This window comes from Coregonus clupeaformis, chromosome 17, assembly GCF_020615455.1.
Source record: "Coregonus clupeaformis isolate EN_2021a chromosome 17, ASM2061545v1, whole genome shotgun sequence".
Classification (NCBI taxonomy): Eukaryota; Metazoa; Chordata; class Actinopteri; order Salmoniformes; family Salmonidae; genus Coregonus; species Coregonus clupeaformis.
The window spans coordinates 37,956,568-38,088,649 of NC_059208.1; the positions used below are offsets into that span (position 1 = coordinate 37,956,568).

The 132,082-nt window shown below is 42.3% G+C and overlaps 6 protein-coding genes and 3 non-coding genes across 11 annotated transcripts; 5 read left to right on the forward strand and 4 right to left on the reverse strand.

The window, feature by feature from the left end:
- Positions 1 to 7,161: 7,161 nt before the first annotated feature.
- LOC121586349 (40S ribosomal protein S5) lies at positions 7,162 to 10,058 on the forward strand. The gene is made up of 6 exons (XM_041902966.2): positions 7,162 to 7,270; positions 8,096 to 8,205; positions 8,498 to 8,707; positions 9,187 to 9,315; positions 9,672 to 9,770; positions 9,942 to 10,058. Coding segments are annotated over exons 1-6 (618 nt in total). The 5' UTR covers positions 7,162 to 7,269; the 3' UTR covers positions 10,011 to 10,058.
- Positions 8,276 to 8,407, forward strand: LOC121586984. The gene has a single exon (XR_006003997.1). It is a non-coding gene; the product is annotated as a small nucleolar RNA SNORA3/SNORA45 family (small nucleolar RNA).
- On the forward strand, positions 8,869 to 8,995 carry LOC121586980. Its single transcript, XR_006003993.2, has one exon. It is a non-coding gene; the product is annotated as a small nucleolar RNA SNORA65 (small nucleolar RNA).
- On the forward strand, positions 9,442 to 9,572 carry LOC121586983. The gene has a single exon (XR_006003996.1). It is a non-coding gene; the product is annotated as a small nucleolar RNA SNORA3/SNORA45 family (small nucleolar RNA).
- A 5,440-nt stretch (positions 10,059 to 15,498) lies between the features above and the next one.
- Positions 15,499 to 21,144, reverse strand: LOC121585554 (N(G),N(G)-dimethylarginine dimethylaminohydrolase 2-like). The gene is made up of 6 exons (XM_041901875.2): positions 20,912 to 21,144; positions 18,896 to 19,561; positions 18,472 to 18,660; positions 17,518 to 17,637; positions 16,839 to 16,982; positions 15,499 to 16,495 (listed from the first exon to the last, which is right to left on the reverse strand). The coding sequence occupies exons 2-6, from the start codon at positions 19,202 to 19,204 to the stop codon at positions 16,379 to 16,381; spliced, it is 879 nt and encodes a 292-aa protein (XP_041757809.1). The 5' UTR covers positions 19,205 to 19,561; positions 20,912 to 21,144; the 3' UTR covers positions 15,499 to 16,378.
- A 1,740-nt stretch (positions 21,145 to 22,884) lies between these two features.
- LOC121586350 (prostate stem cell antigen-like) lies at positions 22,885 to 26,819 on the forward strand. Its single transcript, XM_041902967.2, has 3 exons — positions 22,885 to 23,290; positions 23,627 to 23,746; positions 26,269 to 26,819. Exons 1-3 carry the CDS (start codon positions 23,239 to 23,241, stop codon positions 26,478 to 26,480), a joined length of 384 nt encoding a protein of 127 aa, XP_041758901.1. The 5' UTR covers positions 22,885 to 23,238; the 3' UTR covers positions 26,481 to 26,819.
- Positions 26,820 to 40,789: 13,970 nt separating this feature from the next.
- Positions 40,790 to 49,458, reverse strand: LOC121586351 (chloride intracellular channel protein 1). 3 transcript variants are annotated; one of them, XM_041902969.2, is made up of 7 exons: positions 49,181 to 49,458; positions 48,789 to 48,867; positions 47,679 to 47,788; positions 46,836 to 46,961; positions 46,423 to 46,529; positions 42,933 to 43,114; positions 40,790 to 42,296 (listed from the first exon to the last, which is right to left on the reverse strand). In XM_041902969.2, exons 2-7 carry the CDS (start codon positions 48,828 to 48,830, stop codon positions 42,135 to 42,137), a joined length of 729 nt encoding a protein of 242 aa, XP_041758903.1. In that variant the 5' UTR covers positions 48,831 to 48,867; positions 49,181 to 49,458; the 3' UTR covers positions 40,790 to 42,134. The 3 variants fall into 3 exon arrangements, with proteins under 3 accessions (XP_041758903.1, XP_041758902.1, XP_041758904.1); XM_041902968.2 differs by having other exon boundaries at positions 49,172 to 49,458; XM_041902970.2 differs by lacking the exon at positions 49,181 to 49,458 and adding an exon at positions 49,081 to 49,168.
- A 1,386-nt stretch (positions 49,459 to 50,844) lies between these two features.
- On the reverse strand, positions 50,845 to 52,931 carry LOC121586353 (protein Bouncer-like). The gene is made up of 3 exons (XM_045226651.1): positions 52,729 to 52,931; positions 51,896 to 52,006; positions 50,845 to 51,246 (listed from the first exon to the last, which is right to left on the reverse strand). The coding sequence occupies exons 1-3, from the start codon at positions 52,781 to 52,783 to the stop codon at positions 51,038 to 51,040; spliced, it is 375 nt and encodes a 124-aa protein (XP_045082586.1). The 5' UTR covers positions 52,784 to 52,931; the 3' UTR covers positions 50,845 to 51,037.
- A 38,944-nt stretch (positions 52,932 to 91,875) lies between these two features.
- Positions 91,876 to 96,738, reverse strand: LOC121585556 (sperm acrosome membrane-associated protein 4-like). The gene is made up of 3 exons (XM_041901877.2): positions 96,628 to 96,738; positions 93,407 to 93,517; positions 91,876 to 92,676 (listed from the first exon to the last, which is right to left on the reverse strand). The coding sequence occupies exons 1-3, from the start codon at positions 96,677 to 96,679 to the stop codon at positions 92,435 to 92,437; spliced, it is 405 nt and encodes a 134-aa protein (XP_041757811.2). The 5' UTR covers positions 96,680 to 96,738; the 3' UTR covers positions 91,876 to 92,434.
- Positions 96,739 to 132,082: the final 35,344 nt, after the last annotated feature.

Sequence of the window (132,082 nt, forward strand, 5' to 3'; positions counted from 1 at the left end):
CTTCCTTTTCTCACCCACTTCACTCTCTGGTACATATAAATTACATTCACAGCACTCAAAATCAGATAGGTCACAGAGGCAGCACATACATCAACCAGCCTCTCTAAAGACAACTCTCCAACAGACTTTAAGCAATGACCACCAAACTTTTCCCAGTCTGCTTTATGAAAGCACCATCTTCTGAATAGTACCCTTTCTGGAATGGTACACGAAATCGGGAAATGATCACTTCCAACAGTAGAATCATTCATTACATTCACACATACAGTGGGGAGAACAAGTATTTGATACACTGCCGATTTTGCAGGTTTTCCTACTTACAAAGCATGTAGAGATCTGTAATTTTTATCATAGGTACACTTCAACTGTGAGAGACAGAATCTAAAACAAAAATCCAGAAAATCACATTGTATGATTTTTAAGTAATTCATTTGCATTTTATTGCATGACATAAGTATTTGATACATAGAAAAGCAGAACTTAATATTTGGTACAGAAACCTTTGTTTGCAATTACAGAGATCATACGTTTCCTTTAGGTCTTGACCAGGTTTGCACACACTGCAGCAGGGATTTTGGCCCACTCCTCCATACAGACCTTCTTCAGATCCTTCAGGTTTCGGGGCTGTCGCTGGGCAATACGAACTTTCAGCTCCCTCCAAAGATTTTCTATTGGGTTCAGGTCTGGAGACTGGCTAGGCCACTCCAGGACCTTGAGATGCTTCTTACGGAGCCACTCCTTAGTTGCCCTGGCTGTGTGTTTCGGGTCGTTGTCATGCTGGAAGACCCAGCCACGACCCATCTTCAATGCTCTTACTGAGGGAAGGAGGTTGTTGGCCAAGATCTCGCGATACATGGCCCCATCCATCCTCCCCTCAATACGGTGCAGTCGTCCTGTCCCCTTTGCAGAAAAGCATCCCCAAAGAATGATGTTTCCACCTCCATGCTTCACGGTTGGGATAGTGTTCTTGGGGTTGTACTCATCCTTCTTCTTCCTCCAAACACGGCGAGTGGAGTTTAGACCACATTACCTTCTCCCATTCCTCCTCTGGATCATCCAGATGGTCATTGGCAAACTTCAGATGGGCCTGGACATGCGCTGGCTTGAGCAGGGGGACCTTGCGTGCGCTGCAGGATTTTAATCCATGATGACGTAGTGTGTTACTAATGGTTTTCTTTGAGACTGTGGTCCCAGCTCTCGTCAGGTCATTGACCAGGTCCTGCCGTGTAGTTCTGGGCTGATCCCTCACCTTCCTCATGATCATTGATGCCCCACGTCATCTTGAACTTCTTCCATTTTCTAATAATTGCGCCAACAGTTGTTGCCTTCTCACCAAGCTGCTTGCCTATTGTCCTGTAGCCCATCCCAGCCTTGTGCAGGTCTACAATTTTATCCCTGATGTCCTTACACAGCTCTCTGGTCTTGGCCATTGTGGAGAGGTTGGAGTCTGTTTGATTGAGTGTGTGGACAGGTGTCTTTTATACAGGTAACGAGTTCAAACAGGTGCAGTTAATACAGGTAATGAGTGGAGAACAGGATGGCTTCTTAAAGAAAAACTAACAGGTCTGTGAGAGCCGGAATTCTTACTGGTTGGTAGGTGATCAAAACATATGTTATGCAATAAAATGCAAATGAATTACTTAAAAATCATACAAATGTGACCTCTACGTGCTTTGTAAGTAGGAAAACCTGCAAAATCGGCAGTGTATCAAATACTTGTTAGAATAGAGTTAGAAGCCAGTGTGTGGTCCAGGCAGGATGTAACCCCTCTAACAACATCAACTCTTGTACTAATTCCATCGTGAAGACATACAAATGCTCGTTTCCATCATATCTTCCACAATAGTACCATTATCAAATCAAACCAAATTGTATTTGTCACATGTGCCGAATACAACCTTACAGTGAAATGCTTATTTACAATACAAATAGTCCGGGTAGCCATTTGATTAGCTGTTCAGGAGTCTTATGGCTTGGGGGTAGAAGCTGTTAAGAAGCCTTTTGGACCTAGACTTGGCGCTCTGGTACCGCTTGCCGTGTGGTAGCAGAGAGAACAGTCTATGACTAGGGTGGCTGGAGTCTTTGACCATTTTTAGGGCCTTCCTCTGACACCGCCTGGTATAGAGGTCCTGGATGGCAGGAAGCTTCGCCCCAGTGATGTACTGGGCGGTACGCACTACCATCTGTAGTGGATTGCGGTCGGAGGCCGAGCAGTTGCCATACCAGGCAGTAATGCAACTAGGATCTCGATGGTGCAGCTGTATAACTTTTTGAGGATCTGAGGACCCATGCCAAATCTTTTCAGTCTCCTGAAGGGGAATAGGCTTTGTCGTGCCCTCTTCACGACTGTCTTGGTGTGTTTGGACCATGATAGTTTGTTGGTGATGTGGACACCAAGGAACTTGAAGCTTTCAACCTGCTCCACTATAGCCCCGTCGATGAGAATGGGGGCGTGCTCGGTCCTCCTTTTCCTGTAGTCCACAATCATCTCCTTTGTCTTGATCACGTTGAGGGAGAGGTTGTTATCCTGGCACCACACGGCCAGGTCTCTGACCTGTTCCCTAAAGGCGGTCTCATTGTTGTCGGTGATCTGGCCTACCACTGTTGTGTCGTCGGCAAACTTAATGATGGTGTTGGAGTCGTGCCTGGCCATGCAGTCATGGGTGAACAGAGAGTACAGGAGGGGACTGAGCACGCACCCCAGATGTGTTGTTACCTACCCTTACCACCTGGGGGCGGCCCGTCAGGAAGTCCAGGATCCAGTTGCAGAGGGAGGTGTTTAGTCCCAGGGTCCTTAGATTAGTGATGAGCTTTGAGGGCACTATGGTGTTGAACACTGAGCTGTAGTGAATGAATAGCATTCTCACGTAGGTGTTCCTTTTGTCCAGGTGGGAAAGGGCAGTGTGGAGTGCAATAGCGATTGCATCATCTGTGGATCTGTTGGGGCAGTATGCAAATTGGAGTGGGTCAAGGGTTTCTGGGATAATGGTGTTGATGTGAGCCATGTCCAGCCTTTCAAAGCACTTCATGGCTACAGACGTGAGGGCTACTGGTCTGTAGACATTTAGACAGGTTACCTTAGTATTATTGGGCACAGGGATTATGGTGGTCTGCTTGAAACATGTTGGTATTACAGACTCAATCAGGGACAGGTTGAAAATGTCAGTGAAGACACTTGCAAGTTGGTCAGGGCATGCTCGGAGTACACATCCTGGTAATTCGTCTGGCCCTGCAGCCTTGTGAATGTTGACCTGTTTAAAAGGTCTTACTCACTTCAGCTATGGAGAGCGTGATCACACAGTCGTCCAGAACAGCTGATGCGCTCATGCATGCTTCAGTGTTGCTTGTCTCGAAGCGAACATCGAAGTAATTTAGCTCGTCTGGTAGGCTCGTGTCACTGGGCAGCTCGCAGCTGTGCTTCCCTTTGTAATCTGCAATAGTTTGCAAGCCCTGCCACATCTGACGAGCGTCAGAGCCGGTGTAGTACGATTAAATCTTAGTCCTGTATTGATGCTTTGTCTGTTTGATGGTTCGTCGGAGGGCATAACGGAATTTCTTATAAGCGTCCGGGTTAGAGTCCCACTCCTTGAAAGCGGCAGCTCTACCCTTTAGCTCAGTGCGGATGTTGCCTGTAATTAGTGGCTTCTGGTTGGGGTATGTATGTTCGGTCACTGTGGGGACGACGTCATCGATGCACTCATTGATGAAGCAAGTGACTGATGTGGTGTACTCTTCAATGCCATCTGAAGAATCCCGGAACATATTCCAGTCTGTGCAAGGCAAAACAGTCCTGTAGCTTAGCATCTGTGTCATCTGACCATTTCTTTATTGACCGAGTCACTGGTGCTTCCTGCTTTAGTTCTTGCTTGTAAGCAGAAATCAGGACGATAGAATTATGGTCAGATTTGCCAAATAGAGGGTGAGGGAGAGCTTTGTACTCGTCTCTGTGTGTGAAGTAAAGGAGGTCTAGAGTTTTTTTTCCCTCTGGTTGCACATTTAACATGCTGGTAGAAATGAGGTAAAATGGATTTAAGTTTCCCTGCATTAAAGTCCCCAGCCACTAGGAGCGTTTTCCTGTTTGCTTATGGCCTTATACAGCTCACTGAGTGCGGTCTTAGTGCCAGCATCGGTTTGTGGTGGTAAATAGACAGCTACAAAAAATACAGATGAAAACTCTCTTGGTAAATAGTGTAGTCTACAGCTTATCATGAGATACTCTACCTCAGGCGAGCAAAACCTAGATACTTCCTAAATATTAGATTTCGTGCACCAGCTGTTGTTTACAAATATACACAAACCTCCACTCCCTTGTCTTACCGGAGGCGGCTGTTCTATCTTGCCGATGCAGCGTAAACCCCGCCAGCTGTATGTTATCCATGTCATTGTTCAGCCACGACTCGGTGAAACATAAGTTATTACAGTTTTTAATGTCCCGTTGGTAGGATATTCTGTATGTGTGCTTCCCTATAAACTATTATGTGCATTAAAGTCGCCGCACCATATCTCTCTAGAGCCCAATTCTCCTGATATTTCATCAAACATCGCTACAGATAGTTGACAAGGGTTGTAAAATTGTGTCACTTAATATTACTACCTGCACTGTAGATTTCCACCATCACACATTCATATTCCGATGGGACAGGTATATTACGATATACAAGACCTTCCCTTATGAACGTAGCACACCCATCACCCTGTCCAACTGATCTAACAGGTCTGATTGAGCAATAACCAGGAATAATAAAATCAAGATTTGGTCTAAGCCATGTTTCTTGAACACATATCACATCAGGTTTGATCTCTAAATCTATTACATATTTCTTAAACTCCTGACCGTCAGAAATAAGGCTTCTGGCATTCCACTGAAGGATAACAAAAACCATAACTCTAATTATCATCATACTGAGACATTCCATCATTAGTATTATTAGGAGTCAACATATCGACAATCGTGGCGACAGTAACATCTGTTACTCCAAAAAACTCTGTTGCTGTATCCACAATGATCTTCAACTTCCACAAATGCAGTCAGGTTGATAACCTTTCCAATGAAGGCTATAAAGTCAATCTGATTAACTATTAAGGTGTCCTTGAAACAACATTTGTGAGAGCAAGATTTCTGAACAGGTCTCGTATCCATGTCTGGCCCAACATAAGCAACATTTCCTGCAGTAGGTCCACTTATTCCAGGAGTAACCCTATTATTTCCATAATTCTGCATAATGGTTCCACCAATCTGCCTTGCAGCCTCTGCATAAGAGACATTATGAGTGATTTTATATCTTTGGGCCTCTCTAGCCTCTTTCTGCACCTGGCATCCACCAAATGCTGCACTGTCCCCCCCCAATTACAACATTTAACCTTGACATTGTCCCCACATTCACCATGATCATGTTCCCCTCCACACTTGGCACATATTTTCTTGTCTTTGCACAGTGCCGCTACATGTCCCATTCTTTGGCATTTAAAACACTTTAATGGAGGTGAAACAAACTCTCTAAAAGTGAAAGCCAGGAAGCCCATCTGTACTTTCTTTGGTAAAACCATCTCAAACATTAATAATAGTGACAGGCTTTCACTTCTCTGCCCCTCTTTCTTACTGAACAGCCTTTTGGCTTCAACCACTATGCACCCGCTATATTTTATATCATCTATGGACATACAGTATATTCGGAAAGTATTCAGACCCCTTGACTTTTTCGAGAAAAAAAATTACGTTACAGCCTTATTCTAAAATTGATTAAATTGTTTTTGTTCCTCATCAATCTACACACAATACCCCATAATGACAAAGCAAAAACGTTTTTTTGGAAATGTTTGCAAATGTATTAAAAATAAAAACGGAAAAATGACATTTACATAAGTATTCAGACCCTTTACTCAGTACTTTGTTGAAGCACCTTTGGCAGCGATTACAGCTTCGAGTCATCTTGGGTATGACGCTACAAGCTTGGCACACCTGTATTTGGGGAGTTTCTCCCATTCTTCTCTGCAGATCCTCTCAAGCTCTGTCAGGTTGGATGGTGACCGTCGTTGCAGAACTATTTTCAGGTCTCTCCAGAGAGGTTTGATCGGGTTCAAGTCCGGGCTCTGGCTGGGCCACTCAAGGACATTGAGACTTGTCCTGAAGCCACTCCTGCATTGTCTTGGCTGTGTGCTTAGGGTCGTTGTCCTGTTGGAAGGTGAACCTTTGCTCCAGTCTGAGTTCCTGAGCGCTCTGGAGCAGGTTTTCATCAAGGATCTCTGTACTTTGCTCTGTTCATCTTTCCCTCGATCCTGACTAGTCTCCCAGTCCCTGCCGCTGAAAAACATCCCCACAGCATGATACTGCCACCACTATGTTTCACCGTAGGGATGGTGCCAGGTTTCCTCCAGAGGTGACACTTGGCATTCAGGCCAAAGAGTTCAATCTTGTTTCTCATGGTCTGAGAGTCCTATAGGTGCCTTTTGGCAAACTCCATGCGGGCTGTCATGTGCCTTTTACTGAGGAGTGGCTTCCGTCTGGCCACTCTACCATAAAGGCCTGATTGGTGGAGTGCTGCAGGGATGGCTGTTCTTCTGGAAGTTTCTCTCATCTCCACAGAGGAACTCTGGAGCTCTGTCAGAGTGAACATCAGTTTATTGGTTCTTTGGCCGGGCGGCCAGCTCTAAGAAGAGTCTTGGTGGTTCCAAACTTCATCCATTTAAGAATGATGGAGGCCATTTTTTGGTACCCTTCACCAGATCTGCGCCTCGACACAATCCTGTCTCAGAGCTCTACGGACAATTCCTTTGACTTCATGGATTGGTTTTTTCTCTGACATGCACTGTCAACTGTGGGACCTTATATAGACAGGTGTGTGCCTTTCCAAATCATGTCCAATCAATTTAATTGACTACAGGTGAACTCCAATCAAGTTCTAGAAACATCTCAAGGATGATCAATGGAAACAGGATGCACCTGAGCAAATTTTCGAATCTCATAGAAAAGGGTCTGAATGCTTATGTAAATAAGCTTTTTCTGTTTTTTATTTTTAATATATTTGAAAAAAATGAATAGTCATTATGGGGTATTGTGTGTAGATTGATGAGAATAATAAAAAATATTTAATGAATTTTAGAACAAGGCTGTAACGTAACAAAAATATGGGATTTCTGCCATTGAACTACAATTCCATAAAAGCCGTGCAAGCCAGATGCCTTATTTCCGCCTCTCTGGATATCTGTTTGAGGCGCCCTGAACAGGCCCTTTTCCGGCTCTGAGAAGTGTGATACAGAACGGCAGACGCAAGTGAGTGAATGTTTTTTTGTATTTTCAAGGCCAAAATTGCATGAAAATGCACAATGTCAAACCATCGTACGTGTAACATTGCTCGTTTGACTTGGAGTCAAAAGTAAATGAGTTTATAGTCCAAAGACGTTTTTAAAGCAGTGTTTTTATTCCGTGCGCAAATGATTTCAGCCGGGGCAAATTAACTCAATGCTAACACGTGCGACATGGCTAACTAGCTAGTACCTGTTTAGCGTCCTCCCAGGACCACTCAGCACATTATGTTGGTTTGCAAGATGTTCTGTTTGGTGTTAAACACATGTTAATCTTAAATCACTATTGTAGTTGGTTATGTTTCGCTCATAATGACATTAGCCATGTAGTTAACATTAGTTGGTAGACTCGGGCTGCCTTTAGACTTTTGGGCCTACTGGTGTGTTCGCTCATTCACTTTGTCTTTACGTTTTTATACCGACTACTTCATTAAATAACATTTGTAACTACAGACACCAATATTTATGCCGTCCGTGTGTAGCCTTGACTACGTTGCTAACATCATTAGTTAACGTTGACGGTATAATGGCTAACGTTGGCTAGCAAGTTAGCTAACTATTCGTGTGTTGCCAGCAGTGGAAGACATTCCTCCCTGATGTTGATGGTTGTATCACGAAGCCTTCTCTCATTCTACTAACTAGTTGAGCCGTGATGTGGTAATATCATTGGTTAGTGTGGGATACCATTATTACAAGGCCTTTTGCCATGGAACTGAGGTCAGACATTGTGGTACCTTGAATCTCGTAATTAAATCCATTTAATGTTACCTGACCAAATATTGTTTCTCTTCAGTGACTTCAGAGTCGTGGGAGACTGCCCCAGCAGTGGCAGAAACGCCAGAAATCAAACTCTTTGGGAAATGGAGCACCGACGATGTTCAGATCAATGACATCTCCCTGCAGGTAAGGTATTTCAATGTTCGACTTGTGACTAGTCACTATAAAACATAACTATTTGTTAATTGTTTGTGTACACGAGGCTAGAGTCACGCCTTTACGACCCTCATTGTCCAGGTGTGCTAGAGTACTCGTAGAGTGAACTCCTTTGCATATTCATTGGCTGTAGTCTCTTGTGGCCCAGTCAATCACCAGCTCAGAAACATGAACATCTATGTATTCCCTGTTAACCTGAACATTGAAACCTAAGTTATTGGAAAGTGAACTAGTTTTGATTATGCTTTTTCCTTCAACTCAGGATTACATTGCTGTGAAGGAGAAGTACGCCAAGTACCTGCCACACTCTGGAGGCCGTTATGCCGCCAAGCGTTTCCGCAAGGCCCAGTGCCCCATTGTGGAGCGTCTCACCAACTCCATGATGATGCACGGCCGCAACAACGGCAAGAAGCTGATGACCTGTCGCATTGTGAAGCACGCCTTCGAGATCATCCACTTGCTGACCGGGGAGGTACATACCATCTCTACCTTATCCAACACTGTTTTTTGTGTCCCAAATGGCACCCCATTCCTTTCATAGTGCACTACTATGGTCCTTGGTCAAAAGTAGTGCGCTGAATAGGGTGCTGTTTGAAATGTAGACTTTGCCTTGAACTCCATGCCTGTCAGCCTCCCGCCACTATGCTGGTCTGTCATAGTGACTGAGTATAATCCAGTGGAGGCTCAGATAGACCCAGCTCTAGGAAGCAGGGCTGCCTAAACAAATGGGCAACTCTGTGCCGAAAGGCCTGGAACAAACGCCACATGGAACTTGTCCTGCTTTAAGTCCATGCCTACTCTCCTCTTACTGTTATCACCCCAATTTTACTTCTGTCATCGCTATGTCCCATATGTAGGCTCGGAGTGTCTTTGCCTGTGAGATTTGTACCCCTGAATATGGATTACGGTTGTGGTGGTTGACCTTGTCTCTCCTCTGACTTGTCCTCTCAGAACCCCCTGCAGGTGCTGGTCAATGCCATCATCAACAGCGGTCCCCGTGAGGACTCCACCCGTATTGGTCGTGCTGGTACGGTGAGGAGGCAGGCTGTGGACGTGTCCCCTCTGCGTAGAGTCAACCAGGTAAAATAGAATGCTGGCACATTCTCCACCAACTCTGTGCCTGTTGCCACTTGGTTCACTTCCAAATCTAGGCTACATCACAAGTGAAGTTACAAGAATGAGACTTGTATGTCAATTGTTTGTGTACACGAGGCTAGAGTCACGCCTTTACAAACTCATTGTCCTGGTGTGCTAGAGTACTCGTAGAGTAAACTTCTTTGCATATTCATTGGCTGTAGTCTATTGTGGCCCAGTCAATCACCAGCTCAGATACAGAACCTCTATTTTGATTTGTTTTGTTGTAAAGATTCACAACATAGTTTATTTATATTCTGTGTTGTGTATGGCTGCTTACACTCTTGCATCCTGTCTCTCAGGCTATCTGGCTGCTGTGCACTGGAGCAAGAGAAGCTGCTTTCAGAAACATCAAGACTATCGCAGAGTGCCTTGCCGATGAGCTGATCAACGCAGCTAAGGTGAGTAGTCTCAAATGTGGTTTCAGTACTGTACAGATTTGGTTCTGAACCTCTCTCTGCAGTTTTAATCAAAATGTTCTAGTCTGCTGTGATGTTGGGTGTTTATTCACCAGTGTCATGTCAATTTTTTCGGTTTTGATCAATGTATTGAATGTGTTTTTTCTCGGTCAGGGTTCTTCTAACTCCTATGCCATCAAGAAGAAGGACGAGTTGGAGAGGGTCGCCAAGTCCAACCGTTAAATGTTTGTTGCTTTCTTGAAAAAGAGGAAATAAATTTGAGCACTTCAATTGTGTTGTTTTTAAGATAAATGTGGTATGGTGTTTAGTAACATACTTATAAAGGCCTGAATACATGACAGTTGAGGAATGAGTCAAAGGTTTTAAATTCATTTATTTGGTAATATACTAAATACAAAGCTACACTAAAATGCTGAATGTGTAGAAATTGAGTTCACATGTTTCAACTGATAGTCCACATATATAGTTACTTGAATATTATAAGTTAAAGCAGGATCTTAGGTGCATACTACTGATTGGATTTTAATGGGAAGAGAAAGGTCAATGTCAGTGCTTTATCACTAATGAGGACATCGCAACAAAACCTAAGTACTGTGACTCAAACAATTGCAGTTTATTCTGAGTTGCTACACTATATATACGAAAGTATGTGGACATCCCTTCAAATTAGTGGATTCGGCTAGTTCAGCCACACCCGTTGCTGACGGGTGTATAAAATCGAACACACAGCCATGCACTCTACATAGGCAGAATGGCCTTACTGAAGTGTGCGGTTACATTCAACGTGGCACCGTCATAGGATGCCACCTTTCCAACAAGTCAGTTCATCATACACAGCTCAAAAAAATAAAGGGAACACTGAAACAACACAATAACTCCAAGTCAATCACACTTCTGTGAAATCAAACTGTCCACTTAGGAAGCAACACTGACAACTTTCACATGCTGTTGTGCAAATGGAATAGACAACAGGTGGAAATCATAGGCAATTAGCAAGACACCCCCAATAAAGGAGTGGTTCTGCAGGTGGTGACCACAGACCACTTCTCAGTTCCTATGCTTCCTGGCTGTTTTGGTCACTTTTGAATGCTGGCGGTGCTTTCACTCTAGTGGTAGCATGAGACAGAGTCTACAACCCACACAAGTGGCTCAGGTAGTGCAGCTCATCCAGGATGGCACATCAATGCGAGCTGTGGCAAGAAGGTTTGCTGTGTCTGTCAGCGTAGTGTCCAGAGAATGGAGGCGCTACCAGGAGACGTGGAGGAGGGCAACAACCCAGCAGCAGGACTGCTACCTCTGCCTTTGTGCAAGGAGGAGCACTGCCAGAGCCCTGCAAAATGACCTCCAGCAGGCCACAAATGTGCATGTGTCTGCTCAAACGGTCAGAAACAGACTCCATGAGGGCCCGACGTCCACAGGTGGGGGTTGTGCTTACAGCCCAACACCGTGCAGGACGTCTTGGCATTTGCCAGAGAACACCAATATTGGCAAATTCGCCACTGGCGCCCTGTGCTCTTCACAGATGAAAGCAGGTTCACACTGAGCATGTGACAGACGTGACAGAGTCTGGAGACACCGTGGAGAACGTTCTGCTGCCTGCAACAACCTCCAGCATGACCGGTTTGTGTGATTTTGTTGTCAGCACATTCAACTATGTAAAGAAAAAAGTATTTAATAAGATTATTTCATTCATTCAGATCTAGGATGTGTTATTTTAGTGTTCCCTTTTATTTTTTTGAGCAGTGTATTTCTGCCCTGCTAGAGCTGCCCCGGTCAACTGTAAGTGCTGTTATTGTGAAGTGGAAATGTCTGGGAGCAACAACGGTTCAGCCGCGACGTGGTAGGCCACACAACCTCACAGAACGGAACCGGTGAGTGTGCGTAAAAATAGTCTGTCCTCTGTTGCAACACTCACCCTCATCGGACCATGAGGCTACCTGAGAGACCTGCCCAGTCATCCTCCACGATGGATAGTACAGCCGGCTCTGGTCCATTGGGCCCTTAGGTCCCACTCGAGGCGAAAGAACAGCCGGACCTCCTCAGCCATTGCACCAGCTGTTGTCATCGGCAGCTCTATTGTAAGAAACATCTTGGTTCCCGGGGCAAAAACCCTGTGCTACCCAGGAGCTCGGTACAGGACATTACAAGTCTGCTTCCGACCGTTCTACGACATGCCGGGAGCTGGCGCTGTCATAGTCCACGTGGGGTCAAACAACATCAGGAGGGCTAGCTCGGAACTTCTGAAAAATGGATTTTAAAGAACTGATTCTAGCACTGGCCGATTCCAAAAAGCAGCCAATAATTTCAGGCCCTGTACCATCCCGCGGGTGTGAAAGATTCAGCAGGCTACTTGCATTACACACCTGGCTAAAAGACTACTGTGGCTGTGTTGGAATCACTTTTATTGATAACTTTGACAGCTTCTGGAAACAGAAGATACTCTACAGGAATGACGGAATCCATCCAAATCATCTTGGCTCCTGTACTTTGCCACGCATTTCAAGGCTCAGTTAATCCCTACCATTGTGACGCTGAGTTGTCATAATGCTGCATCGAATGTACATTATCCCAGGGGCGTTGGCAGACACAACGTAAGTAGCTTAATTTAAAGTTGAAGTCTGAAGTTTACATACACCTTAGCCAAATACATTTAAACTCAGTTTTTCACAATTCATGATATTTAATACTAGTAAAAATTCCCTGTATTTAGTTAGGATCACCACTTTATTTTAAGAATGTGAAACGTCAATAATAGTAGAGAATTATTTATTTCAGCTTTTATTTATTTCATCACATTCCCAGTGGGACAGAAGTTTACATACACTCAATTGGTATTTGGTAGCATTGCCTTTAAATTGTTTAACTTGGGTCAAACGTTTCGGGGAGCCTTCCGCAAGCTTCCCACAATAAGTTGGGTGAATTTTGACCCATTCCTCCTGACAGAGCTAGTGTAACTGAGTCAGGTTTGCAGACCTCCTTGCTCGCACACGCTTTTTCAGTTCTGCCCACACATTTTCTATAGGATTGGGGTCAGGGTTTTGTGATGGCCACTCCAATACCTTGACTTTGTTGTCCTTTTTTGCCACCACTTTGGAAGTATGCTTGGGGTCATTGTCCATTTGGAAGACCAATTTGCGACCAAGCTTTAACTTCCTGACTGATGTCTTGAGATGTTGGATTTCACGGCGTAGTGTGTTACCAATTGTTTTCTTGGTGACTATGGTCCCAGCTGCCTTGAGATCATTGACAAGACCCTCCTGTGTAGTTCTGGGCTGATTCCTCACCGTTCTCATGATCATTGCAACTCTACGAGGTGAGATCTTGCATGGAGCTCCAGGCCGAGGGAGATTGACAGGTCTTTTGTGTTTCTTCTATTTGCGACTAATCGCACCAACTGTTGTCACCTTCTCACCAAGCTGCTTGGTGATGGTCTTGTAGCCCATTCCAGCCTTGTGTAGGTCTACAATCTTGTCCCTGACATCCCTGGAGAGCTCTTTGGTCTTGGCCATGGTGGAGAGTTTGGAATCTGATTGATTGATTGCTTCTGTGGACAGGTGTCTTTTATACAGGTAACAAGTTGAGATTAGGAGCACTCCCTTTAAGAGTGTGCTCCTAATCTCAGCTCGTTACCTGTATGCAATACACCTGGGAGCCAGAAATCTTTCTGATTGAGAGGGGGTCAAATACTTATTTCCCTCATTAAAATGCAAATACATTTATAACATTTTTGACATGCGTTTTTCTGGATTTTGTTGTTGTTATTCTGTCTCTCACTGTTCAAACAAACCTACCATTGAAATTATAGATTGATCATTTCTTTGTCATTGGTCAAATGTACAAAATCAGCAGGGGATCAAATACTTTTTTCCCTCACTGTATAACTTTTGTATGACTGACGCCTTTAGTGAGAGGTCTAATGCTTTAATATTTAATAATTTCTGCCCTCTGAATTCATATTCATTATATAAATATGCCCTTTTAATTTTTTCTGGCTTGCCATTCCAAATAAAATGGAATATATTTTGCTCATATAATTTCAAAAACAGGTTGCTAAGTGTTTGCAATAGGCTGGGATATGACTAAAGAGTTAATCAGGGTGATTTTTCCACAAATAGACAGGTATCTTCCTTTCCATGGTAGCAAGGTCTTATCTATATTTGCTAACTTTCTATTCAAATGTATTGGACTGAGATCATTTCTTTCTTTCGGGATATGCATACTGTCAGACCATGTTATTGGTAAACTAGATTTAGATTTTAGTCATTTAGCAGATGCTCTTATCCAGAGCGACTTACAGTTAGTGAGTGCATACATTATTATTATTATTATTTTTCATACTGTCCCCCCGTGGGAATCGAACCCACAACCCTGGCATTGCAAACGCCATGCTCTACCAACTGAGCTACACGGTAATGTAAAAGTTGTAGTTTTTTAGTGACCCAATCCATACTATAGTACACTTATCATAATTTGGTTGAGAGGTTAGAAAAAGTATCTACATTTTAGATCCTCTATGAGGCTGTGTAGGGATCCAAATTGTAGTATTACTTTCTTAGCTACAGTATACATATCTCCCTGGCATATTACATAATTTATGCAGCAGCATACAATACATTTCTGGACTCACCGTTTTGCTGTGCTCACTTGAACAGGAAGGTGGCACGACGGTCCTTCTGGGCAAATTTTGTCATGTAACTTCTTCATAAAAGTCTGGCATTCTCTGGATTTATGGTGCTTTCAAGACAACTGGAAACTCGGAAAAAAACAAGGTTGAATCATGACGTCAGTGATCTTCAGGTCAGAGCTCTAGAAAGAGGCCCGAGTTCCTGACTTGGAATTCTGAGTTGGATGACCGTTCAAAACGTATTTTCCCAGTCGGAGCTCGTTTTTTCCCCAGTTGTCTTGAACTCACTGAAGTCATGCTGGATTGACAGCATGGCCAATGTATTCAACCTTTTCTGGCCCATGGTGTTGCGTGTGAATGTTTCTCCTTTTAAGCTTGGAAAAGAGACCCTTAAACCCAGACCACACACCCTCTCAACCGAATAGCAGGCAGGGAAGCAAAATAGTGATTGCTTTGCAACGCTTGCAGTTAGCCACTGATTCCTTCCAAACCACTCATTGTTGAATTTGCGATTTCCAACTTGTTGTGTAATGTTCATGTCCAATGGCCGATGAGCACCGATACGTTTTGTCTATAATTTCTCTTCATATGACGAGGATTGAAAAGGATTTGCCAGTAGATTGTCGACATGATTCATGATGATGACTTGCTAGCTAAGATTTTGAAAGTATGATGTTGACATGATCAGTCCAATCAAAGCTACGGTAGGTATAACGTGATTTGACATCATTTGATCTGTGGCCAATGACCTTGAGCCTTTAATGGGCACTTCTAATGTAACTCTATGGCATCACCCAAGGGGGCTTGAACTTTCTAGCTCTCCCTGTAGATTTTGTGGTGAGTGTCCCCATGAGTGACAGAACACCGAACCAATCACGGCACAACTAGAGAAAATTACCAAACCCTACGCTCTGTATTTTCCGCTGGCTGCCCCTCCACCACAGAAAGCACTGAGCTAGGCTGAAACACCTCCATTTTGGAGCTGCCTTACTCAAGAAAGCAAAAAAGAGACCATGTTTGTATGCGGCTTTATTAACTCAATACATGTTTTTTTTTTTACATTGTTTGCAAACTGATATGTGACACGTATTAATGCCAAAATAACATGCAAAACAGGCTCTGCCCCACCTGCCCTGAATGACGGGTCGCAACTGGGCATTTACTTTCCAAACTATTCTTTCCTGCCAATTTATTTCAGAATTTGCGAAAGGCCTATACGACCACAGACAGAATCCAAAGAATCTATACAATGGACATGCCAATTTAATTCAGGACTGGCAGCCATTGCGAGTGTACCCATGAGTTTACCAGTCAAATTGCCAGGGTTAGCGGTGGCAAGTGCCTTCTATGGATTATATTTCTATGGCCGCAACGTAACAACAGCTTACTTACTCAGAGCGCAGAGAGAGTGTGGTTTGGAGGATGGATGAGACATTTCGGATAATCGCAGTCTATTTAAATATAACAAGTTGTTATATAATATAAGGACATAAAACTGAGGTGGCCATGCTTTTGTATCCTCAAAGCATCTCTGTAGAGCCGGGCCAGTATACAGTACGCCTACATTTGAAATCTAGAGCCTATTGAAGTTCCTCATGCCACACTGCACTCTTTCCACAGTAGGTGGTGCAGTTGTGCAGAATATGCACATTGAACCCTCTTTAGCCCCAGTTAGTGCAATCTGGGATCCTTGGAATGTCCCTACCTACACTAAAACCTAACCTTAACCCTTAACCATACCCCTTACCTAACTTTAACCATACCCCTAACCATAACCCTTACCGTAACTGTTTTAAATGTCAACTTCAATGGGGTGACGTCAGAGTTGGGATCTCCCAAGGATCCAGTTTAGACTTTTCCCTTTAGCCCCTGGCCCAACAGTTGGCCATGTTCTTTATGTTCACATTTGTATTTTCATATAGCCAAGGAAGGTCTATGTGTATACTATGGGAGAAGGGCAGGGTATTTAGAAGTATGGCTTCCTATTGATAAGTAGGCAGAATGAAGACAGATACCCTCCGAGCTTGGAGGCCTCGCTGCACGCTGTAGGGAGGAGGGTGTAGTCCGTCAGCTTCTGGAAGGCCTGTGTGTGGGGGGGGGGGAGGAATACCATTTGATTAAATTCACATTTATGGGGAGAAGCTTTAGCGAATGTCCACGACAGCTGGTTGACAAGCTTTTGTGTGTAGCCTACTGTTCATCTTGCATTCCTTGTTCTACCATGCACTTCTTCATGTGATTATTTCATGGTGTATTGCAGCAGGGTGGGAAATGAATGCCTATATCATGGCACACTTGGGATTGAGTAGAGAGGGACTTTGTATTGAAAATAACATTGTTTCTCTCTTATATGCCAAAGACACAATACGGTGGATATAAAAAAAGTATAGCTTAGTAAAGTAGCCTAAAGACTGCTGTTCACTCACAGGGACACTGTCGGGACACTCCTCAGTGGGCCGGTGAAGCAGGTAGTCCACTTTGGAGGGGCCCCTGACGTAGACACAGTTAGCTGCTGCGCTCTCAGGGACTGTGAGCACTTCGTAGTGGTGATCAGTCAGCTGCTCCATCATCTACACAAACACAGAGGCAGTGCTAACAAAATTAGCATAATATGCCATTTAGCAGATGCTTTTATCCAAAGCGATTTACAGTCATGCGTGCATAATAAATTTTTTTGTGTGTGTATGGGTGGTCCCGGGGATCGAACCCATTACCTTGGCGTTACAAGCGCCGTGCTCTACCAGCTGAGCTACAGCGGCCAGGGTCTGTTCACATTACAGTAGCCCACACAGGGAGAAACTGAACTGGGCAAGAGGCAATCATCTCCGGATGGGGACCAAATGGAGCACAGACACTTGGGTAATGTGAGCTAATAGGGCTCTAAACAACACCATGACAGTTTAAAACAGCCCAACAAAGCTTGCTTTATCATTTACGTTATTCATCTGAGCACAGTGACATAAATACTGGGCTGGAGACGGAGACTTTTGAGTCGATCACTTTGCATGTCTGAATGGCAGTTTGTTGTGGCAAGCAGAATGTACATGGATAGAGAGCTACAGTATATTAGTTCACAATCTTTCTCTCGGACACACACTCACTCACCCGGAGGGTCTTCTTGGCCCCATCACTGTTGCTGATGATGATAGTATCAGGACCTCCCATAGAGCAGATGTTCTTTAGACGAGCTCCCTCACACACTGGCACTGTGGACACAGCAAAGTCCTAAAACGAGGACAGAGGTGGTAAGAACATTAAGTGGCCTATAAAATATTGTAGATTCTAAAATATTATTCTTATTGTGTACACAGGGACCCAAAGAAAATGTATATCTTTGAATTACTTTTTTCTTTTTAATATGGTCATGTACATCAAGTAATTAATCCGATAGATTAAATAATAAATACTGTGTAAATATTGCATGTAAAGCAACACCAGGAAAGCAGACAGACGGCAGACACAAATAACGCCCCTACATAATAAACTACACATAATGGTGTAGTTTGCATGCCACACCCTGAGTGATATTGAATATCTAAATCCAACAGGTTATGGTATTAACTACCATTATAAGTCCATTAAAATAAACAGAACTGACTGCGAAAATCTAATGTTGTCTAGTTTACGGGAGGATGGTAGAGAAGTAAGAAGTATGCATTTACTTTGTACATTCATACTCTCCCCTCTGTCTCTTTCTACCCTCACACAAGTGAACTCACATGTGCACAGACATACACACATTACTGCCATAAATGCACTTAGCAAGAGGAAGCCATCAAATCCCAGGGGACTTCCCGGTATGATCACCACCATCCCTGACCAATGGGACATAGCTTGCTCTTCCATCATTTGTCTTTGAGCCATAAATCTCATAATACAACAGAACAATGGCCACCTGCTCATCCCTGCTGCAACACATGGGCTCTTTCCTTTATGTCCTCTTTGCTTGCCTCCTCAGGACACATTGGAGGAGAAGGTCGGGGGGGAGGGACTTTGGATCTTGTCCTCCCATGTGGTTTGAGAAAGGAGAAAGGAATTGAGGAATCAAGCTATTCTCACTCTGAAAGTGTCGGCCAGAACCTCAGCTCCTCTGTGGTTGGTGTGGGAGGAGATGCCCACAAAGAACTCCCTGCCAGTGAAGAGCACGTCGCTGCCCTCCAGCGTGGCCCCCACGGAGCCCCCCTCCTCTGCCCCCAACTCCACCACTGTCAGGTTTAGCTCCGACATCACCCTCCTCACCGCTTCAGCCTGAGGAAGAGAGGAGAAAGGGACAGGGAGGGAGAGAGAGTTGATTTACTGACTCTACTGCAACATTAATCTATAATTAAAACATAAATAACAACAATATAAATCAATAATTGAGACAGAATTACAACACATTTACTGGAATGATTCACAACACACACAAATCTTCTTCATTTAGATTTTAAAAAGTCAGTGATACAGAGAACTCTTTTTCTCAGTTGTTGTGGTCAGTGTTTACCTCTCTGCGTCTCTGCTGTTTGAAAGGCCTGGTGATGAGTGCCGTGTCTCCCTGTATCACAGCTACATCCTCTATCCTCCAGCTCTCTGGTAGCTCCGGGTCTGCAGGGATCTCTATGAGCTGCAGCCCCACCTTCTGTCTCAGCGCCCCCGTCAGCACCCCAAACTGACGTTGTGCCTTGGCCAGGTCTGTCATGGTTTCCCCATTTTCGACCTTGTCGGTTTTCTCATTATCGACCTTCCCAAAGGTCTCTGGGATGCACCGCACCACGGCGTGGGTGAAGCAGCCGTACGGCAACACACTCGCCATGATGTGTGTGTGTGTGAAGCCGTGGGAGTACCCTGGCTTTGGGCTAGTATTGGTGTTCTGCCACTACAAGGCAGAACAGTGAAAGTGTGTTTGCCACTAGATGAGTGGGTGACAGTTGTTGTCAGAGTGTGTTCCCAACTGTTTGAGAAGCTGTGAGGTGTGATGGCAAGACCGGCTGGAAACTAAAGGGACGTGATGGAGCGAATCAGCAACTCTATGGGGAGTCTGTCATCCAGGCAGGAAAACACACAAGAGAAAGTCTTCATCCCTGTTCTTCCACTTCAGTAATCAGCCACTCCAATACCCACTGCATAGTTCCACGGAGGTAAATATGGGGAGTTTCAGTCTGATTGCTGTCTGAAAGAAAGGAGGGAGACAAATTATTTGGGTCTTTTGATAAGAAGAATAAAGCATGTTGGTGACTCATTAGATGAAAGTTCCTGTGATCAATTGTGTCTGCTCTACTGCACACATCTCAGTCTCTTCAACTGTAGGACATACAGTAGGCTACCCATTCTGTCTGGACCATAAGATATGTTCCTCAGAGAGACAATGGTCTGTTTTGTGGTGCTGCTGGCGTTGGACAGTTGGCATGAAAAAACAGCGTAATCTCAAGAGTCCAGTGTCCACCATATGCTATTGAATACTTGATTACATGATTAAAACCAACTAAATAAAATAAAAAAAATCAATAATTATTCAATAATTTGTAATGTAACTTATCTCTAACTGATTTAATAGAGACACTATTCTTATTTCAAGTTGAACTGTGAACCAGAATTAATACAGATAACAGAGTGGACTGGAGAATACAGACAAGGACTGTCAAGGGCAGATTATTTGAGCACAACATCCTACAATGGTCTTGCAATGGCAAATCAATCAGCTCGTTGCCTACGGTTTAGATACAATCACTACTTTATTATCATCCTTTTGTGAATCCCAGCAGCAATATTATCTTTGCTTAATCGACTTGTCACTCTCTCTGCTAGGCACAGGAGTTTACTAAACCAGAATGTGGAGCAAATTCAGGTTGACTCCTCTAACATTTCGACGCAACAAGTGTTTCGTGATTGCCCCAATGTGCTCTACAGGTTCACATGCTGCCTACATGTAGTGTATTCTGGATAATTAAGAAAAAATAACCATTCACGCACAATTTGAGTAATTATCAGACAATAACAAACACAAAGTGATGTCTCTCAGTATTGATTTTAGGAATGTAGCCTACCTAAACCTCTATCAAATTAATACAACTAGAGTTAGGACTATTTCTCAAATGTATTTCATCCCATGCCAGCCATCTACAGAGTAGCCAAACAAGTTACACTAAAAGCATCAGAAATATTTGGCTGCAAGAGCTCATCACGCCCAGTTCAGTCAATATTCCAAAATCTAAGTGAAGATGTATGACTACTTTACTTTATTATTGCTTTTACAGAGGTTAATCAAATTCAGTTATTTTCCACTGGCCGTGTCTTTTATCGTATGCCGATTTTCTCTGGTTTTTCCTGCAATTTCCCAACCTCCTATCCCGTTTTTATCTTCTCTTCTATATTTCCCTCTACCAGTCTCACCCGGCGCCCTGTTCACCCTTTCATCCCTCACTTCCCCTCCCCCACCCGTCCATCCTGTACAGTCCGGTTTCCCTCCGCTCAAGGAGAAAAGTAGACAGTAGGATATTATCACGATAGATTTGCTTCTTACCTTATATGAAAGTGCAGATCGAAAAGAATTCATCAACCACAGTTCAACTCGCAAATGATTCTGACTTCTGTCACTTTAATAAAGTAGGCTTAACAGCTAATCTCCTTATAAAATGTTGCCCAAACCCGTTGAAATGTTGCTTCTAAAGTAAATTCAGAGTAACACAGATTGATTTCAAGTGGTCTTCGGAGAGATTATGGCCCGGATTCATATTTTCTCCCTGATTCATTGTTTCCAAGTGTGCCACACCCCTGCTCCCTCGCCAAAATTGTATCCGCCCATTCTACATATAAATGTTAACAGTTATATCAATTCGCAATGTTATGTTCTTCTCGTGCGCTCATCAGAGTAAATTGCATATGGCCACATTATTAATTCGCAAGCTTTCAGCGCGTTTTCTTTACAGACGCAATACGTTTGACTATTTAACTTTGTGTCTTTGTGTGTGTGTGTGTTGTTGGAGTCTAGTCTGTGTCTGCGAAAAATAATCCTGGCTTTTCTGCAATATGGGTCATATATTTAACTGTGCAGTGGGTCCAAGAGAATGAGATATGATGGAGTTACACAATGTAGTCTGTCAACATGTATATTTGTCTTGGAGAATTAAGAACAGGTTTCTAATTTATTATCAATGCTGGTGGCTTATCACACTTCGGCCTAAAATTGTTAAGCATGAGTCAGACTCAAATTTGAGATAATCATCTCTGGTTAAATGGTAAACACACTCAAACAGACCCACCAGTGAGAGATGGAGTGTGTGACCTTCAGACAGGACAGTGCAATGTTCCCCTCTAGCAACTGGCGTATGTTACTGAAATCAAAACAGTCAAAACAGTCGACTGCAGATTTGATTGGGAGTTAGAAAAAATTGCTTGTACTTTAATTTGATGATGGTAGAGAGAGAGAGACACACAAAGACAGAGAGACAAACAGACACACACACACACACACACACACACACACACACACACACACACACACACACACACACACACACACACACACACACACACACACACACACACACACACAGAGGATGTAGACAGGATTAAAGAAGAACACCATCTGTCAGCCCAACTCCAGCCCACACAAAACATCCCATTGAAATACAGTGGAGGTGGATCTGTATTCTACACACCAGCATAAGCCAACTAGCTAAACCCTGTAACCTCCTTTCCCCATAGCAAAACATTTTCCAACAGAAAACGAAAAAACAAGCAGTTCTTATTGGATAAGTTCATGTAGTTCCTCCGTGTTTCACACTGTTTTCTTCCATTTTGTGCTTAATGAACATGACCCTAACCTGTCTAATATTTATCCATAGTGGAGTGGGTTTCAGGAAAGCTGGCTGTACATGGTGTGTTTAATGACTGGTAAACAATTTATCCGGCCTGAGCTCGCCCCTATCACAAGACTCCTGTCACTTGACTATCCTCCCTACCCACCTCACGGCACTCATTAGGGAGTTATGGATAATGCAGTTACTTTCTCTCTCAGTCTGTCTGTCTGTCTCTTACTTACTATTTTTCTTTCTTAGTCATTCTCTGTCCGTCTGTCTGTTTGTCTGTCTCCCTCCCTCTCTCTCTTTATTATCTCATGCATAAGCTGGATGCTAAAGCTTCTCAGTGAGAAATACTCACATATAAAATGCATAATGTTATGCTGTAGGTTACACATACAGTGCATCCCCTCCACTCTTTTTACTGTGCCATCTATATCCACATCTGTGGGTGTAGCCTTCATTATGGACATGATGTATAACTTCCCTTGCTATTTTTGATTCAGTACAATATAAATCACCACCACCCTACATGTCACATTTAGTTGTTTTCTTAAATGTAAGGCCCTCTGTAAATCCCCCTTTTAGACAGATTTAGACACATGGTTACCATCCAAATTTAATTAGGAGAGTTTTGGGTGGAGACCTTGGCTCCCAATGTGTCTGGTTGGTCAAAAATAAAGAGGACCAGAGATCGGGAGGTAGATTGAGGGAATTTACAACTGACCATTTGAGGACAATACAAATTACATCTGGTCACTTACTGCATTATCAGAGAGGGAAATAATACAGAAGGAAAAGACAGAGTGTGTGGTTGACTGGGAGAGAAAGATTGAGAGTTGGATGGATTGGATGCTGACTTGGAAGGAAGGAAAGAGATACAAATCAATTCAATTTGGCATGGAATGGGATACGCTCCCTATTAACTGCTAGTGGAGTTGGGAGAAGAGAGAGGCTGAAGGTATTAGGCAGGGGCGTTGACCAAAACGACAGAAGAGTTTGTAATATTTTCCTAAGTGCCCAAGGATCAACTTCTAGGATTTCTAAGATGTCTCATCCACAACAGTTCCTTCTTTTCCTGTGCTATCTTCCTTTGGCAGGTATGTAAGAAAAGGATGGCGATGAGAAAGTTTGAGGAAAAGAGATCAACTTGATAATGCCTAGGAATACTCAATTCAATATGACAAAGTATTTTTGTTAACAAGGACAAATATTTTTTTGTTGTTGATTCGACCCATATCTCAATAGCAGGAGATAATAATGCTACATTAGCTAGTCAGCCAAAAGGTTTAGGAGAAAATAAATACCTCTAGTGCTGAGTTGTCTTCCTTTTCCCCCACCTTAAGTACACTTTTAGTGTTATACCCCCATTAGTATGAAGTACATCTTATATTTGATACATAATCTTAATGTATGTTGGTCCCCTTCTTTCTTAGCACCTCTGTGCTGTTACACATGTGTGTTTCCTGCCATCTCTCCCATTGACTGCCTCAAGTTCCCTCAGGAGTGTCCTGCCGGACAGCGCTGCCTAGCTAGCACTGCAGTGGGGACTCGAGGTGAGTGCAGTCTGTGGGTGTTTGTGTGTGTATATGCATGCTTGCGTGAATGCGTGTGTTTGTGTGTTTGTATGCGTGTGTGGGCATTGGGGACAGTATTGGGTTTCTGGTGGAGGTGGCATGACATATTGTGTTAATGAAAAATACAAAAAGAACGTATGTTCCATGATTGTGTATTGGATTGAGTAACAAACTTGAGTGGCACTGCAATTGTGTTGTGTCAACTGAAGTTGAAGAGTTGCCTGCCTAGACTTGCCTTCCTACTAGGTATTCAAAAGACTAGCTAAAAATGTCAAATGTCACCACTAATCTCTCATCAAGCCAGTTGTTAGCTCCCTAATTCCTGTGATGCCATCAAATTATCTAAAAGAAATAGCCCGTCGCTCAGTGGGGGGGACACAGGATTCTGTGTGCCTCTGAGGATTTTGAGGAAAGGGACCGCTCTGAAAACACAGACAATGTGTTTCTTGTTAAAGTGTTTTTCGCCACATAATTCAATGTAGGGCAGTAATTTGCAGTGATTTAATGTATTGTGTTAACTCCTTTCTAAATGCTGACTTTTGGTGGGCCAATTGTATTAGCCTCTTAGTATGACAGTAATATGTCACAATGTCTGTCAGTCTAGCACTGTCATCTCCTCTTGTCTCTATTTCAGTCAGTGCACTGACAAATAGGCCTAGACTTACTGAAGTGAAATACAGTACAGTCATGGTCAAAAGTTTTGAGAATGACACAAGTATTGGTCTTCACAAAGTTTGCTGCTTCAGTGTTTTTAGATATTTTTGTCAGATGTTACTATGGTATACTGAAGTATAATTACAAGCATTCCATAAGTGTCAAAGGCTTTTATTGACAATTACATTAAGTTTATGCAAAGAGTAAATATTTGCAGTGTTGACCCTTCTTTTTCAAGACCTCTGCAATCCGCCCTGGCATGCTGTCAATTAACTTCTGGGCCACATCCTGACTGATGGCAGCCCATTCTTGCATAATCAATGCTTGGAGTTTGTCAGAATTTGTGGGGTTTTGTTTGTCCACCCGCCTCTTGAGGATTGACCACAAGTTCTCAATGGGATTAAGGTCTGGGGAGTTTCCTGGCCATGGACCCAACATTTTGATGTTTTGTTCCCTGAGCCCCTTAGTTATAATAATAAATAATAATATGCCATTTAGCAGACGCTTTTATCCAAAGCGACTTACAGTCATGCGTGCATACATTTTTGTGTATGGGTGGTCCCGGGGATCGAACCCACTACCTTGGCGTTACAAGCGCCGTGCTCTACCAGCTGAGCTACAGAGGACCACGTTATCACTTTTGCCTTATGGCAAGGTGCTCCATCATGCTGGAAAAGGCATTGTTCGTCACCAAACTGTTCTTTGATGGTTGGGAGAAGTTGCTCTCAGAGGATGTGTTGGTACCATTCTTTATTCATGGCTGTGTTCTTAGGCAAAATTGTGAGTGAGCCCACTCCCTTGGCTGAGAACCAACCCCACACATGAATGGTCTCAGGATGCTTTACTGTTAGCATGACACAGGACTGATGGTAGCGCTCACCTTGTCTTCTCCGGACAAGCTTTTTTCCGGATGCCCCAAACAATCGGAAAGGGGATTCATCAGAGAAAATGACTCAGCATTCCAATCCCTGTACCTTTTGCAGAATATCAGTCTGTCCCTGATGTTTTTCCTGGAGAGAAGTGGCTTCCTCGCTGCCCTTCTTGACACCAGGCCATCCTCCAAAAGTCTTCACCTCACTGTGCGTGCAGATGCACTCACACCTGCCTGCTGCCATTCCTGAGCAAGCTCTGCACTGGTGGTGCCCCGATCCCGCAGCTGAATCAACTTTAGGAGACGGTCCTGGCGCTTGCTGTACTTTCTTGGGCGCCCTGAAGCCTTCTTCACAACAATTGAACCTCTCTCCTTGAAGTTCTTGATGATCCGTTAAATGGTTGATTTAGGTGCAATCTTACTAGCAGCAATATCCTTGCCCTTTTTGTGCAAAGCAATGATGACGGCACGTGTTTCCTTGCAGGTAACCATGGTTAACAGAGGAAGAACAATGATTTCAAGCACCACCCTCCTTTTAAAGCTTCCAGTCTGTTATTCTATCTCAATCAGCATGACAGAGTGATCTCCAGCCTTCTCCTCGTCAACACTCTCACCTGTGTTAACGAGAGAATCACTGACATGATGTCAGCTGGTCCTTTTCTGGCAGGCTGAAATGCAGTGGAAATGTTTTTTGGGGATTAAGTTCATTTTCATGGCAAAGAGGGACTTGGCAATTAATTGCAATTCATCTGATCACTCTTCATAACATTCTGGAGTATATGCAAATTGCCATCATAAACACTGAAGCAGCAGACTTTGTGAAAATTAATATTTGTGTCATTCTCAAAACGTTTGACCATGACTGTATACTGTACTGTATGGATCCAACTCCAAGTATGGGTTAACTGACTATTAGTAGTGCTAACTCTTTCTCTGTGTTGAATACTATTGATATTACCCTTCTCCCCATCTGTAGGCTCCCTGCGTCTGGTCCTGTATGAGAAGAGCTGTGCCATTCCCTCCCAATGTGGTCTGTCTGGGGAGAAACATGCTGCAGGCCTGAACTTCACCTACCACAACAACTGCTGTGACACTGACCTGTGCAACGGGGCTATGGCCCATGCTGCCCCCATCTGGAGGGGAGGTGCACTGTGCATCCTGCCTGTTCTCCCTCTCATACTGGGCTGATATACTGATTTATTGCATTTTATATGATAATGCATGATCATACAGTAACATGCACAACCTATATATGTCATGGCGTGTTACTGTATGATCATCACACACGCACACACACACACACACACACATACACATCACACTGTTTTAATGACAATGGAACTAGTGACAAAACATAATCCACATGTTGATAAACTGTTTACTTTATTAAGAACCTTTGTTTAAATAAGGGTTAACATGGCTTTCTAACATTTCTACTTTTCTATGGTGCTATATTTAACATTACCTTGTTGGAAAATGACTGGCAGCAATTAGTAAACAAACAAACAATAAACAATTGTGTTTTTATTTAGATCTCTTTATTTGAATTAAGTAATGACTATGTCTTTTCAGGATGATTGAAACATACAAAATAAATAAATAAACATTTCAGTCTCATACTAAGTTTGATTGACATCATCTATAGAGATCTAATGAAATGTAATTGATTCAATGTCCACAACATGATCTAGGTTAAATGCAACTGCCTTTGATTAAAATGGAAGGTGAAGATAAGGGCTGAAATATGTTGAAGAAAGAATATATTAAAAGTAGGAAGAAAATTATAAACATTTAAAATATGTTTGCAAAAGGAGGATGAGTTTGAGTAGGAGGAAACACAACATTAAAGAAGAATTAAAGAGGAATGTTAAAAGTCCCTGAAGCCATCACTAATCTTACAATAAAAGGTAAACTTGTTACAAGCTTCAGTAAAGGAAAATCCTAGAATCCAACAGGCAGCATTGAAATAAAGACTTGGTCCCTTTTGACAAATAGTCATGACCAATGTTCACTCAAATCTTTTCTGGCACTGAGCAAATTTGAACTTTGTGAAAATTCTGTGCAAATTCCAGCGCGCGTTTACTGTGAACACTGAGGCTGTACCCGCTTTAAGTTACAGTTTTAACAGTGGCCATGTAGGTTACAGTGGCTATTTGATAATAATGTAGGCCTACCAGAATGGCCTACCATCAAAAACAATGGAGAAAAGGCATCCCATAACATTTTAACATGGAAATAGCTGTTCAATCATTCAGCTTACAGTAGCAGCCAATGTGTGGTGTTCTATGTAGGCCTACATTCCATGAGACTTTTGAAAAAAACATGCAGGGCTTGACATTAACCTGTTTATCCACTTGTCCTTCAGACAAGTAGGTGACCGAAAATGCTGTTGTGTTGTTTGATGCAAGAAACCACTTTACAAAATAAAATGCATTATTATTCTCATACCATTATTACAAAGAATCAGACAAATTATGCTACCCTCTGCTTATTTGCTACTTAGCTTATTCAAGCCTGTCTCAAAAACTCGTTTTTCAAAGATGTCTAGAAATGTACACGTTTTGTGCTCTTGTAGGAAGCAATCACTCCCACATTACTGACTACAAATGATCTATAACTGGGCTAATAACTCACTAACTAGCAAAGGATATGAACATGTGGCAACATGCAGCTCTCGCTTTGATCTTAAAACAAGCAAATCTACTCATGACCACTCATTCTCTAAACACATTCCAGTTAAAAGTAAATGGCACAGATCCATATATGGCAATGGTCTATTTGCATATAGGCCTACTATAGTCCCCTGTAGCTCAGTTGGTAGAGCATAGTGCTTGCAACGCCAGGGTTGTGGGTTCGTTTCCCACGGGGGGCCAGTATGAAAATGTATGCACTCACTAACTGTAAGTCGCTCTGGATAAGAGCGTCTGCTAAATGACTAAAATCTAAAATCTGATTGGTTATGTCGCACATGTCTGTGTAGAGTACGGGCTGAGTAGTGCGTGTCAATGCAATAGAACCCTACTCTACAACAAAATCTCTTGCATACTATAGTTCATTTTGTTTCGGTATGTTGCATTGAAAGTGGTTAACATTGCGTTTATTCGATCACAATTGCCACAGTAAAGGGAAACGTTGATAGTGTTAACAGGGAAAACTCTAGAACAGTGGTCACTAGTCAAGATCACTTTCTGAGTCAAAATGCAAGCTGAAATCTACCACTCTGATTTTTTGTTGTTGTTGCATGACTTAAAAAACGTAAGCCTATGCAACATTAACCAATTAAAAACAGCACTATAGCAATGAGGTGTGTGCAGTAAACTATAGGCCCAATACATTATCACCGCATATTAGCTTTGCTTGAATTGCCCATTGTTGTTCGGGATTTTTTTGTACAATTATATTTCAAAATTTGAGGTAGGCTATATGATCACACCGGTAATAGATCCATTGTTGTGTTACTTGTGAGGCACAGCTGAGTGAGCATACATTTAAATAATTTGCTTTTTATTTTTATTTTACTGGGCTGATGGTGCCTGCATTTGATTGTCAGTCTCAGCAGAGGGAGCGAGCATGCATTACAGGTGGAGATGGGGGATATGCCATTGCAGATTAGGAGACAGCAGCTGGCAATGAATTATTGGGTCAACCTTCAAGGACATGGGGTGTCTCATCCTGCAAAAGGGATTTTACAGGCATGCTGGGAACATGAGCGAAGACAGAACACGAGCTTTGGGTGGGTGGGTAATACCCAGGTGAAGGAGATGGGACTGTATAGAAAGGAGTTTAGTCCAACGGTAGCTATTCCTGTAAATCTACCATGGCTACTCCCGCCTCCAGTAGTTGATCTAGAAGTGTTGGAGAGACTACAGAAAGATAGGGAGGATGTTGATCCATCTCATTTGTTTAAGAGATGTCTGGATACTGTGTATCAGGATTTTGTGGCCATTTACACAGATGGTTCAAAAGATCCAAGGACAGGACATACTGGGTCAGCATTTGTAGTGCAGGAATGTGGGGTGGAAGTCAGGAAATGTATTACAGATCATCTGGCTGTATTTACGGCAGAGCTGATGGCCATACTGTTGGCCTTGCAGTGGGTGGAGGAAGTCAAACATGACAGAGTAGTTATTTGCTCTGATTCATGTGCAGTGTTAATGAGTCTCCAGTCCTTTAGCTCACGTAGCAGACAAGACCTGCTTTATGAGGTGCTACAAACCCATGGTAGGATTAAACAGATGGGTATACAGATAAGATTTACGTGGGTCCCAGCCCATGTGGGGGTGGAGGGGAACGAGGCAGTAGATGAACTGGCTAAACAAGCACTTAGTAGTGGGGATGTTGATGTTGAAGTTTCAATGAGCAAGGCAAAGGCAAAAATACTGATATATACAGTGATGGTGCAGAGATGGCAGGAGCAGTGGAATAGAGATAATAAGGGAAGGCATTTATTTCAAGTACAGAGGAAAGTCGGGCAGGGGAGGACGGCAGGAAGGGACAGAAGAGAAGAGGCTACTTTTACAAGATTAAGGGTGGGACACCGCCAGTTAAATAAGACATTAAATGTGATAGGAAAGCATCCAACAGGAAAGTGTGGTTATTGTCAGGAAACAGAGACGTGGAGCATGTATTGCTACAGTGTGGGCAGTTTCAGAGGGAAAGAGAGAGGATGAGATCTACAATGAGGGAGAACGGGATACAGGAAATTAGTTTAAAGAGTATATTGAGTAGAACGTCATTAGATATAGTCTCAAATATTTTGTAATATTTTTTAAGAGCAACAGGGCTTTAGTTTCTCCCTGTCTCTGGCCCCCACTCTAGTACAGTAGGTGGCGGTAATGCACCATAACGTTGGATGCCAACCGCTGATAAACCCCACTGAAGAAGAAGGAGGGAGCGAGCAGCAGACTGAGGGTCCGCCTCTCAACATTCTTCCGCTCTCCCTTTCCTCCCTGACACTGACCAAAAAGGGACACAGTCTCCCTCCAGCTGATGGCGAAACTCGGGTCGCACCACATTATTTCTGCCTCATGCACAAATACATGTTGTTACTTCTATGAACAGAGAAAGTTAAATATTCCTCAATATTCAAAAAGACCCAAAAAGACAGTCTGTCTCTAGTCATGGTTTTAAACGGTTTGAAATCTCACAGTATCAACTTTGCTGTTGCTTTATTGTATGCCTGCTACGTTACTGCGGACAAGGTCATCTGAGCCATCCGATTGGCCAGCGGTAGACCTATAGTGCATTTGATTTGCTCTCTGGGCCCGCCGGGAAGGCAGAGTTTGTACCTTCAGACACATGAAATGGTTAAAAATGGCAACAGTTCGCCTACCCAGCACGCAGAGCAGCTGAATCGGGTGCACCTACCACCAACAGCCCGAGACAAATAAATTAAAATAGGAGCGCAAGGCTTTATCGTAGGGTTTTTTACAGAAATGTTTGGCGATCGACTAGGTATGCCTGGGAGATCGACCAGTCGATTGCGATCGACCGGTTGGTGACCACTGCTTTAGAAAGTTGAGTGAAGTTCAATCTCATGCTTCTCTCTGCGGGCTTTATACACGGCAGTCCCTGGGGACTGGGGACAAGTTGGTCCATAGAAACCAAATAACTCCAATAACATAAAGGATTCAATCATGTAAAAATAATAATGGGTTTTATTAATAATTTTAAACTACAGACTCCCCACTGGGCACACACTGGTTGAATCAACCTTGTTTCAATGTAATTCGTCAATGTATTGTGACTTGGAATCTAATATTTGTCACTGACTACTACCAATGTGCTATCTTAAGAAAGATTACTGAGAGATCTCCTAATAACTAAATAGATTCACTGCTATTGAAGTCATTCCAAAGGGTAGGTTTAACAAAGCAAATGAAATGTAACTAACTTTATAAGTCATATATCATCAATGATACCAGGCCTTTTTTTATTGTGAAAGGTAGGACTACATTTGCTGCAGCATAGCCTATGCTAGAGTAATATAAGGACTGAATGCGTATCTAATTTACACATCTCCATCTGGCTTTCAGGGGTCACCTTATTTTTTTTGCAGAGTTTTAAAACAGCCTATCACTCGATTATCTTTGCTTTAAATCAGTGTGCACATCTCTCTGTCTTTCTCTCTCCATCAATTCCATTCAAATAGCATCCATTCGGAAAGTATTCAGACCCCTTGACTTTTTCCACATTTTGTTAGGTTACAGCCTTATTCTAAAATGGAGGAGTTTACTGTTTTTTCATTTTTAATGCATTTGCATACATTTCAAAAACCTGTTTTTGCTTTGTCATTTCGGGGTATTGTGTGTAGATTGCTGAGTTTTTTATTTTATTTAATCAATTTTAGAATAAGGCTGTAACGTAACAAAATGTGGAAAAGGTCAAGGGGTCTGAATACCTTCCGAAGGCACTGTATATACATAGATGTCCTAGTCTTCGTCTTTCAGGTAATAAATACAATGCATTATTAGCATTATATTTAGCTAATGAATTCTGGGTTATGCATAAGCTATTTGCACATAATCTCTTGCACATCTAGCATTCCAGTGTTAATACTATTGTAATTATTCTGCACTATAGCCTATTTATTGCCTTACCTCCATAACTTGCTACATTTGCACACACTGTATATATATCTTCTGTTGTATTTTTGACTTTATGTTTTTTACCCCATATGTAACTCTGTGTTGTTTTTATTGCACTGCTTTGCTTTATCTTGGCCAGGTCGCAGTTGTAAATGAGAACCTGTTCTCAACTGGCTTACCTGGTTAAATAAAGGTGAAATAAAAATAAAATAAAAAATAATAAGCTTCTAAAAGCCAATTTAAAGCCAATTTATGCTTGATCCGAAAAATTGCAGAGCCTCCAGAGGCACACAGAGGCCAAATTGAGCTATGTACCGCATCACTGTGCACCACCCAAATGTTGTAACTATGCTGAGTGCTCTGTATAGCTCCGCATTGACATGATTGGTTGACATGATTGGTTGACGGTAGGTGAGGGTGGGAGGTCCTGTATAAACACAAACTCACTTCCTTGACAACTTCCTTCACAACAGCTCTGCGCTGCTCCACGAAGTGCAAATGGTATGTTTTTGTTCTGACCTGCGGAAGCCGCATCAGTAGTAAATGCTGTATGGCCAATGCAGACTTCGGATTGACCATGCAGCGCCTTTAACTTATAGCCTGTCTCTCTTGCGCAATATACACCTGCGCTCTGCTGGCATCTCTCCTTAAAAAAACGCCCCGTAGCTTTTGCTATTCCAAGAAAAGCTAGACTAGAATAGCTTGCAGATTCTTTAAAGCATTTCTTATACTAATAGACTATTTGAAGAGAGATGCAACTCTTGTTTGCTGAATGTTAAATACAGCAGCCAATTTAACTCACGGGGAGTTTGAAAGAAGAGAGAATGTGCAATGGCGGTTGGATATAGCAGTTATTTGTTCAAGACCCATAACCATTCAATCTTCGTGAAGAGAAGTGATAGCCGTCTGCATCTTATTCTAGTTCTATATTATTCAAGCATGTCATTACAATTATTAAGATAAGGACAATAAAACGTATTTCATGTAACTGTTGAACGCAATGAAGGAATGAAGCAACAATAGAGAGAAAGAGGAGGTAGGCTAATATGCCGCACAACAACATAACGACATGCAACAATTCAAGTCCTGTCAATGACGTTTGGCTTCTGATGTGATGTGATTGGTGTGAAGCCAAATCCAAACTGGCTTCCCTTGACACTTTTTTTTTTGGTGCACCAGGACCATTCACAGCTGAGCTTACTCAGTTTAGCTTAACACTGATTGGCTATTATTTTGTACTTTTTTTATCGAGGGAGGCCAAATGTGCGCTGGCTTACCTTGCATTCAATGCTATGGGCAACAACAATGTCATACTCTTTTTGGCCAGACAGCATCAGATAGATGGGCTACACATACTGAGACAGAGGGGCGCTGTTTCGCTCGATCGGATGCTTTCTCCGGTGAGATACATTCAGTCTCTTGCGAACTGAAGGAAATGTATTAAACACAGAGAGACGAAAGATAAATTATGTTTAATTTGTTGTTCTTTTTTTCTTGGTATTTTTTGGGGGGGAAGCCTGTCTTCCCTTGGCATCCACTGCAAATTCGCTAGCCTATAATTGTAACTTTGTAGGGTGCATGTCCTGCCCCAGCATCGCATGTTCTCTCCCAGCTTCATGGTTTGAACGAGGTCTGTAATTCCAGTCCATATAATACAGTATAATACAATACAGTACAGTAACAGTCCACAATATTTATATATACACTACCGGTCAAAGGTTTTAGAACACCTACTCATTCAAGGGTTTTTCTTTATTTTTACTATGTTCTACATTGTAGAATAATAGTGAAGACATCAAAACTATGAAATAACACATATTGAATCATGTAGTAACCACAAAAGTGTTAAATAAATCAAAATGTTATATTTGAGATTCTTCAAATAGCCACCCTTTGCCTTGATGACAGCTTTGTACACTCTTGGCAGTCTCTCAACCAGCTTCACCTGGAATGCTTTTCCAACAGTCTCATCCCAAACCATCTCAATTTGGTTGAGGATGGGGGATTGTGGAGGCCAGGTCATCTGATGCAGCACTCCATCACTCTCCTTCTTGGTAAAATAGCCCTTACACAGCCTGGAGGTGTGTTGGGTCATTGTCCTGTTGAAAAACAAAATGATAGTCCCACTAAGCCCAAACCAGATGGGATGGCGTATCGCTGCAGAATGCTGTGGTAGCCATGCTGGTTAAGTGTGCCTTGAATTCAAAATAACTCACAGACAGTGTCACCAGCAAAGCACCCCCACACCATAACACCTCCTCCTCCATGCTTTACGGTGGGAAATACACATGCGGAGATAATCCGTTCACCCACACCGAATCTCACTAAGACACAGCGGTTGGAACCAAAAATCTCCAATTTGGACTCATCAGACCAAAGGACCGATTTCCACCGGTCTAATGTCCATTGCTCGTGTTTCTTGGCCCAAGCAAGTCTCTTCTTCTTATTGGTGTCCTTTAGTAGTGGTTTCTTTGCAGCAATTCGACCATGAAGGCCTGATTCACGCAGTCTCCTCTGAACAGTTGATGTTGAGAGCATTTATTTGAGCTGCAATTTCTGAGGCTGGTAACTATAATGAACGTATCCTCTGCAGCAGAGGTAACTCTGGGTCTTCCTTTCCTGTGGCGGTCCTAATGAGAGACAGTTTTATCATTGCGCTTTATGGGTTTTGTGACTGCACTTGAAGAAACTTTGAAAGTTTTCCGGATTGACTGAACTTAATGTTTTAAAGTAATGATGGACAGTCGTTTCTCTTTGCTTATTTGAGCTGTTCTTGCCATAATATGGACTTGGTCTTTTACCAAATAGGGCTATCTTCTGTACACCAACCCTACCTTGTCACAACACAACTGATTGGCTCATCACACATTAAGAATGAAAGAAATTCCACAAAGTAACTTTTAACAAGGCACACCTATTAATTGAAATGCATTCCAGGTGACTACCTCATGAAGCTGGTTGAGAGAATGCCAAGAGTGTGCAAAGCTGTCATCAAGGCAAAGGGTGGCTACTTTGAAGAATCTCAAATATAAAATATATTTGGATTTCCTTAACACTTTTTTGGTTACTACATGATTCCATATGTGTTATTTCATAGTTTTGATGTCTTCACTATTATTCTAGAAAAAAAACCTTGAATGAGTAGGTGTGTCCAAACTTTTGAATGGTACTGATATATATATATATATATATATATATATATATATATATATATATATATATATATATATATATATATATATATAACAAAAAAATATATGGGGGATTGGAAATTATGCAGACAATTACATTGATGGAAGCTACAACCTATCTGCAATATTAAAGCTGATCTATCCCCTAAAATAAAAATATAAAATATATATATATAGTAGATTCACGTCTCCATCTCAACCAAAAACCTAAGTTAAAGAATAGGACTAAATCAAATCAAACTTTATTTAAAGTGCGTTTTTCGTATTCTTTAACTTGAGATGGAGGTGTGATTCCAACATGACTTTTTCCACATATTGTTGTTTTACAGCCTGAATTTAAAATTGATTGAATTTTGATTTGTCACTGGCCTACACACAATACACCATAATATGTTTTCGATTTTTAAAAACAAATTAAATCAAAAATTAAAAGCTGAAATGTCTTGAGTCAATAAGTTAAGCATTCAACCCCTTTGTTATTGGCATGCATAAATACAGTGAGGGAAAAAAGTATTCGATCCCCTGCTGATTTTGTACGTTTGCCCACTGACAAAGAAATTATCAGTCTATAATTTTAATGGTAGGTTTAGTTGAACAGTGAGACAGAATAACAAAACAAAAAAAACAAAAAATGCATGTCAAAAATGTTATAAATTGATTAGCATTTTAATGAGGGAAATAAGTATTTGACCCCTCTGCAAAACATGACTTAGTACTTGGTGGCAAAACCCTTGTTGGCAATCACAGAGGTCAGACGTTTCTTGTAGTTGGCCACCAGGTTTGCACACATCTCAGGAGGGATTTTGTTCCACTCCTCTTTGCAGATCTTCTCCAAGTCATTAAGGTTTCGAGGCTGACATTTGGCAACTCGAACCTTCAGCTCCCTCCACAGATTTTCTATGGGATTAAGGTCTGGAGACTGGCTAGGCCACTCCAGGACCTTAATGTGTCTCTCACTGTTCAAATAAACCTACCATTAAAATTATAGACTGATCATGTCTTTGTCAGTGGGCAAACGTACAAAATCAGCAGGGGATCAAATACTTTTTTCCCTCACTGTAAGTTCAGGAGTAAGAATTAGCTTAATAAGTAATCATACGTTGCATGTACTCACTCTGTGTGCAATAATAGTGTTTAACATGATTTTTGAATGACTACCTCATCTCTGTACCCCACACATACAATTATCAGTAAGGTCCCTCAGTTGAGGAGTGAATTTCAAACACAGATTCAACCACAAAGACCAGGGAGATTTTCCAATGCCACACAAAGAAGGGCACCTATTGGTAGATGGGTAAAAATAAAAAAAGCAGACATTGAATATCCCTTTGAGCATGGTGAAGTTATTAATTACACTTTGGATGCTGTATCAATACACTCAGTCACTACAAATATACAGGCGTCCTTCCTAACTCAGTTGCCAGAGAGGAAGGAAACCGCTCTGGGATTTCACCATGAGGCCAATGGTGACTTTAAAATAGTTACAGAGTTTAATGGCTGTGATAGGAGAAAACTGAGGATGGATCAACAACATTGTAGTTAATCTGCAATACTAACCTAATTGACAGAGTGAAAATAAGGAAACCTGTACAGAATAACAATATTCCACAACATGCATCCTGTTTGCAACAAGGCACTAAAGTAATATTGCTAAATATGTGCAAAAGCAATTAACTTTTTGTCCTTAATACAAAGTGTTATGTTTGGGGCAAATCCAATACAACACATTACTGAGTACTACTCTCTATATTTTCAAGCGTAGTGGTGGCGGCATCATGTTATGGTATGGGTATGCTTGTAATCGTTAAGGACTGGGGAGTTTTTCAGGATAAAAAAGAAACGGAATGGAGCTAAGCACAGGCAAAATCCTAGAGGAAAACCTGGTTCAGTCTGCTTTCCACCAGACACTTTCAGATGAATTCACCTTTCAGCGGGACAATAACCTAAAACACAAGGCCAAATCTCTACACTGGAGTTGCTTACCAAGAAGTCGGTGAATGTTCCTGAGTGGCTGAGTTACAGTTTTGACTTAAATCTGCTTGAAAATCTATGGCAAGACCTGTAAATGGTTATCTAGCAATGATCAACAATCGATTTGACAGAGCTTGAAGAATTTTGAAAAGAATAATGGGCAAATGTTGCACAATCCAGGTGTGGAAAGCTATTAGAGATGTACAAAGAAAGAGTCACAGCTGTAATCGCTGCCAAAGGTGGTTCTAACGTGTATTGACTCTGCGGGTTGAATACTTATCTAATCAAGATACATTTTATACAAATGTTAGAATTTTTCTTCCACTTTTACATTCGATTATTTTGTGTAGATCGTTGACAAAAAGTGACAATGAAATCTTTTTTTTTCACTTTGTAACACAAATACTTGTGAATACTTTCTGAAGGCACTGTATCAATTATTAATTTATAGACAAACTGGATATTGAATTGTGTTTGGTTGTCAACACAACCAAATATCAACATTTGAAGGAGACGCATCTTCTGCTTGGATAGTGCCATCTATGCCACTGACTTAGTCTGGCTTTAATTCCAGTTTCTCTACAAATTAATAAGTGATATGTTGTATTCACATCTCCATCTCAACCAAAAACCAAAGTAAAGAATATAACTAAATCAAATCAAACTTTAAATGCACTTTAAATAAAGTTTGATTCAGTCCCATTCTTTAAATCTTGATCTTTGGTTGTGTTGTCAAGCAAGCACAATTCTTTATTACTTTTGTAATACAGTAAATAGCCTAAATTTAAGGCTATATTGCAAACTAATGTAACAGTATTTCTTCAACCTCAAAATGAGTAACAAATCCATGGCCACATTTTGAAGTTACTGTAACTATAAATGTCTTCTTATGTAATCATGTAGATGAAGCACAGTGATAACACATTAAGTTGTTGAATACATACAATATCTGACATTGTATTCCCATTTTAACTTTGTTGTGCTTTTAAATGGTTAGAAGTACAGTGATACATTTAGATGACAACTAAACCAAAAATCAGACATTGTTTTTCGTTGGAATTTGGTTGTGCTTTTAGATCAGGGTTCTTCAATCCTGGTCCTGGAGGGCCGAAACACCTCTGTTTTTCATCCTCTCCTTCTAATCAGGGGCTAATTCAGACCTGGGAAAACCAGGTGAGTGCAATTAACTACCAGGTAGAAATAAAAAACAGAAGTGTTTCGGCCCTCCAGGACCAGGATTGAAGAACCCTGTTTTAGATGGTTGAAAACATAGTGATAACACATTGGGAATTCAACAAACTTCTGGCTGTCTTTTTGAGTGGGTGAATAAAGGTTGAAATCTAATTGATCGTTGTCTTAACCAAATACTACCCAAATGTCCACGTTGAAATTACGTGGTGTACCCAGTGGGTCATCCCACAGGTTGAAGGAACTGACATAACAACGCCAACTCCGATGCTAAATATGTTGCAAATGACATCCTCATGGTTGTACTATTCAATAACGTGAATGGCACTTAGGTGATACAGTCTTACAAAACCTTACCCTGGAAGACATACAAAATACACTGAATGTACAAAACATTAGGAACACCTTCTTAATATTGAGTTGCACCCCCTTTTGCCCTCAGAACAGCCTCAATTTGTCAGGGCATGGACTCTACAAGCTGTCAAAAGCATTCCACAGGGATGCTGCCCTATATTGACTCCAATGCCTCCCACAATTGTGTCAAGTTGGCTGGATGCCCTTTGGGTGGTGGACCATTCTTGATACACACGGGAAAGTGTTGAGCGTGAAAAACCCAGCAGCGTTGCAGTTCTTACATTTACATTTTAGTCATTTAGCAGACGCTCTTATCCAGAGCGACATACAGTTAGTGAGTACATACATTTTTCATACTGGCTCCCCATGGGAATCGAACCCACAACCCTGGCGTTGCAAGCGCCATGCTCTACCAACTGAGCTACAGGAGGCTACATGTATTTTTTTTTACACATTTTTGTCATTTAGCAGACTCTCTTATCCAGAGCGATTTACAGTTAGTGCATTCATCTTAAGATAGGTGGGACAACCACATATCTCATTCACAGTAAGTACTGTACATTTTCCCTCAATAAAGTACACTGTAAAACTTGATTGTTGTTTTGACAGTATTATACAATAAAGCTAACAGTAAAGTACAGTTATTTACAGTAAATTGCTGCAAATGGCAATGCAAGCTAGGTGATTTTATGCGTAAACAGTCAATTATACCGTAAATTCCAAAGAAACGTTGGTCTAAAGGTCTGAACAGTCATTCTGATTCCCATGTAAAGTAGCCTTTTGAGTGACTTAAACAGCACCCATAATATTTTTTCCTGATACAAATGCTAAAAATCTCAATTTTTCTCTCATGTCAAACTACCAGGAAGTCTGAAAAGATAGACTGCGTGGACGGGGAGCTAGTAGGCTAAGTGGGCGGGGAACTCACCTTGACACACTCAAACCGGTCCGCCAGGCACCTACTATCATACCCCGTTCAAAGGCTTGCCCATTCACCCTCTGAATGGCACACATACACAATCCATGAGTACGTTTACATGCACACTAATAATTCGATATTAAACTGATTATGGCAGAAGGCTGAGTATGGCATTAGTCATGTAAACATCTTACTCGGCATACGGTCAAAATTGAAGTAAACATACGCCGATTAAAACAACTGGTTTTCTGAGTAATCTTTCAAATTATTAGCAGTGTATTTGATCTGCGCATGTGCCAGCACTGGTAGCGCAAGCCTCCCTCTTATGCGCGAGTGAAGTGAGTTCGAAAAAACTGAAAGTATGCATCTTATAAATAGTTTTCAGATACAAACTTTGTGTGTCCGAACTCAGAATCAAATAGTCTTCTCAAAAATAACATGGTCACTGTGGTAGAACGTTTATTTTGATTGCCGATTTTCTGCATTTATCAAAAGTCCCATCAGGTAGCCTGATTTCAGATGTGTAATGTAAGCAGGATCATTAGGGAAATCGTTCTTCTTGCAAAGAATGTAAACGTTTTAAACAAACTATTATATTAATCTGACTATCCACAATAATAGTATTATTTTGTGCATGTAACCGGGCTTCATGTCTCAATTGTCTCAAGATTAAAAATCCTTCTTTAGCCTATCTCCTCCCCTTCATCTACACTGACTGAAGTGGATTTAACACCTGACATCAATAATAGATCATAGCTTTCACCTGGATTCACCTGGTCAGTCTATGTCATGGAAAGAGCAGGTGTTCCTAATGTTTTGTACACAACATTTTGTACACTCAAAGTGGATCAGCTTAAAACAAGGCTGTTTTAAACTGATCCACTTAAGTCAGTACCATGAGACTGCATCATCTATCAGTCAGTTTGAGGGCTCTATTCAATCTGCATTGCTGAAGATTGCACGATAGAAAGCTCATTTCCGATTGAGCTGACATATGCAGCGTTTACCGTGAATACAATCTCCTTTAAAGCGGGAACATTGCGTTTAAATTTCAATCACGCTGTAACGCTGAACTTGATACGCTGATACGGATTGAATAGAACCAAAACACAAATATTTCCCATTCTTTCCCAGGGGACTGAATTTCAAGTCACTGTAAAATGGAAGACTTCAAAGTGTGCACTACAAAGCACAGGACGGTAGTAGGTTCAAAGGTGTTGTCGATTTAAACAACCTAAACAACACCCAGCTCAATACACCTGAAGTAAAACCTTTCATTTGGCTCACTAAAGGTTCAAACTCTTTTATTTTTTCAAGTTTAATTGAGTCTTCCATTGTCAATAACCATATAAAAGAGTACAAATGCACAATCGTTTAGTTTCAGTTATATATGCAATGAATATCTCAATTTTTTATTAATGTGACGTTTAGGGTTTAGTCATGCGAGCAGGTGTGTGCACGTCTGCATTACATCCTGTAGTTTTCCCTCAGCTTTACAGTGAAACATGACTGAACCGGCTTGGTGCCTCAAGGCCAAACAAAGTCAAGTACTTCTTCAATAACCTAAAGTTCACACAAAGCAGCAACAATAGCCATATTACTTCGTCTGGAGTAACTCAACTGCCCTGCAATATGAGCCTCACACAGTTTTTTATATACTATCAAAAATATCATTCACTTAGAATGAGGGGATAGAAGTAAATTACTACTAGCAAAAGAGTCTTACAATGGGGGATATAAGCTTGATTAACCATTCACAGCGCTACGACCCGGAGAAAGGGGAAGCCAAGGTCTGTTGAAATCATTTTTGGTGTGGGTAACTGTGTGCTGAGAAACACCTCTGTATAATGTGCCCCAATGTATTACTACTGGCCCAAGACCTGCTTTCCCGTTCCCTGAGCCTAACTTCTGACCATTAAGCATGTATAAAACGACTGGTTCAAATTGACCATGTCATCCACCCTGTTAACGGCTGTTTGCCCTGAACAATATATCAACACTGTAATATGTCTGTAATAATATATAATTATAGACACGCCTATAACAGACCTCTCTCTTTCAGCTGCAGGTAGCAGTTAAACTGGTCTATGTATGCGTGTCTGTGTGTAATCACAACAGAAGAGCAGTTTTTTTACGGCTTGGCCGAAAGATAGAAACTAATAGGGGGTAATGTGGCAATGTATGCAGTGCAGAATTAATCATAGTGACTGAACAGACCACTATACCTTCAGTTGGATGCTACCATATGTAACCTACTGCCCGTGTTTAGAACTTTAACTGTGTGTAACTGCCCCTGAATATACGGTATTAAGAGTGGATGTGGCACGTGACAAAAAGGGAACCATAAACTATAAGTCTCAGAGAGTTTCACAAACTCTTAAATGGCCAATGAAATATTTCCAACTTGATCTTACAGTAATATTGATTTCCTGTTCTCAAGAAAGGTTGTTGGAATGGTGCGTGTGTGTCTGAGTGCATGTATGTGTGAGTGCATTAGTGTGTGTGTATGATGCCACATGTACACTGTGTGCGTAGGTGAGTGTGTGTAGGATGTCTGAACAGGTGTGTGTGTGTGTGTGTGTGTATGTGTGTATTCGCTGGTGTGTGTGACTGATGGAATCCGCTTGTCCTCCTACTTAAGTGCTTTAGCCACGGCTGAGTAGGCGATGTGTATCTCTGTATCGTTGGGGCAGGTAGAGGAAAACTCCTCGCGGAGGTACGCAGCGTCCATGTACCGCCACAGGTTGGAGAGAGACTTAGGGATGGAGAAAGTGCGATACTTCAGACACACCACCTGAGGGTTGGACAGAGAGACAGAGAAAAAGAGAGAAAGAAAGGAAGAGTTAGACGTCATTTCCCCCATTGCACATCATCCTGTAAAATAGTTTTTATTCATACATCTCTAAATGCATAGTTCTAATGTTGCTTATAGTGTTCATAGTGTAATCGGTAGTTTTTAGCTTCAGTGTTCAGTGTACATACTGTATGTCGATTGTGTAAATTCTGCGTCGAATATATTTTGTCTGTATATTCTGTTTATTGTGGCAGCACGATTTCACTGACTCAAATTCCTGTACATGCAAATGTATTTGGTGAATAAAGGTGATTCTGATTCTGAATACACATGGCCACTAAATAATCAAAATAAAAGTAACATACAAAAAAGTTAAGACAAACAAAGAAACAGTTATAGCCAATAAATATAATTGTATGTTGGTAGTCCAAACAATAATGATAAAAAGAGGCCATTGGATCTGCATGAACACTATTGTGAATATGTCCTTGTGTTCTAACATTGCAGTTTTCACTGAAGTTAATACTGTACATGTGGGAGCATTTAGCTCACAAGTGGTCCACCAACCCCAATTAATACTGATTTGATTATAGACCTCACGCTAGGCCACAAGCAGGGCTTAAAACAAAGGATTACCTTGACAATGTTCAGCTTGGGAAGCAAGTTGCAGTCGGCCAGAGTGAGGTCCTGCCCATCCAGGAAGGGGCGGAAGGAGGAAGTGACATCATCAGCGCTATTTTCGTCAATCTCGTCTGGAAGTGGGGAGCCGAGGTAGTCGTCTAGCTTCTTCAGGGCCTTGAGCAAGCCTTTCTCTAGGTCTGACCATGCAGAGAACACGCAAAGTAAAACACATTCATTAAGACTGAAACACGTACATAAACTGTAGTACGGGCAAAGGTAAAGCTCCTCAGTAGTATCATGCAAGTAAAGCCTTCATAGAGCTCCCTGCAATTAGGCTGAAGCAAACCTCTGAAAGAAGGAACTGAATGTGCTGCACCATGAAACAATGACAATACAAAGGAAATATGACACTATATTCTTTATATTCTATATATACAGTGCTTTCGGAAAGTATTCAGACCCCTTCACTTTTTCTACATTTTGTTACGTTACAGCCTTATTCTAAAATTGATTAAATACAGAGAAGGGCCTTGGTCAGGGAGGTGACCAAGAACCCGATGGTCACTTTGACAGAGCTCCAGAGTTCCTCTGTGGAGACGGGAGAACCTTCCAGAAGGACAACCATCTCTGCAGCACTCCACCAATCAGGCCTTTATGGTAGAGTGGCCAGACGGAAGCCACTCCTCAGTAAAAGGCACATGACAGCCCGCTTGGAGTTTGCCAAAAGGCACCTAAAGGACTCTCAGACCATGAGAAACAAGATTTTCTGCTCTGATGAAACCAAGATTGAACTCTTTGGCCTGAATGCCAAGCGTCACGTCTGGAGGAAACCTGGCACCATACCTGCGGTTTAGCATGGTGGTGGCAGCATCATGCTGTGGGATGTTTATCAGCGGCAGGGACTGGGAGACTAGTCAGGATCGAGGGAAAAATGAATGGAGCAAAGAGATCCTTGATGATCCTTGATGAAGAGATCCTTGATGAAAACCTGCTCCAGAGCGCTCAGGACCTCAGACTGGGGCGAAGGTTCACCTTACAACAATGACCCTAAGCACACAGCCAAGACAACGTAGGAGTGACTTCGGGACAAGTCTCTGAATGTCCTTGAGTGACCCAGCCAGAGCCCGAACTTGAACCTGATCGAACATCTCTGGAGAGACCTGAAAATAGCTGTGCAGCGACGCTCCCCATCCAACCTGACAGTTTTGAGAGGATCTGCAGAGAAGAATGGGAGAAACTCCCCAAATACAGGTGTGCCAAACTTGTAGCATCATACCCAAGAAGACTCAAGGCTGTAATTGCTGCCAAAGGTGCTTCAACAAAGTACTGAGTAAAGGGTCTGAATACTTATGTAAATAGAATATTTCAATTTTTCACATTTCTAAAAACCTGTTTTTGCTTTGTCATTATTGGGTATTGTGTGTAGATTGGTGAGGGGGGAATTTTTTTAAAATCCATTTTAGAATAAGGCTGTAACGTAACAAAATGTGGAAAACGTCAAGCGGTCTGAATATTTTCTGAATGCCCTGTATGCTAATATCATTACAACATTATTTGAATAAAAACATAGTTTAAAGGACTTGAGGCACAATTATAAATTGTTGAACTAGAGTCATTTAAAATGTCATTTTGACTCTTTGCACGTGACAATTGTTTATCTGAGTAGTGTGTACTTTTCACTGTACTTCTGAAAGAGCTGCTAAAAATACAAAACAACAGGCGACCGGTTTGTGAAGAGACGCAAAGCTCAGAGCATAATGCCATTAACAAAGACACTCCCTGCTGTTTTTGGAAAACAGAGACAGATTGTGGGAGCTTCTTGCAGGTGCTTGTTAGGGCTGTGACGATACCAGTATCGCAATATTTTTTCCATGAAAGAAATGAAAACACGAAGCAGGCCAAACTCTTTAGTCCTTTAAAAACCTGATGTACACTACCAGTCAAAAGTTTGGACACACCTACTTTTTCTTAATTTTTACTATTTTTTACATTGTAGAATAATAGCGAAGACATCAAAACTATGAAATATCACATATGGAATCATGTAGTAACCAAAAAAAAGTGTTAAACAAATTATATTTGAGATTCTTCAAATAGCCACCCTTTGCCTTGATGACAGCATTGCACAAGCTTGGCATTCTCTCAACCAGCTTAATGAGGTAGTCACCTGGAATGCATTTCAATTAACAGGTTAATTTGCGGAATTTATTTCCTTCTTAATGTGTTTGAGCCAATCAGTTGTGTTGTGACAAGGTTGTCGGGGTATACAGAAGATAGCCCTGTTTGGTAAAAGACCAAGTCCATATTATGGCAAGAACAGCTCAAATAAGCAAAGAGAAACGACAGTCATTCATTACTTTAAGACATGAAGTTCAGTCAATACGGAACATTTCAAGAACTTTGAAAGTTTCTTCAAGTGCAGTCGCAAAAACCATAAAGTGCAGTGATGAAACTGGCTCTCATTAGGACCACCACAGGAATGGAAGAACCAGAGTTACCTCTGCTGCAGAGGATAAGTTCATTAGAGTTACCAGCCTCAGAAATTGCAGCCCAAATAAATGCGTTCAACTAACAGACACATCTCAACATCAACTGTTCAGAGGGGACTGTGTGAATCAGGCCTTCAAGGTCGAATTGCTGCCAAGAAACCACTACTAAAGGACACCAATAAGAAGAAGAGACCTGCTTGGGCCAAGAAACACGAGCAATGGACATTAGACCGGTGGAAATGTGTCCTTTGGTCTGGAGTCCAAATGTGAGATTTTTGGTTCAAACCGCTGTGTCTTTGTGAGACGCAGTGTGGGTGAACGGATGATCTCTGCATGTGTATGAAAAATGTATGCACTCACTAACTGTAAGTCGCTCTGGATAAGAGTGTCTGATAAATGACTAAAATGTTAAAAATGTGTAGTTCCCACCGTAAAGCATGGAGGAGGAGGTGTTATGGTGTGGGGGTGTTTTGCTGATGACACTGTCTGTGATTTATTTGGAATTCAAGGCACACTTAACCAGCATGGCTACCACAGCATTCTGCAGCGATACGCCATCCCATCTGGTTTGGCTATTTGAAGAATCTCAAATATAAAATATACTTTGATTTATTTAACACCTTTTTTGTTATTTCATAGTTTTGATGTCTTCACTATTATTCTACAATGTAAAAAATAGTAAAAATAAAGAAAAACCCTTGAATGAGTAGATGTGTCCAAACTTTTGACTGGTACTGTATATAAAATATTGTATGCTATAGAAAAAATAAAATATGAAAAACTATTAAAATAAAATAAATGTGACTATCGATGACAACATAATGATGTTTGTTTCCAACATTGGGGCTGTTTTCCTAAAGAAGTTAAATCCGCTTTGTGTTTTGTTTTCTTGCCACGGTACTAACGAGTATCGCAAAACTGGTATCATTCCGGCCATAGTGCTTGTTAGCATGCAACAATGTTGTTGTACATGAAGGGCTGGGCTCAGTTCATCCTGGTTTATCATTGTCACTCACTGTCATTGAGCTGGGGGTTTGAATTCTTGATGTAGGCTGAGAACTTGGAGAACACGTCTAGGCCGGCTGTATTAGACTCAGGGTTCCTGGAAGCCAGGCGGGGGTATCTGTGGAAGGAGGCATAAAACATTTCAGTCAGTGAGGTATCATGGAAGAAAGCATATTGTCTTCCGAGAGGAACATAAAAACTCATATTAAATACACAAAGCATTAACAGCCTACATGCATGTACAGTACATAAACGATCAACAGAGGCAAACAACAGATACAAATGATTCTTCAAACACAACAATGGCACATGTAACATAGACCTGAAAGGGTATGAAACTTTGCTTGATGCAAGTAGCAGCATAACTGTCGATGGTATGATCAGAGGATGGATAGAAGGATAGAATGATGGAAGGAGTTATTACTTTGGAGGGGACAGGTTCTCCTCCAGGAACTCTTCTATCTTGTTGGTGTCGGTTTTCACCTCCATCCCGTAGAGCAGGAAGGGGGGCTGAGCACCAGGGGCCAGGTCCTTAAGGATGTCTGGTTTCCTATCAAGAGAGAGAAAATAAAAGGAAGAGGAAGAGAGGGGACAGAATTAGAGGGAGTGAGAAAGAGGCAGAAGGTAGAGGTATGTGAATGGGACAAAAAGTAATACATTTGTGACAAAAAAAAGCGTTATGTTTTACTATACTGAACAAAAATATAAACGCAACATGCAACAATTTCTAAGATTTTACTAAGTTACAGTTCATATAAAGAAATCAGTCAAATGAAATAAATTCATTAGGCCCTAATCTATGGATTTCACATGACTGGGCAGGGGTGCAGCCACCCACTGGGGAGCCAGGCCCAGCCAATCAGAATGAGTTTTTCCCCACAAAAGGGTTTTATTGCAGTCAGCACAATAGTTTTCAGCTGTGCTAACATAATTGCAAAAGGGTTTTCTAATGATCAATTAGCCTTTTAAAATGATAAACTTGGATTAGCAAACACAACGTGCCATTGGAACACAGGACTGATGGTTGCTGATAATGGGCCTCTGTACGCCTATGTAGATATTCCATTAAAAATCTGCTGTTTCCAGCTACAATAGCCATTTACAACATTAACAATGTCTACACTGTATTTCTGATCAATTTGATGTTATTTTAATGGACAAAAAATTTGATTTTCTTTCGAAAACAAGGACATTTCTAAGTGACCCCAAACGTTTGAACGGTAGTGTATATGTAATTTAAAAACAGATTGTTAGGTATTAGACAGACCTCTTCATGTCCACAGTGGTTACGTTGAACGTGACTCCTTTGAGCCACAGCACCATGAAGAGGCGCTGGGAGAATGGACAGTTGCCAATGCTCTGGCCATCACTGCCTGCCTAGAATGGGATAGAAGCCCTTATATTATGGTAATTCATCCAAACAAGAAGATCATATAATACCCAAGATAGATAGGGGAAGTCAAACAGGAATCACATGGTTTTAAATTAATTCAAAACATAAATATGGGCAACATTATAAAGTTGCCTACATAAGAAAAGTAATTTTGAATTGTACATAGCTTAGACATAACCTGTAAGGTGAGTGAGAATGGAATTCACAATAATGTGTGTAGTTTAAATGTTTTCATAGGAGGAAATAAACTGTTTTAGTCAAATATACAATGCAATGTGTGACAGAGTAGGGGCTGTGGCTCTCTTGAAATTTGAATGGTGGGGAACTGGACAAGAAGTCAGCATTTTAAGCTGCTACCACAAGGACATCTTTCATACATGAAAAAAAAAAACGTTATACATCTACATATTCACACAGAGAAATCATTATAGGTCATGAAGGACCATGAGAGCATGAAAAAAGACTCACTATTTTTATATAATGGATCATTTCCTCCGAATGACCACACCCCTGGGCTGCTCTGGCCAGTTTACTAAATATAGATTAAGGAGCCTATATGGCATATGTATTATCTTAATGTGCATTTAATAAGATTAGTAAATGTTCTGGCCATTCAACTAAAGAGCCAAATGGAGTACAGCAATAGGCATAGCTTCTATTAATAAATAGCCTAATGTATAAAACTATCTTATTAAATATAGGCTATTGCACTATGAAAGCCATTAGGCCTTGCCTTCTCTAGGTATTCAGTCTTCGAACAAATTCTGCGAAGGACCAGTGCCAACAGTTTACTTTTCTCACTGATAGGTAATCTGTTTGCAGACATGCGTGGGCTATAATGATGTTTTAGTAAAATAGATTACATTGTAGGCTACCACAGTGACATTTTCATAGCGTAATGTAATGGCGCATTGTTTACAAAGTAACTTGTCCAAGATATGATTATGCATATCAGAGCAGAATTGATTTGATGATGTGGCATACCTTCACAAAAAGTTCAACTTGAAGTCGATTTTCGTCACTCATCTTTTTGTTTCAAGTGTTGGCGCTGGAACTGGAAGACCTAAAGGTGACATAAAGCAGTTTCGTTTTTGGAGGGAAACAACTGTCAATGTGCAGTCTTGCACTAACTTTTAGATAGGCCTATTAGGTTCATTTCAATCATAAACAGAAAACCGATGTCGACCAAGGGCTTGGCCGCACTATCTGCTATGACAGACACATTCTGTAGCTTATATAAACGAATACAAACAAGCATCAGAAAAGAAGGTCTTACTGTAAACCGTTATGACTTAATAGCAACCTTCCAAGCGAGTTTGGTGAGTAACAATGTAGTCTAAATTGTAACAGATGTATTCTTTCCTTACTTCGCTCACGTTATGTATGGGACTTGCAGTAAACGTCTTGTCGGTTTCCCCTCCCTCTGTGTCGCTCGCTAAACACTCATTCCTCCATTTCCTGATGGTGGAAGGTCCCCGTACAAGCCAACACTCAACTAGCAACAAGTGATGTTTAGTACTCCGTTGTTAACCTAGCCGACCAAACTCAACTCCACGATTTACGATGGAGTTGAGCGACGACTAGTATGGGATTTACGATGGAGTTGAGCGACGACTAGTATGGGATTTACGATGGAGTCCACTAGTATGGGCAGACTGGAGTTCTCACGTCACATAAAATGACTTTTTTTTTTTTATCAAAAACGTACTGATTTCAGCACCCAAAGAATAGCGCGCAATTAGGCTACACGTGTAAGCACACCGAGCGAAAACCGGTGATAAGAAAGACCGATTGTGTGTATAAGTGAGAGAGATGGGGAAAAGAGAGGGGTTAAGAAGGGAAGATGTGGTGACATTATGCCGACAATTAGTCTATAGTAGGTAATCTATGTAATTTGGGTTATGAAATCTAAAATAAGCCTACACAACGTGGAATGAATTGCACCTGTACTAGCCCAAAGGCCAGCAGACCGCGATATTGAGTCGTTTCATCTTGAAATACAGCCTAGTGGACATTAAGATATTTAAATGTCGGTTGTCAGCTCATCGGGTCAGGCACTCATGCGTCAGTAATAAGCTTATGTAACAGACCTTTGACAGTGTTGTGTGACACTTAATCAGGTGTTCTGGTGTACAGTATTCCTTTTCTGAAATGTGTCATTATGTAGGTAAACAATTATATTTTTCAATTATATTTTTCTGTAGGTAAACAATTATATAGTTGCAACAATTATATATATATTTGACTAATTCAATTTCCTGGAATATTGTGATATCATGACAATTAGGTGGGTTTATGAATGTTTATATGCTCTGCGCCAGAAGGGTATAAAACACAAGCTACACAGCTATAATACAATTTGTATTACATGATGTGTATATAACATTACATTCCTCAGGGGAAACAGATGATGTGTTTAAATCTTGCCTTTGAGATCAATGAGAGGTGCTTATATGTAATCTGAATGAAGTACTCTTTTCTGGACATTTGACAGCATCAGGCCTAGTCGTAGATTCACCAATGTGCTGTAGTCTGTCTGATGCACTTGATGGCGCTATTGGTTTGAAAGTGAGTTGCAGACAAACAAGGGGGAGAAAGATTCCACCAGACTGTCTGCCAGCTGAGTTTGGCTGGCAAAGCTGCTAATGGTGTCAGGGTGGGGGCATAACCTGTTAAACTAGAGTTATGGGACTTACGCAATACACACCCACTCTCCTACTGTACAAGACACATTAACGTAGGCTAATGTGAATAGACACCCAAATGATGCAAACTGACACTAGCTTGATGTCCATACACAGGCTCAACCCTTACCCTAGCCATAGATGTTTCATAAGTTTGTCTTTCATTTCTTTTACCATTTGCTCAGTTACCATTTCTTATGTTTGACAGATTGGTAGCCTCCTAACTAAAGCAATATTTGTACAACTTATTATCATGCAAACATCCATTATTGTTTCAGCATTTTTACCAAACAGTACATTCTCAATAAAATGTCTGAATAAAAAAGTGTAGAGGACACTATTGTGTCAACAATGAAAAACACCACATTTTATTTCCGTTTTGTGACATTATTTAATTAATTTATTATTCAGAATAATATTACAGCATTGGTATGTGTGTTCAGTTGAGTAGTGTAAAGGCACTTCAAGTTGTTGAAGATCATAGTTGCAAGTATTATTCAGTTGATAAATGTTAGGATATCTGCGAAATGGCATATTAGGATATCCAGTCTAAATACCCCAGGCAAGCAGGGCGGCGCTGAGGGCTACAGTCACAGAGACCTGGACGGAGCTGGCCCCGTTACATAGGTCTGTTTGGCAGCATGAGAAGCTGCTCGTGACACCAGCACCAAGGATGCTTGCAGTGATGGTCTTGCCACACAGGTTTGAGTCCAGACAGCCACGGGTGTGGAGTTTCAGAAACCCTGTGGCATTGAATTCTAGATGGAATGAGATTTTGGATAAGATTTTTCAGTAATTGGTTCATTATGACATTGAAGTTATACACTGAGTGTACAAAACATTAGGAACACCTGCTCTTTCCATGACATAGACTGACCAGGTGAAAGCTATGATCCCTTATTGATGTCACTTGTTAAATCCACTTCAATTAGTGTAGATGAAGGGGAGGAGACTGGTTAAAGAAGGATTTTTAAGCCTGGATACAATTGAGACATGGATTGTGTATGTATGCCATTTAGAGGGTGAATGGGCAAGACAAAATATTTAAGTGCCTTTTAACGGGGTGTGGTGGTAGGTGCCAGGCACACCGGTTTGAGTGTGTCAAGAACTGCAACGCTGCTGGGTTTTTCATGCTCAACAGTTTCCCATGTGTATCAAGAATGGTCCACCACCCAAAGGACATACAGCCAACTTGACATAACTGTGGGAAGCATTGGAGTCAACATGGGCCAGCATCCATTTGGAACGCTTTCGACACCTTGTAGTGTCCATGCCCCAACTAATTGAGGCTGTCCTGAGGGCAAAGTGGGTGCAACTCAATATTAGGAAGGTGTTCCTAATGTTTTGTACCTCAGTGTATGCTAATTCATTGCATATTCACAAGTTTCTGTGAACAGGTTTCCTTACGCGCTTCTCCGGTGTAGCAGTTGAGAGTGGAGTTGTCACACACCATGTTTCCGGGAAATAAACATGTCCCAAATATTCCCACACTGCACTGCTTACAGGTCAGGGACTGGGCTGTGGAACATGGAGGAGAGACAAGAGTAGTCGATGAATCATGTGCAGTTCAACACAATACAATACAATACAACACAAACAATGATACAGTAGGTAGATAGGAGCACCTGACTGAACATCACGAGTGGCATCAGGTGGAAGAATGAAAGAAGACAGATTGACGTCATACCTATAACTCACTCAGCAATTCATAATAAAAAGCTGAAACGTACATGTTTAGACATTCACAGTATGTATAGGTATTAGGTATATACATTAAGATGAATGGTCGATTGTGTACTGTGTAAATTGATGTGTGTTCACTGGCTTCTCTTATCTACAAGCTTGCCAATTACATGTGGTTCAGTCATTACATGAGAGTCAATATCATCTTATTAGTGAATGTAATGCTACCACAGGAGACTCAACTTGTCATACAGTATCAGAACAGCCTAGGTACCCATGGAAATATGCATAATTATTCCTGGTAATCAGACTAAAACAATAGAAAGCACTATCAGGTTCTATCAGGTTCTTCAAACTCCTTTGTTGTGTACAGAATATGTAGCTAACATGCATCCCATGGATGTCTACCAACATATCATATTAAAATTGTATAGCCTTAGAAAATAAAAGCACCTAGTACAGAATTTGCGAAAAACTGTAACTAATCAAATCACAACCTATTACTGTACCTGTCTTTGAATATTGCCATAGAAACAGATGATTCTGATATGACTTACCCACTGCTATGAAGACCACCAGGACAGTTAGCCCAATCAAAATATTACTCTTCATCTTCTTGTAGGAGGGTAGCGTTTGTTGTTGTCAATAGGAGTCGTAGGCTTTAATCGCAGAAAGTACTCACTCTATATATACTGGTGAGGAAAGAACACTAATCAAATGAATGGGGAAAGTTCCAGTTTCCTGCTAAGGGAGTAGTGCAGATGGAAACTAGAATGAAGTATAGCAGGTTTTGTTGTCTTCCATGAGGGTGCTAAGAGGACATTTGTCGGAAAAGAAGAGTCTGGAATGCAGACAGTATCTATCATTAACATCACATTGGAATGCTCAGTCAAAAAAGTGAATTTAATTTAATTTAATTTAGTCTTTATTGTATTATTTGTTCAACCCTTTCACACACACACAAAAATACATAATGTAGTGTCTCGTAGTAGCAGATATTTTTGAAAGTGTATGTAGTATGATTATTTATTACACATAGAATAAATAAAAAGGTTATCTTTATGAAAGAGTACACATACTCTATGGGGAAAATTATAACTCACTATGTATGATAATGATAATTGATAGTGACATGGTTGGGAAGAAGTTATTCCATAAAAAAGTGCATAGTCACTCTTATGTGTTCCCAATGTAAATACAAGACAGTACATACATTGATTAACTGCTCATACCAATGTTGTAGTAGGATGTTGTGTATTCTAGGCCCTGGAAGTAAAACCAGTTTAAATTGGTACTTGTAACTAAAGCTTAGTTAAACTAGCCTGAATAAACATTGCAGACTTTTCCAGAATAAAACCATTTTCAATACATTGTGTATTTAACAACTACAACCTTCAATAACACCCTTCAATGGAAACCTATGGAGGAGATGTCCTTATTGTGAATGGTTTGTCTATGAAAAGGTGCACCAGATGGCCACCAGGGTGGCACCAAGGGCCACGTGAGAAGTAGTTGGATGGCTCCGGCAGCCGGCCCCATTGCACAGGTTGGTGCTGCAGCAGGTCTGTCAGATGGTGTAGCCGGCTCCCAGGATGCTAGCAATGGATGTGGTGTTGCAGGAGGCTGTGGCCAGGCAACCCTTGTGCGTGATGCTCAGGAAGCTACTGATGTTGAACACTAAAAGAAGAAGGAATAGAGCAGGAGTGTTATGATGAGTTTCTCTGGCATCAAGTAATTCAGTATGCGGTATCGGGTTCACGTAGCAAACAGCACGTGGGTGGCCCATTGCTATTTGAACTAACTGAAGAAAGGAAATCTCTTAGCTTATATACTTGTTTGCAAGCTAATTCTATCCAACAGTTGCCAACTACATTTACATTTACATTTGAGTCATTTAGCAGACGCTCTTATCCAGAGCGATTTACAGGAGCAATTAGGGTTAAGTGCCTTGCTCAAGTGCACATCGACAGATTTTTCACCTAGTCGGCTCGGGGATTAGAACCAGCGACCTTTCAGTTACTGGCACAACGCTCTTACCACTAAGCTACTCCTCACCACAATAGGATCACCCTATATGGTATTGTGTTGCACCCTAGTCAGGATATTCCATCACGTACTCCTCCTAAGATTAGCACCAGTGGCCCCCCAGCTATCTTGGCACGCACACCTTCTGGCACCCACCAGTGACAGAAATAAATACATGGAATGTCCTCATCCTCCAAATCCTTATGCAGCTCACAATATCAAACATTAACTAATCCTGTATAAAATACGTAATATCAAGGAGCAATTGTAAATACAGGTCGTTTTTGTTTGGGTAGCACTTCATTTAACAGTACAAAAATTGCTAGGTTAATTGAGAAATTACACAGTAATTATACAATAAGTACACAAAAAAGAACCTAAGAATGACCTATTTTTATTTTAGCTTTCTACTTGGATGTAACCACAGGGTCAGTACCTGCTTGTCCGCTGTAGCAGTTGGGCTTGGAGGTGCTACATGTTGCAGTTGAACCAATCAGACAAAACTGGTGATCCTCACAGAACATGTTTTGCAAGCCAGGGACTCTGTGAGATGAAATGAGAGAAAAATGTCGAGAAAGAGAGCAAAAGGAGAGAAACATAAAAGATTGCTGTCATCATGACACTATTATATAGGTCATATATATATGTTTTTAAAGGTTTTAAAAACAATGCAACAGTTGGACAATGGATGAAGATACTCCAAACTTTTTTACGTTTTTTTAAATCCATCAGATATTGACTGAATTATAGCACATAAAACATTATTATTTGACTGGCACAGACAAAATAATGAGTTCAGGGATTTTGGTGGTAATTCAGGTATTCAATTTATTGTCAAATTTCACTATTTTTTTCTTAGAACGCACTCATACATATATTTTCTAAAGGTATCATGTATTTTTAAAATATTTGTTGTGTTAAAATAAAGTTATATGTGCCTCATTTGCATAAACACACTGGGTTATTTTGCATATATTAAACATTAACATAAAGGGGTGGAACAGGGCAGCAACCACCAAAAAAATGCTAATTTTAATAGCTGGAATGGAATCAATGGAATGGTATCAAAAACATATGGAAACCACGTTTGACAGCGCTGTCTAGTCTGCCTCATTAATTACTGTTGTTGTCACGTTCTGTTGCATAATTCAACAAGTGTGTCAATAGCAGGATAGTTTCAGATTAAAAATCTATAGACTTGGCTCTATATTACACCTATCTATAAATACTTTATACTGTTTGCGAGATCAGACATAATATTACTATAATCCGAGTGTTCATTTTCGGAAGTTGCTTTCATTTCAGCATATAATTTGTCAACATTTCAACTGCATTCAATTATTAATTTGTTCAATTCCACAAAAAAAATGCACACCCATCAAAATAAAGTTATCTTTCTTCTCTTTCTTGTGATGTAAGTATCGAGATGATGCGTTTAATCCCAGACAAAGCTTTAGCGTTCTTATAGACAAGCCATTAAACCGGGGTGTGTTACAAACATTTCCATAGTTGTAACGTTAACGGGAAAAAACGACAGGCCAATTTGCTCAATTTCCACAGTATTCATTAGAAAAATGTGCAAATGTATCTGAAATGTAGCCATACACATCAACAACCATGGCTTTATATAATAACAGAAAGATATGCTCCACACTACATGTGTATCCGAAATGCAGCCTGCAGCCATAGCTGCCATAGGCCTAGCGTACACATAATTTGCGCCAACCAACACGCACAGATCAACTCAACAGGATGAGCACCACTAAGATACTTACAGGTATCATAGCTTAAACTTCAATAATTAGAACTATAGGCTACATTTCTGTTGATTTTGTGACACTACGCAATGAGTGTAACAAAGCCGCCACTTTTCCAGGTGCACAATATTTTCTGTGTGGGAGAGTTTCAGAAAAGCAAGCAAAATCAAACTAATTGCATAGTCATAGCTGATGTGAAATTTCCTACATGCATTAGCTAATTTGAATCTGCCGCGAATAAGAGTAAAGCACCATTCCGAGAGCAACACACACACACACACACACACACTATAGCAAGAGAGCAGGGAGGGGGCGAAAAAGTAGACTATGTGTCGTTTTCATAGTATTGTCATCACTTTAACAGTACCCTATCACACAATAACCATGTAATGCAAATTAATGATAACTGAGTGAAAGTTTGACTACTTCTTTTAGCAGGCTACACACGGTACGGTACTGGTCCAACATACAACATTTACAAAAATGTAGGCCTATCTGAAATGCAGCCATATACACCAAAATTGTAATTTTGCGCAGAAGAAAGCACACAATGTTGAAGAGAAGCCTCAGGAAGACTGGTAGCCCAAGATGGGGTCATTAAAACATCACACACCGTAACCATCAATTCAGGACCATGGACAGAAGGCTACTGCCAGCCAGCGCGATGAAATGATAACTTTAGATACACTGCCAATTTCAGCGCCACCTGAGTGGACAGCCGACACCACGCCAGGGCTCACCTCAGAGCACAACCAATAGGCTAAATTGGTCATTGTCCCTATCAAATCAAATGTAATTTGCCACATGCGCCGAATACAACAGGTGTAGACATTACAGTGAAATGCTTACTTACAAGCCCTTAACCAACAATGCAAAGTAAAAAAAAAAAAAAAAAGTGTTACGCAAAAAAAATAAAAGCAAATAACTAAAGAGCAGCAGTAAAATAAAATAACAGTAGGGAGGCTATATACAGGGGGGTACCGGTGCAGAGTCAATGTGCGGGGGTACCGGCTAGTAGAGTTAAAGTGACTATGCATAAATAATCAACAGAGTAGCAGCAGAGTAAAAAAGGGGGACAGGGTGGGGGTGGGGGGGCAGTGCAAATTGTCAGGGTAGCCATGATTAGCTGTTCAGGAGTCTTATGGCTTGGGGGTAGAAGCTGTTGAGAAGCCTTTTGGACCTAGACTTGGCGCTCCGGTACCGCTTGCCGTGCGGTAGCAGAGAGAACAGTCTATGACTAGGGTGGCTGGAGTCTTTGACAATTTTGAGGGCCTTCCTCTGACACCGCCTGGTATAGAGGTCCTGGATGGCAGGAAGCTTGGCCCCAGTGATGCACTGGGCCGTACGCACTACCCTCTGTAGTGCCTTGCGGTCGGAGGCCGAGCAGTTGCCATACCAGGCGGTGATGCAACCAGTCAGGATGCTCTCGATGGTGCAGCTGTATAACTTTTTGAGGATCTGAGGACCCATGCCAAATGTTTTCAGTCTCCTGAGGGGGAATAGGCTTTGTCGTGAGCTCTTCACGACTGTCTTGGTGTGTTTGGACCATGATAGTTCGTTGGTGATGTGGACACCAAGGAACTTGAAGCTCTCAACCTGTTCCACTACAGCCCTGTCGATGAGAATGGGGGTGTGCTCAGTCCTCTTTTTTTCCCTGTAGTCCACAATCATCTCCTTTGTCTTGATCACGTTGAGGGAGAGGTTGTTATCCTGGCACCACACGGCCAGGTCTCTGACCTCCTCCCTATAGGCTGTCTCATCGTTGTCGGTGATCAGGTCTACCACTGTTGTATTGTCTGCAAACTTATTGAAGGTGTTGGAGTCGTGTCTAGCCATGCAGTCATGGGTGAACAGGGAGTACAGGAGGGGACTGAGCACGCACCCCTGAGGGGCCCCCGTGTTGAGGATCAGCGTGGCAGATGTATTGTTACCTACCCTTACCACCTGGGGGCGGCCCGTCAGGAAGTCCAGGATCCAGTTGCAGAGGGAGGTGTTTAGTCCCAGGATCCTTAGCTTAGTGTTGAGCTTTGAGGGCACTATGGTGTTGAACGCTGAGCTGTAGTCAATGAATAGCATTCTCACGTAGGTGTTCCTCTTGTCCAGGTGGGAAAGGGCAGTGTGGAGTGCATTAGAGATTGCATCATCTGTGGATCTGTTGGGGCGGTATGCAAATTGGAGTGGGTCTAGGGTTTCTGGGATAATGGTGTTGATGTGAGCCATGACCAGCCTTTTAAAGCACTTCACGTCATACAGACGTGAGTGCTACGGGTCGGTAGTCATTTAGGCAGGTTATCTTAGTGTCCTTGTGCACAGGGACTACGGTGGTCTACTTGAAACATGTTGGTATTACAGACTCAGTCAGGGACATGTTGAGAATGTCAGCACATGTCTACCAGACCAGACCCACCTCAACTCAACCCAGCTCTACACAGCACCGATCACTACCCTAGGGTCTGGCAAAACACTGTCGAGGGTAGGGCACCACATGATGCAGTCCACACCATGTATCATTCACATCAAATAACACAAACCTGTATATCTATCAATAGCAATTCGACCCTCAAAAGCATTGAAGTAAAAAGCAAAGGCCTAAACTATACATTACATTAAAAAATCTGCCAAATAACAAGTAGGCTTACATGAGGGAAAACCAATTAATTCATAATTTTGGCACAGCAGCCAGGGCTATAACGTTGTAGCTTACAATGTAGAAGAGTTGCAGCCTCCTCCATGCGGTGTTGAACCTCATGAGAAGTTTCTGATTCCATTCTCCTTCCTGGCTAAATTTACTTGTCAGGTCCCTCTCAAATGCCAGCTGGACAAGCTGGGCTTTTCGTTAATGTAACTTGCTGCGTCTGTGTTCACTGAATACGTTCTTTAGGGTGGAGAAGGAATTTTAGCACATTGCTGTAGATGTCCCAAATGTTAATCCATGTTTCAATGCAAACATCACAGTCGGCATAGCTGACAAAGGCCCGCCGTATCTTTGAAGAACACAGAGTGGGGTCCATTTGTTGTTGCTGGCTGTGATTGCGATTTCACTTTGCAAGAATTTGCGAGCCACAATAAACTCAGCTTCCACTGGTTTAGTTTTGGTTAGATCCAACAGGTCGTCAGGTGCTACTGGCTGGGGTAAGCACAGCTCAACCAGACCCGACCCATCACAGCACAGCTCAACCAGACCCGACCCATCACAGCACAGCTCAACCAGACCCGACCCATCACAGCACAACTCAACCAGACCCTGCCCATCACAGCACAGCCAGACCCGGCCCATCACAGCACAGCTCTACTAGACCCGGGCCGCCTCAGCACAGCTCTACCAGACCCGGCCCATCACAGCACAGCTCAACCGGACCCAGTCTATCACAGCACATCTCTACCAGAACCAACCATCACAGCACAGCTCTACCAGACCCAGTCTATCACAGCACATGTCTACCAGACCCGGCCCATCACAGCACAGCTCTACCAGACCAGGCCCACCTCAACTCAACCCAGCTCTACACAGCACAGTGTACACTACCCTAGGGTCTGGCAAAACACTGTCGAGGGTAGTGCACCACATGATGCAGTCCACACCATGTATCATTCACATCATCAGCCTACATATGCTGAGAGTTTGGAGCTTTGCCAGCCACACTGCCCTCCACACCACCCTCCTCAATTCCCCCACAACCTCCCTCCCAGGCTAGTTTTGGTTACCCTCCCTACTCCCATCCCCAGGACAGGCCTGGGACACTCCTGCCCCCTATGACAGCCCCAACCCTGCAAAAGGAGCCACACTAAGACCTCCTGTGCACACCCAGAATGGAGCATTGGCAGCCACTCTGGTCCCCTGCAGCAGCTCCACTCCTTTGGTGGGAGCTTCATCCGGGTGGACTGAGCTCTGCCAACACTGCTCTCCCAGTTCTACTCTTCCAGGGGTCCAGCAAAATGAAGGCAGTTATAACATTTTCAAAACATTACAATACATTCAAAACAGATTTCAAAACACATTAAGTGTGTGCCCTCAGGCCCCTACTCTACTACCACATATCTACAACACCAAATCCATACATGTATGTACGTGTGTGTATAGTGTGTATGTTATCGTGTGTGTATATGCATGTGTCTGTGTCTATGTTTGTGTTGCTTCACAGTCCCCGCTGTTCCATAAGGTGTATTTTTATCTGTTTTATTAATCTGATTTTACTGTTTGCATGAGTTACTTGATGTGGAATAGATTTCCATGTAGTCGTGGCTGTATGTAGTACTGTGCACCTCCCATAGTCTGTTCTGGACTTGGGGACTGTGAAGAGACCTCTGGTGGCATGTCTTGTGGTGTATGCATGGGTGTCCGAGCTGTGTGCCAGTAGTTCAAACAGACAGCTCGGTGCATTCAATATGTTAATACCTCTCACAAATACAAGTAGTAATGAAGTCAATCTCTCCTCCACTTTGAGCAAGGAGAGATTGACATGCATATTAATAATGTTAGCTCTCTGTGTACATCCAAGGGCCAGCTGTGCTGCACTGTTCTGAGCCAATTGCAATTTTCCTAAGTCCCGCTTTGTGGAACCTGACCACGACTGAACAGTAGTCAAGGTGCGACAAAACTAGGGCCTGTAGGACCTGCCTTGATGATAGTGCTGTTAAGATGGCAGAGCAGTGCTTTATTATGGACAGACTTCTCCCCATCTTAGCTACTGTTGTATCAATATGTTTTGACCATGACAGTTTACAATCCAGGGTTACTCCAAGCAGTTTAGTCACCTCAACTTGCTACATTTCCACATTATTCATTACAAGATTTAGTTGAGGTTTAGGGTTTAGTGAATGATTTGTCCCAAATACAGTGCTTTTAGTTTTTGCAATATTTAGGACCAACTTATTCCTTGCCACCCATTCTGAAACTAAATGTATCTCTTTGTTAAGTGTTGCAGTCATTTCAGTTGCTGTAGTAGCTGACGTGTATAGTGTTGAGTCATATGCGTACATAGACATGTCATTAGGAAAGATTGAAAAGAGTAAGGAGCCTAGACAGCTGCCCTGGGGAATTCCTGATTCTACCTGGATTATGTTGGAGAGGCTTCCATTAAAGAACACCCTCTGTGTTCTATTAAAACAGGTAACTCTTTATCCACAATATAGCAGGGGGTGTAAAACCATAACACATACGTTTTTCTAGCAGCAGACTATGATAATGTCAAAAAGCCATACTGAAGTCTAACAAAACAGCCTCCACAATCTTTTTATCATACATTTCTCTCAGCCAATCATCAGTCATTTGTGTAAGTGTTGTGCTTGTAGAATGTCCTTCCCTATAAGCGTGCTGAAAGTCTGTTGTCAATTTGTTTCCTGTAAAATAGCATTGTATTAGGTCAAACACATTTTTTCCCAAAAGTTTACTAAGGGTTGGTAACAGGCTGATTGGTCGGCTATTTGAGCCAGTAAAGGGGGCTTTACTATTCTTGGGTAGCGGAATGATCGCTCCAGGCCTGAGGGCACACACTTTCTAGTAGGCTTAAATTGAAGATATGGCAAATAGGAGTGGCAATATCGTCCACTATTATCCTCAGTAATTTTCCATCCAAGTTGTCAGACCCCGGTGGCTTGTCATTGTTGATAGACATCAATACTTTTTTCACCTCTTCCACACTCACTTTACGGAATTCAAAAATACAATGCTTATCTTTCATAATTTGGTCAGATATACCTGTAGTGTCAGCGTTTGTTGCTGGCATGTCATGCCTACATTTGCTAATCTTGCCAAAACAAAGAATCATTAAAGTAGTTGGCAATATCAGTGGGTTTTGTGATGAATGAGCCATCTGATTCAATTAATGATGGAGCTGAGTTTGCCTTTTTTCCCTAAAATGTCATTTAAATAGCTCCAAAGCGTTTTACTATCATTCTTTATGTCATTTTTCTTTGTTTCATAGTGTAGTTTCTTCTTCTTTTTATTCAGTTTAGTCACATGATTTCTTAATTTGCAATACATTTGCCAATCGGCTGTGCAGCCAGACTTATTTGCCATTCCTTTTGCCTCATCCCTCTCAGCCATACCATATTTCAATTCCTCTGTCAAATGCTCAATCTGCTCTGCTCTCACGTGGTTGGCCAGGGACCTTGGCAAAGTCTCAGCTCACTCAACAAATAGCTGCAGATGACCCTATGCCTGTTAGCTCTTATGGGAATGAGTTTAATACCCCCTCTGACTTTAAATCTCGTAGGGTGTTTGGGCTAATGCACCTAAATATGCGAAGTATGATTTCAAAAATGGACACAATTTACATTTACATTCTGGTTCTCTCTGAAACATGGTTAAATGGTTCTGTCTCAGATAAAGACATGACAGATTACAGAAAAGGGGAGGAGTGGCCATATGTCAAATCAAATTTTTGCATCCCAAACTTTAAACATTCCTGTTCCCAAGAAATGTAAGCTCCTGGTTGTAGTCCATAAACCAGAAGTCCATAAACTCCTCCATGTGTCCATAAACCAGAATACACATTAATTTGTTACTAGGAGCTCAATCTTTCAGACAATTGGGAAACAGATGTACTATCTCGATTAAGAAAGCTAAATCAAGCTACTTTTAAGGTCTATCTCTTACTCTGCTGGTGATCCTTCTAAATTTTGGAAAACAGTAAATGCACTGAGGCGTACAAATTCCTCTTCTTCCCTGACTAAGCATGTTCTGTCTGACTCTGGCATCATAAATGAGAATAATGTGATAAGTCATGCTTTTAATCATCATTTTATCTTGGCATGCTTTTTATTTGATAGAAACGGTGGTGTAGTTGACCCTAGTCAGTCAATCGACAGCTCTTCTCTCTGCCAGCCTCTAGCTGACTCGACCTGTCAACTTCTTGTGAATCTTTGTTTTCATTTCAACAATTTACTATCTCTGATGTGCTAGATGCCTTGTTTAAGATTGATGTTTTAAAAAATCAGCTAGAGCTGAAATAATTGATCCATTTTTGCTGCAGCTCTCTGACCCCCTGATTGCTGAATCATTAACACATATTTTTTACCTGACGTTTATATCTGGTACTATCCCCAAGGATTGGAAGGCGGCCCATGTAGTCCCCCTTCACAAAGGTGGTGACCATTGTGAGCTAAAATATTATGTCTAAACTTTCTTGCCTAGCTAAGATCTTTCTTATCTTTGAAATGTATTATAAATGTACATCAGTCAGGTTTTAGACCAGGTCATAGCACTGCATCTGAGACGTCACTACAGACCCCCTGGTTCGATTCCAGGCTGTATTACAACCGGCCGTGATTAGGAGTCCCATAGGGCGGCGCACAATTGGCCCAGCGTCGTCCGGGTTTGGCCGGTGTAGGCCGTCATTGTAAATAAGAATTTGTTCTTAACTGACTTGCCTAGTTAAATAAAGGTAAAATAAAAAAATAAAAAAATAAAATGATGTGGTGAACTGTATGGATAAAAGGCAACATTGTGCTGCCCTCTTCATTGACCTTTCAATACTGTTGATCACTCACTGCTAATTCAATTGCTTTCCTCAATTGGCCTAGACCAGGGTGCTTGTAACTGGTTTAAAAATTACTTGACCGATAGAACTGAAAAAAACTGAAATATCACATTTACATCATTATTCAGACTCTTTACTCAGTACTTTGTTGAAGCACCTTTGGCAGCAATTACAGCTTTGAGTCTTCTTGGGTATGACGCTACAAGCTTGGCACACCTGTATTTGGGGAGTTTCTCCCATTCTTCTCTGCAGATCCTCTCAAGCTCTGTCAGGTTGGATGGGGAGCATCGCTGCACAGCTATTTTCAGGTCTCTCCAGAGATGTTCGATCAGGTTCAAGTCCGGGCTCTGGCTGGGCCACTCAAGGACATTCAGAGACTTGTCCTGAAGCAACTCCTGCATTGTCTTGGCTGTGTGCTTAGGGTCGTTGTCCTGTTGGAAGGTGAACCTTTGCCCCAGTCTGAGGTCTTGAGCGCTCTGGAGCATGTTTTCATCAAGCATCTCTCTATACTTCATCTTTCCCTCGATCCTGACTAGTCTCCCACTCCCTGCCGCTGAAAAACATCCTCACAGCATGATGCTGCCACCACCATGCTTCACCGTAGGGATGGTGCCAGGTTTCCTCCAGATGTGACGCTTGGCATTCAGGCCAAAGAGTTCAATCTTAGTTTCATCAGAGCAGAGAATCTTGTTTCTCATGGTCTGAGAGTCCTTTAGGTGCCTTTTGGCAAACTCCAAGCGGGCTGTCGTGCCTTTTACTGAGGAGTGGCTTCCGTCTGGCCACTCTACCATAAAGGCCTGATTGGTGGAGTGCTGCAGAGATGGTTGTCCTTCTGGAAGGATCTCCTATCTCCACAGAGGAACTCTGGAGCTCTGTCAGAGTGACCATTGGGTTCTTGGTCACCTCCCTGAACAAGGCCCTTCTCCCCCGATTGCTCAGTTTGGCCGGGCGGCCAGCTCTAGGAAGAGTCTTGGTTGTTCCAAACTTCTTCCATTTAAAATGTATGGAGGGCACTGTGTTCTTGGGGACCTTCAATGCAGAATACATTTACTTCCCCAGATCTGTGCCTCGACACAATCCTGTCTCGGAGCTCTACGGACAATTCCTTCGACCTCATGGCTTGGTTTTTGCTCTGACATGCACTGTCAACTGTGGGACCTTATATAGACAGGTGTGTGCCTTTCCAAATCATGTCCAATAAATTGAATTTACCCCAGGTGGACTCCAATCAAGTTGTAGAAACACACCAAAATAATAAAGTGATTCATTCCAAATATTTATTGACAAAAATGTACATCAATTATAGTTTTTCTTTCCTTTTCTCTTTGGATTGCCCTGGTTATCTTTGTGTATAATTAACTGTAGGCCTATACACACACATTGTTACCAAAATAATAATAATTGATTCATTATCAACGTAATAAGTGATTAACAGCACCTATATAGCTCTGTCCTAGATCTCCCTCAGACCAATTAACTGAAACGGGGCAGTTTGTTGCATACACACATGCACATCATGTGAACACTGGTTTTGACACAGCTATAATGTATGTGTTATAAAAATAACAATAAGTAACAATAACAAACAGTAAGTTACGATCAATGGCCACCTTCGGCCTGCATACCTCTGACCAGGGATGGGATGTCAGGTGTGATGCAAGTGACAGCCAGCCTAAAGTCCTGGTGGACATCGAGCCTGTTACGGGCTTTTGTTTTTATTGTTACAAGCGTGCTGAAGGTCGTCTCAGACAGGTACGTAGTGCTGAATGGTAGAATAACCCTTGTAGCTGCATGTTTGGCCAGTCTGGGTGCAACAGCGTGTCCTTTGACAATCCAAAACGTTTTGTATCCGTTCTCGTGGAAATATTTTTTTGACACAGAATCGGCTTGAAGGTCAGCAAGCTCATCTTCACAGCCGAGGTATTCCACGTCCTCGAGACTGCAAATGTAAGGGTCCATCACCCACGATTCCTTTGATAAGTATTCGTCAACATCGGCAAAACAGGATTTAATTTCCTCCCGAAGCATGTTCATGTGCCGGGTAAACTCAGTGCGTAAAGACGCAGGCAAAGTGCCACCAGACTGTTTCATCAGCAGTGGAAATTGTTGTAGCTCCCCTTTTGACATTTTTCCAACTCTGTACTCCAGTTTCCGCACAAAAGCATCGAGAGCTTCTTTGCACTGCATGACGTTTGATTCAGGACCCTGCATCCGCTTGTTTGTCTCATTGTAGAGAGTGAATGTATCCGCTAGGTATGCCGTTTCTATCCAAAACGCATCAGTCAGCTGTTCGCACAGTGGTCGATTGTGATTGTCAAAGTCGCGTCAATTCAAATCTGGTATTAGGAACAAAAGAGGTCAACACGACTTCTAAGGTATACTAGTTATTTTAATTAATGCAAAAACCTTCAATGGTAAATATGATGTTTCGTATATACGGACTCTCTGAGATGTCTCGCAGGACACTCCAGAGAACTAACACATTGTACCAGAAACAATACCCAAATCCTCTGTCAGAGGGAACTTCCCACTTCTCTGCTGGCCAATTAGAGTAAAGACTTGAGCGTGGTTCAAACTCTCCCACCCAATCCGTTGATGCAGGGGGTTAGTCTCATCTCTTCGGCGCCATTTGTTACACACTTCAGCCAGGCACAAGATTATCATAACAACCTATCATAGTGAGAAGAGCCAGCTCCCTTAGACATCATTCCCATGTCAAAGGAAGACTCATAAATCACAATGAACTATTATAGTCTAGCATTTGAAGACACAATCCTTATCTTCTCTTCACATCAATTACAGCCTGCCAGGTGTCACAGCCTACATTAGCCCAGTCAAGACTGCATTCTTTCTAAGTTAGTCATCCCATCAGTTTAGGAGAATAATAAATCCCCAATATGATCTTGCAAGAATTCCTTTATTTTTTCCTGCAGTTCCATAAAACGCACAAGCACTTGTCCATGTGACAACCAGCGTACCTCTGTGTGTAACAGCAGTGTTTGATGCGTTTCATCCTCACACAGCTGGGCAAACAGTATCTTGTTAATAGGGGTTGCCTTAATGAAGTTTACAACTTTAACAACAGTTGCCAGGGTGTTACTAAGGTCTTCCGATGTAGCCTGCACTGGAAAACTGCTGTTAAATCCCTTGTTTTTGCCCATCCACGCTGCAGCCCCATCAGTGCAGCATGCAACAATATTCTCGTAGGGCAGATTGTTGGACGAGAGATATGAGTCCATAGCTATAAAAATATCTTGGCCTGTTGTTGTTGTGGCTAGATTGGTAGACATAAGAATGTCTTGTTTCAAGTCATCACCGTCAATATACTGCACATAAACGATTAGCACGGATTCGTCTGACACTGTTGTTGTTTCATCCAACTGAATGGCAAAGGGTACATTTCTAAGCTTCTCGTGCAGCTGGTTTTGACAATCTCCAGCCATTTTATCAATTCTGTCTTTGACAGTGTTGTCAGAGAGTGGGACGGTTCTCACTTTATCCACCACCTGGCCACACAGCCTCTCTACAATTTCCAGGCAGGCGGATTTGATTAGCTGCTCTCCAATATTGTGCGGCTTTTTAGCCTTGGCAATTAAAACTTGTGACCTTTTTGACATTCAGAGGGTGAATGGGCAAGACAAAATATTTAAGTGCCTTTGAACAGGGTATGGTAGTAGGTCCCAGGCACACCGGTTTGTGTCAAGAACAGTTTCCCATGTGTTTCAAGAATGGTCCACCACCCAAAGGACATCCAGCCAACTTGGCACAACTGTGGGAAGCATTGGAGTCAACATGGGTCAGCATCCCTGTGCAACGCTTTCGACATCCCTGTGCAATGCTTTGGGGAGGGGGGGGGGTCAACCTAATTCCACCAGTGGAAACATTGCTACTGGAACGGCAACATGTTAACACCATCTTTACACGTGAGTAGAAATAATATTATTTCATCCCCGAAGGTGAACCCGTATTTTCGCATGTGAAGTTTTCTTACATGTAAAACTGCAAATATGATTTTAACTTTCTTGCAAGTACACATGAGAAAAACAATCACATCTAAAAAATAATAATACTTTTTTTTTTCACATTTGAAAATCTCATTTCACCTGTGGAATTGAAAGTTCACATGTGAAAAACAATCACCTGGAGGTTTTTCAGATATGAAACTGCTAATGCGATTTTCACATGTGAAAATGCAATTCCACATGTGAAAGGGACATTTTCACATGTGGAGTTTTCTTACATGTGAACATGCTAATTTGATTTTTACATGTTTTTCGAATGTGAAACTTCACATCCGATTTTAGCCGCAAATTGCAGTTCACGTGAGATGAAAACATGTTAAAGGTGGTATTAAAGGTGTTATTAAAATGCAAACTCTAAATGTAATACATGTGAAAATATGGTTTCACGTGTGAAATTTAAGTTCAACATGTGAAAATGCAAATTTGACCTGTGTTTTTATTTTAAGGGCAACTAGACTTTGTTTCAAATTGTGATGGAACATTCTATGTTTGTGCTTTTCTAATAACCAATTGCAAGTGACTGATTGAACGTGCCTGGGAGGAATCCTCACTATCAGTATCTGCAATTTGGCAGTACGCCCAGAACCTTGTTTTGAGAATGAAAGGGATATCTCAGATTCAAGGTCTCAGCTTGGAGAGAAGAAGCCTTGTGAGGTATTGGTCGGTCACATGCATGAACCAAACGTTAATGATGAATTAATGATGAATAATGAATAAGCTAAATCATGCAAATATAACTTGTCTGTGTAAGCAGTATATAAGAAAACTAACAGGACTGCCCCGGTGGAGCTCACTTGAGACCGGTACTTTATGCATCTAAGTTTGACTGTGACCTCTCCAGCTTGCTGTTAATACAGTGCCTTGCAAAAGTACTCAACGCCCCTGGCGTTTTTCCTATTTTGTTGCATTACAACCTATCATTTAAATGGATTTTTATTTGGATTTCATGTAATGGACATACACAAAATAGTCCAAATTGGTGAAGTAAAATGAAAAAAATAACTTGTTTCAAAAAGTAAATAATGGAAAAGTGGTGCGTGCATATGTATTCACCCCATTTGCTATGAAGCCCCTAAATAACATCTGGTGCAACCAATTACCTTCAGAAGTCACATAATTAGTTAAATAAAGTCCACCTGTGTGCAATCTGAGTGTCTTATGACACATGATCTCAGTACATATACAACTGTTCTGAAAGGCCCCAGAATCTGCAACACCACTATGCGAGGGGCACCACCAAGCAAGCGTCACCATGAAGACCAAGGAGCTCTCCAAACAGGTCAGGGACAAAGTTGTGGAGAAGTACACATCAAGGTTGGGTTATAAAAAAATATCTGAAACTTTGAACATCCCACGGAGCACCATTAAATCCATTATAAAATTGTTTAAAGAATATGGCACCACAACAAACCTGCCAAGAGAGGGCAGCCCACCAAAACTCACGGACCAGGCAAGGAGGGCATTAATCAGAGAGGCAACAAAGAGACCAAAGATAACCCTGAAGGAGCTGCAAAGCTCCACAGCGGAGATTGGAGTATCTGTCCATAGGACCACTTTAAGCCGTACACTCCACAGAGCTGGGCTTTACAGAAGAGTGGCCAGAAAAAAGCCATTGCTTAAAGAAAAGAATATGCAAACACATTTGGTGTTCGCCAAAAGCCATGTGGGAGACTCCCCAAACATATGGAAGAAGGTACCCTGGTCAGATGAAACTAAAATTGAGCTTTTTGGCCATCAAGGAAAACTCTATGTCTGGCGCAAACCCAACACCTCTCATCACCCCAAGAACACCATCCCCACAGTGAAGCATGGTGGTGGCAGCATCATGCTGTGGGGATGTTTTTCATCGGCAGGGACTGGGAAACTGGTCAGAATTGAAGGAATGATGGATGGCGCTAAATACAGGGAAATTCTTGAGGGAAACCTGTTTCAGTCTTCCAGAGATTTGAGACTGGGACGGAGGTTCACCTTCCAGCAGGACAATGACCCTAAGCATACTGCTAAAGCAACAATCGAGTGGTTTAAGGGGAAACATTAAAATGTCTTGGAATGGTCTAGTTTTTTTTTATTATTCCAGGTTGTAAGTCAACAAAATAGGAAAAATGCCAAGGGGGTGAATACTTTCGCAAGCCACTATATAAGGTTAACCTGGTTCCAGATGCTGCGCGGTGACATATCTGGGCTTTATTTAAATATTTGAATGACAGAGGAGTTCAGTGACACCTAGATACCGTAAACCAGAAACCTCCTCCCTCTTTTCCCTCCTTCCCCCCACCCCTCCACCTACTCCCTCCTCAACCACTTACTTTAGTATACCTCTCATTCCAAACATTCACACCTTTCAGAGGATGACAGAAGACCAGTTGAACCCCCTTTTCCCCCTCCTCCTTTCGCCCTCAACCCAACTCTTGACAGTATATAATCCCAGGTCTATGACCCAGGCTTTACCAGTCTTTTGTCACCGTCAACAAGGAGCTGTTGGTTTTGCTAAACACTTCCGTCAAGATGAACAAAATTGTTTTTGGAATCCTTGCAGTTGTTGCATCTTTTATGCTGGGTAAGTCTAATTAATAATCAATGCCACTCGCTCACAAACAAAACTGAGGATGTGATTTGCTTGGACAATATTTTATTTAAATTATTATCATGACAGGGTCAATTTAGCTACAGGTTTGTTCTTTCAACAATTCTCATCCATAGGTATTTTGATGTGTCAGTTCTACTCAGTTTAAAGGGATAGATTACTTTATTAGAGGCACTTTTTGTGTGTTTACTTTCGATTTCGGGTTGTCGTTTCATTTGTAAAGTTTTTATTGAGTTTGTCGGCTGGTTATGTAGCAATGTCCAGCATCTCCTGGCTAGTATTTCTTAAAGCATGTAGCAATGCTAGTGGAAACCGTAAACATCAGCTAGCAGTGTATTCAACAGCATGGAGATGGCAGGGGAGTGGGTGTAGAAGGTAGACAGCACTTTCCCCATGCTTTTGAATACACTGCTAAGTGATTGTTAATTGACTAATTGGTCAGAGAAATTGCTACAGAAACTTTGTAGAGACGTACTCTGTAGGAGTTAACATTTGGTACTGGCAGATTTATCTATGTATCTAGCAGAAACAAACAAGTAACATTTAATCAGTGTCGTGTTTCCTCTCTCACTCTCTCTCTCGCCCCCTCTCTCTCTCTCTGAGTGACCAGACAATGGTCAGCCATTGTGTGTTGTGTGTGAAGCCATGTGATCTGATTGTCTAACCCCACCCAACACTGTGTGTTTCAGTGGAGTCGCTGACATGTAACAAATGCGATGTGGGCATGGTGGGCGTTTGCCTAAATGCTGCTGATCAGGTCTGCACAACCAACACAAGTAGCTGCTTCACTGGAAGAGCCAGTAAGTATTGTAGAATCATGACTCTTTTTTCGATTTTCCAGTTCATTCTTTGCCAACAGGGGTCCTGCGTGATGAACGAGATGTGAACGAGAGGCTTGTAGAATCATGAATGCTACGTGCTTCTAACTCAAATGAACGAAATGAGTCGAAAAGATCAGAGTCAGTAAAAAGAGCTGAAATTCCCATTACTAGATCTAAACTAGAGTTAACTAGATAGTGCCTACAAGTAAACTGATATTTACGGTTTGGAGCTGCAGAGCAAGAATGTCACGTTGCCAGCCACAACGAAAGGTAAGGCAAGGATGTAATGTCAATTGAAAGCTTATGCACGTTTTATGTAAATTGAAATATCGTCCCGGTGCCTCTCCTTAAACTTTCATCAATGGGAATAGCCCCTAATTTACCAATCTAAAAATTGTTAGTTGACATGGCTAATTGAGTGACTGACAGTGACTGACATAACAAGATAAAAAAACTGCAGATGCACAACAAAATGTCACACCTTGTGTACTCTACTATTCTAACACTCAACAGTAAGTTGAGACCCCAACTGAGTTCCAAAAAAAACCGGGAGCCCCGTTTTTGGAAATTGATCTGCGAGCCTACAAAAGGGGGGCCAATTTCACCAGTTGCCCATCCCTGCCCTGCCCTACACAAACACACACACACACACATACACACACACACACAGCATCAGGTTAATTATCATTCTAACCCTCATATCTTCTCTCTCTCTCTAGCCTTCCCCTCCCTCACTACTTTCGTAGGCTTCAACACCCAAGGCTGTCTGGAGGGTGCTATGTGCAACACCACCACCAACGCCACCCTCCTGGGCGCCACCTACACCACCGTCAAGACCTGCTGCGCCACCACCAAGTGCAATCCAGTCACAATCAGCGGCGCAACCTCTGCCAAGCTCTCTGTCACCGCAGCCCTCGGCGCCGCCATGGTGGCCTCCGTGTCGGGCAGCGTGCTGTACTAGAATTAGAACAACTAGAAGACACATTCTGATTCTGATTCCGAAGAACTAGAAGACCGCCCCTACATCGAAATAAAGACTTCACATCCTCCAGCCTGAAATAAATACCAATCCTAGTCTGTCTATACATCATGAAATTACTGTTTTCTTAAACCGGCTTGACAACAGTTTGTTTCGTTCACACTGCATGTTTAAACCGGCTTGACTTGGTTTTATCATGTTTTGATGCTATGCTGTCACATCGTCCTCTCAAGTTGTTTGCCTCCCATCAGAGTATGAGTATCCATAGTCAAGGGCTTTTTGGTTATCAGCTCAATTTTGCAGAGAGAAGCACGTCTCAGAATGCATTAAAGACACTCTTTGTTTTCACACAGTTTCTGTTCCTGAATGTTAAGATACTTATTGTTGTGGAAGTCGATCAGTGTATTTTTGAAGCTGTAACACTGTCACTGTTGATGTGGGTGCGTTGAGAGGAGTCAGACGCAGGACGCATAAGCTAAGTCAAACAAGACTTTACTAAATGTACAATCAGTACAAAAATAAAGTACCTCTAACGAGGAGGCAAAACGACAACGCAACACAGTGCGTTACAATAACAATTCCAGAGTACTGCACAGGATACCACCAACAGACAGGAAATAAAATAACACACAACTAACGAAAACAACCACAGGAAACTTATAAGGCACATAATCAAGACCAAACGGACACAGGTGTAACAGACAGACCAAACCAAACGAACATCGAAACATTCAACGGTGGCAGCTAGTACTCCGGGGGACGACGAACGCCGAAGCCTGCCCGAACAAGGAGGAGGAGCAGCCTCGGCAGATTCCGTGACAGTACCCCCCTTGACGCGCGGCTCCAGCCGTGCGCCGACCCCGGCCTCGGGGGACGGCCAGGAGGACGCGGACCCGGGCGCGTGGGATGACCACGGTGGAACTCAGTCAGGAGGGATGGATCTAGGATGTCCCTCCTAGGCACCCAGCACCGTTCCTCCGGGCCATACCCCTCCCACTCCACGAGATACTGGAGACCTCTCATCCGGCGTCTCAAGTCCAAGATGGTCCGGACCCTGTACGCCGGAGCCCCCTCGATGTCCAATGGGGGCGGAGGGGTCTCTCCTATCTCATCTTCTTGGAGTGGACCAGCTACCACCGGCCTGAGAAGAGACACATGGAACGAGGGGTTAATATTCTTATAATCAATAGGCAGTTGTAACCTGTAACACACCTCGTTCAATCTTCTCAGGACTTTAAAAGGCCCCACAAACCGCCGACCCAGCTTCCGGCAGGGCAGGTGGAGGGGCAGGTTTCGAGTCGAGAGCCAGACTCGATCTCCCGGTGCGTATACCGGTCCCTCACTGCGGTGGCGATCGACGCTCGCCTTCTGTCGACGGATGGCCCGCTGCAAATGGACATGTGCAGCGTCCCACGTCTCCTCCGAGCGCCGAATCCACTCATCCACCGCAGGAGCCTCGATCTGGCTCTCGTGCCATGGTGCCAGAACCGGCTGATACCCTAAAACACACTGGAAAGGTGTTAGATTGGTGGAGGAGTGGCGGAGAGAGTTCTGTGCCATCTCTGCCCAGGGGATATACCTTGACCACTCCTCCGGCCGGCCCTGGCAATAGGACCTCAGAAACCTACCCACATCCTGGTTGACTCGTTCTACCTGCCCATTGCTCTCTGGGTGGTAACCCGAGGTAAGGCTCACCGAGACCCCCAAGCATTCCATGAAAGCCCCCCAGACTCTGGAGGTGAACTGGGGACCTCGGTCAGACACTATATCCTCGGGAACCCCATAGTGCCGGAAAACGTGGGTAAATAGGGCCTCAGCGGTCTGTAGGGCAGTAGGGAGACCCGGCATTGGGAGGAGACGACAGGCCTTGGAAAACCGATCCACAACGACCAAAATGGTGGTATTCCCCTGGGAGGGGGGAAGGTCGGTCACAAAATCCACCGAGAGGTGGGACCATGGTCGTTGTGGAACGGGCAGGGGATGTAACTTTCCCCTGGGCAGGTGTCTAGGCGCCTTACACTGGGCGCACACCGAGCAGGAGGAGACATAAACTCTCACATCCCTAGCTTACGTTGGCCACCAGTATTTCACGCTAAGGCAGTGCACTGTCCGGCCAATACCTGGATGTCCAGAGGAGGGTGATGTATGAGCCCAATAAATAAGTCGGTCACGAACCTCGAGCGGAACGTACGTCCGCCCCACAGGACACTCGGGGGGAGTAGGGTCGGCACGTAACGCCCTCTCGATCTCCGTATCGACCTCCCACACTACCGGAGCCACCAGACAAGACTCCGGCAGTATGGGAGTAGGCTCAATGGACCTCTCCTCTGTGTCATACCGCCGGGACAGGGCGTCTGCCTTACCGTTCTGGGACCCTGGGATGTACGTGATCTTAAAAACAAACCGGGTTAGGAACATGTTCCACCTAGCCTGACGAGGGTTTAGTCTCCTAGCTGCCCGGATGTACTCCAGGTTACGGTGGTCAGTCAGAATGAGGAAAGGGTGTTGAGCCCCCTCAAGCCAATGCCTCCACACCTTTAGGGCCTGAACCACGGCTAACAACTCCCTGTCCCCTACGTCATAATTACGCTCCGCCGGGCTGAGCTTCTTGGAATAGAACGCACAGGGGTGGAGTTTAGGTGGCGTGCCGGACCGTTGCGACAGAACCGCCCCAATACCGGCTTCTGACGCGTCCACCTCCACTTGGAATGGTAAAGCGGGATCCGGAATGCGCCAGCACCGGAGCCGAAGTGAACAGGTCCTTCAGTTTAACAAATGCCCTGTCCGCTTCAGCTGACCACTGCAAACGCACCGGACCCCCCTTTAGCAGGGACGTAATGGGAGCTGCCACCTGTCCAAAACCCCGGATAAATCTCCGGTAGTAATTAGCGAAACCCAAAAACTGCTGCACCTCTTTTACAGTGGTTGGAGTTTGCCAATTACGCACGGCCGACACACGGTCAACCTCTATCTTCACACCAGACGCGGACAATCGATAACCCAAGAAGGAGATGGACTCCTGGAAAAACAAGCATTTCTCTGCCTTGACATACAAGTCATGCTCCAACAGCCTCTTCAACACTCTGCGTACCAGAGTTACATGCTCGGCTCGTGTAGAAGAGTACACTAGGATGTCGTCGATGTACACTACCACACCCTGCCCATGCATGTCCCTGAAAATCTCGTCCACAAAGGATTGAAAGACTGAAGGAGCATTCATTAACCCGTATGGCATGACGAGATATTCGTAATGACCCGAGGTGGTGCTGAATGCTGTTTTCCATTCATCTCCCTCCCTAATGCGCACCAGATTGTACGCGCTCCTGAGATCCAACTTTGTGAAGAACCGCGCTCCGCGTAATGATTCTGTCATAGTCGCAATCAGAGGAAGAGGATAACTGTACTTAACCGTGATCTGATTGATACTACGATAATCAATACACGGGCGCAAACCCCCGTCCTTCTTCTTCACAAAGAAGAAACTCGAGGAAACCGGGGAAGTGGAGGACCATATGTATCCCTGTTCCAAGGACTCGGCTATGTAAGTCTCCATAGCCGCGGTCTCCTCTTGAGACAGGGGATACACACGGCTCCGCGGAAGTGCCGCTCCTGTTTGGAGATCTATCGCACAATCCCCCTGTCTATGAGGTGGCAACCGTGTTGCCCTAGTTTTGCTGAAAACCAGTGCTAAATCCTCATATTCAGGGGGAATGTGCATTGCGGACACATGGTTCGGACTCTCCACCGATGTTGCCCCTATGGAAACACCTAGACATCTCCCTACACACTGGGCAGACCACTCCATAAGAGCCCTCTGTTGCCACGCAATGGTAGGATCATGGGTGCTTAACCAGGGAAGCCCCAGCACCACGGGATACGCAGGAGAGTCGATCAGATAAAACTGAATGATCTCCTCATGACCCCCCTGCGTAATCATCTTCAGTGGTGCTGTGACTTCTCTAATCAACCCCGACCCCAGCGGCCGGCTGTCTAGAGCATGAACTGGGAAAGGGGGTTCCACCGGCAGAAGGGGAATTCCTACCCTAGAACAAAATACACAATCAATAAAATTCCCAGCTACGCCTGAATCTACTAGCGCCTTATGCTGGGAATGAGGTGCCACCTGTGGAAATCTCACAGGTATACACAGGTGTCCAACAGAGAGCTCTGGGTAAGTGGGGCATCTACTCACCTGAAATGACTCCCCAGTGCGTGACCTGTTGTCCCCTCTCCCAGGAGACCCTCCCCAACACCTAGCCGCAGTGTGCCCTCCACGGCCACAGTTGGTGCAGGGGACGGCCCCCCTCGGGTTCTCTCTCCTCCTCTCCCTAGCGCCTGCACCCCTGAGCTCCATGGGAATCGGCTCGGCGGTGCTGGAGGATGGAATGGACGACCCCCATTCGGGACGTCCGCGGGTAGCCAGCAGGGTGTCGAGACGGATGGACATGTCCACCAACTGGTCGAAGGTGAGGTTGGTGTCCCTGCAGGCCAGCTCACGACGAACGTCCTCTCGTAGGCTGCATCGATAATGGTCGATGAGGGCCCTCTCATTCCATCCCGCATCTGCCGCTAGCGTCCGGAACTCCAGGGCGAACTCCTGGGCACTCCTCTTCCCCTGTCGGAGGTGGAACAGACGCTCCCCCGCCGCCTTCCCCTCAGGTGGATGATCGAACACTGCCCTGAAGCGGCGGGAGAACTCCGCGTAGGTGATGGTAGCGGCGTCTATCCCCTCCATTCGGCGTTAGCCCACTCCAACGCCTTGCCGGAGAGACAGGAGATGAGGGCGGAGACGCTCGTATCCCGAGGGCGCCGGGTGTATGGTGGCCAGGTAGAGTTCCACCTGCAGGAGGAATCCCTGACACCCGGCTGCGGTACCATCATATGCCCTCGGGAGCGAGAGCCGAATGCCGCTGGGTTCCGGTACTGGGAGAGGAGGACTGGCCGATGGTGATGGTAAGGTGTGTGAAGATGTGGGCACCTCTCCAGTAACCAAACGGCGCAGCGTGTTGGACAAATCGTTCATGGCGGCCCCAAGTTGCTGGATCATGGTGTCTTGATTGCTGATCCGTTCCTTGAGGGACTTGGGTGCCACCGCTGCTCCTGCTGACTCCATGGTGGTGTGTTATTCTGTCACTGTTGATGTGGTTGCGTTGAGAAGAGTCAGACGCAGGACGCATAAGCTAAGTCAAACAAGACTTTACTAAATGTACAATCAGTACAAAAATAAAGTACCTCTAACGAGGAGGCAAAACGACAACGCAACACAGTGCGTTACAATAACAATTCCAGAGTACTGCACAGGATACCACCAACAGACAGGAAATAAAATAACACACAACTAACGAAAACAACCACAGGAAACTTATAAGGCACATAATCAAGACCAAACGGACACAGGTGTAACAGACAGACCAAACCAAACGAACATCGAAACATTCAACGGTGGCAGCTAGTACTCCGGGGACGACGAACGCCGAAGCCTGCCTGAACAAGGAGGAGGAGCAGCCTCGGCAGATTCCGTGACAAACACTGAATTCTTAAACCTTCCATGTGTTTTTTATTTATTTATCCTTAAGTTACTACAATCATCTGTGGTGCGTGTATTATGGAATGAAAATAAAGAAAATCCTAGAAAGGATTCTTTCGTTTTTTGCTGTTTTGAATTATCAAAAGTTTTGTAATAAAAAATTATTACTCACTTTGGTGCAATTTTCACGTGGTACATTTTCACAACTCTTAGCACAAAAATCAAAACAGATAATCAAAATGAATCATGTTTCAAAACTCTAAGTACATTTTCAATTGACTGAGTACAACAAACAAATTCACAAAGTCACTTGTTCACTGCACCAGATCACTAAAAGTCTATATCGGTGGGCGGCAGGTAGCCTAACAGATAGTTTGCTGGTTCAAATCCCAGAGCCGACTAGGTGAAAAATCTGTCGATGTGCCCCTGAGCAATTCACTTAACCCTTATTGCTTCTGTAAGTCGCTCTGGATAAGAGTATTGTATTTATTAGGGATCTCCACTAGTTGCTGCCAAGGCAGCAGCTACTCTTCCTGGCGTCCAAACAAATTAAGGCAATTACATCACACAAAAACAAAAATAAAACAGTATATCATATAACATTATTACACCACTACATATCTACATTACAAAATGTATACCACAACAATATTACAATGTATGTGCGTGTGCTAGCGTGTTTGCGTATGTGTGTTTCTTCACAGTCTGCGTTGTTCCATAAAGTGTAGTTTTTAAAATCTGATTTTACTACTTGCACAAGTTACTTGATGTGGAATAGAGTTCCATGTATTTATGGCTCTGTGTAGTACTGTGTGTTTCCCAGAGTCTGTTCTGAACTTGGGGACTGTGAAGAGACCCCTGTTGGCATGTCTTGTGGGGTATGCATGGGCGTCTGAGCTGTGTGCTAGTCGTTTTCAGTGCTTTCAACATGTCAATACCTTTCAAAAGACAAGAAGTGATGCAGTCAATCTCTCCTCTACTTTGAGCCAGGAGAGACTGACATGCATGTCACTGATGTCAGCCCTCCATGTACATTTAAGGGCCAGCCGTGCTGCTCTGTTCTGGGCCAAATGTAATTTGCCTATGTCCCTCTTTGTGGCACTTGACCAAAAAAAACTAGGGCCTGTAGGACTTGTTTTGTTGATAGCAATGTCAAGAAAGTAGTGCTTTATTACTTATTACTGACAGACCTCTCCCCATCTTTGCTACCGTTGCATCAATATGTTTTGACCATGACAGTTTACAATCCAGGGTTACACCAAGCAGTTTAGTCTCCTCAACCTACCCAATTTTCACATGATTCATTACAAGATTTAGTTGAGGTTTAGGGTTTAGTGAATGATTTGTCCCAAATACAATGCTTTTAGTTTTTTAAATATTTTGTACTAGCTTGTTACTTACATTTTTACATTTTTAGTCATTTAGCAGACGCTCTTATCCAGAGCGACTTACAGTTAATGAGTGCCCTTCCCTATAAGCGTGCTGAAAGTCAGTTGTTAAAGGAAAGGTTCACCCATTTTGAATGTTATATTGTTTTTGTGCATCTTTGAGTGATGTTCTATCGATTCCCTGGGTCATTTCATGTTTTCATGTGTATCTGAGTTATTGGCGTTCAAGCAGGCAGAAATCCATCCGGTATGATGTAGCACTGTGATAAAGTCGCTGTCACTACACTGGAAGATAATAGGAATATAACTTTTATATTGCGAAAATGTCTATCATACATGTCGGATTTCAGTACTGGCCGATGTCATAACTCGGGAAGATGTCTTCTCTCGAATGAGCCATTGATCATATTTTTGCGATTTTACAGCTAACTAGCTACTTTACATGCTGATATTGTCTTTGGTATTATTGTGTGTAGCTACGTTTGCTAACTAGCTAGCCAGCCCATAGAGAGAGAATTGCATTGTTAATTTTGTGTCGACTTGAGCTGCAACAGATTTCCACAACCTTATTATAATGCCAGAATAAAAAATTTGTTCACAAAAAATATTGTTCTCACATATTAGTGTTATTTATCACTGTAAATTAAATGAATGACACACACACACACTAAGATCCTACAGAAGATGTCCCCTGGCGACCTAATCATGGCAGATAAAGTCTTCAATATCTATGATATTGTATGGCCGTGGGTTGTAGGTCTTGTAGTTGAAGAAGCTGGCACAATGTGCCATCAGTGTATTAGACTGTAAACTTGAATGCTGAGACTGCATTACCCAAGGGGATGAGACTGCATTACTCCACTGTATCATATTACCATTTTAATAAATATATATATAGCCTATATAAAGGAAGATAAGCTTAGGCCTATCCCCAGAGAGATAGAGAGAGATAGAGATAAAGTGGGGGAAAAAAGTATTTAGTCAGCCACCAATTGTGCAAGTTCTCCCACTTAAAAAGATGAGAGAGGCCTGTAATCTTCATCATAGGTACACGTCAACTAACAGACAAATTGAGGAAAAAAATCCAGAAAATCACATTGTAGGATTTTTAATGAATTTATTTGCAAATTATGGTGGAAAATAAGTATTTGGTCACCTACAAACAAGCAATATTTCTGGCTCTCACAGACCTGTAACTTCTTCTTTAAGAGGCTCCTCTGTCCTCCACTCGTTACCTGAATTAATGGCACCTGTTTGAACTTGTTATCAGTATAAAAGACACCTGTCCACAACCTCAAACAGTCACACTCCAAACTCCATTATGGCCAAGACCAAAGAGCTGTCAAAGGACACCAGAAACAAAATTGTAGACCTGCACCAGGCTGGGAAGACTGAATCTAAAATAGGTAAGCAGCTTGGTTTGAAGAAATCAACTGTGGGAGCAATTATTAGGAAATGGAAGACATACAAGACCACTGATAATCTCCCTCGATCTGGGGCTCCACGCAAGATCTCACCCCGTGGGGGTCAAAATGATCACAAGAACGGTGAGCAAAAATCCCAGAACCACACGGGGGGGACCTAGTGAATGACCTGCAGAGAGCTGGGACCAAAGTAACAAAGCCTACCATCAGTAACACACTACGCCGCCAGGGACTCAAATCCTGCAGTGCCAGACGTGTCCCCCTGCTTAAGCCAGTACATGTCCAGGCCCGTCTGAAGTTTGCTAGAGTGCATTTGGATGATCCAGAAGAGGATTGGGAGAATGTCATATGGTCAGATGAAACCAAAATAGAACTTTTTGGTAAAAACTCAACTCGGCGTGTTTGGAGGACAAAGAATGCTGAGTTGCATCACATATTGCAACACCATACCTACTGTGAAGCATGGGGGTGGAAACATCATGCTTTGGGGCTGTTTTTCTGCAAAGGGACCAGGACGACTGATCCGTGTAAAGGAAAGAATGAATGGGGCCATGTATCGTGAGATTTTGAGTGAAAACCTCCTTCCATCAGCAAGGGCATTGAAGATGAAACGTGGCTGGGTCTTTCAGCATGACAATGATCCCAAACACACCGCCCGGCACCGAAGGAGTGGCTTCGTAAGAAGCATTTCAAGGTCCTGGAGTGGCCTAGCCAGTCTCCAGATCTCAACCCCATAGAAAATCTTTGGAGGGGAGTTGAAAGTCCGTGTTGCCCAGCGACAGCCCCAAAACATCACTACTCTAGAGGAGATCTGCATGGAGGAATGGGCCAAAATACCAGCAACAGTGTGTGAAAACCTTGTGAAGACTTACAGAAAACATTTGACCTGTGTCATTGCCAACAAAGGGTATATAACAAAGTATTGAGAAACTTTTGTTATTGACCAAATACTTATTTTCCACCATAATTTGCAAATAAATTCATTAAAAATCCTACAATGTGATTTTCTGGAAAAAAATTCTAATTTTGTCTGTCATAGTTGACGTGTACCTATGATGAAAATTACAGGCCTCTCTCATCTTTTTAAGTGGGAGAACTTGCACAATTGGTGGCTGACTAAATACTTTTTTCCCCCACTGTATGCTGGTGGCATGTTACAACACCAATATGCATTTTTTTATGTCAGATGGCTGCTGCATCTGCTATACAGATATACAGCGCATTCTTAAAGTATTCAGACCCCTTTACTTTTTCCACATTTTGTTACATTACAGCCTTATTCTAAAATTGATTAAATTGTTTTTTTCCCCTCATAAATCTACACACAATACCCCATAATGACAAAGCAAAAACACACTTTTTGATTATTTTTTTCAAATTTATAAAAATTAGATCAGACCCTTTACTCAGTACTTTGTTAAAGCACCTTTGTCAGTGATTGCGGCTTCATGTCTTCTTGGGTATGACACTACAAGCTTGGCACACCTGAATTTGGGGAGTCTCTCCCATTCTTACATTTTAGCAGACGCTCTTATCCAGAGCAATTAGGGTTAAGTGCCTTGCTCAAGGGCACATCGACAGATTTTTCACCTAGTCAGCTCGGGGATTAGAACCAGCGACCTTTAGGTTACTGGCACAACGCTCTTAACCACTAAGCTACCTGCCGCTTCTTCTCTGCAGATCCTCTCAAGCTCTGTCATGTTGGATGGGGAGCGTCGCTGCAGAGCGATTTTCAGGTCTCTCCAGAGATGTTAGATCGGGTTCAAGTCCGGGCTCTGGCTGGGCCACTCAAGGACATTCAGAGACTTTTCCCGAAGCCACTCCTGCGTTGCCTTGGCTGTGTGCTTCAGGCCGTTGTCCTGTTGGAAGGTGAACCTTCGCTCCAGTCTGAGGTCTTGAGTGCTCTGGAGCAGGTTTCCATCAAGGATCTCTCTGTACTTTGCTCTGTTTATCTTTCCCTTGATCCTGACTAGTCTCCCACTCCCTGCCGCTGAAAAACATCCCCATAGCATGATGCTGCCACCCTCATTCTTCACCGTAGGGATGGTGCCAGGTTTCCTCCAGACGTGACATTTGGTATTCAGGCCAAAGACTTCAATCTTGGTTTCATCAGAATCTTGTTTCTCATGGTCTGAGAGTCCTTTATGTGGCTTTTGGCAAACTCCAAGCGGGCTGTCATGTGCCTTTTACTGAGAAGTGGCTTCCATCTGGCCACTCTACCATAAAGACCTGATTGGTGGAGTGCTGCAGAGATGGTTGTCCTTCTGGAAGGTTCTCCCATCTCCACAGAGGAACTCTGGAGCTCTGTCAGAGTGACCATTGGGTTCTTGGTCACCTCCCTGACCAAGGCCCTTCCCCCCTGATTGCTCAGTTTGGCCAGGGTGGCCCGCTCTAGGAAGAGTCTTGGTGGTTCCAAATTTCTTCCATTTAAGAATGAGGGAGGCCAATGTTTTTTGGGGGACCTTCAATGCTGCAGAAATGTTTTGCTACCCTTCCCCATATCTGTGCCTCGACACAATCCTGTCTCGGAGCTCTACGGACAATTCCTTCGACCTCATGGCTTGGTTTTTGCTCTGACATACACTGTCAACTGTGGGAGCTTATATAGACAGGTGTATGCCTTCCAAATCATGTCCAATCAATTTAATTTACCACAGGTAGACTCCAATCAAGTTGTGGAAACATCTTAAGGATGATCAATGGAAAGAGGATGCACATGAGCTCAATTTCGAGTCTCATAGCAAAGGGTCTGAATACTTATGTAAATAAGGTATTTCTGTTTTTAATTATTAATATATTTTCAACAATTTCTAAAAACGTGTTTTCGATTTGTCATTATGGGGTATTGTGTGTAGATTGATGACGAAAAATATTTATTTAATCCATTATAGAATAAGACTGTAACGTAACAAAATGTGGAAAAGTCAAGGGGTCTGAATACTTTCCGAATGCACTGTAGACATACAGAAGGAGGGTAGTTCGTCAATTTTCAATACAAATATTTTGTTTAAAGATAAGCATTATATTGTTTGAATATAGGAGTAACTCTGGTAGGCCTGAAACAGTCCTCCTCGCCTCAAGTCAGTTGGAGTGATGGTGTGCACTGCCTTCATATCATAGGCTTGCAGTAGCTAAAGCTTAATAATAGCCACACCACACCACACCAAACATTCACAAAAGTTTCTCAACTTTATTAGGGTAATATCAAAAGTAAGTCAAGCCATTGTTTAAAGGGAAAATAGGAGCAGAAAAGCACATGTAAACCAGGGACAAAATGGACTACCCTCCCCTGTGCCCCCCAATAAACCCAAACCCTCCCCAGAGCAAAAACAAAAGTTTGACAACACTCCCCTATTTTGGACCACCCCTCCCTCTCAGTAAATTTCAATCTGTCCCTAACAGTGGTCGGATCTGAATGCATATGGATGTCCAGTAAATTTCTCAAATGTCCGGTAAATTAAAATCTTCCCTGTCATGTTGTCCGGCGCCAAATTTTCCTAAACGAAACTCTGAAATGGCATATTGTTTTTATGAAGATGTTAGAATATTTACATGAAAATCTGTCACCAATTGGATGGAAACCTAGCTAGCGCGCTAGTCCAGTGTCACTTTGATTATGCCTGCACATCATAGTTCACCAGCAGCTCCAAACATCTAAGAATAAGCTACCAGCCAAACAAGCTTGTAAAAATTGTATTGTAACTGCCCCCTCATACTCAACTGGAGATGGAGCATTTTTTCGTTTTTATCTCTGTAATGTGTCTGTATCTATGTAATTGTATATGTATTTATCTATAAAATAAGGACCACAATGGAAATAAGTCCCCGACTTTATTGTGTAATCACGGTCACTTTTTAAAATCTTTGTGTATATACAGTGGGGGAAAAAAGTATTTAGTTAGCCACCAATTGTGCAAGTTCTCCCACTTAAAAAGATGAGAGAGGCCTGTAATTTTCATCATAGGTACATGTCAACTATGACAGACAAAATGAGAATTTTTTTTCCAGAAAATCACATTGTAGGATTTTTAATGAATTTATTTGCAAATTATGGTGAAAAATAAGTATTTGGTCAATAACAAAAGTTTCTCAATACTTTGTTATATACCCTTTGTTGGCAATGACACAGGTCAAATGTTTTCTGTAAGTCTTCACAAGGTTTTCACACACTGTTGCTGGTATTTTGGCCCATTCCTCCATGCAGATCTCCTCTAGAGCAGTGATGTTTTGGGGCTGTCGCTGGGCAACACAGACTTTCAACTCCCTCCAAAGATTTTCTATGGGGTTGAGATCTGGAGACTGGCTAGGCCACTCCAGGACCTTGAAATGCTTCTTACGAAGCCACTCCTTCGTTGCCCGGGCGGTGTGTTTGGGATCATTGTCATGCTGAAAGACCCAGCCACGTTTCATCTTCAATGCCCTTGCTGATGGTAGGAGGTTTTCACTCAAAATCTCACAATACATGGCCCCATTCATTCTTTCATTTACGCGGATCAGTCGTCCTGGTCCCTTTGCAGAAAAACAGCCCCAAAGCATGATGTTTCCACCCCCATGCTTCACAGTAGGTATGGTGTTCTTTGGATGCAACTCAGCATTCTTTGTCCTCCAAACACGACGAGTTGAGTTTTTACCAAAAAGTTCTATTTTGGTTTCATCTGACCATATGACATTCTCCCAATACTCTTCTGGATCATCCAAATGCACTCTAGCAAACTTCAGACGGGCCTGGACATGTCTGGCACTGCAGGATTTGAGTCCCTGGCGGCGTAGTGTGTTACTGATGGTAGGCTTTGTTACTTTGGTCCCAGCTCTCTGCAGGTCATTCACTAGGTCCCCCCGTGTGGTTCTGTGATTTTTGCTCACCGTTCTTGTGATCATTTTGACCCCACGGGGTGAGATCTAACTGTAAGTCGCTCTGGATAAGAGCGTCTGCTAAATGACTAAAATGTAAATGTAAAATGAGAACAAGTATTTGATACACTGCCGATTCTGCAGGTTTTCCTACTTACAAAGCATGTAGAGGTCTGTAATTTTTATCATAGGTACACTTCAACTGTGAGAGACGGAATCTAAAACAACAATCCAGAAAATCACATTGTATGATTTTTAAGTAATTAATTTGCATTTTATTGCATGACATAAGTATTTGATACATCAGAAAAGCAGAACTTAATATTTGGTACAGAAACCTTTGTTTGCAATTACAGAGATCATACGTTTCCTGTAGGTCTTGACCAGGTTTGCACACACTGCAACAGGGATTTTGGCCCACTCCTCCATACAGACCTTCTCCAGATCCTTCAGGTTTCGGGGCTGTCGCTGGGCAATACAGACTTTCAGCTCCCTCCAAAGATGTTCTATTGGGTTCAGGTCTGGAGACTGGCTAGGCCACTCCAGGACCTTGAGATGCTTCTTACGGAGCCACTCCTTAGTTGTCCTGGCTGTGTGTTTCGGGTCGTTGTCATGCTGGAAGACCCAGCCAGGACCCATCTTCAATGCTCTTACTGAGGGAAGGAGGTTGTTGGCCAAGATCTCGCGATACATGGCCCCATCCATCCTCCCCTCAATATGGTGCAGTCGTCCTGTCCCCTTTGCAGAAAAGCATCCCCAAAGAATGATGTTTCCATCTCCATGCTTCACGGTTGGGATGGTGTTCTTGGGGTTGTACTCATCCTTCTTCTTCCTCCAAACACGGCGAGTGGAGTTTAGACCAAAAAGCTATATTTTTGTCTCATCAGACCACATGACCTTCTCCCATTCCTCCTCTGGATCATCCAGATGGTCATTGGCAAACTTCAGACGGGCCTGGACATGCGCTGGCTTGAGCAGGGGGACCTTGCGTGCGCTGCAGGATTTTAATCCATGACGGCGTAGTGTGTTACTAATGGTTTTCTTTGAGACTGTGGTCCCAGCTCTCTTCAGGTCATTGACGTGTAGTTCTGCCGTGTAGTTCTGGGCTGATCCCTCACCTTCCTCATGATCATTGATGCCCCACGAGGTGAGATCTTGCATGGAGCCCCAGACCGAGGATGATTGACCGTCATCTTGAACGTCTTCCATTTTCTAATAATTGCGCCAACAGTTGTTGCCTTCTCACCAAGCTGCTTGCCTATTGTCCTGTAGCCCATTCCAGCCTTGTGCAGGTCTACAATTTTATCCCTGATGTCCTTACACAGCTCTCTGGTCTTGGCCATTGTGGAGATGTTGGAGTCTGTTTGATTGAGTGTGTGGACAGGTGTCTTTTAAACAGGTAACGAGTTCAAACAGGTGCAGTTAATACAGGTAATGAGTGGAGAACAGGAGGGCTTCTTAAAGAAAAACTAAAATTTCTTGGTGGTTCCAAACTTCTTCCATTTAAGAATGAGGGAGGCCAATGTTTTTTGGGGGACCTTCAATGCTGCAGAAATGTTTTGCTACCCTTCCCCATATCTGTGCCTCGACACAATCCTGTCTCGGAGCTCTACGGACAATTCCATCGACCTCATGGCTTGGTTTTTGCTCTGACATACACTGTCAACTGTGGGACCTTATATAGACAGGTGTATGCCTTCCAAATTTACATTTTAGTCATTTAGCAGACGCTCTTATCCAGAACGACTTACAGTTAGTGATTACATATTTTTTTTATACTGGCCCCCCGTGGGAATCAAACCCACAACCCTGGCGTTGCAAACGCCATGCTCTATCAACTGAGCTACATCCCTGCCGGCCATTCCCTCCCCTACCCTGGACGACGCTGGGCCAATTGTGCACCGCCCATGAGTCTCCTGGTCGCGGCCGGCTGCGACAGAGCCTGGATTCGAACCAGGATCTCTAGTGGCACAGTTAGCACTGCGATGCAGTGCCTTAGACCACTGCGCCACTCAGGAGTCTATCATGTCCAATCAATTTAATTTACCACAGGTAGACTCCAATCAAGTTGTGGAAACATCTTAAGGATGATCAATGGAAAGAGGATGCACATGAGCTGAATTTCGAGTCTCATAGCAAAGGGTCTGAATAATTATGTAAATAAGGTATTTCTGTTTTTTATTATTAATATATTTGCAACAATTTCTAAAAACGTGTTTTGGCTTTGTCATTATGGGGTATTGTGTGTAGATTGATGACGAAAAATATTTATTTAATCCATTATAGAATAAGACTGTAACGTAACAAAATGTGGAAAAGTCAAGGGGTCTGAATACTTTCCGAATGCACTGTAGACATACAGAAGGAGGGTAGTTCGTCAATTTTCAATACAAATATTTTGTTTAAAGATAAGCATTATATTGTTTGAATATAGGAGTAACTCTGGTAGGCCTGAAACAGTCCTCCTCGCCTCAAGTCAGTTGGAGTGATGGTGTGCACTGCCTTCATATCATAGGCTTGCAGTAGCTAAAGCTTAATAATAGCCACACCACACCACACCAAACATTCACAAAAGTTTCTCAACTTTATTAGGGTAATATCAAAAGTAAGTCAAGCCATTGTTTAAAGGGAAAATAGGAGCAGAAAAGCACATGTAAACCAGGGACAAAATGGACTACCCTCCCCTGTGCCCCCCAATAAACCCAAACCCTCCCCAGAGCAAAAACAAAAGTTTGACAACACTCCCCTATTTTGGACCACCCCTCCCTCTCAGTAAATTTCAATCTGTCCCTAACAGTGGTCGGATCTGAATGCATATGGATGTCCATTAAATTTCTCAAATGTCTGGTAAATTAAAATCTTCCCTGTCATGTTGTCCGGCGCCAAATTTTGAAATGGCATATTGTTTTTATGAAGATGTTAGAATATTTACATGAAAATCTGTCACCAATTGGATCGAAACCTAGCTAGCGCGCTAGTCCAGTGTCACTTTGATTATGCCTGCACATCATAGTTCACCAGCAGCTCCAAACATCTAAGAATAAGCACAGCTCTCTGGTCTTGGCCATTGTGGAGATGTTGGAGTCTGTTTGATTGAGTGTGTGGACAGGTGTCTTTTATACAGGTAACGAGTTCAAACAGGTGCAGTTAATACAGGTAATGAGTGGAGAACAGGAGGGCTTCTTAAAGAAAAACTAAAATTTCTGTGAGAGCCGGAATTCTTACTGGTTGGTAGGTGATCAAATACTTATGTCATGCAATAAAATGCAAATTAATTACTTTAAAATCATACAATGTGATTTTCTGGATTTTTGTTTTAGATTCCGTCTCTCACAGTTGAAGTGTACCTATGATAAAAATTACAGACCTCTACATGCTTTGTAAGTAGGAAAACCTGCAAAATCGGCAGTGTATCAAATACTTGTTCTCCCCACTGTATGTATTTTTTTACTGACAAATCAAATCAATCAATCCAAACTGTGCAGCGGCCAATTGATGAATGGAAAGAGACATCTGTTACATAACACCAAAAAGTGTAATGACATTCGGAGATTGTCAAGCCAAGCCTTCGATACTGGGTAATCCTACAAGTTAGGGAGGGATGTAGTTTCTGTTTGTTGAGATTGACATAGTCTATTTATTGTGATGTTGAAAACGCAAACCATGATATTGAAGTGCCCGAAGTCGGTATGCTTTGTTTATTGGTTGTGTGGTGCATTGGCACAGAAATGTGTTTCTGAAAAATGTGTTACATATATTTTATATAATTATAAATATGGCATCAAAATGTTGAAAATCTGATTTCCCCCTAGGTGATCATTGTCTGCAGCCGGCTCTGATTGTAGTATAATGAAACAGGCAGGGAGAGTGAGCTCGTCTATGGTTGTCAGCGAACCCCCAACCTTATGGCTCGTAGCCCTGCAAATGCATGCTGAAGTGGCAAAGTCGAAGTCCTCGTTCATAAACAAAGTGTCACTACAGTTATTATTATTTGTGGTCGTAAACATTATTTTGAGTTAATTATATGAGGGGGGTGTTCAATTGATTAAATGTCTTCCTCTGAGCAATTGTATAACAATAATATTTATCCCCAAAAATAGCATACAATATATCTCAGTATTTAAATCATTTTATTTTATACAGTCTTTTTTGCTTATCTTTATCAAGGGTGGCAATCATTTTGGAGGTGACTGTAGTATGTACAGATACAGCCTGAGACAATATATTGTGGGACTGGAATGTAAAGTGATATGTATAGGACTTTTATTGTGATATTCGTCCACCTGTATTCAAATTGGCTCCTGTATTCGAAGGGCTTCTGGGGAGAACAGTAGTCAAAGCTGCCATGAGGTAGTGTGTGGAGGTGTCACTAAGCTATCTACCGTTATTATTTATTTTATGTCCCCTTGAGTTATGCAAAGTCTCATCATTCAAGTTTACAGTCTAATGCACTGATGGCACATTGTGCCAGCTTCTTCAACTACAAGACCTACAACCCACGGCCATACAATATCATAGACTTTATCTGCCATGATCTTCTGTAGGATCTTAGTGTGTGTGTGTCATTCATTTAATTTACAGTGTTAAATAACACTAATATGTGAGGACAATATTTTTTGTGACAAATATTGTATTCTGGCATTATAATACGGTTGTGGAAATCTGTTGCAGCTCAAGTCGACTACAAAATTCACAATGCAATTCTCTCTCTATGGGCTGGCTAGCTAGATAGCAAACGTAGCTACACACAATAATACCAAAGACAATATCAGCATGTAAAGTAGCTAGTTAGCTGTAAAATCGCAAAACTATGATCAATGGCTCATTCAAGAGAAGACATCCTCCCGAGTTATGACATCGGCCAGTATTGAAATCTGACATGTATGATAGACATTTTCACAATATAAAAGTCGTATTCCTATTAACTTCCAGTGTAGTGACAGCAACTTTATCACAGTGCTACATCATACCGGCCGGATTTCTGCCTGCTTGAACGCCAATAACTCAGATACACATGAAAACATGAAATGACCCAGGGAATCGATAGAACATCACTCAGAGATGCACAAAAACCATATAACATTCAAAATGGGTGAACCTTTCCTTTAACAACTGACTTTCAGCACGCTTATAGGGAAGGGCATTCAGTATCTACAGCACTTACACAAATGACTGATGATTGGCTGAACGAAATTGATAATAAGAAGATTGTGGGAGCTGTTTTGTTAGACTTCAGTGCAGCTTTTGACATTATCGATTATAATCTGCTACTGGAAAAACGTATTTGTTATGGCTTTAAATCTCATGCTATATCGTGGATTGAGTTACCTGTCTACCAGAACACAGAGGGTGATCTTTAATGGAAGCCTCTCCAACATAATCCAGGTAGAGTTGGACATTCCCCAGGGCTGCTGTCTAGGCCCCTTACTTTTTTCAATCTTTACTAATGACCTGCCACTGGCACTGAGTAAACCCTGTGTGTCTATGTATGCTGATGACTCAACATTATACACATCAGCTACCACAGCAAGTGAAACCACTCCAACACTTAACAAAGAGCTGCAGTCAGTTTTAGAATGTAATAAGTAATAAGCTAGTACAAAATAATTAAAAAACTAAAAGCATTGTATTTTGGACAAATCATTCACTAAACCCTAAACCTCAACTAAATCTTGTAATGAATAATGTGGTAATTGAGCAAGTTGAGGAGACTAAACTGCTTGGTGTAACCCTGGATTGTAAACTGTCATGGTCAAAACATATCAATGCAACGGTAGCAAAGATGGGGAGAGGTATGTCAGTAATAAGTAATAAAGTGCTACTTTCTTGACATTGCTATCAACAAAACAAGTCCTACAGGCCCTAGTTTTTTTTGGCATCTGGACTACTGTCCAGTCATATGGTCAAGTGCCACAAAGAGGGACATAGGCAAATTACATTTGGCCCAGAACAGAGCAGCACAGCTGGCCCTTAAATGTACACGGAGGGCTGACATCAGTGACATGCATGTCAGTCTCTCCTGGCTCAAAGTAGAGGAGAGATTGACTGCATCACTTCTTGTCTTTTGAAAGGTATTGACATGTTGAAAGCACTGAGCTGTCTGTTCAAACGACTAGCACACAGCTCAGACGCCCATGCATACCCCACAAGACATGCCAACAGGGGTCTCTTCACAGTCCCCAAGTTCTGAACAGACTCTGGGAAACACACAGTACTACACAGAGCCATGACTACATGGAACTCTATTCCACATCAAGTAACTCGTGCACGTAGCAAAATCAGATTTAAAAAACTACACTTTATTGAACAACACGGACTATGGAGAAACACACATACGCAAACACGCTAGCACACCCACATACATTGTAATATTGTTGTGGTATACATTTTGTAATGTAGATATTTTTGTTTTTGTGTGATGTAATTGCCTTAATTTGTTTGGACCCCAGGAAGAGTAGCTGCTGCCTTGGCAGCAACTAGTAGATATCCCTAATAAATACAATACTCTTATCCAGAGCGACTTACAGAAGCAATAAGGGTTAAGTGAATTGCTCAGGGGCACATCGACAGATTTTTCCCCTAGTCGGCTCTGGGATTCGAGCCAGCTAACTTTCCGTTAGGATACCTGCCGCCCACCGATATAGACTTTTAGTGATCTGGTGCAGTGAACAATTGACTTTGTGAATTTATTTCTTAGAGTTTTGAAACATTATTCATTTTGATTATCTGTTTTGATTTTTGTGCTAAGAGTTGTGAAAATGTACCACGTGAAAATTGCACCAAAGTGAGTGAAAAAATATGTATTACAAAACTTTTGAAAATTCAAAACAGCAAAAAACTAAAGATTCCTTTCTAGGATTTTCTTTATTTTCATTCCATAATATACGCACCACAGATGATTGTAGTAACTTAAGGATAAATAAATAAAAAAACACATGGAAGGTTTAAGAATTCAGTGTTACAGCTTCAACAATACACTGATCGACTTCCACAACAATAAGTATCTTAACATTCAGGAACAGAAACTGTGTGAAAACAAAGAGTGTCTTTAATGCATTCTGAGACGTGCTTCTCTCTGCAAAATTTGAGCTGATAACTGAAAAGCCCTTGACTATGGATACTCAGTGCATTACTCTGATGGGAGGCAAACAACTTGAGAGGACGATGTGACAGCATAGCATCAAAACATGAGAAAACCAAGTCAAGCCGGTTTAAACATGCAGTGTGAACGAAACAAACTGTTGTCAAGCCGGTTTAAGAAAACAGTAATTTCATGATGTATAGACAGACTAGGATTGATATTTATTTCAGGCTGGAGGATGTGAAGTCTTTATTTTCGATGTAGGGGCGGTCTTCTAGTTCTTCGGAATCAGAATCAGAATGTGTCTTCTAGTTGTTCTAATTCTAGTACAGCACGCTGCCCGACACGGAGGCCACCAGGGCGGCGCCGAGGGCTGCGGTGACAGAGAGCTTGGCAGAGGTTGCGCCGCTGATTGTGACTGGGTTGCACTTGTTGGTGGCGCAGCAGGTCTTGACGGTGGTGTAGGTGGCGCCCAGGAGGGTGGCGTTGGTGGTGGTGTTGCACATAGCACCCTCCAGACAGCCTTGGGTGTTGAAGCCTACGAAAGTAGTGAGGGAGGGGAAGGCTAGAGAGAGAGAGAGAAGATATGAGGGTTAGAATGATAATTAACCTGATGCTGTGTGTGTGTGTGTATGTGTGTGTGTGTGTGTTTGTGTAGGGCAGGGCAGGGATGGGCAACTGGTGAAATTGGCCCCCCTTTTGTAGGCTCGCTGATCAATTTCCAAAAACGGGGCTCCCGGTTTTTTTTGGAACTCAGTTGGGGTCTCAACTTACTGTTGAGTGTTAGAATAGTAGAGTACACAAGGTGTGACATTTTGTTGTGCATCTGCAGTTTTTTATCTTGTTATGTCAGTCACTCAATTAGCCATGTCAACTAACAATTTTTAGATTGGTAAGTTAGGGGCTATTCCCATTGATGAAAGTTTAAGGAGAGGCACCGGGACGATATTTTAATGTACATAAAACGTGCATAAGCTTTCAATTGACATTACATCCTTGCCTTACCTTTCGTTGTGGCTGGCAACGTGACATTCTTGCTCTGCAGCTCCAAACCGTAAATATCAGTTTACTTGTAGCCACTATCTAGTTAGCTCTAGTTTAGATCTAGTAATGGGAATTTCAGCTCTTTTTACTGACTCTGATCTTTTCGACTCATTTCGTTCATTTGAGTTAGTAGCACGTAGGATTCATGATTCAACAAGCCTCTCGTTCACATCTCGTTCATCACGCAGGACCCCTGTCGGCAAAGAATGAACTGGAAAATCGAAAAAGAGTCATGATTCTACAATACTTACTGGCTCTTCCAGTGAAGCAGCTACTTGTGTTGGTTGTGCAGACCTGATCAGCAGCATTTAGGCAAACGCCCACCATGCCCACATCGCATTTGTTACATGTCAGCGACTCCACTGAAACACACAGCGGTGGGTGGGGTTAGACAATCAGATCACATTGCTTCACACACAACACACAATGGCTGACCATTGTCTGGTCACTCAGAGAGAGAGAGAGAGGGGGCGAGAGAGAGAGTGAAAGTTGAAACTTCTGAGTGTAATGTTTACTGTTAATATTTATTGTTTATTTCACTTTTGTTTACTATCTACTTCCCTTGCTTTGGCAATGTTAACACACGTTTCCCATGCCAATAAAGCCCTTAAATTGAAATTGAATTGAGTGAGAGAGGAAACATGACACTGATTAAATGTTAATTGTTTGTTTCTGCTAGATACAGTGGGGAGAACAAGTATTTGATACACTGCCGGTTTTGCAGGTTTTCCTACTTACAAAGCATGTAGAGGTCTGTAATTTTTATCATAGGTACACTTCAACTGTGAGAGAAGGAATCTAAAACAAAAATCCAGAAAATCACATTGTATGATTTTTAAGTAATTAATTTGCATTTTATTGCATGACATAAGTATTTGATCACCTACCAACCAGTAAGAATTCCGGCTCTCACAGACCTGTTAGTTTTTCTTTAAGAAGCCCTCCTGTTCTCCACTCATTACCTGTATTAACTGCACCTGTTTGAACTCGTTACCTGGATAAAAGACACCTGTCCACACACTCAATCAAACAGACTCCAACATCTCCTCAATGGCCAAGACCAGAGAGCTGTGTAAGGACATCAGGGATGAAATTGTAGACCTGCACAAGGCTGGGATGGGCTACAGGACAATAGGCAAGCAGCTTGGTGAGAAGGCAACAACTGTTGGCGCAATTATTAGAAAATGGAAGAAGTTCAAGATGACGGTCAATCACCCTCGGTCTGGGGCTCCATGCAAGAGCTCACCTTGTGGGGCATCAATGATCATGAGGAAGGTGAGGGATCAGCCCAGAACTACACGGCAGGACCTGGTCAATGACCTGAAGAGAGCTGGGACCACAGTCTCAAAGAAAACCATTAGTAACACACTACGCTGTCATGGATTAAAATCCTGCAGCGCACGCAAGGTCCCCCTTCTCAAGCCAGCGCATGTCCAGGCCCGTCTGAAGTTTGCCAATGACCATCTGGATGATCCAGAGGAGGAATGGGAGACGGTCATGTGGTCTGATGAGACAAAAATAGAGCTTTTTGGTCTAAACTCCACTCGCCGTGTTTGGAGGAAGAAGAAGGATGAGTACAACCCCAAGAACACCATCCCAACCGTGAAGCATGGAGGTGGAAACATCATTCTTTGGGGATGCTTTTCTGCAAAGGGGACAGGACGACTGCACCGTATTGAGGGGGAGGATGGATGGGGCCATGTATCGCGAGATCTTGGCCAACAACCTCCTTCCCTCAGTAAGAGCATTGAAGATGGGTCCTGGCTGGGTCTTCCAGCATGACAACGACCCGAAACACACAGCCAGGACAACTAAGGAGTGGCTCCGTAAGAAGCATCTCAAGGTCCTGGAGTGGCCTAGCCAGTCTCCAGACCTGAACCCAATAGAACATCTTTGGAGGGAGCTGAAAGTCTGTATTGCCCAGCGACAGCCCCGAAACCTGAAGGATCTGGAGAAGGTCTGTATGGAGGAGTGGGCCAATATCCCTGCTGCAGTGTGTGCAAACCTGGTCAAGACCTACAGGAAACGTATGATCTCTGTAATTGCAAACAAAGGTTTCTGTACTAAATATTAAGTTCTGCTTTTCTGATGTATCAAATACTTATGTCATGCAATAAAATGCAAATTAATTACATAAAAATCATTCAATGTGATTTTCTGGATTTTTGTTTTAGATTCCGTCTCTCACAGTTGAAGTTTACCTATGATAAAAAATTACAGACCTCTACATGCTTTGTAAGTAGGAAAACCTGCAAAATCGGCAGTGTATCAAATACGTGTTCTCCCCACTGTACATAGATAAATATGCCAGTACAGAATAAACAGGGGGCATCTTTGTGTAAGGTTGTGTTTCATGACTGAAGACCTCAGATGATTTGATGTGTGGTCATAGACATCTGAGCACTTTGGACCACACGCTTGATTGGTGTGCTATATACTACCACAGCAGTACAGGTATGTGGCCTTTATCATACATAATAATTCAAATTAACTGAAATGGCATGCCATTACATCATAGACATTACATTAATCATACAGAACTGTACATCAGTATCATCACTGTTGTATCATCAGTCTCCCGAGTGGCGCAGTGGTCTAAGGCACTGCAGCACAGTGCTAGCTGTGCCACTAGAGATCCTGGTTCGAATCCAGGCTCTGTCGTAGCCGGCCGCGACCGGGAGACCCATGGGGCGGCGCGCAATTGGCCCAGCGTCGTCCAGGGTAGGGGAGGGAATGGCCGGCAGGGATGTAGCTCAGTTGATAGAGCATGGTGTTTGCAACGCCAGGGTTGTGGGTTCGTTTCCCACAGGGGGTATGAAAAAAAATAATACCGGTAATGTATGCACTGTAAGTCGCTCTGGATAAGAGCGTCTGCTAAATGACTAAAATGTAAATGTAAAATGTTGTCTACTACATAATTCTCTGTTGGATTGTGAATGAAGCACCCTGACCAAATGTTAACTCCTACAGAGTACGTCTCTACAAAGTTTCTGTAGCAATTTCTCTGACCAATTAGTCAATTAACAATCACGTAGCAGTGTATTCAAAAGCATGGGGAAAGTGCTGTCTACCTTCTACACCCACTCCCTGCCATCTCCATGCTGTTGAATGCACTGCTAGCTGATGTTTACGGTTTCCACTAGCATTGCTACATGCTTTAAAAAATACTAGCCAGGAGATGCTGGACATTTCTACATAACCATCCTACAAACTCAATAAAAACATTACAAATGAAACGACAACCCGAAATCGAAAGTAAACACACAAAAAGTGCCTCTAATAAAGTAAACTATCCCTTTCAACTGAATAGAACTGACACATCAAAATACCTATGAATGAGAATTGTTGAAGGAACAAACCTGTAGCTAAATTGACCCTGTCATGATAATAATTTAAATCAAATATTGTCAAAGCAAATCGCATCCTCAGTTTTGTTTGTGAGCGAGTGGCATTGATTATTAATTAGACTCACCCAGCATAAAAGATGCAACAACTGCAAGGATTCCAAAAACAATTTTGTTCATCTTGACGGAAGTGTTTAGCAAAACCAACAGCTCCTTGTTGACGGTGACAAAAGACTGGTAAAGCCTGGGTCATAGACCTGGGATTTTATACTGTCAGAGTTGGGTTGAGGGCGAAAGGAGGAGGGGGAAAAGGGAGTTCAACTGGTCTTCTGTCTTTTGACCAAGTATGAAACAGGTTTCCCTCAAGAAATTCCCTGTATTCAGCGCCATCCATCATTCCTTCAATTCTGACCAGTTTCCCAGTCCCTGCCGATGAAAAACATCCCCACAGCATAATGCTGCCACCACCATGCTTCACTGTGGGGATGGTGTTCTCGGGGAGATGAGAGGTGTTGGGTTTGCGCCAGACATAGCATTTTCCTTGATGGCCAAAAAGCTCAATTTTAGTTTCATCTGACCAGGGTACCTTCTTCCATATGTTTGGGGAGTCTCCCACATGGCTTTTGGTGAACACCAAACGTGTTTGCTTATTTTTTTCTTTAAGCAATGGCTTTTTTCTGGCCACTCTTCCGTAAACCCAGCTCTGTGGAGTGTATGGCTTAAAGTGGTCCTATGGACAGATACTCCAATCTCCGCTGTGGAGCTTTGCAGCTCCTTCGGGGTTATCTTTAGTCTCTTTGTTGCCTCTCTGATTAATGCCCTTCTTGCCTGGTCCGTGAGTTTTGGTGTGCGGCCCTCTCTTGGCAGGTTTGTTGTGGTGCCATATTCTTTCCATTTTTTTATAATGGATTTAATGGTGCTCTGTGGGATAATTAAAGTTTCTGATATTTTTTTATAACCAAACCCTGATCTGTACTTCTCCACAACTTTGTCCCTGACCTGTTTGGAGAGCTCCTTGGTCTTCATGGTGCCGCTTGCTTGGTGGTGCCCCTTGCTTAGTGGTGTTGCAGACTCTGTGGCCTTTCAGAACAGGTGTATATATACTGAGATCATGTGACAGATCATGTGACACTTAGATTGCACACAGGTGGACTTTATTTTTTTATTTTTGTTTTTCTTGTATATATTTGTTGCTTTAGGTTACATGTCTTATTTTTCAACAACAATCAGTGCAGTACCTGTATGTTGGAATTGAATAATACAAAATAAGTTAAAACAAATAACTCTTCAAGTTTGTTGTTGATCATTGCTAGACAATTTCAGTCAAAACTGTAACTTTTAGGCTATTGTCCTGCTGAAAGGTGAATTTGCATTGCAAGCGCGCCACGGACATTGTTGTCACCATAAAACCAGGAAGGTGAATCATTCTAATAAAAAAATTTGTAAAGAAAATGTTACGAAAAACAAGCAATTCTAAATAAATAAATACATGTAAAATGTAATGATATCATAAAATTGCCAGGAAAAAAAAGACACGCATTGCTGTTGAACCAGCCTTCGTTATAGTAGGCCTAAGGAAGGGCTTGGGTTTTGAACATATGAAACGGAAAACAAGCAAATTTGACAGGTTACAGGCCTAACTTCTAAATACGAGGTTCACCGGTATTCACCAAGGTTTTCATCTCTCGTTTCATGATGGGCATGGACACGTAGCCTACATCATGGAGGGAGTTTTACGGACGTCCAAAATGGGACCTGCATGGCTAAAATAATGTGGGCCTGCCTATAATGCATAGATAAAAAGGGAATGTCAGCTCACTGTTTTACTCCTCTCAAACGTTTTAATAATTATTTTAATAAAGCTTTGGTGATTTAAAGATTTATTTCCAAGTGGTCTCAGGAGCCAAACCCTTTATCGAAATTCTTGACTACTTCGCGATTGCATTGGGTAGACCAAAAAAACAGCCTTCATTTGAGAGGAGGGGAGGCTATGCTTGTTTTTTTATCACTTAAAAATAAATGGGGGGAAAAAACATGAAAGTCTGTATTTTGCCATTGCATGAGGCTTGGTCTTCACGGATTCAGTAGGCTATTAAACAAACACTCAAACAAGCAAGATTTGTCTTATTTCTGTAGATATATATGGATGATTTATAAAGCCAGGCACATTTAACAGTTAGGCTATTGATTATAGACCTAATTCAGTTGGAGTTTCCTCTCTCCTCAATTTTCTTAGACAATTAGGCTAAGGCTGTTTCCTCATAAGGGCTGTTTCCTCATCTCTGCTGCTGCTGCCTGCGCCACATTGTTCTCAATCCCAATATGCTGGTTAACTTTGCTATTATACACATAGCAACATAGGGAAAGGCACACTGACGATTATGTTTCAGAACCGCAGACAGCGACCGAATCCAACGCGGGAGAAAGCGCATTTGTTATAAAATAGTATTCCATTTATTAGTGTTGCACCATTATCTTTACAGAATATAACGAAAGGTCGCTGGTTCTAATCCCCGAGCCAACTAGGTGAAAAATCTGTCGATGTGCCCTTGAGCAAGGCACTTAACCCTAATTGCTCATGTAAGTCGCTCTGGATAAGAGCGTCTGCTAAATGACTAAAAATAAATAATAAATAAATATACCATTTCAGTATCATATGTCTTCGAGTGATGGACTGTGCCATCCCCGTGGCCTCTGCAATGGATTAAACCACGGCGACATGCGCGAATCTGACTGGTGTCTTGTCCACCATGAAGAAGAAAAACAATAGCTTACTGCTTGACTAAAGAAATCTCGGTGGACCAACATCCTATCGACCAGTCGACTAAATGGGTTCAGCCTTAATTCCCTTACAAAAATAAAGTTTGTGGCAAATTTGAAGCAAACTACATAGTGTGCAACAAAATGTTGCCAGAAGTTTGCAAATGTTTGCAACTACTGGTGAATACATGTGTTATTCTCAAATGTAGCCCATACATTCATTCTTTGTAACAGATCTTTCATTGCTTTAAACTAGTAGCTATCTCATCTCATGTTCCTTCTCTCTTTCTAGAAGCCATCAGTTACAAGGCAACAATACAGATTGAGGCCTTCAATCAAACTGAGGACAGAGAAATGTGTGCACCAGACAGGTCAAGGCTTCTTGCCTGCATGGCTTTGAGATGTGAGTTACACAAAAAAAAATGCTGGGTTGTTTGGATGACCCAATTTCTGGGTTGCAGGCATTGGGTCAATAGTTGGGTATTTTTTTGTAAAAACAGCAATGTTGGGTTGTTGGTACTGGGTTATTAAGGTTTGGTTATGGATATTTGACCCAGCCAGTGGGTTAATTCTCCTGCCACTAGCGCATGAAGTCCATCAGAACGTGAGCGAGTGTCGAGAAGTGGCAACTTCCAAGTCTTCTAGTGCTACTGAGTGACTGACTGAGTGCAAAACGGCTAACGTTATTTAGACAGAAGGGTGTTTTGGCTGACTGAAAACAGTAGCTAAGTAACAAACGTTACGAATGTGATGGTCATCCAGGTTAAATGGGTTGTCCTATCATAATTGGGTAGCTAGCTATCGTTAGCTTGAGCATTAGCTAACGACCGTTAGCTAGCTAGCCTCTTCTGTGCTAATATCTCTGGCCGTGGTAACATTAGCTAGCTAATGTTAGCCTCGCGACCACGCTCGCAACTCTAGCTTACTGGAGTGTTGTTGAGGAATATAGATAAATGTAAGGTTTTTGTCTACGTTTGGCTAGCTAGCTAACTATGTCAGTGTCTGTAATGGGAGCTAAGCTAAATGTACAATTTTTGTCGACATTTGGCTGGCTAGCTAGCTAGCTATGTCATTGTCTGTAACGGCAGCCAGCTAAAGTTAGCTAGCTAGCTAAGTCTGATACTTCTTCTGGACTGTGTCGGACACGGTTACACTCGTTAGCTGGCTATCTAAGTTACCATACCTAGATTTTACTTATTTTCCATCTGGGTTAATTTAACCAAGCTATTTGGCAGGCTTATCTCATTCTTGCATGGTGATTGGTTGAGTTAGCTAGCGTTACTGTAGCTAACTACTGGTTTTCAATGGTTTCTGACAGTGGTAGCTTAAGCCGGACTTGTGAAGTTGAGGAGGATGGATGCAAATTCTGTTAGCTACCTAACGTTAGTTTACCTTTACATTTGATGTAGCCAAGTTAGTATAGCTAGCTAGCAGTGGCGGTCGGTGCCATTTAAGATGAGGGAGGATGATTATTTTGTTTATGAACATGGCCTTATTTCTATTACAGCATATTAGATGACTGTCATTCATATTCCATTCAGCCAGCTCAATGTAACATCAATAGGTTGAGGCTACTACATGAAACTCAAATATTCCCTGTACCCATCATGAGGTTGCTAAAACTTCTAGCTGATGTAGGGTGTAATCATTAGTCCAACAGTTGCAAACAATATTTTTTATTGGACAAATTCAGGTATGTTTATCCCCGTTTAGTTTGCTTAGGTTTAAGAAAAGTTTTTGAACAGAATCGGCGGCAGTAAATACACTCATGATCACACGCAAACACAGTTCACTTTCATACCACACACATACAAACAGCTCGTTGTATATATAATTATTCTCGCATCTATCTATGCGCTCTCCTCCTCTCACCTTTTCCTTTCGCTTGTGGACTTCAGTGCACAACACATCAGCTGTCTATGACCAGGAGAAAAAAACCATTCCAAGCCAAACCTTCATATCATGATTGCTAACCGCTTCACACAGCCTACATTGTTGTCACGTCATAGTCAACATAGCTACTAGAACTAACCCGCTACAATCATGCAGTACAGTGTAGTCAGCAGCAATCCGTTTAGCAGTTACTGTTACGCGGAGTGGAACAGGGGAACCCAAGAGCAGACTCAGACGAGGAGACTGGGATGAGGTAACCAAGGTATTTATTGAACACAGGGGGAAGATGGAGTGCAGGTCAGGGGAAACTGCTGGAACCCAGGTGCGGAGGCTGAGGCTGGAACAAGTGGGGTTGAGACAGGGTGAGCAGGTCCAGAGGGGAATCCAAGGGAGTAGTAGAGTGGGGAATCCACATTAAGAATCTCCAATCCAAAGTTAAATCTAGAATCGGTTTCCTATTTCGCAACAAAGCCTCCTTCACTCATGCTGCCAAACATGCCCTCGTAAAACTGACTATCCTACCGATCCTTGACTTCGGCGATGTCATTTACAAAATAGCCTCCAACACTCTACTCAGCAAATTGGATGTAGTCTATCACAGTGCCATCCGTTTTGTCTCCAAAGCCCCATATAATACCCACCACTGTGACCTGTACGCTCTTGTTGGCTGGTCCTCACTACATATTCGTCGCCAAACCCACTGGCTCCAGGCCATCTATAAATCACTGCTAGGCAAATCCCCGCCTTATCTTAGCTCATTGGTCACCATAGCAACACCCACCCGTAGTCTGCGCTCCAGCGGGTATATCTCACTGGTCACCCCCAAAGCCAACACCTCCTTTGGCCACAATTCCTTCCAGTTCTCTGCTGCCAATGACTGGAACAAATTGCAAAAATCTCTGAAGCTGGAGACACTTATCTCCCTCACTAACTTTAAGCATCAGTTGTCAGAGCACCTTACTGATCACTGCACCTGTACACAGCCCATCTGAAATTAGCCCGCCCAACTACCTCATCCCTATATTGTAATTTATTTTGCTCATTTGTACCCCAGTATCTCTATTTGCACATCATCTCTTGCACATCTATCATTCCAGTGTTAATACTAATTGTAATTATTTTGCACTATAGCCTATTTTATTGCCTTACCTCCATAACTTGCTAAATTTGCACACACTGTATATATATGTATTTCTGTTGTATTTTTTGACTTTGTTTTGTTTTACCCCATATGTAACTCTGTGTTGTTGTTTTTATCGCACTGCTTTGCTTTATCTTGGCCAGGTCGCAGTTGTAAATGAGAACTTGTTCTCAACTGGTTTACCTGGTTAAATAAAGGTGAAATAAAAAAAATAAAAAAAAATAAAAAAATCCAGGACAGAGTAGCAGGATGACGAGACGTGGGACTGGAGACAGGGACCGGAGTCAGAGCGGGCAGAATGAGCAGAGATTACGATCTGGCAGTGTGGAAGTGGCAGGACTGAGTATTTGTAGAGGTCTTGATTATGGAACAGGTTGCAGCTGGTGGGGATCTGCTCTGACTCCAGAGGGAGAGAGTACTGGGGGAGTGGCGGCAGGTCAAGGAGACACAGGATGAGCAGTAGAGGGCGTTGCAGGAGCAGATGTGACATTTACACCGGGGGACCCCAGTGGCAATTACATTTATAAAACCAAAAGCTTACCTTGACTTGGAAGAGTTCCAGTGTTGGATAGCCATAGTCAGCTAGCTAACATAGCATCCCTCTCTGTTTGAGGCAGGTATTTGAGTAGGCTAAACTAGCTAGCTGCATTTGACAATAGCTAAGTAAGTGAAAGTTAAACAAAATATACTACGAAATATAGCTTGCTCTCTCTCTCTCTTGCTTCTCCTTAATTTTGTAAGAAATTAATTTAAAAACTGTTCAACTATTGTCTTTCTCTCTCTTTGAGTCAACTACTCACCACATTTTATACACTGCAGTGCTATCTAGCTGTAGCTTATGCTTTCAGTACTAGATTCATTCTCTGATCCTTTGATTGGGTGGACAAGGTGTCAGTTCATGCTGCAAGAGCTCTGATAGGTTGGAGGACGTCCTCCGGAAGTTGTCATAATTACTGTGTAAGTCTATGGAAGTGGGTGAGAACCACGAGCTTTCTAGGTTTTATATTAAAGTCAATGTACCCATAGGAGGACATAAGCTAGCTGACCTCCGGCTACCCATGGTAGTACTCTACAGAGTGCTGTTGAGGCTACTGTAGACCTTCATTGCAAAACAGTGTATTTTAATCAATTATTTGGTGACGTGAATATATTTAGTATAGTTCTATCTAAAAAATATAACTTTTTTAATGTTTCACTTTTTATTTTTCTGACATTTACTGAAGAGGATGGTCCTCCCCTACCTCCTCTGAGGAGCCTTCACTGCTAGCTAGCAATGTTTCTAACATCTTTTTATTTCTGTACTTAAATGCAGAGGTCAAGGCCAATGGACAGCTTTGTAAAGGATACGCTGAATGAGTATAATCTGGCCTTTTTGATTCCAAAGTTTGAGGGTTAGTAAAATGGATACATTCCTTTTTGAGAGTGAGGGGACAGAGCTTGGGGGGGACGACACAACACCACACCACACACACACACACACACATTTTCATTGATCCTGTGCAAAACAGCGTCTACATCTTCCACATTGTCATCGATAACCAATAGTACAACCTTAATAGAAACTTAACTTCATCAGAGCTTCATAGCACCATGAAGCAACTTTGGGACTAGATACATTACCTGCAGAGGAGGCTGGTGGGAGGAGCTATAGGAGGACGAGCTCATTGTAATGTCTGAAATGGAATAAATGAAATGGTATCGAAAACATCAAACATATGGAAACCACGCTTGACTCCATTCCATTTATTCCATTCCAGCCATTACAATGAGCCCATCCTCCTGTAGTACCTCCCACCAACCTCCTCTGATTACATGCACAGTTATAGATAGTCTGGCCTTCATTTTACCATACTTTCTTTATTGGTCATTTACACAGATATTCTGTCACAGTCACAAACCTGACACACAACACAGGCTGGGAGCAGCTCATGGGCACTTAGGGGTAAAGAGACATTCTAGCTGGTAACTCACTGACTGCCGGATCACTCCCTGCAGATTTCCCCACAGGCAGCTAGGGGTTCGAACCGATATCCCGACGGTTGTCGGCCTGCCTTTCTAATCTCTAAGCTACTGACGCCCCTATTCGTTTAGCTCTTTCCTCACTCCCTTGCCTTTGTTCAACCATTTGACCTGGCTTATCAACCCATCCCTCCTCAAAGTATGTAATTTAGAAATGTGGGTGAAACTGTCCCTTTTTCTACCCCATAGCGGTTAAGCCTAGCGGTTAAGAGCGTTGGGCCAGTAACCAAAAGGTCCCTGATTTGAATCCCAGAGCCAGCAAGGTGGAAAAATCTGCCGTTCTGCTTTTGAGTAAGGCAGTTAACCCCCAACAACAACCGCTCCCTGGGAGCCGAAGACGTGGATGTCGATTGAGGCAGCCCCTCGCACCTCTCTGATTCAGAGGGGTTGGGTTAAATGCGGAAGACACATTTCGGTTGAATGCCTTCAGTTTTGCAACTGACTAGGTACCCCCTTTCCCTTTAGCAGCGAAGGAGATAGACCATGAAACGTTCTTGTTTTGACTATAGCCTAAAGAAGAACATAAAAGACTTACACGCAGTGAGTATTCTGTAAACACCACCTTTTTTCTACACGAGGGTAGGTCCTCGGGACACACGTGAATACATAGGACTCTGGACACACCAAGCGACACACCAAGGTTGAGCAGTAACCGGGTCTTGACAGGTACATGTTGAAAGATTTGTTGTGTATTTTGAAAACTGATTGTTAAAAGGAATTTATAATTAATTGAATACTTTGTGCTCACAACAGAGTCAAATGTGAGAGGGCAGCCCAGATGACCAAGTAGTTGAAGACCAACATCTGGCCGGCAAACCAAGTTGCGGAGTACATAAAGGACATTGCGATCCAGAGGGCTCAGTGGGCCAGACAGAATGGGGCTAAGACAGCAGAGCTAGGCCGAAAGTATCCCACCGTGTCTGCTGGATGCTCCAGCCATGGTGGTTTACATTTTTTACAAAAACGTAATCCACCTGACTCACAGCGCAGGGAGAGCTATGACCAACGTTCCCTCAATTTCTTTGAGCAAATTTCAAGTCTGCTGAGCGCAAACTTCGAGTTGTGAAAACTCTGTGTAACTTCCTGCGCGGGTTTACTGGGAACACTGAGGCTGTACCCGCTTTAATTTACTGTTTTAAAAAAGTAGGCTACTGTGGCTATTTAATCATAATGTAGGCCTACCAGAGTGGCCTACCATAAAATAACGATGGAGAAAATGCATCACAACATTTTAACATGGAAGTAGCAGTTCTATCTTTCAGCCTACAGTTGCAGCCAATGTGTGGTGTTCAATGTAGGCCTACATTCCATGATACTTTTGAAAATAACATGCAGGGCTTGACATTGATCCGTTTATCCAGTTGTCCTTCAGACAAGGAGGTTTGATGCAAGAAACCACTTTACAAAATAAAATGCATTATTGTTGCCATACCATTATTACAGAGAATCAGACAAATTATGCTACCCTCTGCCTTTTTTTTTTTTTTTTTTTTTTTTTTTTTTGGGGGATGGATCAGCTTAATATTGCAGATAGATTGTATCTTCTATCAATGTAATTGTCTGCATCACTTCCAATCCCCCATGTTTTTTTTATTTTTTATATATATATTCCCCTTTATTACTTTTCAACCCCACCATCCTTTCCCTACTTGGAGTAAATTAGTGAACAACAACGCCCAGGCCTCTACTTCCGGTCTATACTTACTATCTACACCTTATGGACAGAGTTAATTTTACAATAATTCTATATCTATATATATATATATATATATATTTATTTATTTATTTATTTTTTTGCTCCTGAACTTCTTCTACTCTCAACCTCTCCGATCATTTTCATGATGTCCATCCGGTTTGCTTCTAAATGCCATATCTTTCTAACTGTGCTCTTTCCCAAAAGCTCCCAACACACAACCTATATACTTATTATGGACACAGTATGCTTACATTATTAGCTATCTTTGTTATTATTTGTTGTTATTTGTTATTAGTCCCATCCTTCAACTCTATTCAATACCTCCCATCTATCTCTTAACACCATCCATATAGGATTTCTATTTGCCATATATATTTCAACCATACTGTGATGTTTTACAAAAGTTCTGAACCTTTCTATTCTCATTGCTTCTACAGATTGTGAATTAAAAATAAACATTTTTGCTAAAAGTATTATTATATTATTGATTGATTGACTATGACTTTTCAGATCACCCAGTAATGCTATCTGCAAGGTTAGTTCCAGGTAAATATTGCAATCCTTTAGCCATCCCTGGACCTGTGTCCAAAAACAAGCTACAAATGGACAGAACCAAAACAAATGATCTAATGATTCTATCTCTTCACAGCAAAATCTGCAGAGCTGGGAAGATTGTATCCCCATATAAATAACATTCTATTGGTAGCAAGAATTTTATATAATAATTTAAATTGAAAGATTCTAATTTTTGAATCCGGTGTCGTTTTGCGTGTCAGTTCATAAACACTATGCCATGGGATCGGTACGTCAAAGATCTCTTCCCAACTATTTTGCAATCTATATGGGACTGCTGTCAATCCTTTGGTCCTTAAGTGAAACTGATATACTTTTTATTTATCACAGTTTTCCTTAACCAATTATGTTCTTTAATGCAAGGCCGACAGACAAGTTCCTTACTTTCTCCCCCTTCAACTTTCCTCTTCCACTTTTGCGGTAAGGCTGCAATTATTTGGTTGTAATTTTGGGTAGAGCAGACATTTCCATATGTTTTTGTTAGCTGCATGTGCGACATAACTCCACCAGTCCTACCGATGATATCATTTACGAAGATTATACCTTTTTTAAACATTCTGTCAAAAAATAAAGGTTTTTTGTCAATTAGTATATTTGAATTTAACCACAATATTTGTTGCATTATTTGTTCTGTCGTTTCTGGAGGATTAAATTGAAATTGCAACCAACTTTCTATGGCTTGTTTTAGAAATAGTGACATTTGGGAGATTATTTCCTTTTCAAATAACTGAAAGTGAGAGGTTGTAATCTGAATAAAGGGAAAAAGGCCTTTCTTGAACAGTGGGTGAGACAATCTTACTAATTTGCTTGAGAACCAGTTCGGATTTAAGTATAACTTTTGGATGACTGAAGATTTTAGTGATAGGTCTAATGCTTTAATATTTAATAATTTCTGTCCTCCGAATTCATATTCATTATATAAATATGCTCTTTTAATTTTGTCTGGCTTGCCGTTCCAAATAAAATTGAATATTTTTTCTCATATAATTTAAAAAACTGTTTGCTAGGCGTAGGCAAGACCATAAGCAAATAGGTAAACTGGGATAATACTAAAGAGTTAATCAGGGTGATTTTTCCACAAATTGACAGGTATTTTCCTTTCCATGGTAGTAAGATCTTATCTATTTTTGCTAACTTTCTATTAAAATTTATTGAAGTGAGATCATTTATTTCCTTTGGGATATGTATTCAGAGTATATCCACATCACCATCAGACCATTTTATTGGTAAACTACATGGTAATGTAAAAATTGTATTTTTTAGTGATCCAATACGTAATATAGTACATTTGTCATAATTTGGTTTTAATCCAGAGAGGTTAGAAAATGTATCTAGATCCTCTATGAGGCTGTGGAGGGATTCTAGTTGTGGATCTAAAAGAAAACATGAATCATCTGCGTACAATGACACCTTTGTTTTTAAGCCCTGTATTTCTAATCCTCTGATATTATTATTGGATCTGATTTTAATAGCTAACATCTCGATGGCCACAATAAATATATATGCCGATAGTGGACAACCTTGTTTCACTCCTCTTGACAGTTTGAAACTTTCTGAGAAATAGCCATTATTTACTATTTTACACCTAGGGTTACTATACATGATTTTGACCCATTTTATAAGAGATTCTCCAAAATTGAAATGCTCCAGGCATTTATATATAAATTCCAGTCGAACTTTATCAAATGCCTTTTCGAAGTCTGCTATGAATAGCAGGCCTGGTTTCCCATATTTTCCATAGTGTTCTATTGTTTCCAATACTTGCCTTATATTATCTCCAATGTATCTTCCATGTAAAAAACCTGTCTGATTAGAATGAATAATATCCGACAATACCTTTTTAATTCTATGCGCTATACATTTTGCTAGGATTTTTGCATCACAACACTGAAGTGTAAGGGGCCTCCAATTTTGTAAATGGACTGGATCTTTATATTTTCCACTTGTATCCTGTTTCAGTAATAATGAGATCAGACCTTCTTCTTGAGTGTCAGATAATCTACCATTTACATAGGAGTGGTTAAAACATGCTAATAACGGTCCTCTTAGTATATCAAAAAAGGTTTGGTATACCTCGATTGGTATGCCATCCAACCCTGGAGTTTTCCCGGACTTAAAGACTTTAATTGCATCCAGAAGTTCCTCCTCTGTAATTTCACCTTCACATGAGTCTTTCTGTGTGGCTGTTAATTTGACATTATCAATAGGAAAAAAATCTCTACAATTAGCTTCAGTTAGAGGAGATGGAGGCGACTGAAAAGAAAACATATGCTTAAAATACTTTGTTTCTTCCTTCAAAATATCATTAGGTGAATTATGGGTGACTCCGTCAATTGTACCAGTTTCATTAAGTTCTTTTTGGTAGCATTCCTATGTTGAAGATTAAAAAAGAATTTTGTGCATTTTTCCCCATATTCCATCCAGTTTGCTTTATTTTTATAATATATTACACTTGATCTTTCTTGAATAAGTTTTTCCATTTCTTTTGTTTTTCCTCTAATTTATTCTGAGCCTCTATGTTACAGTTTTTATTGCCATCTATCTGTTCTGTTAGACTTTCTATTTCCTTTCTTAGTATAAACTCTTTTGACCTAAATTGCTTTTGTTTTCGAGATGAGTACTGAATTGCATGGCCTCTAAAGGCACATTTAAAGGTGTCCCATACAATAAGGGGATTCGCTGTACCTATGTTATGTTGGAAAAAAGTCAGTTATAAATTCCTTTGTTCTAATTATAAATAAATTATCATCTAATAGGCTTTGATTAAATTTCCAATATCCTCGCCCACGTGGAAATTCAGTCAGAGTAATGTATATGCCTATTATATGATGGTCCGACCGCATTCTGTCCCCTATCAACACTTTTTTTACTTTTGGTGCCAACGAGAATGAGATAAGAAAGAAGTCAAGACGACTAGCTTGATTCAGTCTCCGCCATGTATATCTCACTAGATCAGCATATTTAAGCCTCCATATATCTACTAGTTCTAATGTATCCATGACATTCACAATTTCCTTAAGAGCATGTGGGTGATTGTTTGTGGTGTGATTTCCTTTTCGGTCCATTGAGCTATTTAAAACAGTATTATAATCCCCCACCATAATAATATTGTCTTGAGTTGCTTGCAGGCTTGATAATTTATTATATATATTGTCAAAGAATTGTGGATCATCATTATTTGGTCCGTAAAGGTTAATGAGCCATATCTGTTTATGGTCCAATACCATATTTAAAATAATCCATCTACCTTGCGTATCTATTTGGACAATTTGCACATTCGGATCGAAATTACTATTAATTAATATCATCACCCCTTTTGAATTTCTTTGCCCATGGGAGAAGTATATTTCCCCCATTCTTTTTCCACGCTACTTCATCTCGAATTATTGAATGAGTTTCCTGTATACAATAGATATTATATTCCTTCTCTTTGAGCCATGTAAATATTGTTCTTCTTTTGTTATTATCAGCTAAGCCATTACAATTATAACTGGCTATACTTATTTCACCATACACCATAATGAGATACAAGTTTCAAGTCTATTTATCATTATATATGTTTGTAAATTTACCAATAAAAAATAGCGTAATGATTGAGTGTCCATATAGCTGTACCGTGATATTTGCATTGCTACGGAGTAACCCTTCAATTGTTCTCCACTAATTCCCCCGCTAAAGCCCCTCCCCATCCCAAGTTGAGCCGTCATCCCAGTGATCAGCATCCCCCCCACGTCCCTCCGTATCCCTAAGGCCCCGAGAGGCCAGGACCCATCCATCGAAAACAGCACACAGTGCCACCCACAAAACAGAAGCAGGTTAACCGCCAAAAGCATTTCCAATGCTTTCACCTCTATATATATATATCTATATAACTATTATTATTATTTTTATTATGCATATCCTATTTTCCATCATTATCAATTAATATGCGTAATAATGTCGGCAGTTCACGCATAGGATTCTAACATATAACCAGGATTGCCATTGTATTACATTTAATTCATTGACAAGCAATTATTATCCTAGCAAATAATTCCCTCTGGTCCATCCCATACCCCCCAACATCCCCACCCCCCCACAACAGATGCCAGACCAGCACACACGCACATACTCACATACTCCAACACACTCAACCCCCCTCCTCCACAATCCACCATAAAATCCGATACTCAACGGCTGTTATATCCCAGAGCCCAACTCGAGAAATAACTTGATCTACGAGTGCACATACAGTTAAAGCTGATTGAGAAAGCATGCAAATTGAGCAGAAATTGACAACAATGTGAGATTTGATTAATCTACTTAATCTATGTCAAGTCCTAGGTGATGGAGATCAGATCCACCCTCTTCACCTGAGACACAAACACTCTGATCCCCTGTTGTAACCATTTTCCCAAGCATCTCCATGCGGTCAGACCTTTGATTATTTTGTGCCACCTGGGCCACAATGATAAACCCCCCTCTCTGATTGTCCGAGTGTGACCCCCTCCCCATGGGTTACTGCAGCCAGTGTTGCCAGCACTGCCACTACCTGGGTGGGCGTACCCCACCGGAATCCCCACCGGCTAGGTAAAAGGTCGTCAAGGTTCTCATTAGCAGCTTTGAGAATTTCCTTGTATATTATGCTCTCCCATCAGAGGGCTCTGGCTTTGTAGGACCAACCCTGCCAGGCAGGCTCAGAATCTTGAGGGGGCGGTGCTGCTCAAGTAGGTCTCTGACCGCATTTATTTCTCTATTTAGGCTGCATATTCACAGCAGGTCCATAAAATAGATGGGAACTTCTCTTTGGTGTATGGGTCGCTCAGGTGGGTGTCCAGGTTATAGGGTTAGGGATCTTTCCATCATGATAGGACAATGAATAATTAGATTAGATGTATACTATATTTAAAAATGTATATCCCTCATCTACACAAAATTGAAAGCTCTCTCTCTCACTACCCCTGTTCATAGACCCCCGGTCGGCTCTGGGATATGCAACCATTTCCCCTCTCACTCACTTAACGCCGTACCTTTTCAAACACAAAAATGCACACCACATGGTTGACTGCGGAAGAAATGGGCAGAGCGTGCAAACGCTCCCGCATCCACATCTGCTGCAAGGGGGAAAGGACGCCAGAGAGAACACAGGACCAACCACAACAACCATCCGCCAAAACAACAACCTCCCGCCAAAAAATCCATGTTCTAATTATTTGTATATAAAGATGTATTATTCTGCTTGTTATATCGTTTTATCCATTTATAAAATACTATACTTACTATAAATATTATTTAATATTACAATCCCTATCTTTGCTAGTATCAGGTGCTCCAATATTTGACTCCTCCATTACAACTTTTAGAATAGCCATGGAGTAGTCTTTGTGTCTCTGAACATTTGGTTGTCAATATATAATTTATCCACCACTAGTGCAACACGTTTCCCTTTTAATCTGTTTTCCTTGAAGATTGGATACAGAACTTTGCGCCTTTCTACAATCTCCTTCGGGAACTGATCATTCATGCCTATTTTCGTGCCAGCAAGTCTTTTTCCCAGGCTTTTCACCATAGCTTTGTCCTTAAAAAAAGCAAATTTGGCAACGATTGGGCGCTCATATTTCTGTCCTCTTTTTCCGAAACGATGTACACGTTCGAGTTGGATTTTATCGACAGCCTCGATAAAATGCCTATTGGCTACTTAGCATATTCAAGCCTGTCTCAAAATACAACACTGCCCCTTTAAGACATAAAAAAAGCAATTTTCCTGACTCAGTTTTCAAAGATGGCTAGAAATGTACATGTTTTGTGCTCTTGTAGGAAGCAATCACTCCCACATTACTGACTACAAATGATCTATAACTGGGCTAATAACTCACTAACTAGCAAAGAATATGAACAAATGTGCACACATGGCTACACGCAGCACTTGATTTGATCTCAAAACATGTGCATAATAATCGCGACCGCTCATGCTGTAAAACAGTCCAGTTCAAAATGACTGGCACAAATCCATATATGGCAATGGTCTATTTGCATATAGGCCTACTGTAGCTCTGATTGGTTATGGTGTACCGGTCTGTGTAGAGTACTGGCCTGAGTCGTGCCTGTCAGTGCAATAGAATCCTACTCTGATACGCTCTGCCTATAACAAAATCTCTTGCATAGTTAGTTTTGCACACTAATTCTTGCATAGTTCGTTTTGTTCCCGTATGTTGCATTGAAAGTGGCTAATATTGCGTTGATTCGATCACAATTCCAACAGTAAAGGGAAACGTTGATAGTGTTAACTAACGGGGAAAACTCTAGAAAGTTGAGTGAAGTTCAATCTCGTGCTTCTCTGGCAGTCTCGGGGAGCTGTGCACCCGCGTGTAGCTTAGAGGGAACATTGGCTATGACCACACTGGTCTGGAAAGGGGGCTGTTTGTTAATGCAATATTCACTCATAAATTGTGCGACGGGGTTCTCTCAAATGTTTGTTTTTGAGACGTCTCATTGTTTGGATTTGAAAATCCAACCATTGTAATAAAAGGGGGTGGCGCTTGGGAGCTGAGTGTGGCTGTGGGTGTTTGAGTGAGAAAGAGACAGAGGAGAGACAACCAGTAAATGCACAGCCCCATTATCGACGCATTGTGCTGACAACATCAAAGAGCAATTCCAGACTGCGGTCAGGAGGACTTTGAAAGTTAGGTGTTAACCAGACTAATGATTAACTGCAATGGAAAAGGAATTGTTTGTCTGCTTTACTACAGATTGCTCAGGACTTCTCGGTGAAACTCACTCTGAACTGGATCGGGGTCTTCAAGGAAAAAATTTTTTTGCTTCGCCAGCCGAGAGAAGCAGGCCCAAGATCTTCTCTTCAAAGTGCAGGTAGAGTTTGAAATGACCCTGCTGGTGGTGCCTCAGATGCTCCGTCATTTTTTGCCTGAAACTATCAAGTTATTCACTAAACATGATTCTCTCCAGACACACAAAGTGACATCGCTTTCAGACTTCTGCCAGTGGTCCTCCCAACACCAGTCTACAAGATTGGCAGGAAGACATTCCGACCCAGCTTCTAAGAGACCAGAAAGTCCTTCATTGACTTGCAGCCTGTACATTTAAATAATGGATAGGCAGATTGATGGGGAAATTAGATGATAGCATTTGTAAACCTTGAATGAAAGGAACAGTTCTGTTATGCATAAATGCACACTCCAAGACATTGTTGTGTAAATACATTTACATTTACATTTACGTCATTTAGCAGACGCTCAGAGCGACTTACAAATAGGTGCATTCACCTTATAGCCAGTGGGATAACCACTTTACAATGTTTTTGTTTTTTTTGGGGGGGGTTGGAGTAAAGGGGGGGGTAGAAGGATTACTTTATCCTATCCCAGGTATTCCTTAAAGAGGTGGGGTTTCAAATGTCTCCGGAAGGTGGTGAGTGACTCCGCTGTCCTGGGGTCGTGAGGGAGCTTGTTCCACCAGAGCAGCGAACAGGGGTGCCAGAGCAGCGAACAGTTTTGACTGGGCTGAGCGGGAACTATGCTTCCGCAGAGGTAGGGGAGCCAGCAGGCCAGAGGTGGATGAACGCAGTGCCCTCGTTTGGGTGTAGGGACTGATCAGAGCCTGAATGTACGGAGGTGCCGTTCCCCTCACAGCTCCGTAGGCAAGCACCATGGTCTTGTAGCAGATGTGAGCTTCAACTGGAAGCCAGTGGAGTGTGCGGAGGAGCGGGGTGACGTGAGAGAACTTGGGATGGTTGAACACCAGACGGGCTGCGGCATTCTGGATGAGTTGTAGGGGTTTAATGGCACAGGCAGGGAGCCCAGCCAACAGCGAGTTGCAGTAATCCAGACGGGAGATGACAAGTGCCTGGATTAGGACCTGTGCCGCTTCCTGTGTAAGGCAGGGTCGTACTCTCCGATTAACCTATAGATACTGTAGGCAGGGCCCTGAGTATGGTATAGCCGTAGGATACTCCCGTTACTCCCATGTTAAATTGCCTACTTATAACCCGACTCATAACCCGACAACGGCTGTATTCTTGTTTTTAAACGTTCTATAAACATTTTGGATATGCTTGGTTGGTCATTTTTAACATACTTCCATGCCGTCTTAATCAACAAACTAGATCATACCTAAAAACACTTTCATTCTAAACGTAAAATGTTAGCATGAACAGAAAGACTGTCGCATGGAATGTACTTCATGATTATCAGCCAAAGAGATGATTCCAACAGACTTTCTTAACTAGTTAGCACTGCTTATAAGATGCCGATAAGCTGTTGCGTACCGTTTTGTGTGAACAATAGTAGGAGAAAAATACCATCACATTAAGTTTAATCAACTGCCCAAGGACCAGGTTAGAATAACCTCATGGTTTCTGGCTATTACGCCACGATGATGGTGATGGAAAGCTGTGGGCTCCGGTTACTCGATACATTTATGTGTGTTCAAAGCACTTGATCACCGGTAAGTCGTTAACACCTGTTTGTATCTCACTAGTTATGTGTATTGCGCAAAGCTTTCTATTTTGCTTGTAGTAAGGATTCGTGAGCTGTATCCATCCAAATAACAGCTATAATATTCTTCTGCATTTGGATATTTATGCAAACCTGGAGATTCCACCAAGTAGGTGTAGATATCGCCATAATCCAATTGGTAGGGTTGTCTCCCCAGCTGGTCTCCGGCAAGTTGAAAGGACATAAAAACAAAATGTCACATTTTGATACATAAGACCGAATCGAGCCAGTCGGCCACATATACAGTGAGAGAAAAAAGTATTTGATCCTGATTTTGTACGTTTGCCCACTGACAAAGAAATGATCAGTCTATAATTTTAATGGTAGGTTTATTTGAACAGTGAGAGACAGAATAACATCAAAGAATCCAGAAAAATGCATGTCAAAAATTTTATAAATTGATTTGCATTTTAATGAGGGAAATAAGTATTTGACCCCCTCTCAATCAGAACGATTTCTGACTCCCAGGTGTCTTTTATACAGGTAACGAGCTGAGATTAGGAGCACACTCTTAAAGGGAGTGCTCCCAATCTCAGCTTGTTACCTGTTGTAGTGTCTAAAAGACACACCTTTGCTGGTCCATGCTTGTGATGATAAGGAATCCGCCGACACTGTACTTTGTTTATAAAGGTTTATTATAACAAAGAATATTCAGCATCGGAATTTACAGACACCTGCAGATGCCTGGAGACAGCAACAGCCAAATATGTAATTCGCTATTCTCCCCTTCTATTGTTCAAGACATGATTTTATATCATTTATGACGTAATATGGTGTGATTCTAAAAAACCAATCCCTGGCCTTTTCCACGTTTCTCCCCATATCATCTTTCCATGAACTACAGTAATGTTTTCCAGATGTTTCCAGCACAGTAGAGTACAGTTCGTCCGTTACACCATTTTGCCACATCAGCAAAATCTTAGAGCCAAGTTTCCTACTTTTTGCAACGGTCAGCATATCCTAGACTCTAAGATACTACATATTTCCCCCCTTCGAGACTAATTAAGTCTCGAAAACAAAAATAATAGGATTATGACAAATAACAATTCTTGTTCTTGAGTAACTTTAACAATAAACCAAAATTTATGGAGATTAAACACATGTTTATATAGACACATTTTTGTATGTAGTGTAAATACATTATTATGGAGTGTAAATAAATTGTCATGGAGTGTAAATAAATTGTCATGGAGTGTAAATGAATTGTCATGGAGTGTAAATGAATTGTCATGGAGTGTAAGAGCGAAAAACCTGTCTGGCAGCTTTCATTCCAAATATCCATCAGTCAGTCAAGACAGGAAAATTCTCTCACGGCCCCTCTGCCCTAGGCGACCACCTAAGTACTCCAGATCAATTCACACATCTTCATGAATACATTTTAAGCTATGATGCAATTGAATACATATGAAAACCCCAGCAAACAAAATACAATCAAAATGTCCACATTCAGGCTGGTCGACCCATCGGACCCTCCTGTGGATTCTCTCTTTCCTTGCCTAGACCCCATATCCCTAAACTTCAACGAAATAAACAAAAACATCTGAGGTCCCCACATGTACCCAACACAGAAAACATAATTGTTCAAAAATTAATACAGAAAGAATATAACACTGGAATGTAGTCCACTACACTTCATCTCCTCCACAGTGTCGACTTTCAATGCGATGTCGATGATGGAATCGGAACATTTCCACTCCTTCCTTGTTCCACTTCCTCCAGTCCATTCATATTGTCCATGTTTGAGTATTTGAGTCCCTCTACATATTCCCCCATATGCTTCTGGAAGAAAAGAAAATACCAAACAGTATCTTTTGCAAAACAACACATGCAAATTAAAACATCAATGTCAACTAAAAATGATATATAAAATGATATATAAAATGAATGACATTCCATTTCCCCCCTTTGATTCATAACAAAACACTAAATATCACAATAATATGTAAAGACGTGAAAAATGATCGGATATTTAAAATGGATATCTATCCATCAATACTCCATCTAGCCCTACTTGTTTATCTCCATCCAGTTCAGTAACAGCTAACAACGGCATCTGAGTGTTGTCCCCAGGCATCACAACTCCAACCCATCTCAATATCATAGCCTTCGCAAAAGTCAACAACAGAGTACAAAAACAAAACATTACACACAGCGCTATAAGAGCTGCTACTAAAATCTGAACTATCACTGCTCCCACTGGGCCCAACTGATCTTGCAACCAAGCCTTCGCTGACCATCCAGCTCCTTCTGATTGACCAAACGCATCCCTTATACTCTTCAATGCATCTATAACACTAGTGATATTATCGGAACTATCGGGGATCAAAGTATAACAATCATCTCCCGTCAGATTCATAGCCACACATAAGCCACCTTGTTTGGCTAAAATATAGTCAAGAGCCATGTCATGTTTCAACAACGTCAGTCTGTGACTTCTCTGAGTATTTGACAGAAGATCGAACCCTCGTATCGTTTCATTTGCAAAACCCTGCAAAGTATAGGTAATATTATCAATATGATCTGCCAAAAATGTTACACCATACCATGGAAAAAGTCCAAGTCCCCACTTCTCTCCTAGACTTATCCTCCAATGGTAGGACTCCAAACTATTAAATTGTGCCATTTCCCTTTTCACCCTATTTCCAGACCTAGAATCAGATTTATCAGTGTCCGATGCCTTTCCCTTTTGGATAGTATAAACCTCATATGGAAGTTTCAACGTTGCCATGTAACAACATCCTGTCCATCCATAGGGTAAGAATATATATGCTTTATCACCACAAACCCACCAAATATCTCGAAAATTCCCAATAGTCACATTTCCAGGCAAAAGCTGATCTTTTACCATCAAAGTCCTTCTGTTCTTACTAAATGGAACATAAAAAGTTACTTTATATGTCTCACCACTAACCTTACGTTCATGCTTACCCAAAGTCATCATATACTCATCACAATCTGATATTCCCATAAACATACCTGGTCCATCATATGTTTTATTTGAACAAAAACAGCTTCTAGCCCTTATTGGTTTCACCTCCAATGCTTCAGGAATCGCTGTTAACTGATTTTCATTCTGATCTAACAAATTGACATAGGGTAATTCATTTAACCAAGAGCAATTAAACTTAGGCCTAAACAAATGTCTCGACAATGACATCATCATATCTGTTACTGATTGTTGCTGATACAACAACCATGATAAAGCATAAGATTGACACGCGGTTGATAGAGGTTGAGCCACTGTCTCTAAGATTGAACCCCATGTGCCTGGTGATGGAATTCTCAGCAGACATGGACCCTCAAGATTCCTCACTGATCTTACAGAATGAGTTAACTGCTGGAACCATAGATTCCTACCTGCCCATCCGTCTTTAATTTGCAAAACAGAAGAGTCAAATCCATATGCTTTCCATTTAGTTTCTCTCTTCCCTAACGAGCGGTATTGATCAGATATATGTTCTTGTCTTCCATCAAAATCCAAGAACTCATCCTGTACCCCCGGGATAGTATTCTCCACTATTTCAGATGAATGTACATGATTCACTGCTACCATCTGTTCTCCTATTTCAACACTATCCTTACTACCATTTACAGCACTCTCCATCTGTATCACAGACTTCTGAGTCACGTTCACTACATCCTTTAGTTTCAGGAAAGTTGTTATTGGTGTCTGTGTCACATTTCCGGGGCTTGTTATCGCTGTTGTAACATTCATTTCTTCCAAAGTTATTGTTAAAATAGTGGCTTTAGTTGATGTATTAACACTTTTGATTAGGTCCAGTGGCAAAGTTACAGATGTCCTCTGTGTATTATTTATTGTTGGAGTAGCTACTGTAGTATGCTGCTCCTGAACTCCTTTGGTAACTGTGGAAACTTCAACAGACTTTAAAGTTTCTATCATAAGCGTCACCTTACGGGTTACATAGCCTTCTAACCAGTAATTCTTAACCGGAACAAATTTGAATGCTGGCTCTAAATAAGTACAAGTATATTCTCCCTGATCTTCCCATGTAATATTACGCAAAATGAGTGAGCAATCACTCATAACCCTTTTCCATTTCATATCTGTCACACTCTGGCTCCAGGACTTGTGTATTTGAGCCAGGGTGTATGTTGTTTTGTTGGGTTTTGGGTGATTTTTTATGGTTGCAGGTCTGTCACGGTTATTTCTATGTGGGGAGTTCTGTTGTGTCTATTTCTAGGTTGTGGTTGTGTTTCCTTGTTTGTAGTTAATGACTCCCAATCGGAGGTAACGAGTGTCAGCTGTCGGCTCGTTATCTCTGATTGGGAGCCATATTTAAGCTGTAGGTTTTCTTGTGTTAGTTGTGGGTTTTTGTTCCAAGTTCAGGCATTGTTTCTGTTGGACTTCACTTTCGTCTTATTTGGTTTGTTGTTTTTGATCGTGGTTTCTTATTAATAAAGTCTACGATGTTCGCTCAACACGCTGCGCTTTGGTCTCCTCCTTTCGACGATCGTGACAGAAAAACCCACCATCAAAGGACCAAGCAGCGCGTCCAGGAGCAACGGCATCAGCAGGACCATCATCGTCGGAAGGACGAGAGGCAACCCCAAGAAATTTTTTGGGGGGGGCACATGGCTTGGGCGACGGAGCAGCAGGAGGCTGCCACAAGGCAGAGTCAGAGGGCTGCCAGGTTAAGGGGGCTGACGGAGGCAGAGAAGGGACGGATTCAGTGGGCTACCAGGTCAAGGGGGCTACTGGGTAAAGCAGGGAAGGAAAGTGTTGAGGCACGGCGTGAGGTACTGGGGTGTGTAACCAGTTCGGTCCGGCCCGTTCCTAGTCCCGAGGTGCAGCCAGTAGTGTGTGTTCCCGTACGGTACGGCCTGTTCCGGTCCCTCGCACTAAGTGTACGGTGCGCGTCGCCAGCCCGGTTCGACCTGATCCTGCCACCCGCACCAAGTGTACGGTGCGCGTCGCCAGCCCAGCCCGGCCTGTTCGGCCCCTCGCACTAAGTGTACGGTGCGCGTCGCCAACCCGGTTCGGCCTGTCCCTGCCATACGCACCAAGTGTACGGTGCGCGTCGCCAGCCCAGCCCGGCCTGTCCCTGCGCCACGTAGGATGCCTACGGTGTGCGTCGTCAGCCCAGCCCGGCCTGTCCCTGCGCCACGTAGGAAGCCTACGGTGTGCGTCGTCAGCCCAGCCCGGCCTGTCCCTGCGCCACGTACTAAGCCTCCTGTGTGTCCCCAGAGTCCTGTGCGTCCTGTTGTTTCTCCCCGCACTAGCCCTGAGATGCGTGTCCTCAGCCCGGTACCTCCAGTTCCGGTACCACGCATCAGGCCTATGGTGCGCCTCAGATGGCCAGAGTCTGCCATCTGCCCAACGGCGCCTGAACGGGCCGTCTGCCCAACGGCGCCTGAACTGCCCGTCTGCCCAACGGCGCCTGAACTTCCTGTCTGCCCAACGGGGCCTGAACTGCCCGTCTGCCCAAAGGCGCTTAAGCCGCCCGTCTGCCATGAGCCTTCAGAGCCGTCCGCCAGACCGGGAGCCGCTAGAGCCTTCTGCCAGACAGGATCAGCCAGAGCCTTCCGCCAGACAGGATCAGCCAGAGCCTTCTGCCAGACAGGATCAGCCAGAGCCTTCTGCCCGACAGGATCAGCCAGAGCCTTCTGCCAGACAGGATCAGCCAGGAGCCTTCTGCCAGCCAGGATCCGCCAGAGCCGTCCAGCCGGGATCCGCCAGAGCCGTCCAGCCAGGATCCGCCAGAGCCGTCCAACCGGGATCCGCCAGAGCCGTCCCAGCCGGGACCCGCCAGAGCCGTCCAGCCGGGATCCGCCAGAGCCGTCCCAGCCGGGATCCGCCAGAGCTGTCCAGCCGGGATCCGCCAGAGCCGTCCCAGCCGGGATCCGCCTGAGCCGTCCAGCCGGGATCCGCCAGAGCCGTCCAGCCGGGATCCGCCAGAGCCGACCAGCCAGGAGCCACCAGAGCCGTCCAGCCAGTATCCGCCATTCAGCCTGGTACTGCCCCTTAGTCCGGTACTGCCCCTTAGTCCGGTACTGCCCCTTAGTCCGGTGCTGCCCCTTAGTCCGGTGCCGCCCCTTAACCCAGTGGGGTGTAGTTGGGGGGGGTGGTAATGTGGAGGAGGCTAGGGAAGCGGGTGGTGACTAAGGTGGGATGGGGACCACGACCAGGGGCAGAACCGCCACCGTGGACAGACGCCCACCCAGACCCTCCCCTAGACTGTATGCTGGTGCGCCCGGAGTTCGCACCTTTAGGGGGGGGTACTGTCACACTCTGGCTCCAGGACTTGTGTATTTGAGCCAGGGTGTATGTTGTTTTGTTGGGTTTTGGGTGATTTTTTATGGTTGCAGGTCTGTCACGGTTATTTCTATGTGGGGAGTTCTGTTGTGTCTATTTCTAGGTTGTGGTTGTGTTTCCTTGTTTGTAGTTAATGACTCCCAATCGGAGGTAACGAGTGTCAGCTGTCGGCTCGTTATCTCTGATTGGGAGCCATATTTAAGCTGTAGGTTTTCTTGTGTTAGTTGTGGGTTTTTGTTCCAAGTTCAGGCATTGTTTCTGTTGGACTTCACTTTCGTCTTATTTGGTTTGTTGTTTTTGATCGTGGTTTCTTATTAATAAAGTCTACGATGTTCGCTCAACACGCTGCGCTTTGGTCTCCTCCTTTCGACGATCGTGACAATATCGTTGTACAAAATATACTTCCTTTGGCTAGGTGGCACAGCTTCTACTTCTAGTCCTGATAACAACAATTCTTCTCCATAATTATCTCTCCACGTGGGAGGAATATCACCACCCCCACTCCGTCTCTCACATCTACAAGGAAGATGAGCTGTACCACCCATCCTAGCCCTAATGACAATATTTTTGTCTAAAATTGGTGTTGGAACGAGTTTCTGAGGCGCCATTGTAATGAAATGTGATACATTTATAGCTTTAACAGCTGTCAATGTTGAAAGAGTTGAATTGCTTCTTACTGTTGTTGCATTAGGTTGGAGTGTTGATGTAATAGTTGTGGATTCATCTATTTTCCCTATACCTTGGAGCTCTTTACTTATACTTCCATCTATCACCACTAGTGTCACTACATTAACTCTCAGTCCCGACTCTAATCCCTCACTTTCAAACTGTGGATTATAAAAAATACATTTATAATCACCTTGATCCTCCTGCTGGGAATTGTACACATAGAGAGTACAATCACCCTCAATCTTCATTCTTCTCTTATCATTCAGCAACGCATACTTTCTCAATGCAACTGCTCCTAACAGATCTAAACTCCTGCCATGGTTGTCTTCCCACTGAACTCTAAATTTCCCTTCACCACTGTTCTCTCTCGTGCACTGGCATGGAAGCTGAGCTGACTTTCCTAGGGGTTACTTCTACCCTAGTTTTCGTAACGTTTTGGTCTGACTTTTCTCCTAGCTGGTCTGGGCCTACTTTGTCTAACTGAATCATCAGCTTCTCCTGTAACAGAGTTGCCCTTGGTGATCTCCGTGGTTTCACAGTCCACTGAAATATTCCCTGTTGTGTCTGGGACGTATTGAAAGTCAATGTCCCCAAATCTCTTTTCCTTCCCATCCATTGCAGAGTCATCTCTGGCATCATCAGAAGTGTACACATTATCATCAATGTTGTCCACAACATGAACAATCTCTCCTTCTGGGTGTTGACTCTGGATATTGTCAGACATCTCTCCTTCCACCTGTTCTTCCCTATCGGCATCCTGCTCTCTTGAGCCTTCAACATCCTGTCTCTCTGTGCGTGGCACCACTTCTCCAGGCGCTTTAACGCAATGTGACAAATGATACCACGTTGGAGATCCTTTAACCTGCACAGCTGTTCCAGTACTACGAACAACTTCAAATGGTCCCTCACGACGTTTGTTATACCACTTCCTTCTAAATACCTTCACGAACACCTTGTCCCCCGGTTGCACTGTACTCCTTTTTTGCTCATCAAGCTTCTCCTGCACCTCTTCTTTTCTTTGCCTTTCAGAAACATACGTGGACAGCTTTTTATGAAAATTGGCCATATATGTAACGTATGCTCTCATTTCGTCTTCCAGGAGAGCCAAGCTTGGGCCCTTTCCGCTTGTTCTCAAACAAGGCGTAGGCATCCTTCTTCCTGTGACCAGTTCATGGGGTGTCATACGTAGATCACGCAACTCACTTGAGCGACACACCATTAATGCTAAAGGAAGCGCCGCTATCCAGTTTAGACCCGTATGCTGGCAAATTTTGATAATGCGATTTTTCAAGACACCGTTCATTCTTTCACAAATCCCTTGACTTTGTGGGTGATAAACTGCTCCTAGACGTTGCTTAATTCCCAATTTTTGCAACGTCAATTTCACTGATTTATCCACAAATTCTTTCCCATTGTCTGAGGATATTCGGTCGGGAAATCCCCACCTGCTTATGACTTCTTTGCACAAGAACTTAGCAACCGACTGAGCATCTTTTCGCTTGGTTGGACAGGCCTCCGGCCATCGTGAAAATCTATCTACAACCACCAACATGTATCTTTTCCCATCAACTGGTTTTATCATATCAACAAAGTCGATAACCAACTCACGCATAGGACCTCTCGGTGTAGGAATGTGGCCAGGAAGAACAGTCACACCCCTGCGAACATTGTTTTTCAGACAAATTGTGCACCTGCCTATGACATAGTCAACTTGTTCAAGCAAATATGGTGCCCAACAACCATACTCCTTTGTGATCTTTCTTTTAACCTCCCCCCTTGCAACATGAGCTAACCCATGTGCTTCCTGAATCATCAGACCTAATAGGTCTGGAGGCGCTACTATCAACCCCTCATGGTTTCTCCACAGACCAGTAGCATCTTTGACGGCACCTCGGTCAAGCCATAACTGTTTGTCGATCGTAGAAGCAGCTTCCTGCATCAAAATCACATCCTTAAGCGTAATTTTGTCTTCCAAGTCCACTGCATGAGTGACCAGAAAAACTTTGCCCAATTTGTCCGCTCCTGTGACGGCTTTTGCAGCTTCATCAGCAGCTTTGTTCCCTTGTGTAACTTTCGACACATCTGTCCTATGAGCTGCACACTTAGCTATCGCTATCTCTGTAGGCTTCATCATAGCGTGTAACAGTTTCATTATTTGCGCATGATGTTGTATCGGAGAACCATCCGTTTTCTTAAACCCTCGACCTTTCCACACTGCTCCGAACAGATGACATACACTATGTGCATATGCTGAATCAGTGTATATCGTCACTCGCTTTCCTTCTGCTAACAAACATGCTTCTGTTAGCCCCACAAGTTCAGCAAGTTGTGCAGACGCAGGCTGTGGTATTACTTCAGCCTTCTCGACGACAAATCCAGTTCCTTGGGCTTTGACTACTGCATAGCCAGCGCACAATTTGTCTCCCACACGATAACAAGACCCATCAGTCCAATACTCCAGGTCTGCTTCACGTAATGGAAAGGCTTGCAAATCTGATCGAAGCCTTGAGTATTTCTCTGCTTCCTGGACACAATCATGTGGCTCACCATCCTCTGAAGTTGGCAAATTCTCGGCTGGATTCACCGTATCACACCTTACTAGGGTGACATCTTCCTGCTCTAAGAGCCTGTGATAGTCTCTGAGCCTAGGCATAGTCAATGTATATTTCCCAAAGTTCAGAAGATTTCTGAGACTATGATGGGTAAGAATTGTTACTGGGTAACCCATTGTAACAGATGATGCTTTGTTATACATGGAATATACTCCCACCATTGCTCTGTAGCACAGTGGTAATCCTAGTTCTACTTCTGAATAGGCAGTAGAGTAGTAGGAAATAGGCTGAGGATTCGTCCCTGTGCCTGTCGGCTGACAAAGAACTGCACATGCATATTTACCTCCAGTAGAAGTAGACACATATAGCAAAAAATTCTTAGAGTAGTCTGGTAATGTGAGTGCAGGTGCCTCCTGCAACCTCTGTTTGATCGTTTCAAATGCCACAAGGCCTTCCTGTGTCCAGGAAAGATTGCTATGGAGTTGACCATTTCCAGTATCCTTTACCATAGCTCTCAAAGGTCCTGTCAAACTAGCATAGCTCTCAACCCAAGCTGAAGAATATCCAGCAATACCAAGAAATGTCATCATCTCTCTGACAGTTCTAGGCTTCGGAGCCTTACGAATAGCTTCCAATTGACTATCCGAAATGCTTCGATTTCCGTGCGTTATTGTCTGACCCAAATAGACAACCTTCTCCTGGCAATATTGCAACTTTTTCTGTGAAACCTTATGTCCCTTTTCTGCCAATACCTGTAGCAATTTAATTGAGTCTCTATGACATGTTTCCTTATCCTGTGAGCAGATAATTATATCATCTACATACTGAATGACAGTGCTTTGCAATATCTGATCTATCCCTACCAAATCTTCCTTCAATACTTTATTGAAGATGTGCGGGCTGTGCCGAAAACCCTGTGGTAAACGATTGTACTCATAGAACTGTCCCTTATATGTGAACCCAAATAAACCCTGACTCTCTACACTAAGTGGAACACTAAAAAATGCACCACATAAGTCTAACACCGTAAAATGTGTCGCATCAGGAGGAATTTGGGCCAACAAAGTATGCGGGTCTGGCACTTCCGCTGGAAAGTCAGTTACTACCTCATTCACTGCTCTCAAGTCATGAACCACACGATAAGTTCCATCTGGGTTTTTTCACAGGTAACAAAGGTGTGTTACTCTGAGGATTTTTTGTTGTCCTTAAAACAGTTGCTTTCGAAAGTCCTTCAATTTGTGGTTCGATCCCTTGGATTGCTTCATCTTTCAATGGATACTGATTCTTCCAAGGAGGTCTGGCTCCTGGTCGAAGTTCAACTTTCACCGGTTGGGCTGATTTCACAAGTCCAATATCGGTACTGTGTTGAGACCATAGAAATTCTGGAACTTGTTGCAACATCTCCTCTTTCATAGGGTCTGAATCCATCTTCACACTGCAAATAGATTCGTGTGTTATCCGTACAGCTTGTGGCTCTCCTTGTCCTTGAGCCGAAATCATGATTTTGAGAAATCGATGATCTTCAGTCCTCCAGATCGCCAAATTCTCTTTCATCGGTATGAAAACAGCTTTCTCTGCTTCTGTCATCATTTCTCCTATTTGCTTCTGCTCATAGCCTTCAGAAACCAACAAGGTCACATGTGGCACACTCTTCTCAATCTCAAATTCTTTATCCAGATAATCGTCTGTGTTTATCTTCATAGCTGCTCCTTGTGGTCCTAAAATTATGCAACATGAGGTAAGTTGAACTTTCTTTGGTTGACGACTCAGCCATTCCTCTGAGTCCGATTGGGCAGCATTCTTGAAATACTTGAGCGTACAATGAGATGGATATTCGGAAGCCTCGCATCTGGCATGTTTGTCACAATGAATTTCTCCCATATCTTAGCCTGCTTCAAAAATCTTCACTGAGATTTCCAATCCAGAATACTGAAGAAGAATCCATCTCTGTCGTCATCGACAGTTGGTAAACATTTTCCTTTGGCACCTCTACCAGACAGCCGTCTGGTGTACATTTTATTGTACAGTTCAATTTACACAATGCATCTCTTCCCAACAATGCAATAGGTGTATGTTCTGATACTAGTATGGGTATTGTAATTTTCTGATTTTCATAGCAGAGCTCAATTGGTTCCGTAAGAGGAATCAGCTGTTTCACTCCCTCAAATCCGATTGTCCTAATTAGTTGATTGGACATAGGGAGATGTGTAGCATCTTCAGGCCGAACACAGGTAAAAGCAGCTCCGCTTATCCGCCATCACTTCCAATGGTCGTTTGTTTACTTTCACCTCAATTGTTGGATCTTTTTCCGGTCCTGATGCTACCAGCTGACACCCCCCTTTCGGATCTTCTGGGCACCTCTAGAATCCTTGCTCCGGGCCCCTATAAGGGTTCACCGGTCCTCCAGATGATCTTGACTGGCTCCTGTATCTTCCTCTGAAATTCCCTCTGGTGTTTCCTTCTGGCCCATTACACTCACGGGCAAAATGACCAACCTGTCCACAATTATAACACACTTCTGAAGATTGCTGGAAGTGTGGCTTGAATCTTCCTCCTCTTCCTCTTCCTGAACCTTCTCGTCCTCTTCCTCTCCAATTCTGTCTCTGTCCAGAAACTGGCTGTGGATATGAAACAACTGGTACCGCTATTGGTGTCTGGTACAATTGTGGTTGGAACTGGTTCGGTTGAAGCTGTGGCAGTGATTGTTGATTTGGTTTACCCTGATTCTGCATAACCAGAGCTTGTTTTTTCTCCTTCTTATTCTCCACCAGTTGTATTTGATTGAGTTTTCTGAGAGTTTCTTGGTCCTGTTCTTTCTGGTTGTGTTCCTTTTTCCGGTACAGATCCACTTGATGGGCTATATGATCTGTATAGACACCTTTTGTCATGCTCCCAAGTCCAACCACTTCTGCCAGTTTGCTCCTTACCGGTAAGGGCAGTCCCATCTGTAGTTTAGCTCTCAAGATTGACTGCTCAATTTGACTCACATCTGGATCATTTCCGGTAATATTTCTCCACACTTGATGAACTCTTGACACGTAGGCTCTCGGATTTTCTTGTTGTCCTAGTGGGTCAATCAGAATGTTGTCAGGATGCACATTTGTTGGAAACGTATCTTTCAGTGCTCTCCACAGCCGATTCCTGCTTGCAGCCAACAATTCAGGATCATTCACAGCAGTTCCCACATATCTATGAAGTCCAGCTCTCTGAAAAATTTCTTCCATGCCTGGAATCCCAAGGAGATTAGCCAAAAGTCTCTTAATGTCTCCTATGGCAGACTGTGTTCCCACCGTAATTTCTTCCAACTTTGAAATCCAAGGGATATGCTCCATCTTGAAGAGTAGGCAGCTTCTCAAGTATATCTGACATATCGGTATTCTGCAAAGGCTTATATTCTAGGTTTTGTCCTCGAATGATCACCGGCATAATTTTCTTACTAGTGCCATCTTTCCTTGGCCTCAATGTATATTTCTTCTCAGATTCTTGGGATTCTTTTCTCAGCAGCTTCTTTTCCTTCGTCTTCAGCTTCTTGAGTCGTTCTTCCAGTTCTTTTACTTCTTCTAAATTATTGGCCTTATACAGGTATGATACGCATCGGTCTATATCTCTTTCTATTTCTTCTGTGTTAGTCATTGGAGGATAAAATCCTCTTGAATATGAAGCACCTTTAGTCTCCAAATCTTCATCGCTGTCTCCATCTTCATTTTCACCAGCACTCGAATCACTTGTATTCTTCTTCTTCCAACTTCCATCACCCCTTCTTTCCGCTCTGGCCAACCTCTGTCTGATGACAGGGTCATATCCACCCATGATCTCTTCTGAATCACTCTGATCATCATCATCATCATCATCATCAAGTTCCATCCTCCTTGACCTCACTCTACCCTTAGTCTCCAGACATCTCGTTTTGTTCCTGCTTTTGGAGTTTGGATTCATCTTTATGGTCGTTTCTGCTTGTCCTCTCTCTATTATTTGTTCATCTTCATCTCTGATGCAATAGTCACCCTCCTGAATGATCACTGGAAGCTGAGGATAAACGTCCTTAAACTTGGCTTCTTTCTCATAAGGTGGGGGTGTTTTTGCTGAATCCATATATGAGAAAGGTGTATTGACTTCTGCAATCAGTTTTTCTGTCACCTTCACCTCTTTTGCCATTTTCTCTGCACCTCTGTCTCTCTTATCTTTTGTATCTTTTATCAGTTTTTGTCCTTCATTTTCAAAAAGCTTAAGAACACCCAGCTCTCTTTGTCTTTTTTCTTTACGAAGTTTTCCTTTCTTCCCCTTCTTTTGATCTGCCTTATACGTGGATACAAGCACTTGCATTATCTTGATGACGTCTGGGTTAAGCGTGCCTTCCAATGGCCATGGTTGTTCAATGTCAGGCCAACGTTTATTCCATTTTTCAGATAATTTTGCTATACCATTAACTAGAGGATTACTATTCTGTACTACATGAAGAGGAGTAATTGCTTTTGTAGTTTTGATGTCCTTTTTCCCCATTGTAATGACTATGTTATGTGTTTCCCTCTTGTTTCCTCTCTTTTTTTTTTTTTTTATTAAAAAAAATAATTAATCAATTAATCCAATCAATCAATTAACCAATCAAATCAATGAATCAATCAACCAATCAATCAAATCAATCAACCAATTACTAATCAATCAATCAACTAATCAATCGAATCAATCAACCAATTACCAATCAAATCAATCAATCAATTAATCAAATCAATCAACTAATCAATCAAATCAATCAACCAATCAATCAAATCAATCAATCAATTAATCAAATCAATCAACTAATCAATCAAACTAATCAAATCAATCAATCAACTAATCAAATCAATCAACTAATCAATCAAATCAATCAACCAATCAATCAAATCAATCAATCAATCAATCAAATCAATCAACTAATCAATCAAACCAATCAAATCAATCAATCAATTAATCAAATCAATCAATCAATCAAATCAATCAACTAATCAATCAAGTCAATCAATCAATTACTAATCAAATCAATCAATCAATTAATCAAATCAATCACTAATCAATCAATTACTAATCAAATCAATCAATCAATTAATCCAATCAATTACTAATTATTCTGTGAATTTTATTTTACCAAATTATTGATTAGTGGCAATCTTACCACATCCGATGAGGAAGAGTAAAGGAAAGAAGTCAACTCCAGAGCAATTCAAGAATAAAATACCTGTACCAGCAGCACTACCCAATTGCTTAATAAGCAATTAATTACCTTAATTTTACAGAATAATTTCAATGCTGGATTTCCAACACAACTCTAATCAAAACAAGTCATTGACAAAAACTCTAATGTGCAATTATCAATTACATCAATTCATCAGTCTGTTGCCAAGTTCCTGTGAAATGGTCACAACATGAAAAATTCTATGTAGACACAATGTATCAATTAAATCCTGTAAGGGAAAGTAGGTTTTGTGGATAAGTACAGTACTGGCCTTAATTTGGCTGGGTGGTTGTCATCGATGTCAGTTGATGTTAGCACCTCCTCTCTCTCTCTCTCTGTCTCCTCCTTCTCGTCTCTCGTATGACAGAAGGACAAAACAACAAGCAAGAATTTAGTTCATCATTATTTATATATATATATATATATTTTTTCTTTTCACATTCACGCTAAGAAATAAGCAAACAGCTTAACTCAGGAATATTATAAATAGCTCAATAACATTTTATTTTATTCATTTATTTTATTATTATTATTTTTAATCCGTCAATATATCTCTCATTCACCAACTCAACCGATTATCAACCAAACAGGTTTACAGTCAAGCAATAGTTAATTCAAGAGAACATTTCACTTGTGTGCAAAATTCCCCCTCCCGTTTTCTTTTTGTCTGCACTGAAAACGGACTCTCCCAATCAGTTCAGTGCAGGGGAGTGGCTAAACTCATAAAATCCTACGCGTGCGCAGTTCAGTCACCAATGTGATTTCAGAGTGAAAGGAGCTATAGACAGACCCGCTGTTGCTCCGTTCTCTCCTCCCATAGACAATAACAAGACTCTACAGAACACACAAACAAACACGAAACACACAGAACACAAATCCCACTTCCAAGTTATGTTATCTTTCACTTATCCTAGTTTGCAGATTGATAGTTATGCTGTTATCAATTACAAAACATCTCTATACACTCTTAAAAAGTCCTCCCTGTAGGGTCATGCTATTCTAATAGTTAATGAACATTGTCTTTTTATAGAGATTCATAAGGTTTTGACCTCGACTACCATATTTCCTTACAAAAGAGTAAAGCCCCTGTTGTCAGAGCCTTAGTCGACACACATCTGGAAGTAATCAGAGACGCAGCCCCCCCTTTTTCCCTGTCTCACACACACACAGACAGAGAGAAATTCTCACACACACACACAGTTGAAGTGGAATGCATCCGGACCTACAAAGCATGCTTACCGTCGCTCCTTATTGTCTTTTATATTCCTTTTGCTAAATTTCTGCTACCTTCAGATTTTAGACATTCAAAAGAGAGGATTACTTCAGACAGATGTTTCGTCAAACAAATTCAGAGCGGTAAACTTACAATTGAATATATTGTCTTAAACCAGCAGTTCCCAGAACTGACTTGAGAGTTAATCTAATAACTATCAAGATTTATGGCCCATCTTAATGATCGCCTCGTTTGAGGGCTTCCTTAATTAGCGACGTCCTAAAGTATACTGTTTTTTATTCCTTCATGCCTTATTCCTTGTACTCTTAGACACTTCTAGATACTCCTTGTACGTTTATTCAAGCCAAATTATCGGTGTGCCCTATAGACACTCCCCACTTTTTTTTTTTTTTTTGCTTTGTTCTCACCGCAAAGTAATTTAGAAAATTTAGAACGGAATTCCTATCACACAGCAAAAAAGAACCAGCAAAACGCACGCACAGATACTTTGACGGTACATCTTGAACACACACACTCTCTGGACTCACAAAACGGCCAGCGCCCAATATTAGTGAAAAAAGCTCACCTTTTTAGCCGGCTTCTTTGAGCGGGAGTCACTTTGTAGCCCAGGAATGGAATGCTGAGATAAGATGTAGCACGACCCAAAAAATAAAATAAAAATAAAACTACCTCGTCGCCATTAAATGTAGTGTCTAAAAGACACACCTTTGCTGGTCCATGCTTGTGATGATAAGGAATCCGCCGACACTGTACTTTGTTTATAAAGGTTTATTATAACAAAGAATATTCAGCATCGGAATTTACAGACACCTGCAGATGCCTGGAGACAGCAACAGCCAAATATGTAATTCGCTATTCTCCCCTTCTATTGTTCAAGACATGATTTTATATCATTTATGACGTAATATGGTGTGATTCTAAAAAACCAATCCCTGGCCTTTTCCACGTCTCTCCCCATATCATCTTTCCATGAACTACAGTAATGTTTTCCAGATGTTTCCAGCACAGTAGAGTACAGTTCGTCCGTTACACCATTTTTGCCACATCAGCAAAATCTTAGAGCCAAGTTTCCTACTT

Excerpts from the sequence above, each read along its gene's own strand:
- LOC121586353 (XM_045226651.1), bottom strand. The coding sequence starts at position 52,783 with ATGAAGAGTAATATTTTGATTGGGCTAACTGTCCTGGTGGTCTTCATA. Across the intron at positions 52,007-52,728 it reads GGTGGTCTTCATAGCAGTGG|CCCAGTCCCTGACCTGTAAG; the intron begins GTAAGTCATATC and ends CATGTTCCACAG. Across the intron at positions 51,247-51,895 it reads CTGCTACACCGGAGAAGCGC|AATTCAATGCCACAGGGTTT; the intron begins GTAAGGAAACCT and ends CATTCCATCTAG.
- LOC121586351 (XM_041902969.2), bottom strand. The coding sequence starts at position 48,830 with ATGAGTGACGAAAATCGACTTCAAGTTGAACTTTTTGTGAAG. Across the intron at positions 47,789-48,788 it reads AAGTTGAACTTTTTGTGAAG|GCAGGCAGTGATGGCCAGAG; the intron begins GTATGCCACATC and ends ATCCCATTCTAG. Across the intron at positions 43,115-46,422 it reads AAACCCCCAGCTCAATGACA|ACCTAGAGAAAGGCTTGCTC; the intron begins GTGAGTGACAAT and ends CTGCATGGTCAG.
- LOC121586350 (XM_041902967.2), top strand. The coding sequence starts at position 23,239 with ATGTCTCATCCACAACAGTTCCTTCTTTTCCTGTGCTATCTTCCTTTG. Across the intron at positions 23,291-23,626 it reads GTGCTATCTTCCTTTGGCAG|CACCTCTGTGCTGTTACACA; the intron begins GTATGTAAGAAA and ends CTTCTTTCTTAG. Across the intron at positions 23,747-26,268 it reads CACTGCAGTGGGGACTCGAG|GCTCCCTGCGTCTGGTCCTG; the intron begins GTGAGTGCAGTC and ends CCCCATCTGTAG.
- LOC121585554 (XM_041901875.2), bottom strand. The coding sequence starts at position 19,204 with ATGGCGAGTGTGTTGCCGTACGGCTGCTTCACCCACGCCGTGGTGCGG. Across the intron at positions 18,661-18,895 it reads AACAGCAGAGACGCAGAGAG|GCTGAAGCGGTGAGGAGGGT; the intron begins GTAAACACTGAC and ends TCTCTTCCTCAG. Across the intron at positions 17,638-18,471 it reads TTCTGGCCGACACTTTCAGA|GACTTTGCTGTGTCCACAGT; the intron begins GTGAGAATAGCT and ends TCCTCGTTTTAG.
- LOC121586349 (XM_041902966.2), top strand. Across the intron at positions 8,708-9,186 it reads TCCACTTGCTGACCGGGGAG|AACCCCCTGCAGGTGCTGGT; the intron begins GTACATACCATC and ends TTGTCCTCTCAG. Across the intron at positions 9,316-9,671 it reads CTCTGCGTAGAGTCAACCAG|GCTATCTGGCTGCTGTGCAC; the intron begins GTAAAATAGAAT and ends CCTGTCTCTCAG.
- LOC121585556 (XM_041901877.2), bottom strand. The coding sequence starts at position 96,679 with ATGAACAAAATTGTTTTTGGAATCCTTGCAGTTGTTGCATCTTTTATG. Across the intron at positions 93,518-96,627 it reads TGTTGCATCTTTTATGCTGG|TGGAGTCGCTGACATGTAAC; the intron begins GTGAGTCTAATT and ends TGTGTGTTTCAG. Across the intron at positions 92,677-93,406 it reads CTGCTTCACTGGAAGAGCCA|CCTTCCCCTCCCTCACTACT; the intron begins GTAAGTATTGTA and ends CTCTCTCTCTAG.